The sequence below is a fragment of the Elgaria multicarinata genome, chromosome 13 (assembly GCF_023053635.1).
Source record: "Elgaria multicarinata webbii isolate HBS135686 ecotype San Diego chromosome 13, rElgMul1.1.pri, whole genome shotgun sequence".
NCBI classification, from domain to species: Eukaryota; Metazoa; Chordata; class Lepidosauria; order Squamata; family Anguidae; genus Elgaria; species Elgaria multicarinata.
Genome location: NC_086183.1, coordinates 26,765,090 through 26,907,757, shown reverse-complemented (window position 1 = coordinate 26,907,757; position 142,668 = coordinate 26,765,090). Strand labels below are relative to the sequence as shown.

The window sequence follows — 142,668 nt, the reverse complement described above, 5'->3', positions numbered from 1 at the left end:
AAGGGTTAATAACTCAACTATACAAAATATTAATAAAACAGGAGATTAGGGGAAATAAGACAATAAAACAGACATGGCAAAGGGATATAGAAGAGGAAATAGAGGAAGAAGAATGGGAGAAATATTTTGCGAGATTCCCATTCAAAACAACATCCACAAGAATAAAAGAAGGTGCTTTAAAATTAATTCAGAAATGGTATTGGACACCGGTTAGGCTGACAAAAATGAAAAAGACTGATACCCTCTTGTTGGAGAGGATGTAAGGATAATGGAACTCAAATACATAAGTGATGGGGCTGTGCGGAAGTAAAGAAATTTTGGGACAGGGTCTTTAGAGAAATTGAAAAAAATACTGCTCAAATATATATCTAGATATAGATATAGATATAGATATAGATATAGATATAGATATAGATATAGATATAGTATAATACTTTAAGTGTCATGACAGACCACTAAGAATCAGGGGAATGTTAGTTTAGTAAGGATGTGGGATCTACAAACAAACAAACAAACAACCCCCCTCTAATTTTGCAGTATTTTATTTATTTATTTATTACATTTATATCCTGCCTTTTCTCCTCCAAGGAACCGAAGGCAGCATAAATAATCCTCCTCCTCTCCATTTTTATCCTCACAACAACAACCCTGTGAAGTAGGTTGGGCTGAGAGTATGTGACTGGCCCAAAGTCACCCAGTGAGCCTCCATGGCCGAGTGGGGATCTCCTGACTAGCAGTCCAACACTTTAGCCACTACACCGTACTGGCTAATGAATACGCTTATTCACTAAGAAAGGTGCTCCTGTTCAGGGTTCCCATGCTCTTTATGGAGGGGTAGAGCCCATCATTTTGTCAAGCTCAGGCCCAAGTCTAATTCTCTTTGCATCCATGAATGCCTTGTCTCCCAAGAATCAGTGACAGGTCCATATAGGGGTCTTGACCTTGGCTATCCAGAATCAATTCTCAGTTCCAGAGCAGCTGCCTTACCCCAAAGGGAAGTGGCCTAACCATGGTTTAACATGTTGTCTGAGCAGGGACAATGTGGCATTCAAGACATAGAAAAGGATGGCAAAAATTCACTATGGCCGGAGAGAGTCAAATTCAGACAATCCTGCTCTAAGCCCCTGGTGACCTCAGCCCTTGAGAATCAAGGAAGTATCTCTCTAAATGGCATCATCCTGTGTTGTAATTCTTGCAATTGGCTTTCACATAAACACATATTGAGGGCTCATCTACACCAAGCAGGATTTTGCACTATGAAAGTGGTATATAAAAGGCAGGAGCCACACTATAGCTTTATAGAGGTATTGAAGTGCACTGACAATGGTTGGGGCCCATTGACACATACCACATACTGCTTTCATACCACTATATCCTGCTTGGTGTGGCTCCTGCCTTTTATATACCGCTTTCATAGTGGAATATCCTGCTTAGTGTAGATCTGGCCTGAGTCTAAAAAGATGCAAATACTTACAATGGAGATCTTGTGCGTTACACTCATCAGTGTGGCAGCATTCAATTTTCGCCTGGAAGGATTTAGTATTTGCGGAAGTCAAACTATAATAGCCTTTGTAACATTCGTTGTACTTGGCACATCCCTTATAAGTGAAACGAAGTGGCAAATCCACTGTGAAAGAGAATCAGAAAAACAGTGTCTAGAGTGGCAACGAAAGAAAAAGTTGGGGCTTTGCTAGACCTGCCGGGATAACCCGGCAGGGAGGCAGGGCGGCAGCACGCTGACGTTAGCGCGCGCCGCTGCAGCTTCCAGATGCTGGACGTGCAGGGACGTCGGATCCCTGCAGCGTCCGCCATTTTTTTTTTTTTTTAGTTTAAAGAGGCCGCGTGCGGCCTGAAGACTGCGGACTGGTAAGTCCGGTTTTTTAAACGGGGGGAAGGATGGCAAGGGGGGATGGCAAGGGGGGAGGGCGGGTGACAGAGCGAGCACTGCGCGCCGCCGCCCAGGCAAGGCGTGTCATGGGGCGGCATTGCCCTGGCAGCGCCGCTCGCCTGCTTGTTTGGGCGGCACTCGCTCTGTCACCCGCCCTCCCCCCTTGCCATCCCCCCTTGCCATCCCCCCTTGCCATCCTTCCCCCTGCCATCCTTCCCCCTGCCCCTCTCTTCCCCCCCCCCCCGGGCCGATGGGCACAGTGCTCGTATGAGTGCTGTGCCAGGTCCGTGGCTTTTCGCGGATACAAGTGAATAGCCGCAAAAAGCCACGGACCTTCCTAGACGTTTCGCAGCTCCGGGCTGAGGCCGGGGCTGCGAAAAAGGCGTGCCATAAGTGACTTCGCTTATGGCGCGTTAGAGGAGGCCTCAGTGCAGCCTGGGCCCGGATTCCCCTGTGCATCATTTGGACGCATAGCAGGGAAACCGGGTCTCAAAGCGCGCTAAGGCCTCGTCTAGGAAGGCCCTTGGTCTTCCCCTGACTTACTGTTGTAAGTTATGATGCTCCAAGCTACACATGTTGGCCAGTTGAGAGGGTGTTGTTTTGTTTAAATAACTGAAATTTACAAGTTATTTCTTTACGGTATTGATAAAAAATTGATCAGCACAGGTTACAGTTTTGTCCAAGGGCAAATCTACACCTACAGCCCTTTCGCAATGGAGGAGGGATAATGGCGAGGTCCCCAGGTTATTTCGATGGATAGAACTGACTGTGAAAAGGAAGTGTACAGATGACATCATCTGGGGGACATAGCATTTTTTTGGTTTCTTGGTTGTGATGTTGAAGGCCCCGTTGCTAGCTGAAGGTGATGCTGACATGGCATGGGATGTTGACAGGCAAGTCATTCCTGGATGCTCAAGGGACCAAATAATGAAAAGACCACATGGTAAATGAACTGAAAGTACTTCTCACTCACTTAATGAGTAATCAGTAGTGATGGTGAGGCAAGCATCTTGGTCGTATTCGCACTCCTCAATCCTCACATCCTCATCTTGACATTTTTCTTCACAGCCAAAGCATGTTCTACACTTCAAAGGTGTCACTACAGACAGGAGAAAGGGGTGTGAAACCTCAGTGCCACCTATATAGCTCACATGTTACTTCACATAATAAAACAGCATTTCTTCCCCCCCCCCCAAAAAAAATATACCCCTAATTATTTAGCTGGCAATTCTCTTGGTAGTGTGTTTTGGATTGCAGCCTAAAGTCATTTGGAAGAGTTAGGTATGTTGATGTTTTCCAATGTCATAAAAAATTAAATTTTGCTACTTCTAGTAAGGCTAGCCTTTTCGTGTTCAATTTTAAGTGTGCAATGATAATTTCTATTTCTGTTTGCACCTGAGGCTTTGCTACAAAGGAGAAAACCTGATTAATTTCTATCCACTTCAGATTTCTATCTTGTTGACCAGATCTAGGCCAAAGGTCCCCATCAGTCTTTTACTCTATACAGCTCAGCCTGTTCCTAGCCAAAGGGAGAGGCGGGTAAAGTCTTCCAATTTATCTGGATCAAAAGACAATAGATGATGGGTGAATGGAATAACTGGTGAAGGCTCAGAAGTAAGGGACATGTGCCATCTTGTTTAACTCTCCATAGCTGCCTGCAGAAAATGATTACCTGCAAATATCTGCTCTTAATGGTAACCCTCCTAACTCTATTAATTCTTTTTTGTTTGCCTCCATGTATTTTTGGGTTCATTGATGAACTAACCTGAACTGTTTGAGATTATGTGCATCAGAATGTCACCTAAGTCCGATCAAGTCAAACAGAAGATATTAGATTTGTTTTTATATTATATGCCAGCTCCGACAGGGTACATGACAGGCCCTCCAGATTTTAGTAAACACATATCGCCCTCTAGCATCTGACAATGTATCTGCTCATTAATTTCAATAATTTGTTCAGTATTGCTCTCATCTCCTTATGTGAGTTTAAATTTCCTTCTGCAGCAAAAAAGCCCCCCTCTAACGCCTTAACACTAAGCTTTCTTATTTTGTGTATGACACATTTCTTGTAAAAAGATAATATCCTAATTTCCCCATTTTTTAAATTAACATCTGTATCCTGCCATTACAATATTTATTTATTTATTTATTTATTATTTTATTCTATACAGCCCAATAGCTAATTTTTTTAAAAAAACCATTAAGTAAAACTTAAAGTATAAACTATGGAAACTTAAATTACAGTATAAACCACAATATAAAAATACAACCATTGAAATTGGTGGCCATCACTACATCTTGTGATAGAGAATTCCATACTTTAAATATGCGTGCAGTGAAGAAGTCCTTCCTTTTATCTGTCCTGAATCTGCCACCGTTCAGCTTCATAGGATCACTTTGGGTGCTAGTATTATGGGGGAGGGAGAAAAAATGTCTTCCTATCCACTACACCACACATGATTTTGTACACCTCTCCCATGTCTCCCTCTACCCACCTATTTCCAAACAAAAACCTCCAGCAGTTGTAACCTTCCCTCGTAGGGGAGATGCTCCAGCCCCTTGATCATTCTAGTTGTCCTTTTCTTAACTAGATTTTTTCTGTATCCTACTTCTTAGATGTTGAAAGCTGTGTCACCTTGGTGATTCACTGGATGGGTATACTTGAGCTTTGATAAGCAATAGACTCCTTGATCAGACAGATGGTACATCTAGTGGAATACTGTCTTGAGCCACTAATAGCCTAGTGCTGAAGCTGATCTGAAAATGCAAAAGTTTATCCTACTCCCTCGAAGTAACCCATGAAATGTGTGCATCTCTCTCTCTCCTGTTTGAGAACCTTCAACACTCTCTTCCTTTCCAAAAAACTCCTGATTTCACCTCTATTTCCAAAGCACTCTTCTTGGCTCTCAGTTTTCAAACTGTAGCCTTCCAGTTTTCACTGGGTTTAAGAACTTATTTTCCCAACTCCTCCATTTCTGGCTTCCAGAACCCTAGAAGACCTTCCACTTCTTTAAGCCATCTGCATATTTTCCTTCCCAGAAACAAGACAAGAAACCCTGGACTTGTGGATCATGCTCACCTGGTGAAAGCAAGGCCAAGAGGAGGTATGTGCTCAGGAGTGCCTTCATAGTACCAGGAAGATCTCGAGTCAGGAGAACGTGGAGCAAGGCAGGACTAACTTATGGTGACTGAAGTATCGAGGGGGTTACGTGGGGCAATTTATATGCCAAGCTGAGGAGCCAAAAGGCAAACGCTGAGCATAACTCATTTGGTGGAAGTGATCGTAAATCAGACTGTGCATTTCCCCAGGGGTTCTATCACGTCATACAAGAATTCACGCCTCAGTGTTCGAAGTTGTTGAGACGGGTTTTTTGGAAACTCCTTTTAATGTTGCCATCCAGTCCAGCCTAAATCCTGTTCCACCACTCTGGATGGGGGGAAAGCATCTTTTCAAAAAGCTCCAAAGGCATTGATTTGAACAGTGAAGGTCAGTCTGGAATTATATGAAGAAAACCTTTTTGACTTGACAAAAGAAGCTTGCTGAACTTCCCTGGTCACTTCTGATCTGTCTCCTTCCTCTTGCACTGGTTGCTGTCCCCTCATTTTGTGGTCTGCTCTAAGTGACTGATATATTGCATGGTCATGATCAGCCTCTCACGGATATTTGAGGATCCATTGCACATCATCGTCAATAACTAGGACATCTCCTGTGATTTCCGTTGGAAATCTCAATATGGCCACCGTGTGAACAGAGTGCTGGACTAGATGGACCCTTGATCTGATCCAGTACGGCACATCTTATGTTCTCATGACTAATTAGCTGGAATATTGAATGAGTGCCAGGCTTAGCCCATGAGACGTGGGCCTCATCTACTCCACACAGGATATTGCACTATGAAAGTGGTATGGAAGCAATAGCCAGGAGCCACACTACTGCTTTGTAGTGGTACTAAAGTGCACTGGCAACTGTTGGGGCCCATTGACACATACCATCTTCCGCTTTCATACTGCTATATCCTGCTTGGTGTGGCTCTGGCCTTTTATATACCACTTTCATACCACTTTCAGAGTGCTATATCCTGCTTGGTGTAGAAGAGGCCCTGGGCTCAGATTTGGGATCCATGATACCGAACATCCACAGATTACAACTCCCGACTGAATGGGTCTCGTGCTCCTTGTTTACTTCCTGTTTTCAAACAGGAAGTAACTGAGTGATAATGGAGAAGTGACGGTAGCCAGTGTTTCTTCCTAGGCGTGATGGAGCTTTTAGTCTTGCCCTAAGAAGGCCTTTTCAAACATCACTCTCTCCCTCAAGAAATATTCATGAAAAACATATACAAAGCAGATATTTTCTTTGCCATATCAATTTATTTTGAATGATCTTGGCTCAGTATAAATTAACCCATCCATTAATCTTTGTTCGAACAAGAGGCCCTACGACAACACATCTTAATCCTCTTTTATCCGGCCCTCTAAAACTCAGCTTCCAGCAGACTTTGAGAAGAAAACCAAAGAACCTTTAGTCTTAGACCTTCATCACTCTTACTTCTAGAACCACAATCTACTCCGCTGCTTTTGCAAATTATGGAATACACTCAGACGGGGGCTTTGTTCTCTTGTACCTAAAGCTGAGCTACAGGCTGCTTGGATAATTTCTTGGCACACTGGCATTCCAGTTGGGAGATGTTGAATTTTATCAAGCTATTGGCTGGTTTTGTCTCTCCAGTTACAAATACCCTTGTTTGCATAGCCTTGGAAAAAAACATTGTAGCTGTGAATTTTGGCAAATCTTTATAAAAAATGAACCGAAACAAAAATTTGCACCCAAAAGCAAAAGCTGGGCACAACTTGTTTGGTGAGGTGCAAGAATGAAGTGCTTCCAGCCAAGTGATGGTCAGTTTGGACTTACATAAAGAAAATCTTTGACTTTTTAAAGAACCCGGCAGAACATCTCCGATCACTTCTGTTCTGTTCTGTGGCTCGCAGCAATGGCTCTCCAAGGCCACAGCTAGACCTTAGGTTTATCCTGGTATCATCCAGGGTTCGCCCCTGCCTGAGCACTGGATCCCCTGTGTGTCACCTAGGCCGTTGCTAGACAAGGGTTTAGCCTGTGCTGATACCTGGGCTCTCCCCTGTACATCTAGATGATGCGCAGGGGATCCCGGGGTCAGCCCAGGCTAAAACCTCCCTTGACTCGGCATAACCTGCACCGGTTGTGGCCTGGTATTTCCACAGCCCTGGGCTGGGCCCAGGGCTGTAGAAGGTCTAGCTAGTTCCACGGCTTTTCCCAGCTATGCGGTTTACTCACGAGTAGCCAGGAGAAGCTGCGCACTGGGTACAGCGCTCCATAGGAGCGTTGTGCCCATCGGGCCAGGGAGGAATCACAGGGGGGGAGAGATGGGGGCCATGGGGGAAGAGCGGAGCCATGGGGGGAGATCGTGGCTGGGGGGGATCGGAAATCACGGCCGGGGTGGTGGTGGAGGGGACATTGGACATGGCGGGCAAGCAGGCAGGCAGGTGAGCGAGAGAGTGGGGGCAGAGGGGGCATTGGACATGGCAAGCGGGGGGGGGGTAGGCAGGTGAGCAAGCTCTTATCCTCCTAGTCCCCTAGTTATGGGATACAAAAGAAAAGGCATCTCTCTGTGCTGCTCCCACCTCACAGGGATGGTTTGCATTACTGGCTTTGAAACAATCCTTGGCTCACTTCCTTGTGCCCCCAGAAATGTCTGCTGCATGCCTGCCTTCCCACCTCCGCCTGGGTGCTGTTGTTTTGGGGTATCTGCTGGGACTGACTTCCCCATAGATCTACGGCATAGTCATACATTTCTGGCTGCCTCTCTGCCCGCCTGGTGCCTGGGAGCTGTTCTACATGATGGGCTTTGTGGTTCAACCCCACAAGCCTCTGGCATGCTTTCTCCCAGTGCTGCCTGTCCTCCGCTGTGCCTGCCTCGCAGGGATGATTTGTGTGTGTCTTGCTTTGACTCAGGGAGGGTATCCTTCTGTGTGATAAAAGGCAGCTGCATTGCACACTCTTGGGTGTGTGTGTGTGTGTGTGTGTGTGTGTGCATTTTTGGAAGTGTTTCACCTGAGATGAAGATCCTTATTTAGAAAAAAAAATCTTGATTCCCCCAAATCATCTGTGCTATTGATTGCTATAAGCAAGCAGTTTGCAATGGATCCCTATGGGCAGGTATGGTTTCCTTATGTGCATACTGTTCTTTGTGGGGGATTTTTCATATATTCCCCTAAAATTAGAGGAGGCTCAGATTTCCTTCCAACTGGGCCTGAAGGTGGATACATGGATAAGCTGTCATGGTGGTGATTTTGAGGTTTCTAACATGAAAACTGATGGAGTTCTAGCATGGGACTTGAATTGGGGTGAGTTAAAAGGAAACCCCCCCGCCAAAAATCAGAGGATGATGGGATGTGCTTGAAGCTTGCCATGCATGTGGATCTAGATGGCATCTGTGAGGGTGCCCACTTCCAAGTTTGTATCTATAATAATGTCAGAGTAAATCCTATTTCTGAAAATGGAGTGTCAGATTTTCAAAATTTTCCCCCAAATCAGGGAAGGCTCAGATTGACTTCCAACTGGGCATGAAGGTGGATACATAGATAAGGTCTTCTGGTGCTGATTTTGAGGTTTCTAACATTAACAGAAAAAAAATTATAGGCATTTCGATTTCAGTGCAAGTCTATGGGTGGAAAAACGGAGCTCCAATTCGGGTCCGGAGCTCCACAGTGAAGCGGAGTGGACCACTGGTGGATCGCTGCAGAGTGGAATGGACCCAATCCGGAAGTTGTGGATCGGGATCCAAAGCAGATTGGGGGGTCTGTGCACAGCCCTAAATTGTATGTTATTTTCTTCTAATTATGTTAAAGTCTGGAATGATGTTATAAAGGACCAAGCAAAATGGGATAAGGTTCGATTGTCCCTTATGGAATGAATGGCCATGATAAAAATGAATGTATTGCCAAGAATGTTATTTTTGTTTCAAACAGTGCCTATTGTAAAAGGGGATGTACCATTCAAGCAATGGCAGAGGGATATATCTAGATTTATATGACAAGGGAAAAAGCCAAGGGTCAAATTTAAAGTATTACAGGATGCCAAAGAAAGAGGAGGTCTGGGATTACCAGAGCTGAAATTGCTTTTCTCTGCCTGTTGCTTGGTTTGGATGAAAGAGTGGATTCTGTTAGAGAACAGATGGCTATTAGAGCTGGAAGGACATGATTTAAGATTTAGGAGGCATGGATATCTTGTGGTATGAGAAAGCTAAGGTCAATGTGGATTTTAATAGTCATTTTGTCAGACGTTCAATTTTAAGAGTATGGAATAAATATAAATCGAGACTCGGTCAGAAAATACCAATGTGGGCATTGGTCCAAGAGGCTTTTTATAGAAGAGAGCTGTCTAGTGGACATAAATGGTTAAAGTACAGTGACATATTGGAGAGGTCCCAGGGAGAATTCAAATTAAAAGCAAGAGAAGGGCTGTTAAAAGAGGGCTATGTATGTCAGTGGTTTTCTTACCTACAGATTATGGAGAAGTTCAAGAGTGATCTAAAAGAATGTGGATTTGAGGAAATAAAAGTCAATGTTTGAAGAAGCACTATGTACTAATGATGAACATGTTATTTCTAAGGTATATAAACTATTGTTAAAGCTGGAGAGCAAGAATGATCAAACAAAGGATTGTTTGTTAAAATGGGATCAAAATTTTGGGTATAAGATACCAATGGAATTATGGGGAAATATGTGGGTAAAAGGTTTAAAATATACATTAAGTACTAGACTTAAGGAGAATTTCTACAAGATGATGTACAGATGGTATATGTCTCCTTCAAAATTAGTGAAAATGTATAGGGGTTGTTTGGGAGATGGTTGGAAATGTGAAGAACAAGAAGGAACCTTTTACCATATGTGGTGTTCATGTAAAAAAGCAAAATCTTTCTGGACTAAAATTCACTTATTAATGCAATTTTTTTAAAAGATAAATATAAAAATGAAACCGGAAGCATTTTTTGTGGGACTTATGGATGAGCAACTTAAAGAAAAAGGACTGTTATTTTTATATATGACAACAGTGGCTAGACTACTCTATGCGCAATACTGGGAAAAAACCCAAGTACCAACAACGGAGGAATGGCTCCTCAAGGTGTGGGAGATGGCGGAGATGGCGAAACTCACGGCGTTAGTAAGACAAAAATCAACAACTTCATTTGCATTGGACTGGAAACCTCTGATAGAGTATATTCAAGAGTTGCAAAAGAATGAACTATTAGTGTGTGGATTTTATATATAGTCTGTGGTTTTTATGTAATACTGGGCTGGCTAAAGGGTAATAACTGATAGCTTCTGTCTGATATGAAGATTACCTCAAATGGGTTATGGCCTTTTGTATATGTTGGGGATATTTTTATCCACAGAAGAAAGAAAAGGACTTTATGGAGTTAAATGTGCTTGGCAGAATTGTCTCTGGAATGCCAGCAGGTGTCCAGACCGGAGCCTGGCAGTTTGGTCTACGTGCAAGACCTGGAATAGAGACAATTGGTTAATTGAGCCAAGGGGAAAATGTATTTAAGATGCCCATGTTTAAAGACATCTTGCTGTCAGGTTATTGTCAGGTTATTGTCGTTATTATCTTTGTTGGTGAAGTATGCTGTAAATCTCTATGACCGTATGTAAAAGGAAAAGTATTTATTGTCAGTAAAGTTCTCTTACTGACAAAGTGAAGTGAGTATTTGATTTATTCCTCAAGTAAGTCTCTAAGAGCTAGTAACCAGTGTGCTTCCAGCTATTCGCAGTCAGCACGCACCCTGGAAAATTATTCAATACCCCAACAGTATATGTGTTTTTATTAGATGTAGTGTATGTGAAGTTACGTATCTTTTTTTTCCTTTTCCCCTCTGCGCCATGTGCTTTGCTTTCTGTAGAAATTAATAAAATTATTAGATTAAAAAACAAACAAACAAAAAACCCCAAGTTCTTTCCATCCTGTGTATGCGGAAGTTTGTAAACTTTGGTAAAACCTTGCCAGAAATGAAATCAAACAAAATCCCTACTCATCCTGACCTATAGAAGGTCCTCCACTGCCTGTTACTTCTTTTGCTACTATTTGTTGTGAACATCAACGTTTTGTAGTTTAACCTCTACCCATTGAAGAGTTTCTAGCACATTCCAAACGGTTTATGGGTTAATGGCTTCCAGTGGGTTATGGACGTTCTGTATGGCACCAAAGGGAGACACCCTATTACTAATACTAATCATAGAGATAGAGAATTATAGAGATAGAAAATAGAGCTTGCCAAATCAAGAGTGAGGAACATGGCTGGTTGTATAACAAGGCCCACAAATGTGCCACCTCCCTTCAATCTTTCTGCCTGAGGATATTTTCTGAAGGATATTTTCTCCTCTCTCCATATGGGGGCAGCTGCATCAGACAACTGCTTTGGGACATCATGAAAAGGCATTCATTCATTCATTCATTATTATTGTATTTTCACTGCCAGGGAAGGGGAGAGAGGTTTGTAGCATTTTGTCCCTCAGGGACCAAAACAAACTGACTGCCTTGCATACCGCTATGCATTTGGCTGGGGGAGGGGGAAGGAGGCACCATCTGCTGCTCTACCTCAGGCAGCAAAATGTCTTTGGCCAGCCCTGGACATGGCTATAGAGACTGGTATAGAGGGGAAGCACAGGATTTGAAAGGGAGGCAGCCCCGGTGATGGCTTTGGTTCCCATTTGGAAGAATGAAATCGTTTGCCCCATGAAGAAGAGTCAAGATGTGTTGGGTCAATGAACCATTTTTCCTATTCAAAGTCATGCTCCAAAAATGGCAACTTCAAACACCACTCTCTCTCACAACAAATCTGAATGAGACAAAAAAAATATACAAAACACAGATTGTATTTGCTGTATCTATTTATTTTGAACTATCAAGACTCAGTGTAAATTAACCTGTGCACCCTATTTTCTTGAGCTAGAAACCTCCGAAAGATATCTAAAACTTCTATTATCTACCCCACCCCAAATACTACTCACATGCCACTAAACCCAGAGGGAAAAAAAAACCCAAATCCCAGACACTCAATTCTGGGGCCACAACTTATTCCCAAATTCTGGAAATGATGGGATACACAGGGGTCTGAACTAGACCAGAGTTCTTTACAGTGACGATCACATGATTTGATGATCACAAGATTGTCACCCTGGTCTACCTGCAGTGTGTGACATCGCGCCCAACATTTTGTTTTTTTGTTAAAGCAGACGGAGTGCATGAGCGCTCCTGCAAAAAAAACAAACAGAGTTTTTTTAAAAATACTTTCCCCACTCACCCCACCTGACCCGCGATGGGCACAGAGCTCCTAAGGAACTCTGTGCCCCGTGCGCAGTTCCCGGCTCCTTCCGGTTTCTCGTGAGGAGCTGGGACAAACCGTGACGCCCACCCACATGTTCTGAGGTCTTGACATCAGCCTGAGACAGCAGAAAAAGTGGGCTAGAAGTGTAGGGTGAGGTCCCGGGGAAAGGTAGGCATCATTCCTCCCTGCTCCCGGGATCCACTGTGAGTCATGTGAACACACAGGGATGATCCCGGGGTGATCCCTGGGATATCATCCCATCTAGCTATGGCCAGGGAGAAGGGGGGTGGCTTTGCTCTTTTCCATTTACATCTCATCTTTGGGCTGCTTGGAGGATTCCTTGACACCATGGCATTGCAGTTGGTAGATCATGAATCTCAACAAACCATTAGCTACTGTTGTATTTCCAGTGGGGAAGGAACATACATCGCTGTTTGCACATCCTTTTGTAGCAATAGTAATGGGATGTAATCCAACTGGAAAAGAAAAACAGAGAATGTGTATATAAGAACTACATCATGTAGATATTGTAATACAATGAGGGGGCTTGACTGCCCCTATACCTCAGCTTCCCTGCCTTGCACTCTTGCTTCACTGCCTTGTGTTTGGTTCTCCCCACGACAGAGCCCTGGGCTCTTGCTTGACTCTGCTAGTGGACTGTGATTTTGCTTGATGGATCTCCTAGATTTTGACCTTGGCTGCACCTCCGACCTCACTTTTAGCAACTGCCTGGTAAAACTGTACCTTCAACTTTTGTTTGTTGAACTGCCTTTGGATTTGCCCCACAGCTACCTTAATGATGAGTCTGACCCATCAGAATGGAGCAGAATGTCTGCCCGAGGAATAATGATTCCTCATGAGTAAAGGGGTACTCATGAGCATCAATGGCCTGTAGCTGTGCTCTAGATGGATCTCTGAAGGCTCAGGCTTAAAGGCCTTCAGGTGCAGACACTAGATGTTGGCACAACATCTGAGCACCATTTCCTTGACTCCTGCCTTGAATTACCCTGTGTGTCATTGTCACACTACCTTTGGAGAGCTCCTATTTGGAGGATGACATGAAGCCCTCTGAGTACACCTTTGCATAAGGCCTCCTTGTAAAGAGGACCTAGAAGCAGATCAGAGGGATCTTGGGCCTTCAGGAGAAACAGCCATCAACTCTAAACCTCACTATATAGTTATCCCTGCCTTGAATTAGTGGCACATGTTTCAGACTCAGAGTGCATTGCCTTGTATTTCCCTGACAACTCAGCTCTTCTCTGGATTTGTGTTGGGCATTTGATAGCTTACTGGCATTGCTATTGGACTTGAGCCTGGAGATCTGTCCCAACACCACCATAAGCAGGACAACCATGCTGATTGATTGGCCCTTGGGTGAGTCATGAAGTTTCTATGTCCCAGGTCTCTACCCAGCAAGGGTTTAAGCACACATAAAGAGTGATCATTCTTGTATGATAGGCCAGTCACTCTCTGGCTAGACAATTAATAAGAGTCCAAATAATGTGTGAAACAAAGGCTTGATATATGAATATGGCTAATAGGGAGAGATAAACTAGTGGTTCCTCTTTTCCAGCCAAAGAACTGAGAGCCTTCCCCTTCCTGCTGCCCAATGCATAGGATAAGGCTGCTCTCTTCTGGCAGGCCTTCCCAGTCAAATTTTAAAATGTCTTCAAAGTTTTTAGGTTATTAATAATGTATTGGTTTTACGTTTTTAATCAGTTTTATGTATATTGCATCTTTGTATTCAATTTTGTTCCCTGCCTTGATCCAGAGGGAGAGGCAGTAAGAAATAATAATAATAATAATAATAATAATAATAATAATAATAATAATATAAACTTTGATTCTGAGCAAGGGGACTGTGTTACTTTACTTAAAATAAAATGTATTACTGTTGATTGCTTTAAAACATGGTTGTATGTTTTTTAGTTGGTTTTATCTGTTTCACTACTGATTTGGCACTAGCTAAATCCCTTGATAGTAGCTTTTGGGGGGATAGGCCTACTGACTTGATTTTACTAGTCATGGCCTTTGCCCAAGGGGATTCAAAATGGTCTAACAGAATCTTAGATACTAGAGAATTAGATGGAGGTGCCATGTTACAGCGAAGCCAAAAATGGATAACATGAATCCAGGCCAGGCAATTAACAGAATTCAGACCGACTTCTAGTTTAAGAGCAGCTCCAGAAACACACTTGGGAACACCAAATAACGTTCTAAGAAAAGAAGACTGAATACCCTCAAGGGAGGATTTGAAGCATGGGAACCAAATTGGAGCCCCATATAAAATCTGAGGGATGATTTTGGCTTTGAAAACCTGGACAGCTGCCGGAATGAATTGCCCGCCCCTTGTAAAAAAGAAGCGAGTAATTGCACCTAGGTGTCGTTCAGCTTTAGTCTTAGAGAGTTTTCCCTGTTCTTTCCAAGAGATGGTTTCATGGAACCATATACCCAAGTATTTATAGGAGCCCACTTGCTCAATCGTGGAGTTCTCCATGGCCCAAGAAAATCTAACCTTGCGTTTGGAAAACACCAAAACCTTAGATTTAGTATAATTAATAGAAAGCAAGTTTTCTGAGCAATAGTTTACAAAGCTGCACAGCAATCTCTTGAGGCCCACCCTAGTCTGAGAGATCAGAACTGCATCGTCTGCATACAGAAGCAGAGAAACTTTAGTGTTCAGTATCTTAGGTGGGTGGGACGGGAAGGGCTCCAATGCGTGGGGGAGGTCTGACAAATACAGATTAAATAATAGAGGTGCGAGCACACAGCCTTGTCTAACCCCGCATGAAGCAGCAATCTCTTTTGTGTAGTGACCTGATGGGCTGCACCGAACCTGAGCAGTGGTGTTATAGTAAAGAGATTGAATCAAAAACAGGAGTCTCTTATCCATAGAAAGCTGTTCCAATTTGTTCCACAGACGCGGGCGTGATATAGAATCAAAAGCCGATTTTAAATCAATGAAGGCTGCAAAAAGTTTGCCGCCTTTAGGGGCAGAATATTTGTGGGCCAGGTGAGTCAAGACCAGACAGTGGTCAAGGGTTGAGCAGCCGGGTTTAAAACCGATCTGCTCAACACCCAGTATGTCATGCTCAATGGTCCATGCCTTTAGTTTGAGGCCTAAATAACTGGCATAGATCTTCCCCACTATCGATAACAAGCTAATAGGGCGATAATTAGATGGATCACCTTTGCGGCCTTTTTTATATATTGGAATTATAAAAGCTTTCAGCCAAACAGCAGGAATAATGCCTGATTGGTTAATTAAAGAGAATAAAGAGGCCAACAAGGGGGCCCACCAGCTGATGTTACTTTGAATCAGCTCCGATGGTATACCATCAGGGCCGGGAGCCTTACCAGGCTTAAGCTGATGGATTAAGTCTTCCACAGTGGCAGAGTCAACTGGGGGCCATTCCGGGGCAGCGGAAGATAGATAGGGGTGGGGTAATGTATCACTGCTGTCACTAAAAACAGTACAAAAGTGGTTTTCCCAGATACTAGATGGAATGTAACATTCTGGACTATCACATCTGTTACTTAGGGCGCCCGATACAAGCTGCCAAAAGGTTTTACAGCTACGGGTTACAGAAGCAGCCAACAACATTTGCCATGCCTCTCGGGTTGCTTCAGTCTTTTTGCGGTGTAACAATTTCTTATATTCTCTCCTAAGCACAAAATACGAGTGTGGGAGTTGGCCATCATTACTCATGTGATAAGCAGAGTAAGCTGCTTGAATACAACTCCGGAGATTAATACACTCCCGGTCGAACCAATTATTCCTACTGGTTCTTGGGCGTGTCACTGTGGTGACAGAATTTTGAAGGGAGGAACTCAGTATGACCTTTTCAAAAGCTAGAATGCCCTGTTTAGGAGGGGCGGTTATGGAAATTAAATCAATAGCATCCAAAAGACAGGGAGATTTGATTAGCCTATTAAAAACCATACCGGTTTTATGAGACCATTTAATCCTGTTAAAATTTACTTTTAGAGAACCAGGGGAAGGATAGGGATGAATGGACAGTTTTGAGGAGCCTAAGTTGTCAAGAGAAAGCTCCAGTGGGAGCTTTCCAGTGCTTGATATAGATATGCAAGTCCTTCAGAGTGCTGCACGGGGCCCATGCTCCCCCCTGTCCCTAGGACTACCAGCCTCCTTTTGTAAAGATGGGATGCCTTATCTACACTGGTTGTCTATTCCTAAATACAGGAGAGCATTCTCATTAGCCAGACTTAATGTTCTTCCCTCCAAACTTTTGGAGGGCAGATTTAATAAAATTCCAGTGCTCAACAGATGCTGCCCCTGCAACAATAGTGAAGTGGAAACTGTATCTCATGTTTTACTGTTTTGCAGATTTTATCTAGGGGCTAGAAAATGATCTTCTAAACCCTATTTTACAATTTTATCCTGGTCACCCAACTGAATTCTTAACGTCTCTTTTACTTTGTAATATAGACAAATCAACCACTGAGCAAGTGGCCAAGTTTTTGAACCTGGCCATTTCTTTTAGATCTTCTATGATCGCCTGACTTTTAATAGTTAATAGTTAATGGTATGTTCAGTTTGCTGTATGTAAAATTTTTATCTGCTGGAATGGTCTATTGACCGCAATAAACTGTTGTTGTTGTAGTTGGTTTTATGTATCTTTAGGGGTTTTATTTTGGTAAACTACCCAGAGAGCTTTGGCAATTGTGCAAGATAGCGATGTAATAAATAAATGTTGTTTTTTAAATAGAGAATATTAAAATAAAAAGTGGAGTAAACACCAGCCTTCTCCATCATCTTTTTTCCTACAGCAAGCCAGAAAAGAAATGAGAGAAACAGTGCAAATTGCCCCATGAATGGTGACTCTACTCACGTGGACTGAAGCTAAAGGTAGAATCAACACATTCATTCTCAGTGCCGCGGCATTGGATGGTTTTCCCCTGGCTGTCGCAATAATTTGCATCTTCTGCGAAGCAGACTGGGCATTGAACCCCATTAAGTGGAAGACTGTTATGATCTGGCACTACAAAAAACAACCCATCGAGTCAGTACTCAGTTCTATGATCATCCTGTTTTTCTTCCCCCTCCTCCTCTATTCCATTCTGCCCCAGAAGGTTCATTCATAAAGACCATTGCATTACCCATACACTGTGCCATGAAGTGAAATTTACAAATATCTTTCAATACAGAAGATATTGGCAAAAGTTAACAGGTTTTTGAAATCTGGGGAAATTATTGCAGGAGATTTAAATTAGAATTTACAGGGGGGAAGATCAAAGATTGATAAAGGAAAAAGAATAATTTCAAAACAAGATTAAAAAGTATACAGATATATGGGCATTATCATTATAAAAAATATATGATCTATATGACACATGTATTGAAATCAGCCCAAATGACTATAGTCATACCTACTATTCCGAAATACCTTAAAGTTTCAGCAGACTGGATACAATTTTAATGACAGAAAACATTTTAAGAAAAACAAAGAAAATGGACATAGGGCAGATAAAAGTAACAGACCATGCTCCAATTGGGGCAGAGGTAGAATTAGAACAAAAAATTCAAAGATAAACACAATCTGGAGTCATATAGACCTATATCACTACTGTGGCCTCATCTACACCAAGCAGGATATTGCACTATGAAAGCGGTATATAAAAGACAGGAGCCACACCAAGCAGAATATAGCAGTGTAAATGTAGTATATGGTATGTGTCAATGGGCCCCAAGAGTTGTCAGTGCACTTCAATACCACTATAAAACTGTAGTGTGGCTCCTGCCTTTTATATAGTGCTTTCATAGTGCAATATCTTGCTTGGTATAGACTAAACCTGTATGTAGATTATAAGATTTTTACAAAAATATAGGCCAAACCATTAAAAGAGGTCATTAATGAATCTATAGGTTCAGTCCAGTATGGTTTTTTTAAAAAAACATTTATTGCAGACCCAATACGGAAAATATTTGGCTTAATCAATATTTGTAAAAGAAGAACAGAAAATCCCCAACAATAATCATGACATTTAGTTTATACAAGGATTTTGATACAATTAATCCAAAATTTATAATAAACTTAACAGCAGTATATAACTTAGAACATAAATTCAAACATATAATAGAGGCAATATATACACAATCAACAGCTAAAATACGATATAATGGAGTAGAAACGGAAGAAATAGGACTAAACTCAGGAATAAGACAAGGATGCCCTCTATCCCCTCTATTATTTACAATGGTAATAGAATTTTTAGCAGATAGAATAAGGATGAATAAGGATATAAAAGGAATATAGGTAGGGGGAAAGGGAATTTAAATGAAACCTCTATGCAGACAACATTTTACTTTTGATGCAGGACACAAAAATGGAATAAAAGAATTGACAGAAGAACTAGTGCAATTCCAACAGGTGGCAGGTTTAAAAGCAAATGTGAAAAAATCAGACTTAATGTGGTTAAATACAGGAAACGCCCCACCCCCCAAAAAAATAGAAATTCCAAAGCAGACAAATATACCTTTAGTAACAAAAGCTTTTGGGGATTCAGATAAGAACAAAAGAACACTTATGGAAATTAAACTATGGGAAACTGTGGAAAGACATAAAGAGGATATAGTAAGGTGGGAGAAGATACAGTTATCACTTTCAGATCGGATTATGATGATAAAAATGATGGTACTGCCAAAATTTACATATTTAACACACTACTGCAGGAAATACCAATAAAAAACTTTAAAATATGGCAAAGTAAGATAGAAAAATTCATATGTAAGAGCAAAAGATCACGAACCTCTAAAACATTTAGATATAGTCCTGGGCAGGAAGGAGGTTGGGGCATACCACACTTAAAAACATACCATGACACATACCAATTAAGACATCTATTCACGATAATAAAGGAAGGAACCAAGGCACAATGGGTAGAAATAGAAAAAGAATTGATGGAACTAAAGGAGGAAGAAATACAGAACATTTTCCATAAAAAGAAAGAAAGAAAGATGTAAAACAACAAATAGAAAGGAAAATAATAATCACTGGATTATTAAAAACATTATTTTCACCACTAACCCCAATTTGGGTACACCCAGATTTTGATTTTAAAAGTAAAGCAGTAGATAAAAATGAATTAAAGGAAATAGGAATGATACAGATGAAAGATTTTTATGAAAAACAACGCCTTATAACATATGAAGTATGGAAGAATAGGACATGACTTGGAAATATCATGGATAATATGGGCAGAAATCAGCGGATTCATAAATAGGGGAAGGATAGTAAGACAAAGTACAAGAGATTTAATGGAATGGGAAAAATTTATAGAGAACTATAAGCTTCCAAGTGAGCTTCCATGGCCAAGTGGGGACTAGAACCTGGATCTCCTGAATACCAGTCCAACACTTTAGCCACTACACCATGCTGGTTAATGAATACACTTATTCACTAAGAAAGGTGCTCCTGTTCAGGGTTCCCGTGCACTGTATGGAGGGGAAGAGCCCATCATTTTGTCAAGGTCAGGCCCAAGTCTAATTCTCTTTGCATCCATGAATGTCTTGGTCTCCCAAGAATCAGTGACAGGTCCATATAGGGGTCTTGACCTTGGCTATCCAGAATCAATTCCCAATTCCAGAGCAGCTGCCCTACCACAAAGGGAAGTGGCCTAATCATGGCTTGACATGTTGTCTGAGCAGGGACAATGTAACATTCAAGACATAGAAATGGATGGCAGAAATTCACTCTGGCTGGAGAGAGTCAAATTCAGACAATCCTGCTCCAAGCCCCTGGTGACCTCAGCCCTTGAGAATCAAGGAAGTATCTCTCTAAATGGCATCATCCTGTGTTGTAATTCTTGCAATTGGTTTTTACATAAACAGATATTGAGTCTAAAATGATGCAAATACTTACAATGAAGATTTTGTATGTTACACTCATCAGTCTGGCAGCATTCAATTCCCCCCTGGAGGTATTTAGGATATGTGGAAGTGTAACTATAATAGCCTTCGTAACATTCGTTGTACTTGGCACATCCCTTGTAAGTGAAATAAAGTGGCAAATCCACTGTGAAAGAGAATCAGAAAAACAGTGTCTAGAGTGGCAACGAAAGAAAAAGTTGGTCTTCCCCTGACTTACTGTGGTAAGATATGATGCTCCAAGCTACACATGTTGGCCAGCTGGGAGGGTGTTGTTTTGTGAAAACAACTGAAATTCACAAGATATTTCTTAACACTATTGATTAAAAATTGATCAGCACAGGTTACAGTTTTGTCCAAGGGTGAATCTGTATCTACAGCCCTTTCGCAATGGAGGAGGGATAATTCTGAGTCCCCAGCTTCCGTAATCATGGCTCATGGGGCACACACCACCAATTTTTCCCCCAAGTAAAGGAGAGGCATTGCGGGAGAACGTGTGCCCTGTTACGGCAGTTCCGAATGTGTATTGGGAGAAGGGGGTGGGACTTGGCAGATGGATACAGGGAATGGAATTATTATTAATTTTTAATAACGCAGCAGCACAAATATACAGCAACACAAGTGGGGATAGGTACTGTGTTGAAAATGCACTCCTGTACATTGTAAGTATTTGGTTGTTGTTAATAAAAAACCTCAATAGTCAAACCCATCAATAATAGTGGGCGGGTGGGGGAAGGAAGACGGGGCTGGGGGGTGGGCAGGGGAAGGAGAATGGGGCCAGGGGGTGGGCGGGGGAAGGAGAATTAAAAACAACAACCCCTACTTACCTTTCCTGCATCCCTCTGCTTTAACAATAAAAATAATGGCTGCTGCGAGGCTCCCCTCCAGAGCTCATCGCAGCTCCCGTCTGAATAAGGGCGACGTCTCGCGTTATTCATAACAAGAGATCTCCCCTCCTCTCCCCCAGATTTCCCACTAGGTCTAGCAAGGCCCCTAGAGCACAATCACAGGCAGAGGAAAAGTCCTATAACTGTCAGCTGGGAAATGCTGGCAGTTGTAGCGGGGTTGGGTTTTTTTTTTGTCTAAACTTATGTTGGATTGCCACATTAGACATTTCAGAAGAGCACTGAGAAAATAAATAGAGACAAGACAGGCATTAGATAAATTGGCCAAGGATTATAGCGTAATTATTAGACCTCCAGGTTAAGTTGGGGCTATTATTTCGAAGGATAGAACTGATTGTGAAAAGGAAGTGTACAGACGACAGCAACTGGGGGACATAGCATTTTTTTGGTTTCCTGGTTGTGATGTTGAAGGCCCCATTGCTAGCTAAAGGTGATGTTGACTTGGCATGGCATATTGACAGGCAAGTCATTCCTGGATGCTCCAGAGACCAAATAATGAAAAGACCACATGCTAAACGAACTAAAAGTACTTCTAACTCACATAATGAGTAATAACCAGTGATGACGAGGCAAGCATCTTGGTCATATCTGCATTCCTCAATCCTCACATCTTCATCTTGACATTTTTCTCCATAGCCAAAGCATGTTCTACACCTCAAAGGTGTCACTACAAACAGGAGAAAGGGGTGTGAAAACTCAGTGCCACCTATATAGCTCACATAATACTTCACATAATAAAACAGCATTTCTGTTTGCACCTGAGGCTTTGCTACAAAGGAGAAAACCTGATTAATTTCTATCCACTTCAGGCTTCTATCTTGCTGACCAGATGTAGGCCAAAGGTCCCCATCAGTCTTTTACTCTATACAGCTCAGCCTGTTCCTAGCCAAAGGGAGAGGCGGGTAAACTCTTCCCATTTATCTGGATCAAAAGACAATGGATGACGGGTGAGTGGAATCACCGGTGAAGGCTCAGAAGTAAGGGACATGTGCCATCTTGTTTAACTCTCTGTGGCTGCCTGCAGAAAACAATTACCTGCAATTATCTGGTCTTAATGTTAACCCTCCTAACTCTATTAATTCTTTTTCGTTTGCCTCCATTTTGGGGGGGGGGGGGTTCATTGATGAATTAAACTGAACTAACTGTTTGAGATTATGTGCATCAGAACGTCACCAAAGTTCGATAAAGTCAGAGAGAAGATATTAGATTTGTTTTTATATTATATGCCAGCTCCGACATGCTACCATGTTCAGTAGTGATTTTCAGTATCTTCTGTATGACCGTTATTGGGTTTGAAAGCGAAGAGCCAAATCATCTGCATATAAATTACAGATTTGTCTGTCCTCGATGTTAACCTTGAATCCAAAATTATAATCTTGGCTCAGCAATGAAATTGGTCTATAATTTTCGACTTCCTCTGTTTTTATTTAGTTTAGGCAATCAAATTACCCTGGAGATTTTCCATGTATCTGGGAAGGATTTCTTGTCCAAGATGCCATTGAATAATTTCATCAGGAGTGCCGTTAGTAGGATTCTGAAGTTTTTAGAATAACCTCCAGTGAAGCCGTCTGTCCCCAGGGCCTTGTTTTTCTGTAGTTTTTTAATGGCTAAATGAAATCCCTCTTGTGTAATTCTTCTTTTTTAAATAACAACAACAACAACAACAACAACAACAACAACAACAACAACAATAATGCTCTCACGCGATTTTATAAATAAAAAAAATATTTTGGAGTGACTGGATTCCAGTTTTGCCTGGATTAACTGAAGTTTATTGTTCATTAAAATATTTCTTAATTTTTTCATTGATTTGAAATGAAATTGAAACTCCTGTGCCATTGCTGTCTCTGAGTATATTCTGAAAGGGTTCTTCTCTTTTTTCCCCCCTGCTATAACTTGCTGGAAATTTTGATGATTTTTTTGTGGTGTGTCAAATTCATAGTATTTTTGATCAATGTAATTTAAAATAATTGTAATTGTATATAAATTTAGAGTTGGCATTTTTAAAAACTTGTCAGTGGGGGTGGACAAACTCACCCAGGTCCGACTCATCGGACGCTGCTGATACTGAGGTGTGATCCAATATTGTTATGGAGCCTGTTTTGACCCAAACATACTTGAGTATGAGCCATGATGCCTGGAGAAGAAGGTGCAATCCCTTTCTGATGATTGCAGAGTACTCCAAACATTGCAAAGCTCAAACTCCTGACAAACACACTGCATCGACAAACTGACATTCTTTTGCTCTTTATGCCCTCTACTTCCACTCTGTCTAAGGATGGGTCAAGTACTTCATTCAAGTCCCCCACTCCAATAAGCACTAACCCTTCTTTAAAGTTCTCCAAGATTTGTTATCCAAGAAACTGAGTTTGCGCCAGTGTTTGGTGAGTAAATGCATTCTAGGATAATCTTTTGACCTCTTAAAGTGCCTTTTCATAAACACATATCACCCTCTAGCATCTGACAATGTATCTGCTCATTAATTTCAATAATTTGTTCATAATCACTATTATCACCCTATGTGATTTTAAATTTCCTTCTGCAGGAAAAAACCTCCTCTAACGTCTTAAAAATAAGCTTTCTGATTTTGTGTATGATACATTTCTTGTAAAAAGATAATATCCTAATTTCCCTTTTTTAAAATCAACATTTGTATCCAGTAATTACAGTATTTATTTATTTATTATTTTATTCTACACAGCCCAATAAGCAAAGCTCTCTGGGCAGTACTAATTTTTTTAAAAAAACACTTAAGTAAAACTTAAAGTATAAACTATGGAAACTTAAATCACAATATAAACCACAATATAAAAATACAACCATTGAAATTGGTGGCCATCACTACATCTTGTGGTAGAGAATTCCATACTTTAAATATGCGTGCAGTGAAGAAGTCCTTCCTTTTATCTGTCCTGAATCTGCCACCATTCAGCTTCATGGGATCACTTTGGGTACTAGTATTATGGGGGAGGGAGAAAAAATGTCTTCCTATCCACATTCCCTACACCACACATGATTTTGTACACCTCTCCCATGTCTCCCTCTACCCACCTATTTCCAAACAAAAACCTCCAGCAGTTGTAACCTTCCCTCGTAGGAGAGATGCTCCAGCCCTTTGATCATTCTAGTTGTCCTTTTCTTAATTAGATTTTTTCTGTATCCTGCTTCTTAGATGTAGAAAGCTGTGTCACCTTGGTGATTCACTGGATGGGTATACTTGAGCTCTGATAAGCAATAGACTCCTTGATCAGACAGATGTAACATCCAGTGGAATACTGTCTTGAGCCACTAATAGCCGAGTGCTGAAGCTGATCTGAAAATGCAAAAGTTTATCCTACTCCCTCGAAGTAACCCATGAACTCTCTCTCTCTCTCTCTCTCTCCTGTTTGAGAACCCTCAACACTATCTCTTCCTTTCCAAAGGACTCCTGAATCCTTTCTCCACCTCTATTTCCAAAGCACTCTTCTTGGCTCTCAGTTTTAAAACTGTAGCCTTCCAGTTTTCATTTGGTTTAAGAACTATTATTTTCCCAATTCCTCCATTTCTGGCTTCCAGAACCCTAGAAGACCTTTCACTTCTTTATGCCATCTGCATATTTCCCTTCCCAGAAACAAGACAAGGAACCCTGGACTTGTGGATCATGCTCACCTGGTGAAAGCAAGGCCAAGAGGAGGTATGTGCTCAGGAGTGCCTTCATAGTACCAGGAAGATCTAGAGTCAGGAGGACATGGAGCAAAGCAGGACTAACTTAAAGTGATTGAAGTAGCGAGGTGGTTACCTAGGTCAATTTATATGCCAAGCTGAGGAGCCAAAGGGCAAACGCTGAGCATAACTAATTTGGTGGAAGTTATTGTAAATGAGACTGCGCATTTTCCCAGGGGTGCTATCTTATCAGACAAGAATTCACACCTCTGTGTTTGAAGTTGCTGAGATGGTTTTTTTGGAAACTTATTTTAATGTTGCCATCCAGTCTAACCTAAATCCTGTTCCACCACTATGGATGGGAAAATGGCATTTTCTCAAACAGCTCCAAAGGCATTGTACAGTGAAGTTTAGTCTGGAATTTTATGAAGAAAACCTTTTTGACTTGTCAAAAGAAGCTTGCTGAACTTCCCTGGTCACTTCTGATGTGTCTCCTTCCTCTTGCACTGGTTGCTGTCCCCTCATTTTGTGTTCTGCTCTAAATGAGTGATTTATTGCATGCTCATGATCAGCCTCTCACGGATATTTGAGGATCCATTGCACATCAATGTCAATAACTAGGACATCTCCTGGGGTTTCCATTGGAAATTTCAATATGGCCACTGTGTGAACAGAGTGCTGGACTAGATGGACACTTGATCTGATCCAGTACGGCACATCTTATGTTCTCATGACTAATTCACTGGAATAGTGAGTGAGTGTCAGGGTTGGCCCATGAGACCTGGGCCTCATCTACACCACACAGGATATTGCACTATGAAAGTGGTATGGAAGTGGTTTGTTTGTTTTTTAATGGAACCCAGAACTGTTGTTGTTTAAATGGATACTGTTGTTTTATACTGTTGTTTTTATATTTTTGATGGTTTTAAATTTTGTATCCTTTTGTATCCTTTCACTGTTTCTAACTTTTCTAAATCTCCCAGAGAGCTTCAGCTATGGGGCGGTATGTAAATATAATAATAAAATAAATGATAAATATAAAAGGCAGGAACCACACTACTGCTTTGTAGTGGTACTGAAGTCCACTGACAATTGTTGGGGCCCATTGACACATACCGTCTTCCTCTTTCATACTGCTATATCCTTCTTGGTGTTGCTCCTGCCTTTTATATACCACTTTCATACCACTTTCATAGTGCTATATCCTTCTTGGTGTAGATGAGGCCCTGGGCTCAGATTTGTGATCCATGATACCGAACATCCACAGATGGTGTGATGATGATTACAGTTACCATTTGAAAGAACTTCATCAGTTGCCCCATGATGAAGAGTCAAGGGTTTCAAGCATTTGGGATCAATCAACCATTCTTCCTGGACTAAGAGCTACACCCGACAAGCGTTTTATTGCACGCTCGTTACTGGGCACTCACGGATTTCTCGGCGATCCCTCCCAACGTCTGCCTTTGTTGCCTGTTCTGGCCTTCCTTGTGCCACAAGAAAAACCAGAAAAAGTCCGGTTGCTGCTCTCTCCTGCTGTGTGTTGGAGAAGCAGCATGATTATAACTCCCGACAGAATGGGCCTCGTGTTCCTTGCTTACTTCCTTTTTTCAAACAGGAAGTAACTGAGAGACGATGGAGAAGTGACGGTAGCCAGCGTTTCATCATAGGTGTGATGGAGCTTTTAGTCATGCCCTAAGAAGGCCTTTTCAAACACCACTCTCTCCCTCAAGAAATATTCACGAAAAACATATACAAAGCAGATATTTTCTTGGCCATATCAATTTATTTTGCATGATCTTGGCTCAGTATAAATTAACCCACCCATCATACTTGGTTCGACAACACATCTAAACCCTTTTTTATCCGGTCCTCTAAAACTCAGCTTCCAGAAGACTTTGAGAAGAAAACCAAAGAACCTTTAGTCCCAGATCTTCATCACTCTCACTTCTAGGACCACAATCTATTCCCCCGCTTTTGCAAATGATGGAATAGACTCAGAGGAGGTCTTTGTTCTCTTGCACCTACAGCTGAGCTACAGGCAGCTTGGATAATTTCTTGGCACACTGGCATTCTAGTTTGGAGATGTTGAATTTTATCAAGCCATTGGCTGGTTTTGTCTCTCCAGTGGGGTAGTTACAAATACCCTTGTTTGCACAGCCTTGGAAAAAAACACTGTTACTGTGAATTTTGGCAAATCTTTATAAAAAATGAACCGAAACAAAAATTCGTACCCAAAGGCAAAAGCTGGGCACAACTAGTTTGGTGAGGAAGGGGTGACCAGATGCACCGGGAAACCCCAGAGACCTCTGGAAAAATGGGGGTCTCTGTGGCAACTGTGACTGGTCCCCAAATCACTGGGGATAAGGCTGTGGAGATGCGTTCCCGAAGTTTGGAATGCATCTTCCAGCTACTCCCCACAGCGCCGATCTAGGCTTCTCCCATGCACTGGCACAACGGCACCAGCACACAGGAGAAGGCCAGCATTGCTGGAGTGGAGGAGCTGGAAGACGCATTCCCAGACTTCTGGGAATGCGTCTCCCAGCCCTTGCCTTCCCCAGTACAGGAAAAGGGTGAAATCGGCCCGAGGGGGCAAAGGACAAGATCCATCCTCCAGCTCCCCCCCCCCCCCCCGCCAGCGTGATGTAGCCCTCTCCTCCTAGGCTGGTGCGATCACCAGCCGAGGAGAAGGAGAAGAAGGAAGAAGAAGAGGAAGAAGAAGAAAGAGGAAGCAGCAGCAAGAAGAAGGAAGCAGGAGGAGGAGAAGCAGCAAATAGGAGAAGCAGCAGCAGCAAGGGAAGCAGCAGCAGCAGGTAAGACTAAGGTATGTGTGTGTATGTGGTGTGTGCGCGCGCGTGCAGGCAGTGTGTATTCATGTCTGAATGGGGTGCATGGGGTGTTTGAGTGAATGCAGATGTATATGCATGCATTTTTGGAATGCATGATCTGAGTGCGTGGGTGTGTGTGTGCGCGCGTTCTGGCAGTGTGTGTTTTCATGTCTGAATGGTTTGCATGGGGTGTTTGACTATGAATGAATGCTTGTGCATGTTTGCAGTGTGTGGTGTGGGAGGGCTGTACCTTCCTGTGTGTGAGTTGGGGGAATGGTTTGGACTTGATATTCCTATTAAATAATGCATTTTGACCTATAGATCTTCCTCTCCATTGTTTGCTATAATTGGCATGACATATATTTTGTAACAATTGTTCATCGTTCTTTAAAATCTTTTTAAAAATTTACAGGGAAGCCATCATCATCATCATCATCATCATCATCATCTATCTCTCTTTTCTTGCTCGTGATGGTTTTTCTAGATGAACATAATGGGCTTTGCCAAGTCATGCTGTCTTTTACTGGTTCAGAAATTTCCTGACTATTCAACATTTTTCAAGTATAACTTCTTTCTGGATGTTGGTGTGGATGTCTTTTAGTAGGCCTAGTTTCTGATGGTTTTCTGAATAATAAGAATAATAAGAATGTGATGAGGGTGACTGATGTAACTAATGGAATAATTGTGACTTTTTCCTGCTGCCACAGTTCTTTAATTTCCATAACCAGTGGTATATATTTTCCTCTCTTATTGAAATCAGTGGGACTTGTTTCTGTCATTTCTTTGGCCAGTTTTCTTTGGCTCCCTGATTGGACTTTCTGTTCTCTGCACACTGAGTCACTGTAAATTCAGGAGATATTTGGATAAATATGGCTAATGAACCAGAGGCACAATGACAAATTTTTAGATTAGTTTCTCACTGATAAACCAGAAGTTGAAAGAGGTGCTAGTGAGAAGTGACTGCAGCAAGCCTTTTAATCCATTTTGTTCCATGGCTAATGTTTGCAGGGTAATAGTATTTTATATTATTTCATGGCTGTTCCATGGCTAATGTTTGCGGGGTAATAGTACTTTATATGCTACTTTGCTTGTTCATTATACCAGATTTTTCTGTACTTGTCAACTGCTTCATTTGTTCAGTGGTAGCAGTATGATGAAACTATGAGTATGGATATGAAAAAGGTGTTAACTGTTAGGAAAGGTTAGACTATGGTCATCCACTGAAGGATTTGAAGTCAGAAAAGATATTTGAGGGAAGGGGAGACTCTATCACACAGAATATAGCAAAAGATTCAAAGTGCAGCAAAAGCTACAAAAGAATGACTGCAGTTAATTTCAGATACATTGAATGTCTCACTTGTTCTTTATTCCAGTGATTTTAACATTAAGATGTTATGTAGAACAGGTTTGTCTTAGTTGTGTGCTGTGAAATCAGACATGTGACCAAGGCTGTCATACCCTGCGTGGGAATGGAGTCAGGGGATGAGGACATGGAGGAACCCAGACCCGTTGCTGAAGAGTCCAGCACAAGGGGGGTGGAACCTGTGCCAACTGGGAATCCTGCCAGTATAGGGAGCGAAGAGGAGGAAGAGCCTGGCACAAGTGTATCGGCATCTGTGCCAGCAGAGAGTCCTGCCAGCTTAGATAACCAAGAGGGGGAAGAACCAAATGCACCTGTTCCGTCTTTCAGCTGGCAGAGGGCAGAAAAGGAAGCCAGACGCAGCTCCAAGAGAATTTATCAGATGGGATACACAGGGGCCTCAGCTAGACCAGGAATTTTTACAGCGACGATCTCATGATTTTATGATGGTGAGATTGTCACCCTGGTCTACACAAGGCACGCAACATTGCACCCACCATTTTTGTTGTTGTTGTTGTTGTTGTTAAAGCAGACGGAGCACACAAGCACTCATATTTTTTTCCAACAACATTTAAACAAATATCACACATCATACAAACATAATCCATAATCCATACCAACAAAAATGCAAATAACAACTACAATTACACTAAAAAAAACCATTTAAGGGTGAGGTTAGAATATATATCTTTCAGTAAAAAAAATGGTGTTTTTTTTAAAAAAATACTTTACCCTCTCCCCCCACCCCACCCCCGAGGGGCACAGAGCTCCTGAGCGCCCCATGCACAGTTACTCATGAGGAGTCGGGACAAACCATGATGCTCGCCCACACGTTCCATGGTTCACAGGATCAGCCCGAGACTGCAGAAAAAGTGGGCTAGAAGTGTAGGGCGAGATTCCAGGGAAAGGGGGGATCATCCCTCCCTTTCCCCCCCCCCCACATCCCCTGTGCATCATGTGAATGCACAGGGATGATCCCGGGGTGATCCCTGAGATATTGCCCCTTCTAGCTATGGCCAGGGAGGAGGGGGGCTTTGCACTTTTCCATCTACATCTCATTTTTGGGCTGCTTGGATGATCCCTTGACATCTTGACATTGCAGTTGGTAGATCATGAAGCTCAACAAACCATTAGCTAATGTCTTTCCAGTGGGGAAGGAACATACATTGCTGTTTGCACATCCTTTTGCTGCAAAGGTCATGGGATGTAATCCAACTGGAAAAGAAAAAAAAGAGAAAGTGCATATAAGAATTATATCAGGTAGATATTGTAATACAATGAGGGGGCTTGACTGCCCCTATACCTCAGCTTCCCTGCCTTGTACTCTTGCTCCGTTGCCTTGTGTTTGGTTCTCCCCACGATAGAGCCCTGGGCTCTTGCTTGACTCTGCTAGTGGACTGTGGTTTTGCTTGATGGATCTCCTAGATTTTGGCCTTGGCTGCACCTCCAACCTCACTTTTAGCAACTGCCTGATAAAACTGTGCCTTCAACTTTTGCTTGTTGATTGAACTGCCTTTGGATTTGCCCTGCAGCTACCTTAATGCTGAGTCTGACCCAAGTCTGAATGGAGCAGAGAGTCTGCCTGAGGAATAATGATTCCTCATGAGTAAAGGGGTACTTATGAGCATCAATGTCCTGTAGCTGTGCTCTAGATGGATTTCTGAAGGCTCAGGCTTAAAGGCCTTCAGGTGCAGATACTAGATGTTGGCACAACATCTGAGCACCAGTTGCTTGACTCCTGCCTTGAATTACCCTATGCGTCATTGTCACACTCCCTTTGGAGAGCTACTATTTGGAGGATGACATAAAGAGTACACCTTTGCAGAAAGCCTCCTTGTAAAGAGGACCAAGAAGCAGATCAGAGGGATCTTGGGCCTTCAGGAGAAACAGCCATCAACTCTAAACCTCACTACATAGTTATCCCTGCCTTGAATTAGTGGCACATGTTTCAGACTCAGAGTGCATTGCCTTGTATTTCCCTGACAACTCAGCTCTTCTCTGGATTTGTGTTGGGCATTTGATTGCTTACTGGCTTTGCTATTGGACTTGAGCCTGGAGATCTGTCCCAACACCACCATAAGCAGGACAACCATGCTGATTGATTGGCCCCTGGGTTAGTCATGAAGTTTCTATATCCCAGGTCTCTACCTAGCAAGGGTTTAAGCACACATAAAGAGTGATCATTCATATATAATAGGCCAGTTACTCCCTGGCGAAACAATTAATAAGAGTCCAAATAATAATAATAATAGCAATAACAATAATTTATTTGTTACCCGCCTCTCCCTCTAGATCAAGGATGGGAAAAACACAAATGCAAACACCATAAAATACATATAACTAATTAAAATATTTAAAACTAATACATTACTAAAAGGAAGGAAGGAAAGGAACCTCTCGTGCAAGCACTGAGTCATTACTGACTCTTGGAGGGACGCCAGCTTTCGCTGACATTTTCTTGGCAGGCCTTATAGCGGGGTGGTTTGCTGTTGCCTTCCCCGGTCATTATTACCTTTCCCCCAGCTAGCTGGGTACTCATTTTAAGGAGCACATTATTAAAAAGGCATCTTAAAATTCAACTGGGTAGGCCTGCCAGAAGAGAGCAGTCTTTATGGCTTTTTTAAATTCCGGAAGACTGTTAAGTTGACAAATCTCTCCAGGCAGGTCATTCCATAATCTGGGAGCGGCAGAAGAAAAGGTCCTCTTGGTAATAGTTGTCAGCTTTGTTTTTGTTGGCTGGGGTAAATTTTTCCAAGAGGACCTGAGTATGCGGGGCGGATTGTACAGGACAAGGTGATCCTGCAGGTAGCCTGGACCCAAACCATGTAGGGCTTTAAAGGTGATAACCAACACTTTATACTTCACCCAGAAACTAATCGGCAGCCAGTGAAGAGATTTTAAAACTGCTGTTATGTGGTCACCCCTAGATGTACCAGCCTGGCTGCCATATTTTGAACTAGTTGAAGTTTCCAGACTAGGCACACAGGTAGCCCTATGTAGAGCACATTGCAGAAGTTGAGCCTCGAAGTTACCAGCATGTGCACTACCGTCTTTTGGTCTTCCTGTGAAACAAAGGCTTGACATATGAATGTGGCTAATAGGGAGAGATGAACCAGTGGTTCCTCTGTTGCAGCCCAGTGCAGAAGGTAAGGCTGCTCTCTTCTGGCAGGCCTACCCAGTTGAATTTTAAATTGTCTTAAAAGTTTTTAGGATTTTAATAATGTATTGATTTTACGTTTTTAATCAGTTTTATGTATTTTTGTATCTTTGTATTCAATGTTGTTCCCTGCCTTGATCCAGAGAAAGAGGCGGGAAATAAATAAATATCAATGATTATAATTATAATATAAGCTTTGGTTCTAAGCAAAGGGACTGTGTTACTTTGCTTAAAATAAAATGTATTACTGTTGATTGTTTTAAAACATGGTTGTACTTTTGTATGTTGATTTTATGTATATTTAGGGGTTTTATCTTGGTAAACTACCCAGAGAGCTTTGGCTATTGTGCAATATAGTGATGTAATAAATCAATGTTGTTGTTGTTTTAAATAGAGAATATTAAAATAAAAAGTGAACTAAACACCAGCCTTCTCCATTATGTTTCTTCCTACAGCAAGCCAGAAAAGAAATGAGAGAAACAGTGCAAATTGCCCCATGACTGGTGACTACTCACGTGGACTGAAGTCAAGGGTAGTATCAACACATTCATTCTCAGTGCCGCGGCATTGGATGGTTTCCCCCTGGCTGTCGCAATAATCTGCGTCTTCTGCGAAGCAGACTGGGCATTGAACCCCATTAAGTGGAAGCCTGTTACGATCTGGCACTACAAAAAACAACCCATCGAGTCAGTACTCAGTTCTACGACCATCCTGTTTTTCTCTCCCACCTCCACCTCTATTCCTGTCTGCCCCACAAGGTTCATTCATAAAGACCTTAGTTCTTTGAAACACCTTTTCTCTGGGACGTTCTTTTTCGATGGGTCACCTGAAACTGTTGTTCTACAAGCCCTTCTTCCAGCCCTCCTGCTTGTGGGCATAAGGTTGCCTGGATTGTTTAGGTTGATCTGGTGTCTCCTGCTATCTAGGAGATCAGACAAGGTGGTATTTTGATACTCCCTTGCCTCAAGGCCTTCCCATTTATTTTTAGTACCAAGTCTCCCACTCTTTAAAAGGATCTAAAGGGAGAAACGTATATTCTATCATCTTTTCTGTGAATTTGTATGCATAATATAATACTTTAAGTGTCATGACAGCCCACTAAGAATCAAGGGAATGTTAGTTTAGTAAGGATGTTGGATCTGCAAAAAACACACCGATCAACCAAACAACCCCCCTCTAATTTTGCAGTATTTTATTTATTTATTACATTTATATCCTGCCTTTTTTCTCCCAAGGAACCCAAGGCAGCATACATAATCCTCCTGTCCATTTTTATCCTTGCAACAACCCTGTGAAGTAGGTTGGGCTGAGAGTCTGCAACTGGCCCAAAGTCACCAAGTGAGATTCCATGGCCGAGTGGGGACTAGAACCCATATCTCCTGACTACCAGTCCAACGCTTTAGCCACTACACCACACTGGCTAATGAATATGCTCATTCACTAAGAAAGGTGCTCCTGTTCAGGGTTCCTGTGCACTTCTTGGAGGGGTAGAGCCCATCATTTTGTCAAGGTCAGGCCCAAGTCTAATTCTCTTTGCATCCATGAATGCCTTGGTCTCCCAAGAATCAGTGACAGGTCCATATAGGGACCTTGGCTATCCAGAATCAATTCCCAATTCCAGAGCAGCTGCCCTACCACAAAGGGAAGTGGCCTAATCATGGCTTGACATGTTGTCTGAGCAGGGACAATGTAAAATTCAAGACTTTACTTTTCTCCATAGAAAAGGATGGCAGAAATTCACTCTGGCAGGAGAGAGTCAAATTCAGACAATCCTGCTCCAAGCCCCTGGTGACCTCAGCCCTTGAGAATCAAGGAAGTATCTCTCTAAATGGCATCATCCTGTGTTGTAATTCTTGCAATTGGCTTTTACATAAACACATATTGAGTCTAAAAAGATGCAAATACTGTTAGATCCTGGAATGGATCTTGGTTTTGTTTTTCCATTGTTTTGCTAATTTCCTTAGAACCTGGAAGAAGAGAGGACTCAGCAGAACTTAAAGGTCAACTTTCCACCTGGACACTGAGTGTAATAATTGAATTATTGTCTAAGTGGTTTGCATCAATTAAGGGTTGCAAAGAGTTGCACCATTGTACATAAAATTGTACATTGTTGTCTATAAAAGTAAATGTGTTTTGCATGTTCATTCCCTTCCACTTAACCAACTCGATGTGTGCTGTATTGATTGACCGTTTGTAAGTATTTGTATCTGTATTGCCATACCTAATTATATGTATCTGCCAGTAAAGGATTTATTTTAACCTACAAGAATCCTTTGCCTTAATTTATGTCTTTGCTGTCTCTTGGCTGAGAACCGCTGCAACTCTGCTAGTCTCTGGTTTCCCAGACAGAGACTTATTACAAAAGGTTATGTGCCAGAGTCCCAGTCTGAGCCATAACTAAACAGCTTACATAGCATAACTCAACAAATACTTACAATGAAGATTTTGTATGTTACACTCATCAGTCTGGCAGCATTCAATTTTCACCTGGATGGAGTTAGGATATGCGAAAGTTAAACCATAATAGCCTTGGTAACATTAGTTGTAGTTGGCAAATCCCTTGTAAGTGAAATGAAGTGGCAAATCCACTGTGAAAGGGAATCAGAAAAATAGTGTCTAGAGTGGCAAAACTGGAAAAATGAAGAACACCAACGGATGAATGGATGTTGAAGATGCTGGAATTGGCAGAGATGGTAAAACTCACAGCGATGAGAGAAAGATCGACAGCTATGTTTAGGGTGGAATGGAAACCTTTGATAGAATATTTGCAAGAGACAGAGAAATTTGATGTATTTGTTTGTGGGTTTTAGTATTAAGACAAGGAAAGAAAAGAGAAAAGAAATGAGAAAGGAAAAAAGAGAAGAAGTAAATTTGATTGATGTATCAATTGTAATTAAAGAATTAGAGAGAAATGGAGTATGGTTCTGTGAATCCAATGTATGAGATTCAGATAAATCATAAGAAAGAATTTAATTTAATTAACATATTAATAGTAATTAAGAAATTAGTTAGCATTTCTGGTATGAAGGGGGCCAAAAATATACTGTATTTTCTGGCGTATAAGACTACTTTTTAACCCAGGAAAATCTTCTCAAAAGTTGGGGGTCGTCTTATACGCCCAGTATAAGATGACTTTTTAACCCAGGAATATCTTCTCAAAAGTTGGGGGTCGTCTTATACGCCCAGTTGTCTTCTTTATCCCTAATTTTTTAAATTGTATTTTAGTGTAGTTGTTTTGTGTATACCTTTGTTGTTAGGTATTATATGTGGTGTAAAGATTGTCCGTTTGCGATGTTTAAAATATTAAAAAAAAATAAAACTAAAAGAAAAAGGAAAAAAAAGAAAAAGTCAGTTTTCCCCTGACTTACTGTTGTAAGTTATGATGCTCCAAAACTATGTAGGTTGGCCAGCTGGGAGGGTGTTGTTTTGTGTAAATAACTGAAATTATTGGACTTGGCAGATGGATACAGGGCACGGAATTTATTTTTTTAATAATGCAGCAGCACAAATACACAGCGGCAGAAGTGGGGATAGGTACTGTGTCGAAAATGCACTCCTGTGCAGAGATTTGTTTGTTTTTATTTCATCATCATCATCATCATATTACCCGCTCTCCTTCTGGATTGAGGCGGGGAACAACACCAAACACAATATAATACATAGAATTTATTAAAAGTGCATATAAAACCAATACAATATTAAAATAACAATCACAGCAGCGGTCAAACACCTCAGTGGTCAAACATACTGATGCCCATGTGCACGCCCCTCACAGGTCATTGGCTGTTCACTGATCCTGGAACTCACAGCGAACAGCAACGGATTCGTGAAGTGGGGACACACCAGCCGCAGACTTCGGGACTGTAGCAAGAGAGCCGGAAAAAAACGCTACAAAAGTAGTCAGCATTATTCCTGAATAACTGAGGGGTCAACCCGAGATCACAGAGGGATCAGCTGTGCCTCATGTGGCCCAGTAGGGATGAATTTGGTATTATTCAGGAATAAACGGCTGGTGTGCCCACGGCCCAAGTGCCTTCTGAAAGGGTATGCTCATTAACGTTGAAATGGATACAAGACTTCATTACATTCCAGACCACAGCCAAATGGATGATTATCCCACCATCCATTTGACACGCTCAACAAACCCAGCCTGATGAAATCATATTAATTTCAAAGACGAGCCCTTGAGCTGAAGCGTTATCTCTTAAGTGTTGTATTACACGGTTTAATTACCCGGCCATAAATCTCTGGCCAGGAATGTAAACACAAGCCTGGATGCTGCAAAGATCAAGTCCCAGCCTTTTAGACAGAAGCCTACCAGTCTGAGTCCCCCAGCCAGAAATGAAGAATGTCGATATTGTGGTGTCAATAGCCAGTCGGAAGTCCAATCCAAGTCAAGAGCTGAGTCCGTTGTCCTGGATGTCAGGGTCAGGTAGATGCATCATCAGTCAGCTGGTCTGAGTCGAGAGTCCAAGGTCAGAGTCAGGAAGCAAGGCAAGGTACTGGCAACCAGAGAGAGTGAAAGGTGTTGACCAGAAAGACACAGCCTTAGACTTCCTCCTTTTCTAGTCCTGTCAGTCTGGCCCCACCCAGAGTCCAGCTGTGCCTTATTACACCTGCTTCCTATTTAGGCTCGGCGTCGTTCCCCTGGCGGTTTCTCACAAGCACACTCTTCCTCACCACCTGCATCTGCTCAGCCCTCTTTTCTTGCCTCCGCTCCTGAGGGCTGGGTGGCGTCACCATCTCTATCTCTGCCTCCACCTCTGGAACATCAGGCAGGGCAAGGGTCTGGCTAGACAGTGGCTCCTCCAATGGACCTGCGACCTCCTCCCTCTGCGTGTTGATGTCCTGTCTGGCTGTGGGGGAGGAAACTCCCTCTCCTGTGGGTAAGTTCTCCTTCTCCTCCTCATCCGAGGAGGCTTCTTCGGATGCAACCCTAACAATTAACTCCCCATCATGGTTCACTTGTTCTCTGGCAGTGTTTCAAACACCATTTTGAACAAGAGTTTGTTTTTGTCCTGGTTCCCCCCCCCCCCATTGTATGATGCCTTATCTGTTAGGATTGAACTTTGTAGACTTATAAAAAACCATGTAATATAGTGATTATTTTAAAGATGTTGGGAATGGCCCTGTTCAGACAACACACTAAGACTTGATGGTAAAGCGCTTTGGGCTAAACATTATAGCTTAGTGTGTCATGCGAACCACACTTAACCATGGTGGCTACATAACCATGATTTAAACATGCTCACTAACCACTTGCTGCAAAAAAGTTAGCAGCCTAACCATGTCTTAATGTGTTGTCTGAACAGGCCCAATCAGGAATGAGGAGTTAATACTAAGAGACCTAGAGCACAATTGTAGACAGAAGAAAAGTCCTCTAACTCTCAGCTGGGAAATGCTAGCAGTTGTAGGGGGTTCTTCTGTTTAAACTAGACATTTCGAAAGAGCACTGAGAAAATAGAGAGAGACAGGCATTAGATAAATTAGCGAAAGATTACAGTGTAATTATTAGACCTGAAGATAAAGGTGGGGCTATTATTTCGATAGATAGAACTGATTGTGAAAAGGAGGTGTACAGATGACAGGATCTGGGGGACATAGCATTTTTTTGGTTTCCTGTTTGTGATGTTGAAGGCCCTATTGCTAGCTGAAGGTGATGTTGACTTGGCATGGGATGTTGACAAGCAAGTCATTCCTGGATGCTCCAGAGACCAAATAATGAAAAGACCACATGCTAAAAGAACTTAAAGTACTTCTCACTCACATAATGAGTAATTAGCAGTGATGATGAGGCAAGCATCTTGGTTGTATTTGAACTCATCTATCCTCACATCTTCATCTTGACATTTTTCTTCACAGCCAAAGCATGTTCTACACCTCAAAGGTGTTACTACAGACAGGAGAAAGGGGTGTGAAACCTCAGGCCACAGCTAGATCTAAGGTTTATCCTGGGATCATCCAGGGTTCACTCCTGCCTGAGCACTGGATCCCCTGTGTGTCACCTAGATGAACAGGTTTGACCCCTGGATGATCCAGGGATAAACCTTAGGTCTAGCTATGGCCGTCCGTGCCACCTACATAAGTCACATGATACTTCACATAATAAAACAGAGTTTATCTCATTTTCCCCAGAGATATATCCCTAATTATTTAGCTGGCAACTCTCTTGGTAGTGTGTTTTGGATTGCAGCCTAAAGTCATTTGGAAGAGTTAGGTATGTTGATGTTTTCCAATGTCATAAAAAAAAACCCACTAAATTTTGCTACTTCTAATATAGCTAGTCTTTTCATGTCCAATTTTGTTTGTGCAATGATAAATTCTATTTCTGTTTGCACCTGAGGCTTTGCTTCAAAGGAGAAAATCTGATTAATTTCTATCCACTTCAGGCTTGTTGACCAGATCTAGGCCAAAGGTCCCAATCAGTCTTTGACTCTGTACAGCTCAGCCTGTTCCTAGCCAAACGGAGGGGCGGGTAAGAATAATTATATTGATGATGATGATAATAATAATTCCCGAAACTCTTCCAATTTATCCAATTTAGACTGCCAGCCTTCAAAAGACCTCAATGTTCCTGACAAAACACTCTCTATGTCACACCATTGTGATAAAGTAGCAGCACATCTAAAATGAAAGGAGCAATCCATTGTGCAAAAAACACGTCTTATAACTACTCTCCACCCATGTTCCCCAGCAAGCCAAACAAGAGTGCTCATGTACTCAATTCCTGCTTATGGGTTCCTAGTCGATAGCTGGTTGGACACTGTGTGACTGAATGCTGGTCAAGATAGACCCTTGGCCTGATCCAACATGGTTCTTTGTATGATCTTAACATGTGGGATCTGTAACAAAATGAGGCCATGTGGAGTGCTCCTGTTCAGTGTTTCAACCAGTTACTCAGGCCGTTGCTAGACGGGGCTGTAGCACGCCTTACATACCGTCGTTGTCTTTACAGATCCACATGATGTTCACCTGGATCCATGTTCATCCTGTGGTGAAACCTCTGTTTTCCCGTGTTTTATGAAACGGCTTTAAGCGCGGCTTTTTCTGTCGGTGCGTGCTAATTTGGATATGGGAGGCGGAGGTGTGGGACGAAATGAGGTCAGCGCAGTTTCCGGCGAGGTCAGCACGGGTCAGGAAAAGGCTTGCTAAGGGGAGTGGTCAGTGGTTTCGGGCAAACCTCCGCCGTTTGCGCCCCGTGCGCAACTGTGGCAGTGGCGCGGCTGCTTTTTTTTTTTTTTTAACCAAACGGGTCCGCTTTGCGCACGAACGGAGGACCGAAAAAGTGTCTGCTAAGTGGTTGGGGTGTGTGTGGTGGATGTGTGGATTATGTGCAGCTCGGTACCTTTGTGTGGGTCACTTTTCGGGAAGGTGGGCATCCAACTGTAATGGGAAGTTGGTGACCCGTCACGGTGGGCAGCCACGGGTACCGTCCTAGTGCCGGTGGTTTATGCTGCACAGAAGATATAAAGGCGAGCAGGGAATGATGGGCGTGATAGAGGCACGCAGGGCCGTGTGCCTATTGGAGTGGGTACGCGGCAGCTGGCTGTAAGGGGGCAACAAGTGAGGGTGGGCGGCCATCTTCCATTGGCCACGCGGTGGCAGGCAGAAGGTCAGGGAACCATCAGCCCGGGGACCTGCCCTGGAGCCCCTTTGCACTGTGTGAATACACTTCCCTATCCTACCGACTGCATTTGCTGGGTGGGGGAGTGACGGCGGCAGGCTGCTGATGCTGGTTTCAGACCTCCACTGGTGCGGAAACTGACGAGCCCTCCCTTCTTTCTGCTAACGATGCTAATGAGCAGGGTTTACCCTTCGGGGTAGACTCAGGAAGACTAGACGTCGTGCAGTTTGAATGCATTTTATTGAATACATGTGGTGCGAAGGATGTTGGGATGGGGGGGGAAGGGCACAGGGCCGGTCATTGCCAGCAAAACTCAGAGGCGTGATGGGATATGTAGGCGCAGAGTGCCCATGCAGACGGCTGTCCTCGGATCACAGTACGCCTGTCATCACCCCCGAAAGGAAATGGCAGCATCCCTGCCTTGTCAATGTTGCCGCTCAACAATGCCACTTGTTCCCATCCTCCTGCCACCGCTGGCCACGCCCCCTGTGGGTCATCCCCCAATCCCAACTGGCTCCCCTGTGCCTAGCCGGGGGGGGGGCATCATGGAACAACAGCACCAGTGCTACCGTAGCTGCCACGGCGGCTGCGGCCGCTCTATGCGAATTGCGCTCTTTCACACTTGCACAAATTGTGCGGCAGGCAACCCCCCCCCCCCCCGGAAATCAGGCTTGTGTGGCTGCGCAACCCATGCTCAACCCGACAGCACCACAACCGGAGCAAACTCCCTCAACCGCCCCCCTCCAACACCGGGATAATCCTCACAATGTGTGGACCATGAGGCATCACACCTAAATAGGAAAATCCGGATTCACCCCTCCTCAACCACGGAACACCCAGTAGGTCTAGCAAGGCCCTCAGGCCCTTTTTGAATATACTCCATTCCATCCCTTCCTCCACAGTTTTCCATTCCTCTTCCCAGCAGAATGTAGAATGTTTTGCAAAATAGTTGCCCATTGTCTGCAATAGCAACTTTAAAACAGATAGGAGAGACAGAGGAAGAGAGAGGAAATGATTCAAGTGAGATCAGTTTATTCCAGATACATATATACAAAACTACAATATACTGAGTCGGGCCACCGGTCTTCCTAGCCTAGGACTGTCTTCTCTGAATGCAACAGTTCTTCAGGGGGTCATCCAGTACTGGCACCTAGGACCTGCTAGCTGAAGGTAGAACCTATGGCCTGCCACATACACCACACATGCTCTACCACTCAACTCACCAGTCCTTACACAACAAACCAAATCAAGACTTCAAAAGGCTGCCATGCTTAATTGATTGAGATGAATCAATTAAAAATCCTTTTAGGGTGTAACCCTTTACCCATATACCTGGGAGCAACAGGCCTTACATCAGAGTAGTCATACATAGTATTGCTTTGCTATTTGACTAAAAAAAATTACGCAATTCATAGGGCAGCACATTTTTTTTTAAAAAAAAATGGAAGGTTATTTTTTAACACAAGTACCTATAAAAACTGTAGATGGCAAGCAACAACATCTTGAAGAGGAATCCATTTTCTCACATGGGAAGGAATGCCTCTTCTAAGGTGGACACCTGTTGTGACATGCACATACACCCTCAGAACAAAAATAGGGGAAATATACATTTCCCCCTTCAAAACTATTGATCTAGCTATATGCTAGCTTATGCAGGTTTAATGGATTGATTAATTGCTTAATCTATGGGCTCAATTGACTAAATCTAAAATCCTAGACACTTGAACCTGGGAATAAACATTAGTAGGATTTGCACTGTAAGATTTCTTTAATCGTGTGACATCTCTAATGACACTGCTTATTCACCACCACCACTAAGATGCACACAGATAGATGCAACATTAGGACCCCCCTCTGTTTTGCTAATTTGCCCTGTGAAACACACAGAGAAGCACTAGCAGATGCTAGAGGCTAAAATTCTGGGAATGATGCCTTCTTTCATTGTATTATCTTGGGGATGTCCGTCCATCCATCCTCCCCTCCCCCAGCTTGAGTAAAGAAGAAGACTTGAGCCAAGAAGGCAAATGGAGATTAGTAAAGGAACTTGTCCAGCAGGAGCCCAAAGAGACTGGGTAGAAGAACAACAAAAACAATGCTCCCCGGAGCCTGGCTGGCAGTGTCGGTGGCGTTCTTCATGGTGATGGTTCCAATAACGTAAGTGACACCTCCAAAGGACACTTCCGTGTGAGTTTTAAGGATGCCTGCGTCAGAGTTGGAACAACCTTTCTCAGTAAAGTTCTGAGGTTTAGAACCTGTGGGGAAAGGACAGTGGGAAAAGGAAAAGGTAAAATAGCTCCTTTTCATCACTGGAACAAAGTTCTCTTGTTGATTTTGCTACACTTTAGGAAAAAGTGTCATTATAGCTCAGGCTGGGAATGGGGGGGGGCACTTCCCTTCCCCCATGAATGCACCCCTTTCCTTTCAACTCAATCCTTTTGAAAACTTCTTGATGATCTCACAGAGACCCACCACTGGGCTGAGTTCCTGCAGGACCAGTCAAAGATCTCACTTGAGCTCTTTATTTATTACATTTATATCCCACCATTTTTCCTCTTGCAAGGAACCTCCAAAGCAGCTTGCAGCCTCCTCTTTTCCATTTTTATCCTCACAACCTGAGGTAGATTAGGCTGAGAGTCAGTCACTGGTCCACACTCACCCAGGGTGGTTCATGGCCCAGTGCAGCCTAGAACCTGGATCTCCCAGCTCAAAACTTTCACCACATTGGCTCTCTCGAGGAGGGTCTCCTTTGGTGCAGAACTGGGCTCAGTTTGTGCCAGAGGCTTCACAAAAGGATAAGCCAAGGGCCATCCACTGGAGAGCCAGGGATGCTTCCAGATGACCCTTTTATTGTGCAATTTCCAGAAAAATCTATTAAGGACAGTAGCTTTTCAGAATAACTCTAGGAGGAGTCCTGCATCTGGAAGCAACCTCATGTTAGGCCCTCTGAAGAGTTGTTGGGGATGGACTCAGAGGAGGAGGAAGCAGAACCTTTACATGCAGAGGCCAGTGTCACGGCTGCTGAACTGGAGCCAGCTGGGAGTGGGGCCAACTCAGAGAATGAAGTGGAAGCAGAGCCAAGTACCAGCATGCTGGTGATTAAACCAGCAGGGAGCTTGGCCAATTCAGAAGACACAGAGACAGATGCAACAAACTTACCTGCGCAGTTGTTTAGACAGCATAGGGCGGAAAAGGAGGCCCGGCGCAGGTCTCTGCGTATTTATATTAGACGCCAACTCAATAGGGAACACCTGTAGCTGCCAGGGAGGGGTATTTAGAGAGCTGGGAAGCAACAGGAACTTCGCCAGAGATTAACTGAGCATCCTGGCGAAAGCTCTTGATTCCTGCTTCGGATCGTGGTGACCTTGTATCCTGATTGAACTTTGGACCGGCTTGGAATTCGTGACCTGCTCCTATCCCTGGACCTCTGGACTGTTTCTTGGACTCTCTCTACCTCCCTAAGCCCTTGACTTTTGGAACAGAACTGGACTTTGCTTATGTTTAAAATGTCTTGTACTCTGACATTAAAGAGTTAACTGTGTTATTTCCTAGCACAGATAAAGACAAACTCCACCATTTGTTTGCTAAGTTTGTGGCCGAATTCTTGGAGTTTGTCTGGGCACGCTGCCCACATTTGGATATCTCTCTAATTAGCTGGTCTATTGGCAGCTTTCCCGGACACCTCAGTGAAAAGCAGCACTTAAAGTGTTGGTCTCGGTTGCTCAGGTTCAAATTCTCATTCCTAGGCCACAGCTAGACCTAAGGCTTATCCTGGGATCATCCAGGGTTCACCCCTGCCTGAGCACTGGATCCCCTGTGTGTCACCTAGGTGAACAGGTTTGACCCCTGGATGATCCAGGGATAAACCTTAGGTCTAGCTATGGCCCTAGTCACAGACTTTGATTTACTGAGTGTGGAACATGGAGTGAACACTGTTTCTATGTGCTACATCAACAGAAATCGGATAGCTGGGCTGCATGTTAAGAATGGTACAAATGGTAACTAGATCTAATTTGCCACTGAGGAAGTCCATATAGGGTGAAACGTGCTTAGAGATCACTGTGCCAAACATTCTTTCCTTTCTTATTTCCATGAACATCAGCAAGGAGTGATTTGAACCAGTATTCCATTGTTTTCATCTTACGGGCTCTATATTTATTTATTTATTTATTTATATACTTTTTTCATTCCTACATGGTGAGTTCTGGGCTTTGAGAATTTGTCATACATTATTTTACATGGTTTTGTTCTGCACAGAATTTGTTGTTGTTGTTTCCTTTTAAATATTTGGGGATCCCACCCCCATTTTGAAAAAAAATGTGTGCTCTGTATTTATACTTTATTATATTCATGATTTTGAAACTGTAGTAATATTGATATACTTGTGACTTTTTCTGTTGCCGTACATTGCTGTCCAGGTATTCCCTTTCTTGATTTTGTCAAATCTCCATTCAGGCAGGAGTGAAGTTAGGGCCAGGGTAGGGTGACCATATGAAAAGGAAGACAGGGCTCCTGTATCTTTAACAGTTGCATAGAAAAGGGAATTTCAACAGGTGTCATTCGTATATATGGGGAATCTGGGGAAATTCCCTCTTCATCACAGAAGTTAAAGCTGCAGGAGCTATACTAGAGTGACCAGCTTTAAAAGGGGGCAGGGCACCTGCAGCTTTAACTGCTGCGATGAAGAGGAAATTTCCCCAGATTCCCCATATATACAAATGACACCTGTTGAAATTCCCTTTTCTATGCAACTGTTAAAGATACAGGAGCCCGCTCCTCCTTTTCATATGGTCACCCTTGGCCAGGGATTACAGACTCGGATTATTACAGCACGCCTTCCCTTTTTGGAATTCTTATTTCTGTTTGCTGTTTGCTATATATATGTACAGGTTCTAGGCCGTATTGTTTTTATTGAGGGTTTTTATTTTGTTTGTTAAGCTGTGGCACCCCGGCTGTGGAATGATCTCCCTAAGGAGGTTCGCTTGGCACCTACATTATATGCTTTTAGACGCCAGGTGAAGACCTTTTTATTCTCCCAGCATTTTAACAGTCTATAAATAAATTTTAACTTGGTGTTTTAAATTTGTAATTTTGCATTGCTGCTGTTTTTATCTGGTTGAGCTTTTATATTGTATTTTATATTACGGTTTTATATTGTTGTTTTATTCTTTGAACATTTTTAAATTTTGTGAACCGCCCAGAGAGCTCCGGCTACTGGGCGGTATAGAAATGTAATAAATAAATAAATAAATAAATAAATGATTAACACTGTATGCTGCCTAGAGTACTTTGTATACAAGGGGGTTATAAACAGAACAAAATAAAACAAACAAACAAACAAATAACCTATCCTTACCCTTTATTGTGTAGTTTCCAGTAAAGTTGAGGCATTTATTCTGGGAGCCATCACACTCCATCATGGTGATATGGCAGGTTTCCAAACCGACAGCAAAACAGGAGGGGCACTTCCATTTGCTCTTGGTGGTGTTATTTGGTACTAAAAGCATGAATAAATGGCAGCGTGAATACACAGTATTCCAGAATGTCCGTGCCCCCCAAATTCGCCATCCCATTTGTAAGGGGTGAAAGCAGCAATGAGGGAGATGGGAGCAGGCAGAGAACATCAGGGCCTGCTTCAGTTGGAACCCCCCCCCCAGGGCGGGGGGTCATTTTGACCTTATGGGGAAGAAGAAGGAGCTGATGGTCTGCCCTCCATTGGGAGATGAGAGGGGTGGAGCAGGGCCTTCCTATCAGTCTCCTTAATTTCTTTTCCCCCTCTTCCCTCCCCATCCCCTTTTCCTCGTGTGTCATGTCTTTTTTTTTTTTTTAGAATGTAAGCCTACTGATTTATTGTAAGCTGCTCCAGGAGCCTTTTTGGCTGAGGTGCAGGATAAAAATACTTTAAATAAGTAAATAAATAAAGTGGGAAGGTGAGAGTTGTTTATGTTTGTGTGTGTTCGTGTGTGAACAACACAAACACTCCAAACGTTTTCAGTTCTCCCTTACCTTTGACTGTGGCAAAGGTAAGGGAGTTACTTATTTTCACCTCCACCTGTGGGTTCCCTACAGGTGACCTCCCTCCTGCTTCCTGCCCCTGCAAAAGACCCCATGGAATGATGCTACATGATGCCACATCATGATCACATGATGTTACATGATGCCATATGATGATGATACATGATGCAACAGGATCAGGCCTTTAGCTCAGTGGTGGGCCCCCTGCTTGGCATGCAGAAAGTCCTGGATTCCACTCCTGGCATCTCCAGGTAGGGCAAGGGGGAAAAAAATATCCTGCTTAAAAACCTGCAGAGCTGCTGACTAGTGCTTGAGCTCACTGAAATTCTCTCAACTCATGTGGGCTTGTTTGAAATCTCTTTTTCAGCATGTGCATTTTTCTCAAAGTCGAGCATTTTGCTTAAAAGATGGGCATTTTGTGGACGCGAATGCAAGTTCGGGTTTTAGGCTTGCAAATGGGGGATTTTTGAGAGCTTTGCAAACTGAAATGAAATTCTCATCCGGGAGGCCCTTTGTTGGAAAAGGCTGATGGCTGTGATATTATAAAGGTGGAGCTCAGAGATATCTTGGCACGTGTGCCTTCTGCTGGCACTATAGAAACATGACTGCAACCTAAAAATGACTCATTGAATCTTGTGCTTGGGATTCTCCATATCTTCTTTTAAAAAATGTATTACATGGCTCGGGACACAATACCTGACAGAATGCCTCTCCCGACATGAACCTACCCATACACTACACTCAACATCTAAGGTCCTCCACCGGGTGCCTACCCCAAGGGAAGCTTGGCGAATGGCAACAAGGGAGAAGGCCTTTTCAGTGGTGGCCCCTCAATTATGGAATGATCTCCCCGACAAGGCTTGCCTGGCGCCAACATTGTTATCTTTTTGGCACCAGGTCAAGACTTTTCTTTTCTCCCAGGCATTTAACAGCATTTAACAACATATGCTGAGTTTTTTAACTGACCACAGAACAGTTGTTTCTAAATGAATATTGCCCATTTTTGTTTGTATTTTATGCTTTTTATGGTTTTAAATTGTGTATATTTCTTTTTAAGGTTCACTGTTTTAAACTTTTGTAAACCGCTCAGAGAGCTTTGGCTATGGGGCGGTATATAAATGTAATAAATAATAATAATAATGATAATAATGATAATTTATTTATTATTTTATTAAAATATTTGTATCCCACCCTATATCACTAGGATCTCAGGGTGGGTGTACAGATAAAATCATAGCAATGTAAAACAAGCAACATACACCGCTAAAAATGTAGTAACTCATTCACAAACTAAAACCAATAGAAAAGTTTAAAAGCAATAAGAACAATTAAAACAATTAAAACCATGTGCAACGGAGAATTTTAGCCTTTTTTAATAATAATAAAAAAGGTATGCTTTAACTTGGTGCTGAAAGGAAACCAATAGCTGTGACAGTTGGGTTTCCAAAGGAAGGGTATTCCACAACCGGGGTGCCACCACAGAGAAAGCTCTGTCCCATGTCCCACTGTAATATATATCTCGTGTCCAGTGGAGTAACATTTGGGTATGAGGTGCTCTCTCAAGTACCAAGGTCCCAAGCCATTTATTTCAGCATAACCAACTATGGGGTGGGTGAAAACCAGATCACAACAGAGGGAAGGGGAGGTCAGTCCCTTCCCTTTGCACCATTGTCCTGCTGAAAGTCATGCAGAGAGAGAGAGAGAGAGAGAGAGAGAGAGAGAGAGAGAGAGAGAGAGAGAGAGATGGAAAAGCCATGCAGTTGCTTTTGGGTTTTCTTTAAAATGGAGGAATCCCAGGCATGGGATTCAAGCAGGGATTTAAAGTAACATCTGACCCTATAGCAGTGCCCATTGTGGGAAATGATGGCTCTCACAAGGATGCAGAAACTCTTTCAACACGAGGGCTGAACTCAGTTTCAGAGAAGCTCCCAGGAACTCTATTCCAGTGGTGGGTGGGGTGGAAGCTGAAGGGGAGGGGTGAAGAATACTAGCACAACATGCCCCGATTGCAACCCTGGACGCAAACACAATAGGCAAGGATTGCACTTTCTCGAGCTCACAGTTTTGTTCACACAATGTGTCTTTTTGAAAAATGGATGATTTCACCTTTTTCAATTTCCCCCACCCTACCCAAAAGATGTATTTTCACACTTTAATCAATGGTGGGGGGAGTACATATTTGGGTGTTTTTTAAAAACAACAACAACAACAAACCACCCAATTTTTTTCTCCAATCAAAAATGTGCATTTTTTATCAGCTTAGGTTGATATACCAACTACACCCTTATCTGGACAGAGATAGCCTAGCTACAGTTATCCATGCTCTGATAACCTCTCGTTTGGATTACTGCAATGCGTTATACGTGGGGCTGCCTTTGAAAACGGTCCGGAAGCTTCAGCTGGTACAAAACAGGGTAGCCCGTTTACTAACAGGGACTGGCCGACAAGACCACATTACGCCAGTCCTTTTCCAGCTTCATTGGCTGCCAGTCCAGGTCCGGGCCGATTCAAAGTGCTGGTATTGACATTTAAAGCCCTCAACGGCTTGGGGCCAGGTTATCTGAAGGAACGCCTCCTCCCATATGTACCTGCCTGGACCCTAAGGTCATCTTCAGGGGTCCTTCTCCTCGAGCCCCTGCCAAAGGAAGTGAGGCAGGTGGCTACCAGGATGAGGGCCTTCTTTGCTGTGGCACCCCGGCTGTGGAATGAGCTCCCTAAGGAGGTTCACTTGGCACCTACATTATATGCCTTTAGATGCCATGTGAAGACCTTTTTATTCTCCCAGCATTTTAACAGTCTATAAATAAATTTTAACTTGGTGTTTTAAATTTGTAATTTTGCATTGCTGCTGTTTTGATCTGGTTGAGCTTTTATATTGTATTTTATAGTATGGTTTTATACTGTTGTTTTATACTTTGAATGTTTTTAATTTTTGTGAACCGCCCAGAGAGCTCCAGCTATTGGGCGGTATAAAAATGTAATAAATAAATAAATAAATAAATAAATAAAATTTTTCCTGTTCGAGGGGGGAAATGCTCACATTTGGGAGTGAGAAGGAATGAATTGAGGTGGAAATTGGAGGATCCTGTTGAGTTCTCCCATCCCTTCTCCTAACTCTGCAACTCTTTCTGCCCAACTCTGCAAGCAACTAATTTTCTGTGTGCCTCTCAAGCCACCTAAAGAATAGGACATTCCAAAGGCCAGAGAAAGTTTCCCAGTCATTAAGGGGGCAATCCTATGTGCTTTTAGGCAGTAAAAAAGGCCTACAATTCCTAGCATGCTCCAGGCAGCCATGCAATGCTGTCTAAACACGCATAAGATTTTGCCTTTAGGAACATTAAGCCCTTTTGCTTTCCTTTAGGTGCCAGCTTTTGCAAATCAATAGCAGCAGATCCATTAACAATCATCAGTAATGATACCTCATGGTTTCTGCAGCCTTAATCCTACTGATTTATTAAAAATGTATTTATACAACCCTTCAATAACATTTAGTTATTACACTTCTATACCGCCCAATAGCCAAAGCTCTCTGGGTGTTTCACAACAATCCAAACCCTAAAATACAACAAGATAAAACATAATATAAAAGTTTAAAACTACAGTATAAAATAAAAATAAAATAAAAGCGTAACAACAACAAGAAATTCCCAGGATGGTTTATATGAAAAGGAAATGCAGGGTGGGGGAAACAAATAGCAAATAAAACACAAATAAAACAGATCCAAACAATCTGGACCTGAGCTCCTCAGTCATACCTTGAAGGGTGCCATTATTGCACTGATCTGTATCGTTGCAGCATTTGGTCGTGCTGCCCAAAGAAAATCCTTTGGTGGCTGAGATTAACAGGGTCCCTGCTGTGCACATATCAAAAGGGGCCTTGCTGTCCTGGCAGGCTCTGAATATAGCTGTTGTTTCGCTGGATCCATCTGTTTTGCAATAATAATAATAATAATCACAAATCACAAAGTTGCTAGATAATTCAAATATCAGCATGTTTTGAAACCCGTGGCCCCAAACCCCTGTGCAGTAAAGTGTTAGAAGACAGTAAAGTGCTTTCTAAAGGCGTGTGGTCAGGCATCTGTGAATTTGTCCTTCCAGTCTGCAATGGAATCACTTGTTCCATCCAACCACCCCTATTTCTTAGGGAGAGCTCCCAGGGCTCATCTACACCAAGTAGGATATTCCACTACGAAAGCGGTATGGAAGTGGTATATAAAAAGCAGGAGCCACACAACTGCTTTATAGCGGTATTGAAGTGCACTGCAGGATCTACACTAGTGCTTTATAATGGTACTGAAATGCACTGACAACTGCTGGGGCCCATGGACACATCTACACCAAGCAGGATATAACACTATGAAAGTGGTGTACATTGATGTACATGTACATTGATGGTGCTATATAAATAAATAATAATAATAATAATAATAATAATAATAATAAAAGCAGTATATGGTCTGTGTCAATGGGCCCCAACAGTTGTCAGTGCACTTCAGTACCGCTATAAAGCAGTAGTGCGGCTCCTGCCTTTTATATACCGCTTTCATATCACTTTCATAGTGCAATATCCTGCTTGGTGTGGATGAGCCCGTAGTCTTTGGCATTTCATCCTGGAAAATGACTGTCCCAATGCAGTCCCTATGTGCTAAAGAGGAACGAATAGGTAAGAGAGAGATCCAACAGAGGAAGACAGAGAATTTCTGCTTCTACTGAAACTACTCTATTTTATGGTACCTGTAACCAAAGGTGCCAACCTAGGTCTATACTACCTGGATGAAGGCAGGGGCAGAGCTAAACCAGGCCAGGTGGGGTGTGGGGGAGAGGCAAAGGCTAGCAGTTTTTGACATGTGAAGGACAGGTGTCCAGCTCTTGACTCTAGCCCACTGAGCATTTTGTATTATTTATTTATTACGTTTCCATACTGCCCAATAGCTGAAGCTCTCTGGGTGGGTCAGAACAACTAGGCAGTGAAAGATAGATGGGGAGAAGTGTGGGGAGCAGAGGTGAGGTTGTGGAGGATAGAGCTGTGTGTGCTAGGCGGCCTGCCCTCTGCCCCCTAAGCTGCCCTCCAGTGTGGTAGAGGATACTGTTCCATCACTAGTGTTGGAGTAAGCTTAAACTGCCAGCCATCTTGGAATGGGCGGGGCACCATGTTTGCCTCAGGCAGCCATGTTTCTTGAGCCAGGACTTTTCTGACAACTGAACCGCAAGCAAACGATATATAGGCAATCAAGTGCCTACACTGGAAGGGGAAACACGAGTGGGGAAGTCTTTTTGAGTGGTTGCTCCTGCTTACATGCATTCACTGAGGCCGCTTCACCCGGATCAGATCACTATGTGTTAAATCTTCGAGGGGAAGAGAGGGAGGCCAGAGGCCTCCTCGGAACAAAACACATCTGATGTACGTGCGTGCAAGGGCAGGCATGTGGACACACATTCGGGTGCATCTTTCCCCTTCCACCTAGCGTCTGTCCAGATGTTCTCATCTGAGAAGCCCTGGGCATATTTTGGGGGTTGGAAGTTGCATGTGAAAAAGAATGGAAAATTGCCTTCGTTCTTCTGCATTTTCAGGAGCAAGCAGGAAGTTGCGAATTGGTGGAGAGCTCCTGGTTCCTTGCTGCCGCCATTTTGTTTTCCCTAGAACGCCCCAGAATGATGCTATATCATGGCATAATTTTGTTCTAAGGGGTTTTTCAGGAACCCAAAATGGCAGCCAGTGGCAGCTGGTGAGTATAGCCCCTACAGACTGGAAATTCCCCTCCGACTCTGAAAATAGCCAGAGAAGTACCTTCAATAGTGGCAGTGCCTACTCTAGGATTTTGGGGGTCCTCAGTGCATGACACTCTCATTGGAACCCCCCATCCCCTGAGTGCACACACACACTCAATAATCTGGAATAGATGGAACATGCAAATGAGAATTGCATTTGGTTATATCTGATTTTCTTGGATACTTTGTGCAACGTGGAAATGGTAGCATTGTTGGGAGTGCGGGCCCTCTGCTGGCCTTGGGACCCTGGCAAATGTCCAACCTTACCACTGTGTGGCCCCTGCCTTGAAGAGTGGGACGTGAAGTGGGTCTCAGGCAGTGATCCTTAGCATACAAACAGCTGTGTTATACTTTCACCAAAGCACCTCTATTTCCTCTTTAAGATGTTGGTACATTTGTTTTATTCATATGAAGAGTTTGATGTTCATCATGTGATTTGGTTTCATGAAGAACTCCATTTTATTTATTTGTTCAAACTGAGCCAGTCTCCCCCCCCCCCCCCAGCAAGAATTCACTCACAGTTATTTGGAAATCAGAGACACACTTAGCTACCTAGTTTACTTGTGTTTGTCGACAAAACACAGAATCCGTCCTCAATTGTACAGGTTTTATCTGCAGTGCATCCCGGTGTGCCAGCCGTACAGTTACACTTGAGGGAGTTTGCTAAGGCAGAAATAACAAGAAGAATTCAGAATGGCAGTAACATTGTTATTTATTTTTCTTTTCTCTCCCCCCGTTTCTAATCTCACCTTCTGTCCAAGGAGCTTGAGTTGGTGTAATCTGCAGCTGTCTAGGTGGTGTTGGACTACAAACTCCATCATCCCTGACCACTGGCTGTTCTGGCTGGGCATGATAAGACCTGGAGTCCAACAGCACCTGGAAGGCTGCTGGTTCCCAATCTCTGGTGTACATGGTCCCCTTCTTCTGCTGCTTGTTTTCACGCAATAATGCTGTGAGGTATGTCAGGGTGAGAGACAGGAGAATTTCCACACTGGTGACACCTAGTTCTACCCAGTTGTGGCATGTCTATTGTAAACTATAGGTGGCATTGGAACTGATTTCCCGCACTTTGGAAAAGAGCACGTATTTTGAGTGGACACCCGTTATGTTCCACCACCACCCCTAGAGGGCGTGACACAGCCCTGTGGGCCAAGAAGGGACAGTTCAATGAACCTGCCATTTTTAGACAGAATTTTGGATATTTTTTAATCATTAAAAAATGCTCTAAAACACATTTACAGTTTCAGCACTATTGCAAAATTACATGAATAATGTTAAAAAGTAGACAGTTAAAGACTACAACAACCCAGAAATAAATGACACTAACTGGAAAGAACAGAAAGGTGGCATCAGTTGTTTGTTTTTAATCATGCTAAAACACACTTTCATTAAAAAAAAAGGAAAAGAAAAAGAGCACAAATTAATATATATATATATATATATATATATATATATATATATATATATTAGGGCTGTGCACCCCCTCCCCGAACTGCTTTGGATCCCAATCCAGAGTGAGATCCAGAGGTCTGGATCGATATTCGGCCCCCATTTTGCCTCTCCCTTCCCCACTCACTTGCCTCCGCAGCGGACAGCGGAGGCAGGTAAGTGGGGAAGGGGGGACAAAATGGGGCCGAATAAGTCCCAGTCCCCCCTTACCTGGCTATGCTGTCCACTACTGCATGGACCGCGACAGGGGCGGGCGGCGGAGCCAAGTAAGCCCCCCTCCCCCACTTACCTGGCACCGTCACCGTCGCCGCATGGACCAGGTAAACCCCTCTCACCCCTGCCCCCTTACCTGCATCTGTAGTGGTCCGGGCTGTGGCTTCAACTGTAGCCCAGGCCTCAAGCCGGAAGCAGGCCATGGCTTGAGGCCTGGGCCACAGTTGAAGCTGCTGCCTGGACTGCTATGGATGCAGGTAAGCCCCCTCCCCCCACTTACCTGGGTCTGGAGCTTCGGAATGGTCCGAATTGCTTTGGACCGTTCCGAACCACTTCGAGCCGATCTGGACCTCCCCTGATCTGCTCTGGAACTGAGCTTCGGAGGTCTGGATCAGCCCGCTCCGCTTCAGATCTGGGGATCCATAACAGAGTGCAGCACACCCCTAATTATAATAATACATGGCTACAGGGACACTGACTAGGAAGACAATTGTGACAATGTGCTGAGGTATGAGTGTGTGGCTATTGGTTGGCCAACCTCACGTTCTCCACTGCCTCACTCTCATTGCACACCTCTCTACATCGTGGGGATGGCAGAAAATTCATTCAGTTCGTATTTTAAAGCAACCTTACCTAATATCACTCTTTCGAACCACTACGCAAAGCAAAAGTCAGACTTCCTTCAAAATTTGCAGTTCTCTAAATTTTGCAACGGAGTTCTTTGGTCCAAAAATGCATACGTTAGGGAAATCACATGCAAAATGAATTATATTAGGAGAAAAAAATGGTTCTACAGAAATGCATGCATAGGAGGAATTGGCACAAAAATGCTTATGAGCTTGCCTGCAAACTTAAAAAACACACACCACACATCTCAAAGTTCATGCTGAGATGAACGTAACTTCAGATTGGTGAAATGAGATACTGGGAGAAACCAACATTGACCAACTCATCTTTCCATACAGTAAGGTATGCCCAGGACAGGTGTCCCTGTTGTTTCTTCCTAGCTCTGCTCCTTGACTTACCTGCAGCTACCAAGGCAGCAAAAAGGCAGAGGAGATGATTCAACTTCATGATTCTGGGAACTGCCAACATCTGCGTCTGAACGGGAGACCAGGAGGTTTCTTTGCCTGCAGAAATGAAATGATAGCAGATGGGAAGAGCAAGAAGGAAACAATATGGCGAACAATATGCAGTTGTCAGACCAGGTCGAAGATCTTGAATTCAGGGGTCTCTGACATCTAGGGCTGGGGAGGGGGTGGTCCTCTAGTTCCACAGTGGTGCTCAGGCCTGGTTCCTCCATGTCACTGGTGGACCCCAATAGGCCTGGCTTGCATGGATAATGGTGGCAGAAGTGCCTTCCCAAGGCCAGGGAACAAGGACACTGACAGCATTCCCCCAGGAACAGTTCCCATTACAAGGAAGGTTTGAAGGGATATGGAGTTTGGCTGCTTCTTCAGCCTTAGGGACATAGGAAACGGCCTTCTACTAAGTCAGACCCTTCGTCCATCTAGCCCAGTATTGTCAACACTGACTGGCAGCAACTGCTCTCCAGGGTTTCAGACAGGATTCTTTCCTCGCCCTACCTGGAGAAGTCGGGGAGCGAACCTGGGACCTTCTGCACGCAAAGCACGTGCTCTATCACACTGAGCTATGGGCCTTCCCAGCCTTCCACACCCTCACCCTCAACTCTACCCCAGGATTACCCTGGGGTTTGCATGATGACATTTCAGAGAGCCAGTGTGGTGTAGTGGCTAAAATGTTGGACTGGGAGTAGGGAGATCCGGGTTCTAGTCCCCACTCGGTCATGGAAACCCACTGGGTGACTTTGGGCCACTCACTGACTCTCAGCCCAACCTACCTCACAGGGTTGTTGTTGTGAGGATAAAATGGATAGGAGGAAGATCATGTATGCCGCCTTGGGTTTCTTGGAGGAAAAAAGGTGGGATATAAATGTAACAAATAAAAATTAAAAATAAATCTCAGTTGCACCCACCCAGGAGAATATTTGGGAATGGCCAATATGTAAATGATTACCTTGTCCTCTTCTCTGAACAATTTGGTGCTGGGCCCAGTGTGTGTGTGTGTGTGTGTGTGTGTGTAAAATGCCTTAGGGGAGCAAACAAGGCCAGTGTGCCTGAGAAAACAAGGCTAGTGTGCCTGAGAAAATGAAAAATTTCTGCTGAATCCTGCAAAGGGGAGACATCAAGGCAGCAGGAAGCAGCCAAGGGGAAAAGGGATATTCTCGGAGCTGCCACAGTAGAGCAGCTCTGAATGGAATGGAAATCTGATGGGTTGGGGCCGCGCCGGTGGGAACCAAAGAGCAGGACCAGGAAGAGAAAGGTACCGCAGTGCCTACGCCACCACCCTTATCGGGACTGATGTCTGTGCCGTGCTGATTAATGGACCCAGAAGTCAACTTGGTGTCATTTGGAGCTGGGCCCTGGACAAAGAAACTCTATGAGATTGTAGAAAGAGGTGTTTTCCCAAAGAAAAAGAAAGTCAGAATTTATCTCTGTACCGATCTAAGGACAAATGTTGAGCTCAAATTCATGACGCTGGTTTTTTTGTTTGTTTACTCTTTCTCCCAAGAATCGCCAACTGGCACCATTTCAGGCATCACGGTACCTATGTTTGTCAGTGGTTCTGTATTTGAAAAGACAGAGGCCTGCAACAGAACGTTGGAGCCTGTGGGCTCACCTCTTGTAAGGGTCCTTCTGTTAAGGGTTACTTCCAGGCAACCATGCCTTCCTGCAACAGATGCTGCATTTCTCTGCCCTTTTGCAAACACACACACACACACACACACACACCTACTACTACTGGGGATACTCAGCCTTTGTTGGGTTGTTTTTTGGGTGGGAGGTTACCGCCTCAGGTTTTACTTTTGTTAACAATTATATTTGTTTTTCTGCAAACCTCAGAGTTGCCCCAACCATGCTGATACATCCCCCTTATTTTTTAGGTGGGGGCATTTTAATTACAATGTACACACACCATCTGAATTCACCATTAGAGGGATTATACAGACGCCCGGAGATGTATCCCTAAAGGAAACTCCAGGCCAAACTGGATGAGACAACAGAGATGCCACTGCCTACATGCTCACTGCCTCTCTGCCTGCCAAGAGCAGCTGATGACAATGGTGATGAGAAGGGAGACTCACTGAGTAAGGGGGGGCCATAGAGACTACCTCGCCCTCAAAAACCTGGAGCTGGCACTGGGTGTTGTGTCTAGTAAGTACGGATACAGCCTGATCCTTGTGTACTTAACCCACAAGTGTACATGGGTGGCACCATGCAGCACGCGTTCCATTATTTCGTGCAGAGTGGCTGGCAAAGAATATATCAAGCAGTTGCTAACGTCATTGATAACTATGTTTGTTCTAGTATATCTTGAAAAAACAGCAGCAACGTTCTTTGTTTTAAATGTCTGCAGGACAAGCTTTAGCAGAGTAAAAATCCACTCCGCATACAAAGGGCAAAAAAAACCCCACCGCCACTAATGCCTGCATCAGTAGTCATGGTGTTGGGTTCTGGCAGGTGCTTAGCGGTATGACCCAATTTCATATGTGAAATGTTGTCAGGCATGAAATCAATGGGAGCCGAACATCGCTCGGTTTCTAGTGAAAGTACAACCCTCTGGCCCAGCTTCTGGTTGGAGGTGGTCCTGGGCAAAGTGCTCTCCATGGGCCCCATCCCCTGATGCTTACCCGGTGGGAGGCAGCAGTGCCCAAAGGAGAGCTAGCGTGGTGTAGTGGCTAGAGTGTTGGACTGGGAGTCAGGAGATCTGGGTTCTAGTCCCCACTCAGAGAAGCCTCTAATTGGCTGATGGGGAGAGAAGAATACAGTGAGCGAGTGGCATTATGAACCAGCAGGCTAGGACTGCCATTTCTACACTGTGTCCACCCTGGCCTCTAGGGATGTTACCACCCCTAATTGTCCCCTGCAGTACAGAGCTGCAGGGGAGCGTTGGGTATGTTTTGAAATGTTCGTGTGGGATAACAGTGTAGCTCAACATGGGCGACAGCAGCCCACACAACCTGAGTCAGCAGCCTAGAATGTGTGCCAGAATTTTCTGCAACTCAGGGCTCACATAGGCATAGATACACAGGACTTCCAAGGCATAGACACAAGGGTCACACAGGGATCACATATGCATAGATATATAGGAGGCATATAGACACAAAGGGGTCATATAGAAACATAAGAGTCACATAGGCATAGACAATCAGGGGTCCCAAGGCATAAACACACAGGGATTCTAAGAGATAGACACACAGGGATCACACAGGCATAGGCACATAGGGGTCGTATAGAAACAAAAGAGTCACATGGATACACAGGGGTCCCAAGGCATAGTCATATAGGGGTCATATAGACACATAGGGGTCACACAGGGCTTCCAAGGCGCACACACACAGGGATTAAGGGGTAGACACAGAGATCACATGGACATAGACACATAGGGGTCACATAGACACATAAGTGTTACATAGGCATAGACACATAGGGGTCATATAGACACAAAGGGGTGATATAGAAAATAAGAGTCACAGGCATAGACAATCAAGGGTCCCAAGGCATAAACACACAGGGATTCTAAGAGATAGACACACAGGGATCACATAGGCATAGGCACATAGGGGTCATATAGACACAAAGTGGTGATATAGAAAATAAGAGTCACATAGGCATAGACACACAGGGCTTCCAAGGCATAAACACACAGGGATCACATAGACACACAGGGATCACACAGACACATAAGCACCACATAGGCATAGTCACACAGGGCTTCCAAGGCATAGACACACAGAGATCTGATAGGTCAACGTGGGAAGGATTTGCTGCAAGCAGAGACACCAAGCTGTAGAGGGGCAGCATAATGATAACCTGCCCAAATATCTTGCCTTTGCCCTTTTATGTCACAAGCAAGTAGCCCTGCCCAAGCACCAGCACGTTCTGACTGGAAGGCTTACTACGATCCATAGCGAAGCGTTCCTTTCTTACCTGGTTTCTCCCCACTGGTTGTTCAGGTTCTCTGTCGATGTGATGCCTTCAGGCAAAGAGTCCCGCTAGGTGGTGTTGGGCTGATACAGCCTTTATATACTCTCTAGGGAATGGTGAGCAAATACTGCTTATCACGGCCAGTGTGGGGTATACAAAGAAGGTGATGCACTTGGAGGTGGGAAACAGAAGGAAATGGTTCCACAACATACCGGGCCAGGTTTAAGGTTCTTGTACTTGTGTACAAAGCCCTAAACAACTTGGGACCAGGATACCTGAGAGAGCGCCTTCTCCCTTACCAACCTGCCCGGTCACTGAGGTCATCCGAGGGCCTGCTCCTGGTGGTTCCACCTAGATCCATCCTCCGATTGGAATCCAGCAGGGGAAGAGCCTTCAGCGTGGTGGCGCCCCTCCTGTGGAATTCCCTGCCTCTGGAGGTCAGGCAGGCTCCGACCTTGTACTCCTTTCGGCGCCTCCTGAAAACGTCTTTATTCCAAGAAGCCTTTCTTTAACATGCAGCCTTGGATTTCTGTGTTGTTGTTGTTTTGCTTCTTTTTACATTTTGTTTTAACTGTTTTATTCTGTTTTTATTTTCATTTTACCTTGTACACCGCTCCGAAATTTTTCAATGGGGAGCGGAATAATAATAATAATAATAATAATAATAATAATAATAATAATAATAATAATAATAATAATAATAATAATTTGGGAAAGGCTTCCTGTAGAAAGGGGTCGCCTGTGCATCCAATTCTGCCCTCCAGTCAGGGCCCTCTTAACAGCATTATAGCCCCCCGGGCAAAGCAGTGCACTGGGCCCTGCCTACACAACCACTTACAGGAATAAACATGTAAATTATCGATAAAATAAACTTATATTTATTGGTACCTCCAACAAAACCAGTGTTTTTACATTAAAAAAAATCCATGCTGTACAGCAAAGATTAATCAATACAAATGTTTGGACAATATAACATGAGCTTTGAACTTGAAAAACAAAAATGTCAACATAAAAATGGTACTTAGTTGGTACTGACGGAGATGGCACAGGCGCACAGTATGAAATGACTATGAATGATTTATCATTGATCAAGTGTTCAACGCAAACACTTGCGAAATTTCTTTGAAGAGGATTCCTTTATAATTGGCTTGAAGTCCAGGTATTCTCTCCTCCATCTTCTTTATACACTCTGCGTGAGTTTGAAAGGTTGCTGTCATGATTCTGACATGATGTCGGCCCACTTCGAATCCAGTCATCCACTGTGTTAGTATTGCTAATGTCCCATAACCCCGGATCTGTGTCTTGGATCGCAAATTCCTTTACAGTTTCACGACATTTCCTCTTGTGGAATGTCCTCAGCTGCAGGAACAGGTAATGATTCCATTATGTCTGCTAGAACTGGATGATTGGGTGCAAGAGTGGATGTAGAGGTGGATGATATAGTTGAAGGAGTAGTACTAGTGGCTGACATTGCACTTGGGTTGAACCAAGATGTTAACTTTGGAAGTTAACTTCGGAATGTTAAAATTAGTGTTAAATTCTGGTCTGTGCATAGATTAACATGGGGGCCCTATGCTCGTGGGGCCCCCGGGCAACTGCCCAGCGTGTCCATGCGTTAAGATGGTCCTGCCTCCAGTTGTGGGAAGGTCCCTTGAAAAGGAAGACAGGGCTCCTGTATCTTTAACTGTTGTAAAGAAAATGGCCGCTCAGAGACGGACAAGGAAGTATGTTAAAATTAGCCTTGGGATTGTGGGGGAGTAAGAAGAGTCGGTCTTTCCACAATTCTATTTTCAGCGCTTCTTTAGGGAAAGCAGTGCAATCACAGCAGGATGCATTGGAGTACTTCACAATGAAAGCAGATTATAAAGTAGAAAACATCTGAGTCCTTTGCATGTTATTCACAGTGAATGCACAGTATAAAGCTGGTGTGATGAAGCTCATATAGTGATGTAGTTCTGACTTTCCTAAAGGATGTTATTAGGATGTTAGTGAAAACACTTGTATCTCTTAAAGGGTACACTTCCCTTGAATCTTGTTCTATCAGCTGCCTTCTTTGTGAACTATTTGCTTCCCATAACAGGTGCTAGAACGTGTTTTGGGTTTTGCAGGGCAGGGGAAGTTTTGGTAACTTTCCTTGTTATTTTCACTTTGCCCTCTGTGGTGTATACCAATGTGGTTTTGAGAGATGCCGCAAATCAGGCATTCTGGCTGCTTTAACCGCTAATCCCATCACTGACTAGAAGTGGCATTGGATCCTGGGTTCTTTGGAGGTTTTGTGGCACACCACATAATTGTCAACTAATCGTAACGCTTAATGGAATTTTGTGGTGTAGCTTGTATCAGAAGTGGTTGTTCCAGCAACTGCTTTATTTCCTGGAATTAGCAATGGGATGTAGCTGCTCAGATGTTTTCTGACTCACTGCATCATACTTGTCTAGGCCTTTGTGGTTTGTTAATTAAGTTCATTGGGTTGCCTTGGAAGTGAGTTCTCTCCACCAGCGCTAACCCATTCGCTTGCTGGAACAGGCCCTGGAACATGTCACTGCATTGTTTTCGGGTTTCTGGAGATATTGGCTTGGCTTACTAACTATTATCTAATTGCGCTCTCCATAAAAATCTCACTCTACACCAAACCCTCTGGAATATGCAGAAGGTTTAGTGAAGAAGTAGAGGTGTCTTTCTCTTGTCTTAGGTGTGCACAAGGGGTGGGCCAGGTGTTCGCAGGCACACCCTAAAGTCTCAAGCAATAATGTCTTTCTGCTTGGAGCCACGTTTCAAAGAGGCCAGGAGGAGGGGACTCAGAGGCTAAAAAATGTAAGACCCTCCTCAGGGCAAGGTCACCACAAAGCCCCACCAATTCTCATTCCCACCCTCACTTGCAACAGCTCTCCTGTGGTCAGGGAATCTGAACACAGAGTAGGGCATGGATGGAACAGTGTTTAATAAACAAATGGATAAAAATAATGAGGATTCAATAAATGTCATCTTTGAAAAATAAATAAAATGACCAGGGTCAACACCTTAATGAAATGTGCTGCACATGCCTATGTCTCTTGTGTCAGCCCTACTGTTAGGCAGAATGTGGCAACCACCCAGGAAAAGAAGCAGGATTCTTGTATTACGTGAATCAGGTCTTTCAATTGATATACGTGTAAACATTTGAATTTCGTGAAACAGAACATTTTCTATAAGCATGCAAAGTTGCAAATCATGAAAATTTCAAAAAGTGTCCACAATTTTGGCCACCACTGTAGCTTGCTGCCCTCAGGTGTGATGGAGGACAGTGTCCCTTCCCCAGTGATGAAATAAGACAGGATCTACATTACTGCGTTATAATGTTTTATAGCTGTATTGACAACGGCTGGGGCCCAGGACACATTTCATATACCGTTTTCAAACCATTTTCAGAGTGTTATATCCTGCTTGGTGTAGAGTGGTCTAAGTGCCAGCCCTTTCAGCTTCTGTACACAGAATGGTGCCATTTTGTTCACTGCCTGGAGCAGCAAAATGTATTGGGCTGGCCCTACTTGTGCTACAGAGCTGTCCCCAAGATTTTGGGGCTGCAAATGGCAACCTCCCACCTCAAGTCGAAGTGCATAGTATCCAAGTCTGGTCGACATCATTTGGTATCTGCATATTGAGATAACCTGAGGGGCCTATATGCCTAGGGTGACCATATTTTGGAAACCAAAAAGGAGGACAACATGGTCGCCATGTTAAAATTATTTTTAAAAAATAATTTCAAAACCTCAAACTTTTTTTAAAAAAATCCTAAAACTCAATGGTTGGACAGATCTGTTTCAAACTTGGCATAGCTAAAGTCCTTGTTAAGAGCAATCATGGTGCCAAGTTTCATCTCTTTATCTTTAAAAATAACATTTTTTTTAAAAAAATTAAATCCTCAAATTTTAAAAAATTCCTAAAAATCAATGGATGAACAGATCTGTTTCAAATTTGGTATGGCTAAAGCTCTACCTAAAAGCTATCATGGTGCCAAGTTTCATGACTTTATCTTAAAAAATGATGGAGTTATAAGCATTTTTGTTAATTGCCATTAGAGCTGCTCTTTGGGGGGGGGGAAATTTGTCATCAAAAACCCGGGCAAATCCAGTCATATGGTCACCCTATATATGCCCCATCAGGATTGAATAGATGTCAACCAGGTGCAGGGCCTTGAGGCAGAAACTCTTCCTCCCTAAGCAGGAAAGGCAATAATAATAAATAAACAGCACAGTCTTAGACACGTCTACTCACTTACTCCTCAAAAACTAACAACACACTGCCCTGCAACAGCACGAGGGAGTCCCATTGTTTCTTATCTTATCCAAATCTCGGTAAAGGTGAAATAGGACATCCTGGAACCCTCTGGCACACACAGAAGCCTCGAGCTGACTGCTTCTGTTTTTCAGATTTCAGAGACCAGTTTCCTGGACCAGGCCGCCTGTCGTCTTTGTGTATACTGTGGGTTTTATGTTTTCGTGGTTTTAAATTTTGTATATCGTCTTTAATATTTTAATCTCTTGTAAACCGCCCAGAGAGCTTTGGCTATGAGGTGGTATAGAAATGTTAGAATTAATAATAATAGGCTTGACAGGCGGCACTGCCAGAAATGAAGTGTACACTTCTGCTGTTTTTTCATGCCAGTTTATTCAAGACATTCCCTGAAGGGAATAGCACAAAGAACCTGTGAGAGAAAGAGCAACTCTTCTTCCGGAGGGCTGGCAGAACAGTGTAAAGGGGCCGAGAGTTTTGGCCCTCTCAGCCAGCTTCCTCCCTCAGGTGCGGCTGGCCTTCAACGCTGGGTTGCACACAACCTGGTTGAGCTTAAAGAGGACTCCTGCAGAGTAGAGGCCCATCCCCAGGGGCAGGGAACAGGCAGTCTCCGTGCTGCAACCCCTTGCGGTGAAGAGGGAGGGAAGACCACCTGCGGGCAGAGAACAAAGTCATTCAGGGTTGTCAGGGACATCATGTCACATAGCAGCTACAACAAGGGTGTTGAACCTCTTTCAGCTCAAGGGCCGGATTCTATTTTGGAGGAGCTCTCAGGGGCTGCATCCTAGAGGTGGGTGGGGCCAAAATACAAAAGGGGCGGGGCCAAAATACAAATAAAAATACCAGCCTATTTTAGCTTCAAGATCTAACCTTCATTAACTAAGCCTTAGGAGAAAGCACTTCAAGCATTTCAAATTGGGGGGGGGGGGGAAATACGCCACCAACAATTGGTGGTCAGGGGAAAGAGGGTAGGACCATGGTAAGGGAAAGAGGGTAGGGCTAGGGTAAGGGGGTAGGGCCAGGGTAAGGGGGTAGGGCTAGGGTAAGGGAAATGGACGTGGCCCTCTGGGGAATCCTGGAGTCAAGAATGGGATCCCAGAAGAGCCTGATGTTATCCTTGTGCTTCAAGAATGAAGTGCAAGTCATGAAGTCCCAGATTCAATTTTCACCTCTCTGGTCTTGCAAGGTAGCTTCAGGGAAATCACTATCTGCCAACCTTAGAGCCCTGTATGCAATACAGGGACAATATAATTTATTCCAGAGGTGTACAATCTGAGTCCTTTTCAGTGGTGGCCCCACACCTTTTGATTCCTTTCCCTAGAGAGGTACATATTGGCCTGTAAACAGTCTCTGAAGACATCACTGTTTCAGGGCTCCTCTAAATGGGTGATTTATTGTGTGTTCATGATTAGCCACTGTATCCCCTAGCAATCCCAGTGTGAAAAGAAATATCCGGGAAAAAGCAGGACCTTGCACCACTAGATGGCATTGTCTCAATAGAAGTGAAGGGAGAAGTATTCAGTTCAAAGCACATGGTCACCTCTTTCCTCCTGTGTAATGCAGCCCATAGCAAACATGCCAAAAAAACAGGAAGCACAAAGCCCCGGGTAAGGAACATGATTTCCCCTTAATGTAGAGATGCTCTAAGTCTCCTTGTTGTTGAAATATGGTCTATTGGGGGTTTCAACTGCAGCTATTTTTAGATTGGGGATGTTGTTAGTATGTATGTATTATAATTGTTTATGCTCTTTTAACTCTGTGAGCCGCTTTCGGAGGGCTGTGCCCTGAAAGGAAGGCTAAAAACACATAATCAGGCAAACTGATATAGGGTTGTTGTTGAAAGACATAGTAGGCAGGTGGAACTTACCTGCATTCAGCATCCCAGACACTGTGATACAATGATTGTCCACTCCTGTGCAGCTCAGAGTCTCAGTTCCCTCACAGTGATCAGAACCAAATGCAAAACATACAGGGCACTGCAACCCATTAGAGGTGAGGTTCATAGGTGGCACTGTGGAGAAAGCCAGACAGAGACTGTAGCTCAGGAATTCTCAACCTGTGTGCCATGATACGTAACTCAAAGCACCCACCTGCAGAGGTGGATACCTGGCTGCACACATCTGCAGGACCCACTCATCTAGCCTTGCATCCTTCCAATCACACCTAGTGCAAAAGATGCAGCCCATGAAGATTCTGTATGTTGCTTCTTCCAAGGCGATATCATGCTCAGAACAGTGACTCATACAGAAACTGCAATAGGTGATATAGCCTCTGAAGGTGGATAAAGTTCATCGACCAGATATTTTTCAGAAGCCCTGCTCTGTGAGTCACATGGGGTGACAGCAAGCAAGGGACCTCCCAAGAGTTTAGAGCCTGAATGGACCAACGTGACTTGTGACCCATCAAGTCAAACACAACCCAACAGCCATGTACGTCAGCTTGTCAGGGGCTTGATAAACTCTCATTTTTTGCTGTTTGCCCTGGACCACAAAAAACATTTCATGTGTGTCAAACCCTAGCAAGTAGCTATTCATGTTTGCTAGCCTTCCTTATGTGAGCCACAGGTTGGGCTAGCTGGGACTTGATTTTTAACCTACTAGTGTTTGCGGCCTTTTGATGGGGAACCAGAAAGTAGAATGTGGGAAATGGTAATTAATGGTTTAAATGGGGATGCTAGGAGGTGCACGATCCCTGGGTCCCAAACTGCCTCTTAGAACAATCACTTGTCAAGTGATCAGCACTCAGAATCCAGACTAGTGTGTACACAGACACACACATGCAGGTGTTTTTAAACATTCCTTATCCTCCTTCCACCACCCCCCAAACAATTTGATTGTCCTTCCACTGTGAGCCCCTTGGGGACAGAATGATTAATATTTAGAAAAACTACTGTAAGTTACTCTGAGCCCATGGGATAGAAGGGGAAATAAATCACATATATAAAAACACTGTCTGAATCAACATCTAGAACAGCCTTCTCCAACCTGGTGACCTCAAGATGTTTTGGATGTCAGCTGCTATCAGGCCCAGCCAAAGTGGGAATGCTAGGAGTTGAGGTCCAAAACATCTGACGGGAACCAGGTTGATCTGGAAGCTGTTCAACAGGGACCAGTTTTTTCCCCCCTAGATTGTTTTTTTAAGAGCAGGGGTGTTCAATCTCTTCCAGTGTGAGGGACAAATTCAATTTTTGGGGAGGCAATCAGATGTCATGTTCCAGTGAAGGGAGGAGCCCAAGGCAAAACATTGTGGGCCAAAAAGCACAGGGGATGGGGCCAAATTACCCCAAATGCTGGGGTGGGATCTACACAAATGGTTTATAATGTTAAGGAAGGGTTGCTCTCCTTCCTTGTTTCATTTCTCCCATTGTTACATTTAAATACCGTTGCAAGTGTTCCTAGGTGCCCCCTTATGTCATAATTGTTGAATCTGACTGCTCACTGACTCTCAGCCTAACCTACTTGTTGAATCTGACTGACTTTTGAATCGTCGATTGTCAGCCAATCGCTTTCAAGGGGATGTGGATACTTCCATGCCCCCTTGAAAGCGATTGGCTGACACAGGTGGGCCAGAGGTACTCTACCCCTGCTTTAGAGCTTCTGGAAAGTTTTGAGCAACATTGTGCCCATCTGAGGTTCAAACTGGATATACAAAGTTAGGAAGAGAGAAGCGTGAGGAAGTGAAGAGTGGGGTGTGAGATTTCTGGAACGATGACTAAATGGGCTCAAAAAGGAGAGAGGCAGATCGTTCCGTACAATTCAGCTCCCAGCGGTTGCAGTTGTCATCCTGACAGCAGCTGGAGACGCTCTGTAGGTGTATCCCGCCATTGGTGGTGATGCTGATGGAACCTGCATAGCAATCAGCAGCAGCAATACAAGTCTTGAGGGTCTCCACGGTATCACCGCCACCTGGAGAAGCAAAACAGCCATTCAGAGAGGTTCAGTTCAGAGAGGTAGATTTGAAATGGAGTTTTCCAAAGTGTGGGCATTTGCTAACATTTTCAAGAGTGCCAGCAAGGGAATCTGAGATAACGTGATCCTTTCCTCAAAGTCCCACTTTCCTCCCAGATTCAAAATATTGACTTTCCAATGCTTAGAAAATGCAATTGTCAGGGTACTTCCTATGACCTGGACTCTGCCTCCTTAAGAGTCCCACCTTCCTTCTTTATACCTTCCCCTTCCGAATAACACGGGGTTTAGGCTGCAGATGTAGGGTGAGTTACACGCTAGACACTTTTAGCTTAATACAAGTTTACTAGTAAAGTAAAACAAGCAAATTACAACTAAAGGTATTTGGTCAATAAAGCTGTGTGATACAAAGGCATTAAAAGAAAATAAATTTGCAAAAATGCAAGTTCTTTTACCCTAAGCTGCTCCTAGACTTCTTTAAGCTGTATCCTTCTGCTCCTTCCTTAAGCTCTGGTCTTCCTCTGACCCTCGTCTGCTCCTGGCTTTGGTCTGTCTCAATCTTTTATACCCTCTTCCCCCCAAAATAGAAAGTATTGTTCCCACTTTGAGGAAATGAAACTTAACCAGAGAATGAACCTTAACTGGAGAAATGTTAAGGCATCCCTCCCAACAGAAAACTCCAGGAATCCAGGCCTGAGTTTATTACCTTGCCTCAGTGGGTCTCAAACCTTCACAGCAATATACCTACATGAGTACAACCTTGGGGGAAGAATTGTGGATGGTCTACTACCAAGGAGTAACTTATGCCTTCCATGTGCAAAAAGTCATTGCGCATAAAGGCCTGAATTTATGGGAATGAGGATCCTTCTCTCTTGCTGCTGGGACAAGACATGACATGCGGATTCCTCTTTGTTTCACTCACCCAAAGAGTTCATTCCGACGATGGTAAGGCAGGTGTTTTCATTCGCTCCACAAGGATGAGACAAACCAGAACAGCCTTCGCCAGGGCTGATACAGGTCTCGCAGGTCAGGCAGGAGACTGTGAAAAGGAGTGAAATTAGACAGGGATTTCATTGAATGGAGTACTACATTTCTACATAAGAAGTTGTATTTGGGTTAGGGTCAGATCTGCCTGGTAGTTGCCACATTCACTCTAACCTGGAAGGTGAGCTGAAGCCACCTCAGAAAAGTCCCTGTTCCTGGCACTCTCCAATTTCACAGCTTTCACTGGTGGACACAAGAACAGGTCCTCAGATCCTGATCTTAAAGCTTGGGTAGGTTAATATGATTAAGGCACTCCTTCAGATAACCTGATTCCAAACCATTTTAGAGCTTTAAAAGCTAATAACGGCGCTTTGAATTGAACCTGGAGTCAACCAAATTAAGTGTCACTGAATATGTGTAATGCTTAGCCCCTGTCAGAATTCTGCACCGGTTATCATTTCTGTATTCAAGGACAGCCCCATGTAAAGGACATTACAGTAATCAAACCTGGCTATGACCAGAGTATATGTTAATGCGGAAAATATGAATAGTTCTGGTCAGTGCAATGGCTGAGGGAAATGACATAGTGTAAGAGCGGTGTTCAGAGGCCTTTAGGGTCTTGTGCAAGCCAACGGCATCGTCACCTGGCCTGAGGCTAGTTGGATGAAGTTGATGCCATTGCAGACAGATCCAACAGACAGAGGGTGGTATAAAAATGTAATAAATAATAAATAAAATTCCCAACACCTGCATTGTTGCTGCCCCCTTGTGATAGCAAGCCAGTAAAACAGTAGCCATTCCCATGGAGTAGCAGAGATGTATCACCCCTATATAAATGGCACATTTGATTGCTCTACTAATTAACTTTATTAATTCTACATCTTATTAACTTTCTACAAAATTTGCCCTTTAACCCTTTATCATCATCATCATCATTCTGAATGTACATTCTGTATCTATATCGTGTAGATATAGATTGCATATCTATGGGTAAGATATAGACTTACCCATTGTAAGTTACTTCTTTAATAATTTAAAACAAAATCTAATCTAAAACCAACTGGATTCGACACAAAGTACAATTTGTTTGCATTGTTGGTCCACATCAAACCTGCTTACCGGAGTGAATAAGAGGTTAAAGCTAGTTAAAAGATATTAAGATAACCCCCCCCCATTAAAAACAGGAGCTTTTCCCATTCAATACACATCATTTAAATGCAATCATACCATTGCCTTGCTTGATCTCATCCTACACTGTGGGCCAGTTCACACATTTGCTGGAATTGGCCTTTGGTAGGCGTGATGGGGAAGTGTGACTGCTTGTGCAACACCATCACACCTACAACCAGCGGAGGCCGATGACTCTGATTTCAGTGGGGCTGTAAACCCATTCCGGGCGTCAGGCAGAACTCTAAAGGAGTTATCTAAGGTGCTGAACCCTAACCCTCAAAATTGGTTCAGGACCTTGGATAGCACCTTCAGAGTCCTGACTAAAATTAACAGCCCCACCAAAGTCAGTCCCCAGCCCCTACTGCCAACAACATAAAATAAGAGCATAAGAACTTGAGAGATCGCATTCTCCCTTACTAACCTATCCGGTCACTAACATCATGAGATTAGGTGCTCCTGGTGGTTTTACATGGACCTGTGGCCCAGTTCGAATCCAGCTGCAGCAGAACCTTCAGTGTAGTCGCTCCCTCTGTGGGGAAACTCCCTGCCCTTGGATGTCAGTGTCCGACGAAGACATTTTTATTTCAACGAGCCTTCCCTAAGTGACCAGCCATGGTTATTATTCGTATGTTGGTGTTTTAAAAAGTTTTTAACATTGTGTAGTATTCCGTTTGTCATTTATTGTTCACCGTTCCAGAATCTGTTTAGTCTTGGGCCGGTATATAAATGTTGCTAATAAATAACATAAGATGAGCACTGCTGGATCAGAACAAAGGCGCCTAGTCAAGCATTCTGCTTCCACCTTGGCAAACCAGGGCAGGATCTACAATACTGCTTTAAAGTGGTTTATAACAGTAGTGACAACTGTTGGGGCCCAGGACACAATCCAGATACAGTTTTCAAACCATTTTCAAAGTGTCATGTCCTCTTTGATGTAGATCTGGCCCAGATGCCTTTGGGGAGCCCCCAAGCAGGACATGAGTGCAACAGCATCCTCTTGCAAATGTTCCCCAGCAACTGGCAGACACAGGCATGTTTTTCCCGATACTGGAGCTTATATATATATCCACCATTGATAGCCTCCTCTTCCATAAATCCATCTAAATCTCCTTTTAAAGATGCCTGAGTTGGATGATCTTTGTCCCTGGAGAAAGGGGGGATCCTGCCAACCATGCACATGCACCTATGGTCATGTCATATGTCATGTTGTGAGCATGCAAGGTTCATGCAAGCATTTGCTCTCCCCGTCCATGCCTTTGATCTGGAGGGTACGTCCTGATTAGAGCTTAGCATTTCTCTGGCTCCAATATTTGCTAGACAGATGTCTCCAGGAAGACCACAAGGAAAGCATAATGGTGAAAGACAACCATAGCAGGGCTGTTAACTCCGGGATCAGGAGTGCAAGATTTTGTCCTGCAATCAACCCACAATGACTTCTGCTCACCTGAGACATAACAGAATGAGAAGACGTAGTTGGGTTGACCGAACCAAGTGGGAATTCCTTGTCCCTGCAAATGAGGGTTGTTGATCCAGGGTAATAACCTGGAGACAACAAGCGTCTGAAACAACTTCTGGTATCTGTAACATGGAAGATTTTTTTCTCTTGCAATTAAAGGGCCCTGAGCAATTTGCCAGCCTTCTCCAACCTGGTGCCCTCAAGATGTGTTGCACTACAACTCCCAATATTCCCATACCAGCCAAAAGGACACTGGGGAGTTGGAAAAAGTGCAGAAAACAGCAACTAAAATGATTAAGAGGCTGAAGCAATTCCCCTACAAGGAGAGGTTACAGCGTCTAGGATGGTTTAGCTTAGAAAAATGAGATGTGATAGAAGTGTACAAAATTATGCAGGGTATAGAGAAAGTGTATAAAGAGAACATTTTTCTTCCTGTTTCATAATTCTAGAACCCAATGGGGTCATCCCATGAAGCTGATTGGTGGGAGATTCAGGACAGATAAAAGAAAGGACTTCTTTGCTACCACAAGAAGTCATGATGGCCACCAATTTGGAAGACTTTAAAAGGAGGGTTAGACAATCTCATGGATGAAAAGGCTATTAATGGCTCCTAGTCCAGATGGCTATATGCTGCCGCCATTCTCAGAGGAAGAATGCCTATGCAACTAGTTGCCATTGCACACATGTCCAGGCAGCTGGTTGGTCACCATGTGAAAAGAATGCCGGGCGAGATGGGCTCTTACTCCGATCTAGCATGGACATTCTTATGTGCTTATCTAGAAGGCACCATGTTGGAGAAGGCCGCAATATACCCACCATAAAAGCAAGCAAAATGGATTGGTCTTTCGATCCCAACTGCAACACCCCCCCTTGCCTTAACCCCTGCATCTCTCTCGGATAGAATTGGCCATAAGAGATTGATACAGACTCACCTCTGGCCAGAAGAGCAGCCAGGAGGAGGCAGAGGTTGACCAGAGTCATCACGGTGGTGGGAGGCAGGATCTCTTCAGAGCCGTAGCTTCTGAGGCGACAAGCAGGCCCGGTGGAAGTTATAAGCCGGGCTGGTTACGTAAGGGCGAGCGAGTAAATATGAGCTTGGCATTGGGCTTGTGGCTTTAGATGAGAGGCACTTCAGCCCCTGGGCAACCCTGACAGCTGATTCTCTTTGTCTATTGATTGCCTCAAGGGGCCCCTTTGTGCATCAGTTGGTTCTCTCTCATAACGAAGAGAACACGACCCGTTTTCGTTTTCCCAAACCTCTCTCGCTCTTGGCAAGGAAGCAGAGAGCTTTGGGTTTCAACTTGTGGAATACAAAGAGGCCATGGGAAAGAGAGGAATGCTTCCCTATCTAAAAGCTAGCTTGCTTTTTTGTTGTTGTTCCACAGAAAGGGGCCTTCTGGCGGCCATTTCCCATTTTCTGCGGGGTCATGTCCCAGTGAGTTGAGTTTTCATTACGATTTTGGCACATTAGAGCAGCCTGTGGAAGTCTCTGTATCCAGTGAAAATGACCTCCCCAAATTCTCCCCCCGCCTCATGATTTTTATTGGGATGAAGCCATGTTTTGAATATACAAGTGCACTGACACCATACCTCAGCATCATTCCAGGGGTTAAAGATCAAATATGACAACAAGCAGCTTGAGGTAAAATGAGCAGAGCTGAGCGGAAATGTCTCAGAAGATATTTTTCTGAGAAAATATGCCTACAAAGAAACTGAACATTAAAACACGACGACAATGGAGCTGTTAATTAAAAAGGTATGAAAGGGAATAGCCCAGTGCAGCTGATGGTGATGGAGACAGTTCTCTTCATCTGCTTCTACTCCTCCTTTCTCACAGGGCAGTTGGAGCTAATTGCCTTTTTGTGAGGAAAGGTGAAGCTGAGCTCATACTGATGGCTTTGCTTTGTAGAACCTTGGCTTGTTGACTGATCTTGAAATGGCTCAGGCACAGCAAGTATGTACACTCAAGTAAAAATACACAGAATCCAATTGTTAGACATGGAAGCTGGAAAGATTCCAATGGCTTGCTTACTTGAGTTGTTCAATGGACTTCTGAGCAGGGTTATTATTATTATTATTATTATTATTTATTTATATAGCACCATCAGTGTACATGGTGCTATACAGAGTAAAACAGTAAATAGCAAGACCCTGCCGCATAGGCTTACAATCTAATAAAATCATAGTAAAACAATAAGGAGGGGAAGAGACTGCAAACAGGTACAGGGTAGGGTAAGCAGGCACAGGGTAGGGTAAAACTAACAGTAGAAAGTAACAGTAGAAGTCTGCACAACATCAAGTTTTAAAAGCTTTAGGAAAAAGAAAAGTTTTTAGTTGAGCTTTAAAAGCTGCGGTTGAACTTGTAGTTCTCAAATGTTCTGGAAGAGCGTTCCAGGCGTAAGGGGCAGTAGAAGAGAATGGACGAAGCCGAGCAAGGGAAGTAGAGGCCCTTGGGCAGGCGAGAAACATGGCATCAGAGGAGTGAAGAGCACGAGCGGGGCAATAGTGTGAGATGAGAGAGGAGAGATAGGAAGGAGCTAGACCGTGAAAAGCTTTGAAGGTTAACAGGAGAAGTTTATATTGGATTCTGAAGTGAATTGGAAGCCAATGAAGAGATTTCAGAAGCGGAGTAACATGGTCGGAGCGGCGTGCCAAGAAGATGATCTTTGCGGCAGAGTGGTGAACAGAAACCAACGGACTGATGTGAGAAGAAGGAAGGCCAGTGAGAAGAAGGTTGCAGTAGTCCAACCGTGAAATAACCATGCATCACCACTGACCGCCACCAAGATGGGTTCTTCGAAACAAGACTGGGTGTTCCTTTCAAACATGAACTTTTGCCAAGTGTTAATGCTAACATGATGTAAGAATCGCTAAAGGAGATCCCAAACACTAGTGCTTAGAAATTCCATAAATCCTACAATGGGGTAGGGTCAGAATCAGCATCCAATATCCTTGGGCAGTTACTAAAACCTCAACAAGGCACCTGCAACAAGCAGCTGAATATGTGAGCCTTCCACCATTTTAATTACCCACAATGCCCTGAGGTGACACTATGGCAGAGGCATTGGGGATAATTAAAATGGAGGTTGGCTTGCAGCTGCCTGACAGAGATTGCAGAGCTGCTTATTACCACCAGCAGGAGAGCTTCCCCAGGAAGGCACCAATATAATGCCACCATAGAGTCTTTTGCTGGGAAGGTTCTCAAAACTGGACATACAGTGGAATCAGCAACTGAAGATGCCTGGTTCAAATCCTCCTCCCTCCCTGTGAGAAGTTCCAATAGTGAATCTAGAGATGAAAGAAGTGTGGGGAATTAAAATGTACAGCTAGAGAACTTTCTACAACCTATGGCCTTAGCTAGACTTAAGGATTATCCCAGGCAATTGGAGGGGCCACCCCTACTTGCTCCCGGGATCCCCTGTGTGTCATTTGGATGCACAGGGATGATCCTGGGACGATCCAGTGTTTATTTGGATCCGTTCCAATCTAGGCCTATAGCTATGGCCTATGTCTGGTGGTTGTTTGTGTGTCTGCGTAGGAAGAGTATAGCGACTTCTTGAATGGTTTTGAAAAATTACAATGTTACTTAAGACACTAATTGTGGCGTCTCTAGCAAAGGAACTTACTGGCACACCACTTTAGGCACCGGAAGCCATGGTTTAGAAAAAGACAGTTGCTCCTAAAGATAATGTCTGAATGCCACCAAGAGGAATCCTGAGAGGGTGAGGGAACAGGCTATGCTGCAACTTTTTTGTCCTTTGTAAAAGGTTCAGATTACTTGTCTCTTCTAATAGAAGTGGTTGGTCACCGGTACACCTAGTGGGGGGGACCATATTACACCAGTTTTAAAATCTCTTCACTGGCTGCCAATTAATTTCCGGGCGAAGTATAAAGTACTGGTTATCACTTTTAAAGCCCTACATGGTTTGGGTCCAGGCTACCTGCAGGATCGCCTCCTCCTGTAAAAATCCTCCCTGTCACTTGGGTCCTCTAGGAAGAATCTACTTCAGTCATCCAAAATTAGGCTGACAACCATTACCCAGAGGACCTTCTCTTCTGCTGCTCCCAGACTGTGGAATAGCCTGCCAGAGGAGACTCGTCAACTTAATAGGCTTTTAGCATTTAAGAAAGCTATAAAGACTGATCTCTTCCGGCAGGCCTATCCAGTGGAATTTTAGGATGTTTTAAGGATGTTTTAATAATGTATACTATGTTTTTAATACAGTTTTATGTATTTTATGCTTATTGTTGTTCACCGCCTTGATCCAAACGGAGAGGCGGATAAGAAATAAATCTATTATTATTATTATTATTATTATTATTATTATTATTATTATTATGCTCTAATTTAATATGCCTTGTGGTTGGATCAAGGCTGCAAAATGGGTCACATGGAGAGTCTTATGAGGAGATTCTTTTGTGAGGAGCATTATCCTAACAACTCTTGTTTTCTTGGGCTCTGTTCACTACTCTGGCAGGAGAATGGTCTAATGGACAAATGGGGTAAATTTGGAGTATATCTCCTGGGCTCTCTCTCTAGAAAGAGATGGACAGTGGACTCTGAGAGAGCAAGAGACCCCCTTCATGGGGCTAGCTGGGGCTTCATTTAAATCCTCCATTCCCACAGCTTAAAACTCAACCCAGCCAGGTGGTCCAGAAGGAGACCATGGGCAATGCAGTATGACTGAGAACCTACAGGGCCACGTGCCTCATGGCGTTTCTCAGCATAAGTCATCCACCAGGGTAACTGAGTCTGTTATTCTCCCTCAAATCAGGCCGTAACCTGGATTGGAACGGATCCAAATAAACACTATCCTGCAAGACCACCTGGATTTGAAAAGCCAACAACGTTCTTGAAAATCGAAATTAAATCAGACACAGAGCACCAGAGTCATGGCAACAAGTGCTTCTAATTTCTATTCTTAAATGAAGTTCTGGCAGAAGTAATAGCCAAAGAAGCAAACACTGGAATGCTATTTCTGGGGGCCAAGCTTGGAGCCAGACTCTGAAAAGGTCTAAGTGCTGGGGCAGAGAGCCTGGCAAAATAGGCGAGCTGCAGCCTGTTCCAAAAGGAATTGGGTAACAGTAGGAGCACATGAGCCAAGGGAAATTAGACCAGACGGTGGATGAGTCCAGAAAGCCCATTTGGACATACATTTTATGACAGCAGACAAATACAGGGATTCTTAAGTCTGATCGGTGTAATATCGGGGCAATGTAGCTGCTACCAAGAAAAACCCTAACCAACGTAGCCAGTGGGAATGATGGGAATTGTAGCCAAAAACATCTGGAGGGCACCAGGTTGGAGAACGCTGGCAAAGAACAATGGTTTTTAACATATTATAAAAAGGTATTTCCTATCCTATTTTTTTTTGAAGATGTCTATTTTATTTATTCAATAAATGTACAATAAATGCATACATTCACACCTAATCAATCATTTCATGGATGCGTTATTTAAAACAAATTAGATGTATTTATTTTATAAATAAAATATAAACTAATTAAAAACTTACTAATTAATTAATGGTGCATTCCTACGTTATTATCTATTTCCCAAGAACTATATTTTGCAATGATTATTTTTGAGCAGTCTCCAGTCTTGCCCTGGAACAGAGCGATATACTTTCTCTACAGCTGTTACCGAGAGCCAGCCAGAGCGCATGCGCTGAAATAAAGCCGCGGGAGGAGTGGCAAGACTCCCTCTGAGGGCTGCGGATTGGAGGAACGCCGATGCGGCTCTGCGCCTGCGGAGAAACCTTTGGAGGACTGTCGTGGGCGGGGAACCATAGACGCGCGCGGTGGTGGTAAGTAGAGAACGCCCACAAGGGGAAGTGAGCATCTAGCACTTCCGGGCGGTATGTGGAGTTTTGCTGCCGGGTTGCGGCGGTGACAGAAACTGGCGGGGAGATGCCGGAGATCGCGGTCCGACATGTGGTGTCTGCGAGCAGCTCGGACACGGTGCGGACGGGAGTGTGGGCGCGCCCGCGGGCACCTTTTGCCGGGCGGCTGTTCCGTGGCCGAGGGGGTGGGGGCGAAGAGGAGGCTGCGTTCCGTTGGTGCTTGGAAGCGACCATTCGTAGTGGGGGGTGGGAGGAGGGGGGGTTGTGATTGGTAGAATCTGGAAGAGCCCAATGTGGGTGATGAGGGGGGGTGGTAGAATCTGGAAGAGCCCAATGTGGGTGATGAGGGGGGGAGGCAGGCAGGGATATTAGTGTGAGGGGGATGGAGCTGGAGCAGAAATTGCCTCATTCAATGTCAGCGTTTGTAGGGTGTGGGGATGTGTGAAGTGACCATGGTGGGGGAGGGATGGTAGGGGGAAAGTACCATTGTGGGGGTGGGGGTGGAGAGAGGCCGTAAGCCTATATACCCCAATTGGTGGGGAACATGGGTGGGAGGGTGCTGTTGCACCGTGTCCTGCTTTGCGGGTCCCTGGTTGACTGTGTGAACAGAGTGCTGGACTAGATGGACCCTCGGTCTGATCCAGCATCAGGGCTCCTCTGATGTTCTTCAGAGATCTGTGGAGGGGGGAGCAGACCATGGCGAGGAAGAAAAGGGGGGAGTGATGTGTGGGGAGGGAACAGACCGTGGGGGTGGATTGAAATAACTGTTGGGCTTGGAGGGATTCTTTCCTGCCATGTCATTTCTCTTCCCATCTCACCTCCTTTCTCTACCCCCAGACTCACTGCGCCGAGAACCTGCTCAAAGCCGACACCTATCACAAGTGGAAGGCCGCCCAAGCAGGGGAGAAGCAAGTCTCTGTCATATTGCAGGTGAGTTTTCATTTGTCTCTTGTGCTACCCTGTTCTGAAATGAGCCCTAACTCTCCTGCAGCATTGGTGTGGGCGTAAGTACTTGCGAAGCGCTTCATTGGTGGCTGATTGCTCGAAGTCTGGCTCATGCAGCTAGTTTCTCAAAGCCGTGTCTCTGTCTCGGCCATGTGAGTATCTTCTGCAAAAGGATATTAATTTGCAATGAGCTGTAGGCGATGATCAGAGCTATCGCTGTTTTGCGAATGGTGGTAGCTGCAAAGAACCCTGGACTGGTGGTGGAGTTTGCTATTGACCACATCCCGGTACCGCCTGGTTCATGGTGATGGTTCTCTATGTGACTGCAGGCATGTACGTGGTTGTGGAGGTGAAACAGACCGTATGAACTGATCTGTACTGACAAATAAACCTCTCATATATGTGTTTTCTGTGTGTTGTTGTAATTTGGCCTTCTCTCTGACTGTAGACACATTGCTCCCAAAATGACAACGTGGCTGCATGGGCAAGATATGTGAGTTGCTGCAGCTCTCGTGTCCACGTTCCCCATCAAGCTGTTTTTGCCTCCAGACCATTGCTTTGAAAAAAAACCCCTCTGATTTGGGAGGTAACGCAGGGAGTTTGTAAACTAGGATCTGAATTCCTTTCTCCAGCACCATATGCTGGGATAGCATCTTGACTGGATTTAGTGAGCCTGCTTTTGCATTGTGTGATGTATTGGTGGTTTACAAACCTCCATATTTTTGCCGTCCCGGGCAGCAAAAGTAGAAGCTCTGTTAGGCCTCCAGTGAGGAAGCTGTACCTCATCGGTAGAGTGCTTGCTTTGCATGCTGAAAGTATTGGATTCAACCTTTGATGTCGTGACTTAAAAGGATCTTGGGTACCAGGACCGGGAAAGGGAAGGCTTCTGTTGAGACCTTTTAGAACCACCACCAGTCAGTTTAAATTGGGCTGGATTGACTCGCAATCTCACTTGGTATGAGTGATATGTTGATATGGTAGGCTGTCGTACATGCATGGGACACGTATCTTGGCCTACCATACAGGCCTGGGCTGCAGGATATTCTTTGAGTGTTTTCTCTAATCCCTGGCTGAAGTAGTCCTTTCTCCCCACAGTTTGAGAAAGAGGAGCAGATCCACAGCATCGACATTGGCAATGAAGGCTCTGCGTTTGTGGAAGTGCTGGCTGGCAGCTCTGCCTCCTCCAGCGAACAGAACTACGAGGTAAGGTGTGTGTGTGTGCGTGTGTGTGTGTGTGAACTGGATGATACTCAGGGCCTCATGTACCATCCTGCACATCCTGACTTCAAAGCTGGCTCTTCTGTAGCAAAAGCTGATGTTTTCAATTATGCTGGATCAGAGTTATCTCTTTGTTGCAGTTGGATGTGTCATATTTGGTCTGTGGTGTTGAAACAGCCGGCAAGGGAGATGGAGCCATCTTGAAAGGGCACTTAAAACCAATAGAAGGAAAATAGGACCCCGAGGGTTGGGGGAGTGAGTGAGTAGAGTCACAGATGAGTAGGACTCCAGCGGTGTAAGCCAGCTACTCATTGAATGTAGCCACATTCAAAGCAATCAATGCTAGCCAAATACATCAGGGTACCATAAGGACACAGGACACAACATCTGCATTGTGCCTCTTCCTTGCATGTGGCAATTTCCATTGGGGGCCAGGCACGTGGCTCAGTGTCCCCCTCCCTCTCCCCCCAGCTCTAGACTGTAACCCATCCCTCAACCCTGTTGGGTTTGAAATGGCACTTAGTAACAATAGGATGATAATAATAAATAATAAATTTATTTCTAACCCGCCTCTCCATCCTGATTGAGACGGGGAACAACAGCAAGTATAAAATACATAAAATATTAATCAAAACATAATATACATTGTTAAAACTTCCTAAAAACATCCTAAAAGCATCCTAAAATTCCACTGGATAGGCCTGACGGAAGAGATCAGTCTTTATAGCTTTCTTAAATGCTAAAAGACTGTTAAGTTGACGAATCTCCTCCGGCAGGCCATTCCACAATCTGGGAGCAGCAGAGGAAAAGGTCCTCTGGGTAATACCTATCAGCCTCGTTTTGGCTGGCTGAAAGAAGTTCTTCCCAGAGGACCTGAGTGTGCGGGGCGGATTGTACGGGAGAAGGTGATCCCGCAGGTAGCCTGGACCCAAACCATGTAGGGCTTTAAAGGTGATAAGCAACACTTTATACTTCACCCGGAAACTAATTGGCAGCCAGTGAAGAGATTTTAAAAGTGGTGTAATGTGGTCACCCCTAGATGTACCGGTGATCAGCCTGGCTGCCATATTTTGAACTAGTTGAAGTTTCCAGACTAGGCACACAGGTAGCCTATTTAGGGTTCATCTACACCAAGCAGGATATTCCACTATGAAAGCAGTATATAAAAGGCAGGAGCCACACCACTGCTTTACAGTGGTATTCAAGTGCACTGACAGCTGTGAGGCCCATTGACACATACCATATACCGCTTTCGTACCACTATAGCCTGTTTGGTGTGCCTCCTGCCTTTTATATACCACTTTCATAGTGGAATATCCTGCTTGGTGTAGATGAGCCCTTAGAGAGCATTGCAGAAGTCGAGCCTCGAAGTTACCAGCGCGTGCACTACCGTCTTTAGGTCTTCCGACTTCAGGAAGGGGCTGGAGTCTTTTAATATGCAATCTTTTAAAGTCTGCCCCATGATATCCACCATCGTCCTTTCTCTTCCGCCTCAGGTGCTCTTGGGCACGTCCTCTTTCATGTCCCCCTCAGAGAGCAAGAGCGGTACCAACCTCAACAGGGTCCGTATGTTTGGGCCAGATAAGTTGGTGAAGGCCACGACGGAGAGGAAGTGGGACCGGGTTAAGATCGTTTGTACCCAGCCCTATACTAAGGTTTGTATTTTTGAGAGCAAAAGGTGACGCGGTATATAAGGGATGCTCACATGTGTCAGACTTGCATTCATTTCTCTGCGCGGTCAGAGACTTGCTAAGTAGCGGTAGGTTAGTTGTCATCTCTCTCGGTTGTTCATCTGTCAAATGGGTTTCATACCGACCTGTATTACAGGAGCATTTTGAGGTGGAGATCGGTTGCAAAGAACTTTGTGTGTTGTAATAGAAAATGTGAACGATGGCAGTGAAAGAAGATGGAGGACTAGCATCAACTAGCCTGGGACATTTACCTGTGTCTGGCAAATGGAAGGTGTGACTGTTTTAGTTCCTCCTGGTAGCTCCCCGAAATCTGTGAGGATCCCCTGTCTAGAGATATGAAAGCACAGAGGTTCACATTTGAGTTTTCATTGCACCTCTAGATGAGGAATCCACATCAATACAGAGCACTACCAGAAGCAGTTAAAATCTGGTAATGTGATACTTTTTGGAGCATGATCCCATGCGGATCCATCCTACCGAGTTCAGTGGGACTTACTCTCAATTAGATATGCTTGGGGTTGTACTTTTAATGGGGGGTGACCCCCAGCAAAAGAGTGAATAAGCCTCAGAGTTGTGTGTACTCTCAATATGAAAAGGTAACAAATTAGCCACTATTTACTACTATTTACTATAAGCGAAGAGATTTCTGGTCCGTGGAATGGAAATTGCAAGCAGCTGTTACTCTGGCTCAGGGGCGTTACTCTTATCTCTGCCTAACATGCTTTTACCAGTCTCAGATGCGAGTAGGTTCCTTTAGCAGAGCTTTGGAAGGAGTGTAGGGCAACGGTTAGAGGGGCGGGGGCAGCTGGTGAGGTCAACAACTGCTTAAAACTGCTGATTGGTAAACCTAGATCTTTTGCTGCACGGGTCGGGAACCTCTTTCAGCCCAAGGGTTGAATTCCTTTTCAGAGAAGCACTCAGGGGCCACATTCCAGGGGTGGGCAAAAAAAGAGGGTGGAGCCAAAGTCAAAGGTGGGTGGGGGAGCAAAATACCAACACACACACCCCCAGTACACTTTAGCTTAAAGCTCTTACAGTCAGTAGCTCATCCTTAGAAGAGGCATGTCAAGCTTTTTGAATGGGGTGGGGACAACACCAAAGTTGGGAAACAGACACCTGATTGGTTGCTGGGGGGGGGGGGGAGGAGGAGGAAGGGGGCATAGAGTGGGGTGTGTGGCTACCTGGGAGGCTGGACTTCCTCACTCCAGTTCTCCTGAGTCGCTTGCTTTTCTCCCCAGTCCTTGGCTTACGGCCTTTCCTTCGTGAGGTTCCACTCGCCTCCAGAAAACAATGAAGTTCATTCCAAAGCTGCTTCGCCGGTGAGTATCCCGGAAACCCAGCGTCCGGCCTCCCTTCGCTCTAGACTCTCATGCCTTGACCGACGTGTCACCTTGGTCTTCTTCTCTCCCTGCTCCACGCCCTGCAGAAAGTCACCAAACTGGGCCAGTTCAAAGTGAAGGAGGACGACAGCAACGACAGCTCCTTGAAGCCCGGCGCCCTGTTCTTCAGCCGCGCCAGCAAACCCCTGGTCTCTCCACCTAAAGGTAGCTGCGCTGCGCCCGTTGGCGTCTTGCCTCAAGCTGGCCGATAACCCAGGAAGAGCCTCACTGGATCAGACCAAAGGCCCATCAAGTCTGGCATTTCCTTCGGCGGCCGGCCAGCTGCCTCTGGGATGCCAACCAGCAGGGCCTGATGAAGGCAGTAGTGGGCCTCCCCTTGCTCTGGCTCCCTGGCAGCTTATACCAAGCGGCGTGCTGCCCCTGACCAAATGGGATTCCATTTAGCCATCATGACTGGTAGCTCTTACCATAGAATCATAGAATAGCAGAGTTGGAAGGGGCCTACAAGGCCATCAAGTCCAACCCCCTGCTCAATGCAGGAATCCACCCTAAAGCATCCCTGACAGATGGTTGATAGAATCATAGAATTGGGTCATACCAATTTATTTATTTATTTATTTAAGGATTTTTATGCCGCCATTCAGCCAAAAGGCTCTCACGGCGGCTTATAAAAGTATTTCTTGACAGTCCCTGCCCGCAGGCTTACAATCTAAAAGACATGACACAAAAGGAAAGGGGATTGGGAGGGAGGAGGAGAAGGGGGGAAAGGAAAGCAAATTCAGGCACTACAATCTTAGTTGCAAAGTTCAGCAGTTACAGTTGACAGCAGGAGGGAGGGGGCTCTCAGCTGGAGCTGGACCCAGGCACGGTGGAGAGGTGCCTGGCTGCTGCTTCCTCCCTCACTGGTGGCCTCTGCAGTGACAGTTGGTAGCAGGAGGGAGGGGGCTCTCAGCTGAAGCTGGACCCAGGCACGGTGGAGAGGTGCCTGGCTGCTGCTTCCTCCCTCACTGGTGGCCTCTGCAGTGACAGTTGGTAGCAGGAGAGGGGGGCTCTCAGCTGGAGCTGGACCCAGGCACGGTGGAGAGGTGCCTGGCTGCGGCTTCCTCCCTCACTGGTGGCCTCTGCAGAGACAGTTGGTAGCAGGAGGGTGGGGGCTCTCAGCTGAAGCTGGACCCAGGCACGGTGGAGAGGTGCCTGGCTGCTGCCTCCTCCCCCACTGGTGGCCTCTGCAGAGACAGTTGGGTCTGATGTGTGTATGGATTTATTACCTATTAATATAAGGTGCAATCCTATGCATGTGTAGACACAAAATAGGACTAGGCCTTTTTTGGGGTCTAAACATGCATAGGATTGCGCCCTTAAAGTATTCCCCCCCACTTGCTTCTGAGCCAAAGAATGCGTCACAGAGGGGTTTACAATCAATCAGTAAAACAAGACTGTCCTGGCGCTCTAGAAAGGACACAGCACACAAGGAAAGAGGGATAGGGAGGGAAGAGGAAAGCGTTAAGTAGACTTTCAGCAGGGCTGGTGGAATGGGGTTAGCATTAAGCGGTGGTTGAGAGGTGGAATCTGTTGGCTTCCCTTTGGCACTCGTTGGACACTAGACTTCGAAGTGCAAAGCTTCAGCTCCAGCACCGCGTGGACTCCTGAGTGTTGTAATCATTGCTGTTGCTATTCTTTGTTCGTGCAGCCTCTCAGGGTGACCAGCCTTCGCCCAGTTATGCTGCTGCCTCGCTGCAAACCGGTATGTCCGGTTCCCCGGATCCGTCGCCTTCCTCTGTGGAAAAACCCACCCCCAAAGCATCTCCCAAGGTAAAGAACTGGGTGCCACGTGGATGGCCTGGATGTGAAGCCATAGCCATGTGTTAGCCTTACCTAGGGCTGCCCCCCGCCTTTGTTTTAACTGGCCCTGTTTTGTGCTGCTTCGCAAGTATTAAAAGGGCTTCCTGTGCGTCATCTCTGGAGTACGGAACCTCTTTCACCCCGAGGGTGGAATTCCATTGTGAAAATGAATAATTTTAATACTGTGTTTCAATCTTTTTTTCTTTGTACTATTGTCCCGGCATCTGTATAGATACGGGGAAGGGTACAAATGTTGTGAATAAATAGCAAATTGGGGGGGGGGGGATGTTCTAGTAGTGAGTGGGGGTTAAAAAGTGTGTGGCTATAAATGGCTAAAAATCACAACATCTTTTCGCTTCAAGCTCTTACTGTGCATCGCTAAGCCTGGAGGCATTTCAACTCTTGAGAATGGGGGGAAACCCATGCAAAAGCTGGGAGATCACGGAATGATCAGGGGAAAGGGGGCCTAGCCATATGGGGAACCCCGGAGGGCAGGATTGGTACCTGAGGCAGGCCGGATCTGGCCCTTGGGCTTGAGGTTCTGCACCTCTGCATTATCTAGTCGCTTGCCCTGGCTGCCTGTATGCTGCCGAGCCCAATTCAAGGTGCTGGTTGTAACCTCTGAAGTCTTACATGAGTCGGGACAGCAATACCTGAAGGAACGCCTCTCCCAAACTGAACATACCCTACGCTCAACACTTGGGGCCCTCCTCTGGGTGCCACCTCTGAGGGAGGGCTTGGAGAGTGGTGACAAGGGACAGAGCCTTTTTAGTGGTGGCCCCCCCAACTGTAATGAATTGTAAACTGCCCAGAGAGTTTCAGCTATAGGATATCCTTACATCAACCCTGTAAGGTACGTCAGTAGTATTATCCCCCATACGGCAGATCAGCATGGGGAGAGCGTGTCTAAAGCCATTCAGTGAGCTCATGGCAGAGGTGAAACTTGAACGGGGGTCTTTCTCCTTTGCAGCTCAGTCTCTTCACCGCTACGCTCCCTGTCCTTTTTGTGTTTTAAGATGGGCAGTGGGGAAAAGCTCCGCTTGCGAAATGTCTCCGTGTCGGGCTGCTGTTAAAAGCATGGGAGCAAGTCAGTAGGGACGCGGTGTCTTGACTGAGACAAGGGGCATGTCTACACCGCCTGGCATTCCAGGAGGGAGGGGGGAGGATCTTGCAATATGCTGATCGCGAGATCCTCCCCCTGTATTCACATGCGCGCGCAACGTCCAGGGAGGAAGGAGGACGTCACGGCTGCCTTAAAAAAAAAAAAAAGACACGGGCTGGAGCGCACCAGTGCTCCAGCACAAAAGTAAGTCCAAAAAAAGAAGAAGCCCCTACCCCACTCCCCACTCCACCCCTGATGGCCCTGGACTTTTCCCATTCAGCCTCCTTCCCTCTGATGACCCCCGCTACTCGTGGGGAAGAAGCCGGGATGGGCAGCCACATCACCCGCGGTCCTTGGGATCATCCCAGGACCGTGGGGAAAGCCGCAAAGAAAGGGTATGGTGATATCCCAGGGAAATGCAGGGATCTTCCCTCCCTGCTCCCGGGGACCCCTGTTCGTCATGTGGATGCACAGGGGCGATCCCCAGGATATCGCCTGGTGTAGACATGCCCAAGGAGCCATCCCAGCCTCAACTGCATCTCCTCTCTGGGGACATGAATGGTGGCCCCTGTGACTTGAAACAGCGGTACCGATGTAGCTGCGGCAAAGCTAAGGGGGACACTGGCAGCACAGCCCTTCACACCTCTACGCAGAAATAAACCCCATTGGGCTCAGTGGGGCCTTCTCCCAGGTAAATGGGTAGGGGATCGTTGCCTTAGTTTTTGTCTGCTTGCAGGAGCCCCCGCCGGTCAAGCGGAAGTTCGAATTCAGCAAGGACAATACGAGCCTCTCAACTGCGGCCAAGAAAACTCACCCCGATACCCCCCGGCCTGCGCAGCCGCCCTCCAAGAAACTCAAAGGTGCGGGGGACGGGGTGGAGCACAATTTGGAAATGAGGCTTTGCAGTCCTTTCCCTTTTTCTTGTGGGAGGCTGAAGATTATATTTGGGATTGGGTGCACTTGCTTGCGTTGATGAGCAACCTTGGAGTGCAGGTCTAAGCATGCTTGCCCAGGAGTAAATCCTTCCCCGTTGCTGCTTTGCGAGTGCGTGTAGGCTTGCACCCTCACTCTTTTCCTCCAGGAGGATATCAGCGCGTGGTTCGCTCCTCTCTCTTGCTCTAACAAACAGGGCTATGCTAATCAGCGCCATCCTGCTGTATTGCGCCGGCCGTGGGCTTTGACGTTTCCAGGGTTGCCAAGGAGACAAAAGTAGCCAGACTCACAGGTTTGCTTACAAGGAGACTAATTTATTAGCATATTACACGAATCCTAATAACCTATGGCTGCGAGAGCTGGACCATAAGGAAAGCTGAGCGAAGGAAGATAGATGCTTTTGAACTGTGGTGTTGGAGGAAAATGCTGAGAGTGCCTTGGACCGCAAGAAGATCAAACCAGTCCATACTCCAGGAAATAAAGCCAGACTGCTCACTTGAGGGAATGGTATTAAAGGCAAAACTGAAGTACTTTGGCCACACAAGGAGAAGACAGGAGACCCTGGAGAAGAGGCTGATGCTAGGGAAAGTGGAAGGCAAAAGGAAGAGGGGCTGACCAAGGGCAAGATGGATGGATGATATTCTGGAGGGGACAGACTTGACCTTGGGGAAGCTGGGGGTGGCGACAGCCGACAGAAAGCTCTGGCGTGGGCTGGTCCATGAAGTCACGAAGAGTCGGAAACGACTGAACGAATAAACAACAACAGACTGTGAAAACTTCCCGCACAAAAGACCCTTCGGCAAAATCTGGACACTCACCCCTGGGCACAAGAACAATTATAGCGTAACTGAACTTGGCGTTGCTGCCAAGTTAAGAGAGTGATCAATCATACATGGGGATTAATAAAGCAGCGCTTCTTATCATAAGGATCTATAGCATGAGGTTACATGTGATAAACAAGGCACTACTTGGCATTTCTTTGGCACACACAAGCTAATCCCCTCTACCCAGGTGCACTTCCTAATTGGATGAAGAGACTGGAATGTCAGCTCCAGGCTACACAGATAAGACACCTGCTTTGATCCATCTTTCCCATAACACAAAGGAATGTTGCTGATTGGTACAGAAGGCAATAACAGTTTGCTAGCTTAGAAGCAGAAGCAGCCGTTCTCCCAGAAGCCTTTGCGGGCAGCCATGGTTTGCCAGCCATCAGGCCATACACCTGCTTGAGAGAGAGAGAGAGCCCCTCCTGGGTCCTCTCTTGCCTAGTTCCCAGGAATATAGCCTTGGCAGAGCTAGTACTGCAGTGTCTACTTGATTCATTAGATCAATGTGAAGGCACCCTGATCTAGAAAGCAGTTTAAATAATACATATAATATGAATGCAAATACGTTTAAAATCTGCAGGTGGCATGTACCATCATAAGCACCTTCCCTTCTCTATCACAGATGAATGACAACTTTTTGCTCTTATAATATCTGCATCATAAATCCATAATCAATTCTTCGCATTCATTTGTTTATTTGAAGTACTTTTATCCCCTTCCTCAGCCAAACAGGTTCCCAGAGCGGCCTACATATAATCATTAAAATAGAAAATCGTAACTGTACTTGCTTTGCATGATTATTTCAATGATGTGTGCCCTGCCTCCCCAGCAAATTGAAGTCGATTACTGTCCGCAATTAATACCCTTCGATGGCTTTGGTGTGTAAAACCACTTTTCAGCCTATATCTTAAAGAAATCCTTTTCGGCCTTTCTTCCTCCCCTCCCCGAAATGTTCTGATTTCTGATAGCTTACCAGGTGTTGTTCACAAGCTTTCAAGATTATGCATTCATAAGGACTAGAAACTTGATTCTTTTAAAAATGAACGTTGTGTTTTTACAGACAGCAATTACTGCACCTACCCTGTTTCCTCGAAAGTAAGACATTCCCCGAAAATAAGACCTACTTCCAGTTTTGCCTCTCGCTGTAATATAAGGCATCCCCCCGAAAATAAGACCTTTTTTTTTGTTCAACAATAAATGTGTACCGTATTCTTCTTCATGGAAAAATAAGACATCCCCTGAAAATAAGACCTAGCGCATCTTTGGGAGCAAAAATTAATATAAAACACTGTCTTATTTTCGGGGAAACAGGGTAGTTCCAAATTTCACGCAAAGTGATGGCAGAATACTGGCTTAGGCACCTCTGGACACAGCCCCTTCTCCACATGTTGCTTTAGCCCCAGCAACTATTTATGCAGGAATTCTAAGCAAACAGGTTGTGGAAGGAATCTGTTGTGCGTTCTCTGCATCAGAGTTTGATTGATTTGTGCGGAAGAGTGAATAATGATTTTTCCTTCCCATCTTAGCCCTAAGTAACTTATTTTTTTAAAAAACTTTCCATCTTTCCTCATTTCCAGCTTCTCCCTCAACGCCCACCCCCCAGAAGACACCTCCTTCCAAAAAGCCTCTGCAAACGTCATCTGAGGCGACAGCAAATGGGTCTTTCCAGCACCTCCTGCAGGGCACCGTATTTGTGTTGAGCGGCTTCCAGAACCCCTTCCGCTCTGAGCTGCGGGACAAAGCCCTAGAGATGGGGGGCAAATACCGCCCGGACTGGACCCCAGACAGCACTCACCTCATGTAGGTGTCCTGCTGGACTTTTCTGACCCTCCTAAAGCTGTGTACCTTTTTTTTTTCTCAGCCGTAGATTTGAAAGCTGGCGTAATCCCAAAGGCTTCAACCCGACATCCATTCGTATCTTGTTAACTTCCTGTTTCACCAAATATCGCGATGTGTATTGAAAAGTTGGTGCCGAAAGCAAATGTTTTCAAATCCGACCGCCTCCCCCCCACAAAAAACCCTATTCAGTTTTGGGGAGCTTGGGTGGCAGGAGGGAGTTTCCCCAGTTGCCAGGCAGCCGTAGAAAAGCAGGACTGTGAGCTGATTTGCGATTTCGGTTAATGTGCCTGAACTTGTGCACATCTACTCTGGAGTAAATCCCAGTGTGTTCAATGGGACTTAATCCCAGGCAAGCCTGCACAGCATCGCAGCCTTCACCGTGTGCCTTTGAAATGGGTGAGTAATGCATGCTGCCCCCTGCCATGCCCCTGAATTATTACGATTTTTCTTAAATTTGCCAACAAAATGGCACTCCATAGCAGCTATGGAGCACTAAGAGGGTCAAATTCAGCTCGGTTGCAAGCAAAGTTTGTCCATTTTAGCACTCCCGAGACCTATTTTTTAATATAACATCTTTAAAAATAAATAAATACCTAGTGCAGTCCATAAATGGGTGGGGTGGGGAATTGGGTGACACAATTTTATTTTATTCATTTATTTATTACGTTGATATACTGCCCGATAGCTGAAGTTCTCTGGGCAGTTTACAGATTTCTTAAACAGAACGTTAAAAACAGATATACAGAATTTAAAACCATTAAAGTATATAAACAGATTACATACAATATCATTTAAAACAACTATTCTGGGTCAGTTAAAAACTCAACATATGCTGTTAAATGCCTGGGGGAAGGGAGAAGTCTTGACCTGGTGCCGAAAAGATAATGTTGGCGCCAGGTGGGCCTCGTCGAGGAGATCATTCCATAATTGGGGGGCTACCACTGAGAAGGCCCTTTCCCTTGTTGCCATCCTCCGAGCTTCTCTCGGAGTAGGCACCCAGAGGAGGGCCTTAAAAGTTGAGCATAGTGTACGGGTAAGTTCATGTCAGGAGAGTCCCCCCGACCTACCGCACACCTTGTTTTAAGATGTTGGGTTTGATCATCATGATCCCTGCCAGCTTTTCTGCTTTTGACGTGGGCTTACAGGCGCTTGTGTGAAACTCCACTTTGAATGTCCCTCTCTTCCTAGCTGTGCCTTTGCCAACACACCCAAATACAGCCAGGTGAAAGGGCTTGGAGGCATTATTGTGCGCAAGGAGTGGATACTGGACTGTTACCGCACAAGGCGGAACCTGCCCTGCAAGCGGTGAGTGGAACAAGAACGGCCTTCAAAGGGCTCCTCCATCTAGGATTCTTGTTCTCGTTGTTCTGGGATAGGAGGTCTGCTTTCGGCTGCATCTTGTCTTACAAATGGTGGGTTCTCTTTCCCAGTTACCTGATGGTCAGCCCAGAATCCTCCAGCAGCGAGCAGGAGGAGGAGAGTGACGAAGAGACCTCCAGCCAACACCGCAAGCCTCATCAACAGGTAATGTCGGTCCTCGGTTCCTCCGAGTGTCTTGTTTTGTTTTGAGGGGAGTTGCTACTGCCGCACTGGCACCCTTCGATCGGGATGGGTACTCGGGGCTTACGAAGTAGGTCTCCAAGCTTCGGTTGGATGACTTCCTTATAAATCCTTTTTAAGCGACTAGAAAAGCAACAGCGATTAATTGGGCGGTGCATTTAACGTAGGTGTGTGCCTTGTGTTTTAATTGTTTGAGTGTGTTAGTGTGATTTTATGGTTGTAGTGGTTTCGCGTTTTGTTAATACTGTAAACCTCTCTGTGCTCTTTTTGAAGGCAGGGCAGGGGATAAGAATTCTAAATAAATAAATAAATAGAGATGTTATATCGTTACCATAAGTATTTAGAAAAATTGAAGTTTGCAGATGCCATCTCAGAAGAATGCCTCTTCTAAGACCTCATCTTCTGCGACACATAAATGCGTACCATTAAATAAAGGAAATATTTATAATTCCCCCCATCCAAACTGTTGTATTGGTCCAGCCTTCCCCCAACCTGGTTTCCTCTAGGGATGTGCTCCGCTTCTAATCGGACCGGCGAATTAGAAGCGGAGCGGGGGGCTTCGCCTGCCCTTAAGGTGGAGGCGAAGAGGATTGGGGGGCCGGCGGAGCGTGGCGAAGAGGATCGAGGTGAAGGCGGATCCTTCGCCTCGATCCGGAGCTCCGCTGGAAAGGTAAGTGGGGTTTACCGGGCCCTGCCGCTGTCGCTGTCACCCATGCGGCGACAGCAGCAGGGCCTGGTAAACCCCCCTCCTCCTCTTCCTTACCTGCCTCCGTCCGCGGTCCGTCAGCGTCTTCAATTTAGCCCGTGGTTCCAGCAGGAAGTCTGGGCCGCTTGTGGCCCAGACTTCCTGGTGGAACCGCGGGCTCAATTGAAGACGGCGACGGACCGCGGACGGAGGCAGGTAAGGCCCCCCTCCCCCTTACTGGGCTCTGCCGCCATCGCCGCATGGGCGGCGATGGCGGCAGGGCCCGGTAACGGAGCTCCGATCCGGAGCTCCGAGCGGAGCGGAGTGGGCATAGGCGGAGTGGGGGCGGGGCGGAGCGGCCCGATCCGAAAAATGGCGGATCTGGAAGTGAAGCGGAGTGGGGGGTCCATGCACACCCCTAGTTTCCTCCAGTTGTCTTGGATCACAACTCCCATCATTCCCAACCTGTATGACCATGGGTGTTGTAGTCCTAGACATCTGGAGGGCACCAGGTTTGGGGGAGGCTGTATTAGTCACATGCAGGCGAAATTGACTAACTGGTGGAGTGATTAATAGGAGTTTGATGTGGCTGGATTTTTTTTAAAAAAAAAATTGTGTGACTGTCCTTTTAAAAAGAAATTCGGCATCAGGGGGTGCCTAATTCTGAACGGAGGGAAAAGCCGGATTTTGCGACCATGTGTCACTTACACAAATGGACCGGTTTGATAGACGTTATGAGGCTGTTTGTCGGTGATTGAGGAACGGGGCGGCGTTGAGCAAGGAGCTACGCAGGGCATAAGCCCAGCTCCACTCACAGGGCCTTTGCTGAGTGCTTGAAATATGGGGGTGTGGGGGAGATGGGAGCCCCATAATGAAATCCACAAGCCCCCCCCCTTCTCCCAAATTTATCCAAATCCTGCATGCCCCCGGTAGCCTGGTAAAATCTGTAGCTAAAGGGGCTGGCATGAAAGGCGCGCGGGCTCCCTTTTCCCTTGCCCGTAGTCCGAGCGCTGTTTTTTATTTTATTTCACAGCGATCCAATCAGCCCAGCTCCAACCACAAGCCCAAGACTCCCGCCAGCCCCAAAGTAGTTCAGATGGCGCCAAGGAGGGCTTCCTCTGAAGAGGAGGAGGAGGAGGAGCCCACCACCTCTCGGAACAGCGGCGTCCACAACAATTCGCAGGCCCCGGCGGCCGACTCTGCAGCGTCCTGCAGCGATGACGAGGATGCCACAGGTAAGGCTAAAAACATCTGGCTTTATGTAAGAACTGCCATACTGGGTCCGACCTAAAGGCCCAGCGAGTTGAGCACTCTGTTTCCGGCGTCCTCCATCACCTTGGAAGCTGCTGAATGTGACACTGAGCGGACGTTTGTCCCTTTCCGTCGGCCCTAGTCAGCGGATCATTGGGGGACCAATGCTGTCTTTGGTTGTGGGAGTCCTGTTTAATTTCCACAGCCAGTCACAACCGCTAGAGACACTCCCTGAACCTGTGGGATCTTTTTTTTCGTAAAAAATATCTTGTTAAGCCCTCTAAGCAAGTGGTTGTCGCCCCGTCTTAGGGGTAGTTAAGATTATGCACGGTGTGTAGAAGTCTCAGACCTGCCACTGATCCATTTCGTTCCAGGACCTTTGAGTTCCAGGATTATTGGAATGGGAGGAAAAATAGGTCTCTCCCCATGCAGCTCACAATCTTGTAAAATTAGATAGGAGTTCATCAATGTTACCAGCTTGCACGTAGCACCTGATATCTTCTTGATCTTCCAATCTGAGGAAGAAGTACAACCCCGGTCCTCAGGATACGGCCTGTGGTGCCTCCCAGGCCTTCCAAGCCTCTCCTTAAGAAGCCATTGAGCCTCGGTTTCTTCCCTTCCTGTTGCCATTTTCTCCTGGACCTGCCAAGGTTTTCTACCGTATCATCAAGTAGCTTGGCAGCACCCGTAGCCATTCTGGCCGGGAATGCTAGGAGAAATGGTCCAAAGGACTTGCTCCCTGGCACCTACCCATGGTGCGGAGAAGGTGGATGGGGAGACATTTTTCTCCTTCTCCCATAATACTAGAACCCAATGGGGTCATCCCATGAAGCTGATTGGTGGGAGATTCAGGACAGATAAAAGGAGGGACTTCTTCAGACAGCACATAGTTAAACTATGGAACTCACTACCGCAAGATGTAGAGATGGCCACCCATTTCAGATGGCTTTAAAAGGGGGTTGGATAAATTCCTGGAAGCAAAGGCTATTAATGGCTACTAGCCCTGATGGCTGTGTGCTCCCTCCAGTATCAGAGGCAGTAAGCCTGTGTGCCTCAGTTGCTGGTGTCTCCATGTTGGAGAAGGCACAAAGGGTGGCTCATCTTTGGAAGGGAATAGGAAAATATGGGGAACCTGGGTAGGAGGGGAGGGTGCTGTTGCATCTGTGTCTTGCTTGTGGTTGACAGCTGATTGGTCCACAGCTCTGTGTGGACAGAGTGCTGGACTAGATGGACCCTTGGTCTGATGTTCTTACGTTCTGCTGTGGAATGAACAGGTGATGGTTCCTGAGTTATGGGCCAGGGGTAGGCTAGCCCACCCACGCACAGCCAGAGCTCGTCCATCGCTAAACGCCCCCTCTCCTTTTTCTCCCCCTGCAATCTCTCAGGTGTCCGGGACAACGGGGGCGAGGGCTCTGGCGACACCGACGATGAACTAAGGAGGTTGGTCAAGTGAAGATCGCCGTGCTTCGTCCTTCCATGGATCATGGAGGTGGGGGAGGGGGGAAACTCTGGGGATTTTGTGCTTAAAGGGGTTTGAAATGGCAGCTGGATACTCACGCAGCCAGCAGATGAACAAGTATAGGGGGAAAGGTCTTGGGACCGGTGGGAAGGGACAGGAAGCTGCTGTGTAAGGGAGAAGCTTCCTCATTTCACGTAGACTTTAGACTCTTTCTAGGCCTCCTGCAGAAGTTGCCGGTGTGCGCTTTAATTTTGAGGACTAGAGGCTTGATGCCGATTGTGGTGAGGGGAGATCGTGTCGAGTCCACTGCCCCAAATGACTCTGTCCCCCCACCCCACCCCGGCTTTAGAGTAGAAGAGGAGCACCGCAAAAAGCAACAAGGAGGGCGGAGGACTGGCCCGGATCCGGATGACGATCCCTACGGCGGCTCCACGGATGAGAACACGGACGTTGAGGAAAAGGGGGAGCCAGATCAGCCTATCCCAGAGCTACCGGGTATGCCACAACTAATGGGATATATGAGGAAGTGTGTGTTGGTCTAGGACTACAGGTTTCCATCTGTAGATCAATCAACTCAACCTTAGGGCATGAGTTGATTAACCTGTGGGGATGAACGCTAATCGGGACCGAGAGTTAATGGCACACTTGTTTATCTTGTGAGGCTGTTTGGTTCTTGGACATCCTTGTAACTGAGAATGGAGAAGAAAATATTAAATACGAGCTTTTCTTCTAATAGCAAGTGGTAACAACTTTTAATTGTAGCTTCTTTCAATATCCTTGAAGAGACACCTATATTGAGGCTTATTTAATGTGATTTTATTTAAAGTTTAGATGAATCAGTTTGAACGTAGGTAATCAATTGTTCAAGAATTAATTAGGGGCCCAAGGACTCTGGGAAAATGAGGTTGGGGGATGAGCTGCAGTCGCATGAGCAACAGTCGTCGTTAGTAAAAATGTGGTCCATTTTGTGCTAGAACCTAGCAGCCTCCACCACGATCTGCTTATGAAATCAATGCTTGGGGATCTCAGGTTCAATCTCTGGGGCGTGCTTAGGGGATTGACTCTTCATTCTTCTCTCTGCTAACCTAAACCTCTCATTACCAGATTTATTTGGGGGCAAACACTTCTTTCTTTATGGCGAATTCCCTTCTCAGGAGCGGCGCCTCTTAAACCGGTACATCACAGCCTTTAACGGGTGAGTTTCGTTAGCAATATGTTGCTTAGGTGGAATGCTGAGTAATATTGCATTGGGCCCTGTTCAGACAATACGCTAAGCCATGGTTAGGCCGCTAGCCCTTTGGCAGCAAGTGAGCATGTTTAAACCATGGTTAGGTAGCCACTATGGTTAGGAATGGTTCACACGGCATACTAAGTTATGATTCGCACAACATGCTGAGCTGTAACGTTTAGCTCAAAACGCTTAACCAGCATGGTTTAGGGTGTTGTCTGAATAGGGCCATTGTGTTATAATTTGCGACTACAAAAACTGGGTGGGTGGGTGGGAGTTTAAGGTGTGTATAGTAAATAAAAAAGAAAATCTAAATTCTTCACTCTGATTTTGCAACAAAAGAGACTATTATTCCATCCTTATGCTTCTTTAGACATAGGAGAGGTCAGGAATTTTTCAGAGCCCTGACAACCCCGTCCGTCTTCAACATGTTTTGTGTATGTTGCATTCTCTTTATCGGGGGCAGCGTTAAAAAAAATTCAAGAAGTATGATTCAACAATATCGCATCAAAATCTATGATAGCATGCGGCACGCTACTTGCATACAAACAGTTCAAGCTGTTGAAAAGCTTTCTTTGTTCACCGGAAGGGTGCCCGCGGGATATTGTGTGTTGCGTGTGTGTAATGAGCACAGTCTTTAAAAATGCCTCGCTACTTTATGAGTGTTCATTGTTGTAAGATTCTAATAAAAGATGAGTGAGCTGATTACATTTCTGCGGTTTCATAAAGCGGTCTCTATTCCGGTCTTTGTAAACAGCCCACAGAGCTTTGGTTATGGGGCGGTATATAAATGTAAATAATAATGCTAATAATAATAACAATACCACTGGCCATGGAAGTCAAAGAACTATGGCAACAGGAAAACGTCACAATTATTCCGTTAGTCACAACAGTCACTGGCATCACATCAAAAAACGATACGGAAAACCTTCAGAACCAGGGTGTACCAAAATACATCCACACCAACATCCAGAAAGCTCATTAATCAGGAAATTCCTGAATCTGTAAAAGACAGAAGGACTTGGCAGAGCCCGCCAGGTATGTCTAGAAAAACCGCTATGAGCAAGAAAGAGATGATGATGATGATAATGAAATTAACATCTTTTCTTCTGTCGCCCCCAGATTGTGGAATGGCCTGCCGGAGGAGATTCGTAAAATTAACTCTCTGTGTGATTTTAAGGCAGCTTTAAAGACTAGCCTTTTCCGGCAGGCCTATCCAGATCAATGTTAAATCAAGAATTTTTAAGATATATTGATTCCTGTTCTAATGTTGTTCCCCGCCTCGATCCAAAGGGAGAGGCGGGTAAGAAATAAATATTTTATTATTATTATTATTATTATTATTATTATTATTATTATTATTCATTAAGATGTAGATCACCTGCTTTTTCTCCAGAAGAGGCAAGGGTGAAAAGCCATCTATAAAGAATATGAATAAGGGAATGCTTCTCTTCTACTTGCAGAGAGGTGGAGGACTACATGAACGAGCGAGTGAATTACGTGATCACGGCTCAAGAGTGGGATGACACTTTTGAGGAGGTGAGCTTGCCCTGCCGGCCTCATAGGGGACTGTATTTCTCTCGCCTAGAAGGTCCTAAGCTGTAGTCTGTGGTCTTGGGTGGGCCCCTAACAAAGTTAATAGAGGTAATTATGGAACGACCTTTTCAGAACTAAACTGTAGCAGATTTGCACGATGATAATTCTGAGCATTTAGAAAGTACTTTCAGGTATCCGAAGCTTAATCCCATCCTTCCAACAGCCCAGTAAGGTAGTCCCACATTGCCATTGGGGTGGGAGGGGACTGAGGATGAAAGGAACCATGGCACTCCTGAGGCAACGCGGTGAGCTAATTTATTGCTTGCTTACACCTTTTATATCCCACCTCTCCTCCCAAGTTGCATAATTTGCCCTCCAGCCTCAAGTTACAGGAAGCCAAATTCCGGCTGGATATCAGGAAAAAGTCCGGATTGTTAGGGCAGTACGACAATGGAACCAATGATCTAGGGAGGTTGTGGGCTCTCCCACACTAGAGGCCTTCAAGAGGCAGCTAGAAAGCCATCTGTCAGGTAGGCTTTGAGGTGGATTCCTGCATTGAGCAGGGGGTTGGACTCGATGGCCTTGTAGGCCCCTTCCAACTCTACTATTCTATGATCCTCTCAACAATACTGTGAGGCAGGTTAGGCTGAGAGTTAGCAGCAGAGCCTAGATGAACTAGTGAGCTTTGTAGCTGAACGGGAGATTTGAACTCGGGTCTCTCAGTCTTATCTCAAACATCTTAAGTACGGCCCCATGCCAGCTCTGAGCTTGTGGCCGAGATGACATTTTAACTGGAGAGGGGGTTCCTTTGAATGCCAATACTGGAACGTGGCAGTGAAATGCTTCCACCTTCGGATGGACCGGCTCCACCTTTTGGGAGAAACCGGGGACCATTCAAGCACCGTCTGTTTTCTGATTTCCGCTACAGGCTCTGAATGAGAACGCCAACCTTTCTTTTGTGCGCCCCCGCTGGATCTACAACTGCAACGAGCGTCAGAAGCTGATCCCCCACCAGCCGTACGTCGTGGTGCCACAGGTGTAGAAGAGGCCTCCCTGCAGGCATTTGTGTATAATATATACGCCCTCTGGAGCAAACTGTCCTCTTTGTCTCGGGGCTGCTTGACCGAGCGCTCCAGTGTTTCTCGCTGGGATGTTTCCTTCCTGTTGAAAGCCTAGCCCGCCAGCAAGCCCCTCTCCGCACGCTGTCACGCAGGCTTACACGGATGTAGCGGCGTTTCTGACGGCCTCTGTGTGTGTTTCTCCCTCTGGTAGTAGCTTGCTCAGATTGCGTCAGGTGCCATTTTCACTTTCTCAAAACAGCTGTTGCTCTTGAGAAAACAATGCTGAAAAGCTCCTGGGCCTTGCCGGGTGCCACTTTGGATCAGGGCCAGAGTCAGCCTCAAGGGCTTGGAAGGTGAAAGGGGAGCTAGGCTTGAACTTCAGGGGCCAGGACTTAACTGAAAATAGGAGATCCATATCCACACACTTATACTTTTTATTCTTGGGACCTTCTCTTCACCCTTGTACTCATCCCCCCACACCTTTCCCCCTCTTTCTTTGCTGAGAACAGTGGAAACATTGAAATTCGTTCCTTAAAGTTTGAAACACTCTGCCCTAGAGCAGTGGACCTTGGTCCGCTATAGCCTCTGGCTTGCTCAGGGTTTTGTAGGAGAGAATCTTGCCTCCCACTCCCTGACCCATTTCCCTTTTGTGGTTCGGCACGTAAGGCTGGATTGCCCATTGCCCTTTCATAGACGGGGGATTCGTTCCTTCACCTCTAGACACTGGTAAACTTGCACACATGAATTGGCGATACAGAGTTCCAGCTTCTCGACCTTTTTAGAATCTGTAAATTCACTAGTCCCATGTGTGCGTTACCAATTTGTGCATTCCGCTTCCCTGTGTTTGTAGATACACCTGTGGAAAATAACATCCTAACTGGCCCACGGCCAACATCCGGTACTCGCTTGTGTCCACAAACAATCTTGTTCCAATTCACATGTCTTTTTTTCAGATGTGTGGACATGCTGCACCTCTCTATGTCTCCTTTTAAGTGTGCGCGAGCTAAACAGACACCCTCCAGTGGCCGGCCATTCTGTGGGGAAGGCTTGGTCCACGTGCCAAGTTGTCTTAAACAACAGTATTTAGAGTTGCTATTGGGAGAAGCCATGACTGTTTAAACTGGGCTGAAGTTTATTTTGCAGCTCGTACGGCCCAAGTCTCATCCGTTTGAATTTTCTGTGAATTTGGCTTTCTGACTAAGGCCAGCTAATGTGAACACAGTGTTTGCCTGTGTGGGAACAAAAAGCAAGGCCAGTTAATTTCATTATGAATTCGTTAATTTCAGCAGGGAGTTGTCAGTTTCTCCCTCTCCTCTGGGCAAAGAACTCTGCGGATTTTCACTGGGGAGAAACAGGAGACCAGACCCTTTCCGGCTCTTAATTCCTTACATGTTCTTTGCAAGGTGCTACCCACCCCACAATTAAAATGCATGCTCCTTCCTGCTTTTTGCTGGCTGTGAACTGGACTGGGAGGCCTTGAATAATCTACCTCGTTTTTAGAGCTGGTTTCCCCCACTTGCCCCCAGCCTCATGGTGCTACCCTCAGTGCTGGGGATCAAGCCAGACCCTTTTCTTTCTGCTCTTGGGTTCAGATGTGTTTAACTTCAGTAAAGGAGTTCATCGCTCGTGGGAGCTTTTCAGCCTTGGGGATGGGGGTGCTGCTGCAGCAGATGTCAGTCGTAGCCTGTTGCTACAGGGCTAGTCTGGCCTAAGTGTAGTTACTGACACCCCAGGGTTTTCCCCTGAACCTTTTGATTTTGATGCAGAACTGGGAGTTTAGCCCCTTGAACCCTTTTCTGTCCATGTTTCACTCAGTCCTGCTGTGTGGCACACTGGGAATCCCTGAGCAGGCCATTGGAGCGGGGAAGAATTAGGCAAGGATTTCCTGTTTCGTCAAAAGAAAATGTACCGGATCTCAGCTGCAGCTTGATTGGCCTCCTCAGCATGGAAAATCAGGCCTCCTCCAGGTAGGGGGCGCTATAGCATTTCCCCAGTCGTTCAAAGCCATGAAATGCACCAATTGCCAGGGGGATTTGCTCATTTGTCTAGGTTTCTAGTGGGATTCTCCCCAGGGCGCTAAGATCGCCCTTCCAAGTATCTGCATGCTCCAGGCCTGACGGAGGCGGGCTGTCCAAAAAATTGGATTTGGATGTCTTTGGTTAAACTCTCATGGCTTCTCCCCAGAGGAAACGGCTTTGTGAGCGCGCAGGGAATTTGCAAGCCCCCCCCCTTTGAAAACTACCACACTTCTTGTCAGGAGGGGGGAAGCCGTTAAACCGGATCGAGTTTGTAGCACAGCTCACTTGCCCCTAGGTTTGAGGATTGCCCTTTTCCAGAAATTATACCCGTCATTAAGCAACAGCTTGCCTGAGGCTCTAACAATGGTGACAAATCTCCTTTAAAGGGGGTGGGTGGGTGTCCATGTCTTCCTCTCCTCTTTCTGGTTTGTTGTGTTTTTTTAAAAAAATATTAATAAAACAAAATCCAAGACTTTGGCTGCACTTCTGCTTCTAGATTGTTACGGGGCAATGTCAACAAGTTCCTAAGGCAGCCTTCCATGACCTCCAGAGGTGTTGGACTACAGCTCCCATCATTCCCCAGCCAGCATGCTGGGAGTTGTGGTTCAATGCCTCTGTAGGGCATCAGGTTGGGAAAGGTTGTCCTAAGACTTCTGTCATAGAAAACGAGAACCTAAATATCCGTGTGTGACTTCTAATAGGATTGGAATAGTTCTGGACAGAAAGCCAGGCATGTCAGCCTTTAAATGTGCTGGGAAGGGAAGCGAGGAGATGATTCTAGAAACATTGGAGATTCTTCCGCAGAACTTGGCAACAGGAGATGGCGTGGAAGTCTTTTCAAGGTAGTACATTGCGCAGTATAACCAGGGGAAAGTTTTCCCCTGGCCTCCCAGCTTGTTCATGTTATGACTCTCCATCTTTACCTCTGGTCCTGCTCATACAGCCTCAAAAAGCTTCTCAGTTCCATAACCCAATGAATTTTAAACCCCCCACAAAGTATCCGCACAAATGGCTTAAAATAATAAAGACGTACTTTAGGATCCCAAGAGATTATGTGAAAGTTTAGCCTATTTTTCCCCTTTCCAAATGAGGTTTAATTTAGCCTGACAAATATTTTAAAGATCTGTTTTGGGGTCTTTGTTAAACAACCTGGAATACTTAAGCACAACTGTTTTGATTTGCATTAGCAATAGTACAGAATTGCTTTATTGGATCTGATCAAGGTCCATCCACTCTAGCATTTGGTTTCTAGCAACAAAATGCTTTGGTAGCTTGCTAGGAAAGCTAACAGGGTGATGGACGTATGCTGATCATTACCCCTGCCATCTGATAAGCAGAAATAGATGGCTTATGAATGTATAGGTCTTCCATGGACCTGTGATCTTCAGTCTGAAAAGTCAGCATTTTTCATGTGCTCCAAGCTGATCTTAACTTCAAAACGGAGTTTGCTTTTTATGTTTTATTAATTTTATCAAGAAAAAAATAAGACAAAAACTCCAGGCTTCTAGTGGAGTCCTTTTTTTTTTTAAAGTATCAACTACGAACAGATCATGGACCAATCAACCCCCCTTCCCCCTCCCCCCCAAAAAAAACCCAAAACAAAAACCCATCCTGTTGTCCCCTCACAACATTCTGAACAAATGCCTGCCCTGAAGATTAAGGAATTGATCTGTGCTAAATTGTGGGGAAGGGAACCGGGGAGACACGAGGCTTTGGCAAGTTTCAAAAAAGGAGGATGTGTATAATTAGTCCAGGGAGGAAGACTAGAAAATGGGAGAACAGCACAAGGTGCAGACATAAAAATCCAGAATTTCAACTAAGAGGGACATAATTACCCTGGAAGGGGGAACGGGAGGGAGGAAGGAGAGAGAGAGAAACACATGTGGTGAAACAGCCACAGTCGGAGCATGGGCCCAGGCTATCAAGTTGTGTATACCAAGTGGTAAAAAACAAAAATCTGATAGCCCCTGTCCAGCAAGAGAAAGCCATGTCCCTAAACAGCTTTCCACGCACATTGTAGATGCCCTTTCAGAGTGAGACTCACACAGAGCCCGAATTGAGCCACCAGTTTTTATGTGGGACTAATCGGCCTGCAACAGGAGCTGGCTCAGGTTCTATGCCAAAGAGGGCAAGATCACGGCAGCCTGAATACGACACGTAAGTCTGCAAAAGTTCTCCTGCTGACACTTGTGGGGAGTGACCCCTCTGGCCAAGTTCACTCGGACATCACAAAGACATTTTCAGGCTTGCCATTGCCTTCATAAGGGCTAGAAACTCTACATTCCAATGCAAACGTGTGCCAACTGAGCAAGAAGCAAAGCGAGGGCAAACTTCTGCTCTCAATGACGCTGCGCAACGTTTGTTCACGTGCGGTCATTTGCCGTGAATTTCTGCAAGCTTCTGGCGAAACGGCTGTTTGAGGATTGTTTTCGTTTTCTGCTGAATCAGCACAGTATGGAACGGAGGGGACATAGACCATGGTGCCTGGCACAACTCTGGGTGCAAGACAGAAGGTTAACATAATCAACAAGAAGAAGCTGCAGCTTGCATCATTTGTTCAGGTTGCAGAATATGCCATTTCTCAACGCAGGACTGGGGTTCTCTTAAATTGTTTTTCAGCATGGTATACACTTTTGCCTGGAGGAAGGGGGTCAACTTGGCACTGTGGGGTGGGGAAGGGGGAACAGCAGCAAGACCATTAACACAATGGTTAACCCCAAAATCTCGCCCTCTTCAGTTATTTACAATGATCCCACCGCATCCACCATGTGTCCAAATTAACCCATTTGCGCTTCTCCCCCCCCCCCCCAACCCCTCATTGTCCAGACTTGAATGATGTGCCCTAGGGCCTCTCTCCATTGCTGTGGCCCTTGTTTTGAGATAAGTCATCCCCCACTTCCCCATCTTCGTGCACCCGCTGGTGGAGTGTGAGGTTGCGGAGCTGCCGGAAGCTCTTGCTGCAGTGCATGCACGGGTAGGGGCGCCCTGCTGCGGCCGCCGCATGGATCTGCTGATGGGCCGCCAGCTTGGATGGGTAGCAGAAGCTCTTTCCGCAGCGATTGCAGGGGTACGGGCGCTGCCCGGTGTGCGTGCGGCGGTGGGCCGCCAACTTGGACGGGTAGCAGAAACTCTTGGGGCAGTCGGCGCACTTGTAGGGGCGCTCCGGCGTGTGGATCCACTGGTGGGCGGCCAGCTTGGAGCGGTGTCCGAAGCGCTTGGGGCAGAGGGTGCAGGGGTACGGGCGCTCGCCGGTGTGCGTGCGGCGGTGGGCCGCCAGCTTGGACGGGTAGCTGAAGCTCTTGGGGCAGTCGGGGCATTTGTAAGGGCGCTCGGCACAGTGGGTCCATTGGTGCGTGGCCAGCTTGGAGCGGTACACGAAGCGCTTGCCACAGTCTTTGCACTGATAGGGGCGGTCCGAGGGCAGCACGGCCGGCGGCCGGGGACGGCGGGGGCGGGCGGGCTTGGGGGACTCCGTGGCGGGTGGGGAAGACAGGGCGGTGGGCGAAGGCGACTTGGCGTTCTCCTTCAAGGCTTGCGGGTCTGGAAGGAAAGAAGAAAAATCAGAAACCTATCGCCATCTGCCAGACTCCCCCTTTTCCTGCCTCAGCAACCCCACGGAGCCCCCTGGGAGAGGTTGAGAGAAAGTGGGAAGTAATAGTGGTGGCTCTGACCCCCACGTTCTGACAACTGGCAATTGTTCTTTTTGGATGATCCGTGGCTGAATTTCACCTGCGGCTGGTCCAGAACAGGTCCTACGGGGCCACATATGCCTGCTAATCTAAGCTGATGTGCTGAAAGGATGTCTGCTTTTTTTGCTTCCAATGACCTGTCTTGCTTTTTTTCTCGCTTTTTACCTTATCTTAACGGAGGAGGCTTCTTTTCTTTCCCTCATTGGTGCATTCTTTGCCTCTGAATATCCAAAATGACCTGCTGCCTACTGGCAAACCATTGAGCAGAACACCCCACCCACCAGCAACGTGCGGCTCCTGACAGGTTCCCCCGAGCGAACGTGGCTTCTCGCCAGAAAAAAGGTTCCCCAGCCCAGGGCAGACAGCAGTGAACTAGAAACTTTGGACTCGAGGGCCTCCTGACTCAGTATGGCATAGCTTTGTAGGCTCGGTATAGCTTCCTTCCTTTCTCAGCTCCACGATTCCCTTCCCTTCAAGGCGGCCAACCGGCAGCCCGCACCTGGTCTCTGACCTGACGACACTAATTAATATAGCAGGGCGCGGGAAGTCCGAGGGCGGAACAGGTCACAACATCCCAGCCTCGCAACCAGGGCGTTTCCTTACCCGCAACGTTGCCGCTCAGAGGGTTGCTGGCCACTCCGTTCTTGCTGTTGCTCATGCAGGGCTGTTCTCCTCTTTCCAGCATGAGGACAAGGGTTGGTCGAGTGAGAATGTAACCTGCACCAAGGAGGGGAGGGGGAGAGAGACGCACAAAATGAGTCCAGTGTCATATGCAGCAGTCAGTCGTGACGACAGGATCAATGGCTACTTGTCCTGCTGTCCTACATCAGAGGCAGTATGCCTATGTACACCAGGGTGTTGTTGCATTGACCTGCTTGGGGGCTTCTTATATGAAACTGGCTGGCCACGGTGTGAACAGAATGCTGGACTTGATGGACCCTTGGTCTGATCCAGCAGGGCTCTTATGATGTCCTTATGATGGGGCAAGGTGGGGTGGGGAGGGGGTTCAATAGAGAGGCTTAGGCTGTGTGCATCCTGCCAAAACAAATCTGCCCTGAGAAAAGCTAAATGTTGTGGCCTCCAACAAGTTTCCAAAGGCTGGATCCAGGATTTCCTCTCTGCCCAGTTTTTGGCGATTCCTCCCCACTCCCACACACACCACAGCTCCCCCCATCCTGTAAAGTCTGACTCTGCATAGCATTTTCAGGGAACTGGAAGGGCTGCCATGCGAAGGAGGAGTCATGCCCAAACAGCTGTCCAATATACATATTTACAACTTCGAAGCTGATCTTGCTGTAGAGAAAGATAGGAACTGGGGAGAATTCCAGCTACCCTATTATAATCTCTGGAGGCTGCTTTTAAATTGAATTAGAAAATAGGGACATCCAATCTCCCATGTAACATTTTGGCCCCAAGGCAAGCTTGTGAACAGCCCCTTTCCGTAGTCGCCTATGGTGAGTAAGAATTGGCTCCAGGCGACTAGGAAGACCAGCTTTATGGAAGTTGGGTCTTCCTTCCTAGGCCACAATGAACCAGCATCAGAAGGTGTCAGCAAGCAGGCTAGCCATTTTTGTGGACTCATTTGCAAGTCCGGCCTCGGCTTGGCACGGGGCAAGCTGGCGGCGTATGGATTAGACCTGCGTTAACTGACGGCCCTTCAGTAGCACAATTCCCTCGTGGCTTCTTGTCTCCCACGAGGCCCTGGGATCCAATTACTGCTACATTCGGCTATTGCTCAACATGGCGTAAGTGTGGGGTTGCTATGGTAACTTCCTCAGAATACAGGCCAGGAAGGAGGAGAGAAAGAGGAAGAGAGATATGGCACAGAAGCCAAGAAGACTAGACAGAAGACTAGACAGTTGTGTGCTAGTCCAAATAAAAGTGGGTGGTGGTGATGATGGGGGCTTGGAGGGGCTAGGGACAGGTTACCTAAAAAAAAAAGGTGTACACAGAAACAAAACAACCCCTCTTGAAGGGGCCGCTTGTTTGTGCCAGAGTTTGGCCCTGGCGTCCATTTTCAGCGTCAGACCTAGAATCTGAAAGGTACCAGGTTAAAGTAGATAAAAGTCCCCCTCCTCAATAATAGCCCTCAGATGTCAAAGGTTCTTCTAACATGGAAAGCTACAATTTATTTATTTATTTCATTTATATCCCACCTTTTTTCCTCCAAGGAACCCAGGGTGGCATATATAATCCTGCCCCTCTCCGTTTTATCCTCACGACAACAACCCGGTGCAGTGGGTTGAGAGTCTGTGACTGCCCCAAAGCCACCCAGTGAGTTTCCATGGCTGAGTGGGGACTAGAACCCAGATCTCCCGACTCCCAGTCCAACACTTTAGCCACTACGCCACACTGGCTCTCACATACTGAGTAAGACCATTGGTCTGTCTAACCTGGGCCAGATCTACCCACACCTTGTGTGGAATCATCATGATTCCATCATGACAATGCTATAACCCTCTTGCACATTTACACCTCGTAAGGTGCACAATGACATTTGTGGCAGTATTTTGGATTAGGTGGAATTAAAAAGTAGGAAATAACACCATGGAAGCAGTATGTGGAATGTGGTCAATAATGCAGTCATGTAAATCTAGACCCCAGAATTGTCAACACTGACCAGGAGTGGCTCTCTGGGGTTTGAAGCAGGAGATTTTTTTTAGCCCTACCTGGATTGAACCTGATAACCTCCTGCATGCAAAACAGGTGCACTACCACTGAGCTATGCCACACACACTACTTTCAGATTAGACAGTGGTATATCCAGATGGGCCAGAGTTCCAGTCTTCTTCATTCTTATCAAAGCTGCTTCCCTCACCCTGGTGTACCTCCCAGATGAGCTAGCGTACAACCCGCCCCCATCATCCCCACCACCATGGTTGCGGGTGCTGGAAGTTGTAGTCACGCACTTCAGGAGGCTACCGGATTGGGGAAGGTTGTGTAGAGATTAAGTGCTGGAAAGGACTCTTGCTTCTGACAAAAAGTGTCTATTTTACTCCAGAGAAGTTCAAGGCAGTCAAATATCAGGGCCAGAGCATTGGAGGCTGGTGGCTCCGATATCAGTGGGGCGGTAAATCCGCTCCGGCTTTCAATCAGAATTCTAAAGGAACTGTCCGAGGTGTTTCTGAACCTTGGATAGCTCCTTTAGAGTTTTAACTGGTTCTGAGTGAAACCCGGAGCAGATCTCCCCCACCCCCGGCATCGGAGCCTCCACCTGTCTAGAGTAATCCATATGCCCCAACAAACGACACACATGTTTAACTTTGGAGCTACCCTGTTCAACATTTTTAGGGGACACAAAACTGGCACCTTGGGGTCCCCAGCCACTCCCCACCGGGGGCAAATGTTTGTACACACGACAAGAAAAGCAAAGAAACAAGAACACGTCATATTCAAGCTGTGCCTATCTATATTTAAAGTACGATTTCCGAAGCAGCAGGAAAGTTTAGAGTGTCAGCCTGCAATCCTGTGCTCACTCACCTGGAAGTGAGCACCACAAAGGAACACGACTGGACTTACTCTTGAGTAAACATGCATAACATGGCGGTGGAACTGATGGGTTTGGTGTTCAGTTCAAGTGGACATTGACGTTTGCGGAACATGGGTAGGCTTCCCATAACCCATTTGAGCATGAGTTCCTCTGACCCAGTCCAGCAGGGGAGATGTATGCACACTTTGCAGCACCCACTAGGAAAGCTGGCCCGTTCTGGTTCTCGACAGAGCCAAGTTTTTATTGCTACCAAGGCTGCTATCCTGTGCATGCTTACCTGGGTGTGTGTGTGGGGGAAGTAAGCCCCTCCAGACACAGTGGCACTTACTTCCAAGTAAAACACTGGTGTGTGTGTGTGTGTCGCTCTGCAACTGGGGCTCAGCCCCTCTCCGGAGGAAAGCAGCCTGCCTTCCTCCGCCATCTCTAAACGGAATGGACCCTGTTGAAATCCTCTGTGTGTTTGTGTGATGTATTTACACGCGACGCAAATCTGGATTTGGTGCAATGCACCCGGTCTACACCGTCTTCCTATCTTATGCCGGCATACATTGGTTTACAATCGTGGAGTGGGGGAAGAACCTGCCCCTTAAAATCACCCACCCACCCACCTCTCTGCCCGTGCCAGGCCCAGCGCAATGCAAACCCACGGGGCTGCCTTCGTATCCTATGCACCGATCGGAGCTCCCCCCTCCCGCGCCCACCCCCCACATCCATTTCTCCAGCTGGGCCTTCTGCTCCTTCCTCCTCCTGCTGCTGCTGCCACTCACCCGCCCGGGAGCCTCCCCCGGCCTCAGGCTGCCTCTGGGGTCTCCCCTTCATGAGCCGATCGCGCCGGGTCATGCTGTCCCCGCGGGGGGCCAGGCGGTGCGCTCCACCGCATCCCTTTCCCCAGCGATGCGCGGCCGCAGCAGCAGCACCGACAGCAGCAGGCCGGCTGGAGGGGAGGGGAGGGTCTTTCTCCCTTGCAGCTGCCTCGGCCAATCGACGCCTTCCCAATATTATTTGGGGGAGGGGGAGGGAGAATCGTGTGTGCGTCATGACGTGGCAGTGACGGAAGCGACGTCCGTAGGGCTCCTCAATTGCATTGCTCCCCCCTACAGCATGCACACAGACACGCTCAAGACCAAACTAAAAACAAGAGGCAAGACCTACCCGCAGGTGGTTTAACATGGACCTTTTAAAAAATGGCATTTTTAGTTCAGTTTAAAATAAAAAACTGGTTGCAATGCGCCCAGCAAACATTAGTTATTTGGCGGATTAGAACTTTACTAAATTCATTCATTCATTAACAGCCCAATCCTTTTTACAGTGTGTTTCCTCAAAAGCAAACACTTTCAAGTCAGTATGCGCTTAGCATTGCACCCTAAGAAGCCCAATTTATGCAACGCCTCTTACTCCAAAAAGTACATGTGTGTGCATATATCTGTGTAAAACTAACTATGTAAATCATTTAAGTGGCAAGTTTCTAAACAATGTACAAAAATACAGTAAGAGCTCAGAATTAAATACTGTACAGAAGACAATGTCACCTTGGGAATGCTTGTTGGGAAAAGTATGCTTTTAGCTGGCACCTAAAACCCCAGTAAAATTAATCCCTAATTTTGGAGTGATAGGAAGTTAATAAAAGTGCTACGTCCAAGCCATCAATCCCAAAGCCTTGAGAGCTACCAGGAGGGTGTATACATTTATTTCTTCGATTGTAAGATGCACACTAATTTCAGTACCACCAACAGAAAAACCAAACCAAACCCAAGACACACCTGTGATTCTAAGACACACCCCATTTTTAGAGCTGTTTATATGGGGGGGGGAGTGCGTCTTAGAATCGAAGAAATAGGATATTAATAATAATGCTAGTACACTGCTTGTTTAACAAAATCGCTAAGCGATTTGCCTGCTAAAATATTTTTAAAACCACTTTTTAAAATGCCCATTAGTAAACAATTACAGGCACGCCAACCAAAAATGAATAGCAAACAATTAAAGCAATGAAAAAACAACTATAAAAATAACCAAATGGCGCAGGAAGCCTTTGCATAAATAGGTATGTTTTCAGGAGGTATTTAAAACGCAATGGGAATGCCATAGCACCCTGCCGCTTGGTTGGGGAGGGGGGTATAGCTCTATTCAGCCCAAATTGCAGAGCCCTGTGTCTCCCTCAACCTGCACTTTCACCTGCCCCATTTTACTCTCATGAAATCTTGCAGGATATTTCTTAGGATTTTAAACCGCTATTTTCAGTACAAAAAGTAAATCTTTAAACCTCTTTCCCGTGTTCCCTGTTTGAAAGCTCAATACTCTGTAGACGGAATGGGATTTCAGAAGCCCTCTGCAAGCGACCAGTTCAATGATCAACTTGTGACCCTGCCCACTTTTGGCTCTGGATCCGCCCATTACTGGCTTCAGTCCCGCCCACCAGTAGTATGCGGCGGACAAATCACCTGGCCCTAGATTGAGAACCCCCGAAAAACATTGGGAAAGGGGATAAAAGGAGGGAAACTTATTTTCTATAACATTTCTATCCGCTCTTTCTTCCATAGAAGTCATGGCAATTTCCCATTTTATGTAGGAACCGAGCAGACCCTGTCAATTTTAACTTCATCAGTCCTGTTGGCTTTTCTTTCCCAACCATCCTTCAGACTACAATTCCCATTGACCCAAGCAAACTCTGCAGATGTGATGGATGAGACCTCTTATCATCCATAGGTAGCATGGGCATGATGACTGGGGGCAATGGGGGTTGTAGTCCAAGCAATCTGGGGGCCACCAAATTGGGGAAGACAACCCTGGGATATTAACAGTCCAGTCCTATACAAGGCTATGTAACCCCTATAGTCGGATGGTTTAATCCCTTGGGCGGAGTCCGCACTCAGAGGGAGGATTAAGAGAAGAAACAACAAAAAGCATTTGTTCTGTCGGGAAGCTGAAAGATGGAGAATCGATTTATGGGCTCATATCACCTTGTTTTAGGTAAACAGAACTTTGTCTACAGCATTGCAAGGGGACGGGGTATCGTTTTTGTATCTTTGATGTTTGTTATAATTGCATTATTATTGCAAACCCAGTACTTCAATTTGCAATGTATGAACTACAGGTGGGTGGATTGTCCTGTGGGCTAAAGTTAAGGATTCTACAGAAGGGACTACTGAAGTATCCTGCATCTTGTGAAACCAAAGACACTTTGGGACTGGCCTACTGCAAGTTGGAAGCAAGAATTCCAGATTAATGTTTGGACTCAGGGGGAACTAACTGTTGCATTTATTTGCGTTGGGAAATGGTTGCTTGTTTTATACATTTTAGCTCTTACTAAAGATGTGCTTGTCCGGTTATATCTTCGCAAGTTTTACTCTGATTAAGCCCCCTAGGACCCACGCAAGTAGAGGTCAGACCTACTCAGAAGTAAGCCCCCTTCACTTCACTGGGACTTACTCCCAGGTAAGCACGTATAAGATCACAATGCAAAGGCAGCGTTTCAAATTACCGGGGCAGGATCAACACTGCTGCTTTAAAGCATTTTATAACAGTTTTGACAACTGTTGAGGCCCAGAACACACTCCATATACCGTTTTCAGAACTGTTATAAAGCATTTTAAAGCGCTTTAAAGCAGTAGTGTAGAGTGGGGATTTTGAGGGAAGCCCATTTTGGAGTAGGAGTCCAGATTAACCGTGCAACCCTATACATGTCTACTCGGAAGTAAGCTCCTTTGAGTTCAACGGGACCTACTCCCAGCCTAAACAGCAAAAGAAGAAGAGGGAGAGGAGGAATTTAAAGAGCGTTTCTTTTAGATCTCTTAATAACTATAGCAATGGAAGGGTGTCCACAAGGGTAAAAAAGACGTTCTTCCTCGCCTGCCGCCGCCTTTATTCCCGTTTTGTTTTGTTTTTAAGCAAAGGGATTTGCGCATTTGGCATGCAAAACTCGACTGGAATGTACCACGCGGACCTTCTTAAAGACAGCATAGGCAGCAAAAGAGAGAGGTTTTTGTTTGCTTCCTTGCTTTTCTTTTTTAAAGTATATCCGTATGCAAAAACACCCCCCAAAAAATCGATATCAGAATTACACCCGAGAGGAAATGCAAAACATTCGGACGAGAGGTGCATAAACAGAAGCAATGTAGCGGAACTACCTGCGGCAGAATCAAGTGAGCACGCCTTGCTGAGAAAATGTGCGCCTGGGCAGAACCACCTCCAGGGACGTCTCTCCCTCCTCCTCCTCCTCGCAATGGTTTCACCCGATGAAGAGGGCAAAGGAACGACGTTGCAACGGTGGCTCGGAAAGGACAAAAGGAAGCGCCTCGTTTGCAAACGAGCTGGGATTCTGAGCTTTTACGTTTCCCGGTGCCTTACCAGAACGGAAGAGCTTGGTGGATTCAAGGAATGCTACTGACTCCATCCCGGCAAGCAGAAATGTAGCAAGTGAAGGTTTTCTTTCAAGGAGATATACAATGGGAAAAGCTTCACCTGTTTAATTTCTTGGCATGGAGATATACAGTGGGAAAAGCTTCACCTGTTTAATTAGGGTGACCATATGAAAAGGAGGACAGGGCTTCTGTATCTTTAACAGTTGCATAGAAAAGGGAATTTCAGCAGGTGTCGTTTGTATATATGGAGAACCTGGTGAAATTCCCTCTTCATCACCACAGTTAAAGCTGCAGGTGCCCTGCCCTCTTTTAAATCTGGTCAATGTAGTATAGCTCCTGCAGCTTTAACTGTGGTGATGAAGAGGGAATTTCACCAGGTATGACATGCATACAAATGACACCAGCTGAAATTCCCTTTTCTATGCAACTGTCCTCCTTTTCATATGGTCACCCTAGTTTAATTTCTTTGTCTGAAGAATAGTGCATACACCATAAAAAATATCTCTGTTGGGTATTTTAAAATAGCCCTGTCTTTTCTTTATTCTTCTTTCCTTCCTTAATGGGCAGAGATGTAGCTAGAAATTTAACCTTGTGCTCAGATCTGCCAGAATTTGTCAAATTTATTTATTTATTTATTACATTTATATCCTGCCTTTTTTTCCTCCTTAAGGAGCCCAAGGCAGTGTACATGATCATCCTTCTCTCCATTTTATCTTCACAACAACAACCCTGTGGGATAAGCTGGGCTGAGAGTCAGTGACTGGCCCAAAATCACCCAGTGAGCTTCATCGCTGAGTGGGGACTAGAACCTGAACTCTCGACTCCCTAGTACAACACTCTAGCTGCTACACCACACCGGCTCTCAAATCTTCTCTTCCTCTTCTTATGCAGACATTTCCCTGGATAAAACACAGAATTTCAGGTTGTGTTCTTTTCATTAAAAGAAGGAGAGTGTTCTATGCAAAAGGGGGAAAAAGTGTAAATCACTTCTGTTGTGTAAACCTTCTGTTGTGTTATTGTAAATCTTACAACTTGATTGCAATGCATAATCACATTCCCTTCCCCCATTCGCTCCCTCACTAATACTCGAACCAATAATGTAAGAGAAGCTCTTTAAACAAGCATTTGACTCTGCTGTTGCTTCATTTCATCTATTGTTTGCTGCTGCTTTTAGCTTGTGATGAATTTTAATGGTTAGTTATTATACTTGTGTTTTTATATTTGAGCTGCTTCGAGTGGTTCCTTTTCGGGAGGGGAAAAGCCAGGTAAAGATTCCGTAAATAATAAAGAAATGTGGCTTTGCATGCTTTATGTAAAACCACCCTAGATTTCTTGACCTTGTATTCGTGGAAAACAAGGTTAAACACTAAAATGGTGGTTCAGCTGTTAGGGTGTGATCCTATGCATGTTTAGACAGGGAAAAAAATGTCCTGGCTGAGGAATGCAGGGAGTTGTATGACTTCTTTTCTACCCAGATATGTATAGGATTGCACCCTTAGTTAGGATTTGTAATTCTTCAAACTTATGGTACTGTGTTGTACTCAGCTGTATACTCTGACTATGGTTCGGCATGTATTTCAATAACGTGCTCCACGGTCTCACCGTGTGCATTCCACAGCCCAACCCTTTCATGTGTGCTGCTCACACAGTACTTAAGGGCCATGTAAACTGCAATTAACATCCACCAGGCTTAAGTACACACATTCCCTGCCCTGTAAAACGGAATCACAGGGCTGCCCTTTGGACATAGAAAGCTGAATATGAATGTCATCCGTTTTCTGGAGGAGAAGGCTATCAATGGCTACCAGACCCGATAGCTATGCGCTACCTCCAGTAGCAGAGGCAGTAAGCCTACATACACCATTTGTTGGGGAACATGGGCAGGAGGGTGCTATTTGTGGGTTCCTGGTGGACAGCTGGTTGGCCACTATGTGAACAGAATGTTGATCTAGATGGACTCTTGGTCTGTTCTAGCAGGGCTCTTCTGATGTTCTTGGATAAATCCTGGCTAGTAGGTGGAATACATTGTGAGTCGTATCTGTGGGTCTTGATTTTTATCCGTGAGCAGCAGTAAACGTGTGAGCATGTTAGAGGGACTCACTCTATCAAATGTAAAAATAAATATATCTAGACCTGTCTCTGTGCAATCAAACACATGAGTATGCTGGTATCAACCTGTGTGTGCATAAGAACTCCCCTAGTTAGAATGTGTTTGTCTAGATAAGGTGGTTCCCTTGCCCTTTACGTGACTCAAGGCAATAGTTTTATGGGTGATGGCTTAAGACCTTGGTCTTGTTGTCAGTAAAAGCGATGGTTGCAGCAGCATAAAAAAAGGGCTCTCCGTCTCCAAGTTAACCCTTGCTCTTGCATTCATAAAAAAGACTCTGATTAGCGGGGGGGGGGGGGGGGAAAGTAGGACTGAAGTATTTCTGAATCATCCTTTGTTTTCAGCGATGGTTCCTGTTATTCCTTTCCTGCATCTGAAGAAGGGTGTGAGTGTGTGTGTGTGTGTCTGTCTGTCTCTCTCCATCAAAGCTGCAAAAACAAATCTGTTTGCTTTATGTTGCCACAGGACTGTGATTTATTAATTTTCCCTTCTCCTGCAATAGCTGAAAAACTATGGAATCGCTATGAGGCTGCGGAGGTTGCACGTGTGTCTAAAATCCTACATAGGCCTACATATGAACATATAGATTGTAAGCCTGTGGGCAGGGACTGCCTTAAGAAATATTTTTGTAAGCCGCCTTGAGAGCCTTTTTGGCTGAAGGGCGGGATAAAAATGCTAAAATAAATATATGAAACTGCCTTAAATGGAGTTGACAGGGGGCTCTGCAAAGTGCAGGATAAAAGGTTCTTTTCTGTCACCTGGTACCTAGTCCTTTAAAAAACAAAACAAAACAAAACTTGAGATGCCAGAGACTAAACCTGTGTAGGGTGACCATAGGAAAAGGAGGACAGGGCTCCTGTATCTTTAACAGTTGTATTGAAAAGGGAATTCCTGCAGGTGCCATTTGTATATCTGGGGAACCTGGTGAAATTTCCTCTTCATCACAACAGTTAAAGCTGCAGGTGCCCCTGCCCTCTTTTAAATCTGGTCACCCTAGTATAGCTCCTGCAGCTTTAACTGTTGCGATGAAGAGGGAATTTCATCAGGTTCTCCATATATACACATGAGATCTGCTGAAAATCCCTTTTTTTGCAACTAAGATTGTAGTGCCTGAATTTGCTTTCCTTTCCCCCCCCCCTCCTCCTCCTCCCTCCCAATCCCCTTTCCTTTTGTGTCATGTCTTTTAGATTGTAAGCCTGTCGGCAGGGACTGTCAAGAAATACTTTTGTAAGCCGCCGTGATAGCCTTTTTTGGCTGAATGGCGGCATAAAAATCCATAAATAAAAAATAAATAAACTGTTAAAGATACAGGAGCTCTGTCCTCCTTTTCATAGGGTCACCCTAAACCTGTGGGAACAGAGTGCTGGACCAGATGGGCCCTTGGTCTCCTCTAGGGTGACCCTATGAAAAGGAGGACAGGGCTCCTGTACCTTTAACAGTTGTATTGAAAAGGAAATTTCAGCAGGCGTCTTTTGTATATATGGGGAACCTGGTGAAATTTCCTCTTCATCACCACAGTTAAAGCTGCCCTCTTTTGTATGTGGTCACTCTAGTATAGCTCCTGCACCTTTAACTGTTATGATGAAGAGGGAATTTCACCAGGCTCTCCATATATACAAATGACACCTGCAGAAATTTCCTTTTCAATACAACAGTTCAAGATACAGGAGCCCTGTCCTCCTTTTCATATGGTCACCCTAGTCTCCTTTTCTTATGTTCAAAGACTCTACTTTGCGGGGGGTGGGGAGAGGCCGACACATAGAGAAGCGCTCTTCGTGCCTCTGCGGAGCTGGCCCTTTAAGGGGACGCCTTCGCCTCCCTCCCTGGCCCGCCGCCAGTCCCCGCCCCGCGGCCGCAGCCTTGGGACTTTTAAAGGACGTCGCTTCTGCCTCCCCGCGTTTCCTCGAAGTCTGGCGCGCGGTCAGAAGGGAACACCCGATGGGGCTGCTCCGGAGTTGCCCGGCCGCTGCTCTGCGGACCCTGAGCCAGGCGCGCGTCGCTGCTTTGACCCGGGCCAGCCTGCCCCAGCGATGCTACTGCGCTCGCTCCGCCCAGAGCCAAGGGCTGCTTTTCCGACAGGTAAGCCGAGCTGAAACGTGCCCGCTCCGCCAACCCCTGGTTGGCACCGTGCAGAATGTAGGACCGCACCGCCGTCTCCCCATTGCTAAAATAAAGAGAGGGGGAGCTGGAAGGCCACCAGCTAAAGGAAGCGTTCCCAGGAGCGCCATACTTGCCGTGGGTTGCCAACTTTTCCCTTCTGATTGAGCGCCTCTTCCTCGAACAGTGGCACTGCAGGCAGAGGTTTAAACGGGTGAGGTTTTTCCTTTCTTGAATCTGTCTGCTACATGATTGTGTGTGTGTTCGCTTGCGTAAGTTCCGATACCAAGTTGTGCAAGAAAGATACAAGATCTCTACTAGAACGTCACCAAAATAAAGCCTCAATATAGTGTGACTTTAAAAAAATGTCAATAAGAACATATTCTCTCTTTCGCAATTGGGACAGAACTGGAAGTCCCGACTGGTGGATTCGATTTCCTGGATGTCTAAAACTTCCTTTTAGTAGCCTGATCCTTTGCACGTAGGTGCATAAGTCCATCCTACTGACTTCAATTTGGCTTCCTTTCAAGGAATGTTCAGGACCGCAGGATCCTAACTTCTCTCTCTCTCTCTCTTCCCTGTATGCCCTAAAACTTGTGCATTTGCGTCTTATCTTGATGGAGCCTTTTCAGCTTCTTCAAATTTTCCTTCCTAACCTCTGATTAATGACCACGACCGTTACCCCTTCCTGGGTATGTGGGAGTGAGGTTAGGAGTCTTGCAGAGAATCATTTGGCCTTGGTCATACATGAAGCAAAAGCCAAAAAAGGGCGAAAAAAGTAAAACCCCAATACAGATGTCCCAAAAAGCCAAGGGCAAAGGGGTGGATCAAAGGATGTAGTTTATTTAAAAAACAACTTCAGACACATTTTGGATCCTAAGGGTCTTTCTTCAGAGTAATTCGATAAACGCAAGATATCACTTCTTTTTCATACCCACGGTCTCCTATGCCCATTGTCTTTTTTGGCATCTCTTGGTCATTCGTGCCCTAATCAATTCCAGGTATCATCATCATCTCTTTCTCACTCATGGAAGTTTTTCTAGATGGACATGACGGGCTTTGCCAATTCATGCTGTCTTTTACAGATTCAGGAATTTCCTGACAATTGAGCATGTTTTAAGTATGACTGCTTTCTGGATGTTGGTGTGGATGTATTTTGGTAGGCTCAGTTTCTGAAGGTTTTCTGTATAGTTGTTTTGATGTGATGCTGGTGACTAATGGAATAATTGTGACCTTTTCCTGTTGCCATAGTTCTTTGACTTCCATGGCCAGTGGTATATATTTTTCTCTCTTTTCCTCTTCTTTTTCAACAACATTTTTGTCATTCGGTATTATTATTATTATTATTATTACCGTATTTCTTTGATTCTAAGACGCCATCGACTGTAAGATGCACACTAATTTCAGTACCACCAACAGAAAAAAAACTTTGATTCTAAGAAATAATAAATACACCCGCGATTCTAAGACGCACCCCGTTTTTAGAGATGTTTATATGGGGAAAAAAGTGTGTCTTAGAATCGAAGAAATACAGTATTATTCCATCAGTGTGCATGCTGCTTTACAGAGTACCAGAAGTCAGGTCTATGCCCCAAGGAGTTTTCAATCTACAACTGACCCAGCAAAGCAACAGGGGAAATGAAGGGAAGGGGAGACTGTGGGCTTGTTTCAGTTGCGCATGCGTAGAACTGGTTACAGCAGACCTGGGCAACTTGTGGCTCTGCCTTTGTTCTGACCTATGGCTCCCAACAGCCCTAGCCAGTGGTGACAGTTCATGGGAGCTGTAGGCCAAAATATCTGAAGGCACACAAATGGCCCACCCCTGGGTTACTGGATAAGTTAGAGGAGGTCACGGGAGCTAGGGGTGTGTGCCAGAGGTGTCATAGAAGGTGGATTTGGGGGAGGGAATGGGAGGAAGGGATGTGACATCAGGCAGGTGCCCTGGAAGGCAGTCCCAAGAATATGAGGAAGCAGCAGGAAGAAGGACAGTCTTTTGAGGGAGCAGGAGATGGTGGTGGGTAGGGTGACCATATGGAAAGGAGGACAGGGCTCCTGTAACTTTAACAGTTGTATTGAAAAGGTGTCATTTGTATGCATGCAGCACCTGGTGAAATTCCTTCTTCATCCCAACAGTTAAAGCTGCAGGAGCCTTGCCCTCTTTTGTATCTGGCCACTCTAGCATGGCTCCTGCAGCTTTAACTGTTGTGATGAAGAGGGGATTTCATCAGGTGCTGCGTGCATACCAATGACACCTGCCGAAATTCCCTTTTCAATACAGCTGTTAAAGATACAGGAGCCCTGTCCTCCTTTCCATATGGTCACCCTAGTGGTGGGTGGTGAAGTGGGAAGAACCAAGATCAGAGGCAAGGCTCTACTTTAGCCTTCCATAGCTAGGTCATGCTGGGAATTGTAGTCCAACACACCTGTACTTTCAACATAATGCTCCAGGTTGGGAGAAAGCTGCTCTATGGGTTAGAAGAATGGAGAAGTGAAAGGGGTTCAGGTCAGCAAGGCCGTGAACGAGACTGAAGGTGAGGTTGAGGAGCTTGTGCCAGATCCGGAAGCAGTCTGTAAGCCAGCGCAGGGATTCCAGATGTGCGAGAGGTGAATGGTCCTGGCAGCAGAGTGCTGGGTAGACAGTTATGTGATGATTTAATTATACCTTCTCGATACCATCCCGCTCAGATACATATGGAATATCACGAAACGAGTACTATAAAACAATCTGCAACTTCTGAAGTGCAGTTTTTTTAAAAAATACTGCTGTACTATATCAGTATGCTGATAAATACCGATAAAATACTGAAATGCTAAGACTGAAAATGTTATGAAGATAAAAGCTGTGGCACTGGAAAAATGTATTGCTAAGAGCTGGGGAACTGCCAAATGGGCAAAAGTGGCCATGGATACCTGCGAGACAGTGGCGAGGGTGGCAAAAACCAGTCGGGCAGCTCTCAAAGACCATGGTCCTGTTCTTATCTTGTATCATCTGAAAGATAATCTACGATCATAAAAACTGTGTCATAAAAGCCGTGGCTGCACACCAGTCAAGGAGGGCGTATATTTATTTACATGCGTTTAATGAAGGCGTTGAATGAAAATATTCCCAGGAGCCCCTGCCTTCTTCTCGGTAGCCAGAAACTCCCCACTCCCCAGGGCTAACCGTGACCTCTTCTTCCTCTCCACAAGCTCTTTGAATTGGAAAGCTTCACGTACACCTATTTGCTGGCAGACGCAAAGACCAAAGAAGCGGTTCTGATAGACCCGGTTCTGGAAACGGCGAAGAGAGATTCAACGCTGGTGAAACAATTGGGGCTAAGTTTGCTCTACGCAGGTGAGTTCTATTTAGTCCTGGAAGAAAAGAATTAGCTTCTTTTTCTTTTCTTTATCCCGTGCTTTCGACATAAGATGCTCCTAGGGCAGTATAGAAACTGTTCAGCTCCAACGGCAGTGAGATGTCTAACCTGGCCTCCATGGGAATAACAGGTTAAATTGGAATGGGAAGGAAATAGAAGATGCTCCTCTCTACCACTAGGTAACAAACGAATTCCTGGGTCTAACTTTCATTCAGGGAGTGGAAAGGCTGGAAATGACAAGGCGAGAATTTTGAGTACATTATTTTGTTTGTGCTTTTAAAATATTTATTTCTTTACCCACGTATTTAGAGCTAGTGTGGTGTAGTTGCTAATGTGTTGGACTGGGAGTCGGGAGATCAGGGTTCTAGTCCCCACTCGGCCATGGAAGCTCACTGGGTGACCTTGGGCCAGTCACTGACTCTCAGCCCAACCTACTTCACAGGGTTGTTGTTATGAGGATTAAGTGGACAGGAGGAGGGTCATGTACGCTGCATTGGGTTGCTTGGAGGAAAAAAGGTGGGATATAAATGCAGTAAATACATAAATAAATAAATTTAAAAATGCTTATATTCCGCCTCGTAATTTGGGGATATCCACCAGATATCGTAATTCACCAGGCTTACGTCCTCTAGAAACTAAAACCATGTTAAGTACAGTTTCTCAACACAGTCATAAAACGATAAAGCTAACGGTCATGGAACTAAAACAACAGATAAAACTCAAGAGCAGCAGGAATCAAATTAAACATAAAAGGCCTTAGCAAACGACACCTAAAAACTCGCAAAATGGAGCGTCTTCCCAAACCTGCTGCTTTTCACGCAGACTGGAGATTATAGAAGGGCAGCAGGTTGGAGAAAGCTGTGTTAGATGAAGCCCTCTTGTAGAGGGAACTGTGCCGTTTTCTTCTCTCTTGTTAGGAAGCTGTGAGTTTAAAGCTTTGGACACCATGTCATAAAAGCTGCAGATGCCACACCAGTTCAGGAAGCCAGATAAGAACTTTATTGCTTCTCTCCCATAAGAACAGAACAGCGGCAGGAAGCTCCTGACTCCCCACAGAGATACCGAAGTCCAGTGCCACCTAGTGACAAAATTACGTAGTGACATTATCCATACGCTGTTCCGTTAGGTATCTGGATCTCAGGCTCTTTAGCCACAGTTAGGGAAAAATATATATCCTAACTTCATATATATATATATGTGCCTGAGGTGGCAGCAACTGATCAGGAAAGGGATCTTGGGGTTGGGTGGATAGCTTGATAAAAACGTCGACTCAGCGTGAAAACACCAAATTCCATGTCAGGGATCATTAGGATAGGAATTGAAAATCAAACTGCCCGTATCCTAAGCTTATTTATTTATTTATTGCACTTAGATACCGCTCCCATGGCCAGGGCTCTCTGGGCGGTTTACAGAAATTCTAAAATTAAGATAAAAACAAGTATACAAAATTTAAAACTCTAAAACACATAAAGCATTAAAAACCATTAAAAAAACCCTAAACATGTGGGTGATTAAAATGCGCTGCCATATGCCTGGGCAAAGAGGAAAGTCTTAACCTGGCGCTGGAAAGATAGCAGCGTTGGTGCCAGGCAAGCCTCGTCAGGGAGATCATTCCATAGTCTGGGGGCCACCACCAAAAAGGCCCTGTCCCTCATTGCCACACTCTGAGCCTCTCTCGGAGTAGGCACCCGGAGGAGGGCCTTAGATGTTGAACGTAGTGACCGGGTATATTCATGTCAGGAGAGCTATGGCCCTCCAAACTCTAGGCGTGGTCATGGAGAAGGCCCCCTCTCTCTCGTAAGCAAACATGGGACTGAAAAGTCCATTTTGGGTGCAAAAAATAATTCTTAAGCATATTTTTCAGTCTAGTCACATAACAGCAAGACTAAAGGCTGCCTGGTTAAAAGGAGAGGGAGAATGCTAGATCTTGTTCCTTGCAATAAGAACCATGGTAATCTTTCTCTCTCTCCCCCCACCCCCCGATTTCTCAGTCAACACCCACTGCCATGCCGATCACATCACAGGCACTGGACTTCTGAAGAAGCTACTACCAGGCTGCCGGAGTGTCATCTCCAAGCACAGCGGGGCCTCGGCTGACATCCTAATCCAAGAAGGGGATAACATCAAATTTGGAGCTTTCGTAAGTGCATTGGCGGATGTCTGGGGAACAGATAGTAGGGCAAAAGCAACCTGCAACGAAATGTTGCAGTATATCCTCCCACCTAACCGGAGTGTTCCTGTTCAGGATTCCAGCCAGCCGTTCCCTCCAAGCAGGGAGTTTCATTCTCTGCATCTTCTGTTTTCTCTTCCAACAGACAGTTAAATTTGCCTGTGGCTACTGAACCCGCTCGGTCCTCGTTGGGCTGATCTGGGATGGGGCTTGTTTCCCCCTTTTTAAAAAAAATTGAAAGGATTTCTTGGTACTTGTGCAAACCTTCCCCAAGCATGCTGGTACCTCCTTCTTGTTTCTCAGCTTCTTCGCTTGGGCTTCAGTCCTGTTTGCACTCGCCACTTGAGTCCACTGTTAGCGTGAGTGATGGTTTCTCTTACCCCCTCATTTCTCTGTAGTCCATGTTATGCATGTATCTTTAAAGCCAATGTGTTAGGCGTTTCTCAGTGAATAATGTCTTGGTCTTGGGCTCATAGCCACTCTTGGTTGTGTAACTTTGGGCAAGTCACTGCTTCCGTTCCCCTTTGTTGCGATGGAGTAATAGCAATCTACCTCACAAGACTGTTGTTGGTTGGGTTTGGCGTAGTTGCTGGGTATGCCTCCTAGCAGGACTAGATAGCAATGGCTAAGGGGGGGGGGAACATGATAGAGGTGTACAAAATTATGCATGGTGTGTAGAATGTGGATAGGGAGACATCTTTCTCCTTCTCTCAAAATACTAGAACCTGGGGACATCCCATGAAGCTGATTGATGGGAGATTCAGGACAAATAAAAGGAAGGACTTCTTCACACAGAGCATAGTTAAACTGTGGAATTCACTACCACAGGATGTAGTGCTGGCCACCAAGTTGGATGGCTTTCAAAGGGGTTTGGTTAAATTCCTGGAGGAGAAGGCTATCAATGGCTAGCCTAACCCTGATGGTTGCGTGCTGCCTCTAGCATCCAAGGCTGTGTGCACCAGTTGCTGGGGAACTTGGGTAGGAGGTTGCTGTTGCACCATGCCCTGCTTTATTGATCCCTGGACGACAGCTGATTGGCCAAGGTGTGAACAGAGTGCTGGACTAGATGGACCCTTGGTCTGATCCAGCATCAGGGCTCTTCTGATGATCTTATGACTCCTACTGCTTTATTTAAGCTGGATCCTTTTGCTGTTACCTGATTTGGAGGCCTATTTTTCAATAGCCAGTGTGGTCAGTTTCATACAAAATGAGAAAGAGGGCTTCATGTCAATGTCTTGCTGTCGCTGCAGTCCCTGGAATCTCGTGCCACCCCTGGGCACACAGATGGCTGTCTGACCTACGTGCTGAATGACAAGAGCATGGCCTTCACGGGGGACGCCTTGCTGATCCGAGGCTGTGGACGAACAGACTTCCAGCAAGGTACGACGGCCTTGCAGTGCTGGCTGTGGATGAGGAGGGATGTCTGCAGTGCCTGAGAAAGCAGAAACCTTTATAGGAGGGAGGAATGTCTTTGTAGGGTCAGATCTGCTGTGGGCCCATTGGATTTGGTCCAGGCTCAGTGGGTGCCCCATGGGAAGAGATGACAGCTTCAAGATCATGGTGAAGGATGGGTCTATGAAGCATATGAATGCAGGGATTGCTACGCTAATTTCACAGTGAGAACCATTTTTGCTTGGATACTCTGTAGGATATTATCTAGGATAATAAAGTAGCGGAGGGGGGTGAGATGTCTTTGCTATAGAAGAAGGTAGATAGACCCCTGTGCATTGGTGTACAGCAGGTACCTGAAGAACATTTAGGGTTGAACTAGATGCGATGCTGAACCAGGAATTTGCCCAGGACATTTTGCTGCCTGCAGCAAAGAGCAAGATGGCTCTCCCTCCAGTTCTATGTACAAAAGCTGACTTTTCTAGCAGTTGGATCTTTCTTGGACACCTGTTAAAAGATGGCTTCCTCCATTGCACCTGAAAGCAGCAGGCCACCTTGGGGTGGGGGGACAGGGTAGGCCGCACCGCTCACAACTCTGTCTTCCAACACTTTGCTGCTGCCTTCCAGCACCTTGGATAGCTTCTTTAAGAGTTCCGGCTGAAACCTGGAGTAGATTCACCACCCCACTGACATCAGAGCCAGCAGCCTGCATTGCTTACATCCGAACAGTTCCTCCGTGTGACCGGAAACTTATCGTCCGAGGGCTTGTGGTTGCATGGAGGAACGTTTTGCATGTGCATAGATGCCTTTCACACTGATTGCCCCAGTTCATTGTGCATGTACAGTTACTGTCAGGTCTAGCCCTGCTCCCCCTAGTTTAGAAGAAGGTGTTTCAAGTAATCAGTCAGACTCTGATGTAGAGGAGTTGGCGCCAGACACAGGCCAGCCTGTACCAGTGGGGGAGACAGCTGTCACGGGCTCTTCACCAGCTGGGAGTGAACCCTCTCCAGAGCTTATCTCGTCAAGGGCAAATAATACACAGTCCGTGGGAAGCCAATATTCTTCCGAGGGGGAGAGCCCCGACAGGTTAGCCGATCCTAGAGTACGCCGCAGGCTAAAACGGGCGGAATGAAAGGAAGGCGAGAGAAAGTCAGCTCGGCTCGCATCCCGTCAGAAGCCACCTCAGAACTCGTCTCTCTGAAGTTAACGTGTCTTGGGAAAAGGCTTTCCACTCTTCTTGAATGGACAATTGTCTTGCTTAGTTTGCATAGTTTTGCCAAGGAGAAAGTTCCAAGAGATTAGATGCTCTTCAGGTGGGAAGAGATATTTATTCCTTAAAGCTTTGTAGATTACTTAGCAGGCCTCGTTATTGTCTCCCAAGAAGGCAGGAGGTTAAAGAGAAACACGACAGCTATGTGTGCATAGATACCTTGCCCACTAATGCTGAATGCAGAGGGGTGGGTGGGCAGAGGGCGCACTCTCGGTGGGAAGGGGCACTGAATGAACACACAGAGGGACACGTGCAGGCCCTTTGATCGAGCTGTCCTCATGGAGATCCAGGCTGCAAAGGGAAGGGAGGGTGCAGGAAATCTCTGGATGCCTTTAAGCACAGGCTGCTCCATCTCTCCTCCCAGGCAGCGCAGAGAGCTTGTATTGGTCAGTCCATGAGAAAATCTTCACACTCCCTGGCGACTGCCTAGTCTTCCCTGCCCATGATTACACTGGTAAGTTAGTGACCCCAATCTGATGTGATGGGGTGATATGGTATATGCGGTGGTGGGTGAAAATGCAGGCTCTTACTCATACCTCCTTCTCCTTAATAACAGCTTCCTGTATTAGTCACTTGCAGCCAAAACAGAGCCTTGCAGTGCTTTAGGGATTTTATTTTTATTTATTTATTTATTACATTTTTATTCCGCCCAATAGTTGAAGCTCTCTGGGCGGTTCACAAAAATTAAAACCATTAAAACATAATAAAAAAATCCAACAATCTAAAAACCCTAATTCCAAGGAAATGCATAGCCTTGCATATAAGACCCAGTTACTATGAATGTCTAACTAATGGTTTACACAATGGTTACACAATCCCTGACGGAACGCCTCTCCCGGCATCAACCTACTCGTACACTACGTTCAGAATCTAAGGTTCTCCTCCGAATGACTGCTCTGAGGGAAGCTCGGAGGATGGCAACAAGGGAGAGGGCCTTTTCAGTGGTGGCTCCTCAATTATGGAATGATCAATGATCTCCTCAACGAGGCTCGCCTGGCGCCAACGTTGTTATCTTTTCCGTGCCAGGTTAAGACTTTTCTCTTCTCCCAGGCAGTTAACAACTTATGCTGAGGGTATTTTTTAATTGACCCCCAGAACAGTTGTTTTAAATGGATATTGTGTGTTTCTGTGCTTTTGATGGTTTTAAATGTCTGTATATTTGTTTTTAATGTTCACTGTTTTTAACTTTTGTGAACCGCCCAGAGAGCTTCAGCTATGGGGCAGTATATAAATGTAATAAATAAATAAATACTGTGGCATAAGTGTTCATGGACTGTTGTGCACCTCAGCAGGTACATGTCATCCTCCACATCCTGAACTGTTTTCATACAAGCGGGTCATTATAAAGACGACTACATAACTTTAAAAACTGGTGCCTGAATTTGTTTGTTTTCCTCTACCCTCTCCATGCTTTCTTCCTCTTGTGTCATGTCTTTTAGATCAGAGGTAGACAGAAGGTAAATCTGGATCTACCGGTAGATCACTGGGTGATTTGTGGTAGATCTGACTCCCAATTGTTTAACAAGTAAAAATCCCAGTATAAAGATTTCCAGCCCCAGTGTTCTTCATCTGTAAAGTAGTTGTGTTTGATCGGGTCTTTGAGGAGCCCTACTAGCTGGCCAGTTTTAGAGTATTGTGTTCGAATCTCTGATCTCTGCTAATTCATAGATAGAGAGATAGATGCATCAGTGTATGGTTAGAGATGTCAGAGATATGTGTTCGGTGTGTGAAGCTCAACAAACTTTCCTTCTTTTGGCCCCCTGGACTTCAATCCGTTTTCTACTGCAGAACCTGACTCAATCTCCATTGAGTTAGGCCAGTTTGCAGACTTTCCGTATTTTTAATTTGCGCAAATTACAGCTAAAGTTTGCGCAAATTTGCCTAATTTGCACAAATCTCTATTTGCACAAATTATGGTTAGCTGCAAAAAAATTTTTTTTCAAAAAGTTCCCAGAGTTCAGGAAAAAAACACAGCTTTGCCTGCAAATGCAAACCGAGTTGGGCATGCCATGGAACTCCTTTGAGCAAAATGGATGGTTCATGAGGTGTAGTAGATAATTGATTCTGCCCCTCTTAGAATGCTAGCTCTTAGCATTCTAGCATTCTATTAAAAAAAACCCAAAATGGATCCTGAACGCCTGACATCTGCCCACTTCTGCTCTAGTCTGCAAGACCTTTTGCCACAATAAACCTGTTGTCCTTAGCGGTGCTGCAAGACTCTTTGGTATCTTCACTCTCCTTACTGAATCTTCCCTCCTCCTCCCTTGCAGGCCAGACTATGTCCACAGTGGAGGAAGAGCGAACCCTGAATCCTCGCCTGACCTTGCCCAAGGAGGCCTTCGTGGAGCTGATGAACAATCTGAACCTGCCCAAGCCCAAACAGATCGGTGAGGCCGGCTTCTGTTCCCCAAGCCAGGGGGAGAAGCAGAGAGCCTACAATCTGCTTAATTGTCATAGCTTCCTCTCTAGAGAATCCTGGGAGTTGTAGTTTGGCCAGGGTGCTGAAAATTCTAGCTATTTTCTAGCCCTCCTCCTTGAACTTAAGGGTTCCGGGGCAAAGAAAGGGTAATTCCTGTTGGACTTCTAAACCGCTAAGGCTGCAGTCCAGGATCCTCTTACTAGGGAGCAAGGTCTGTAGAACGCCATGGGACTTAACTTCTGAGTAAACATGCATAGGGTTGGGTATGCCCCGAGGTTGTAATCCTACGATGCTTATTTGGGAGCAGGACCCTCTAAACTCTGTAGGACTTGCTTCAGAGTAAACTGGCAAAGGATTGAGTTGTTGGGGTGCTATGGGTCTGGTCTGAAGGCCAGAAATCCTGGATTCTTGCATTCTGTGTTCAGGCACAGATCTCTTATGGACAACTTGTGGGCGAAATGCGACCTTCAGCCATTCCCTGTGCAGAACCCCCAATGTACCCCACCTGCTTCCTGCTGATGCCAGCTGATCAGCCATCAGCTGGGGGGTAGAGAACAGATTGCTGTTTCTCTTGCTAAGAGCAGCAAGGAAACAGTGTTTGGGATCGCTTGCACCCTCCCATTGATCCTAATTATGGGAGGGACTTTAATATCTCTGTGTGTGTGTGTGTGACTGTACACATGTGTGCAGCCCCAGACCCACCACCTGGCACTACCTACAGCTCTCATCCCAAAATATTTGCACACTCCGGTCCGGACTTTGGGTAACACTCTCTCATTTTTCTGCAGATTTTGCGGTCCCTGCTAACCTCAAGTGTGGAATTCAAGATCTAGCTGCCTAGCCACGTGCTTCATTCTCTAGGCCATGCCTGTTTCCCCGGGATCACACCTGTACGGCATTTGAAGGCCCTCCCTGAAGCAGTGCGGCTGCTTCCCGGCGTACAAAGAACCCCATTACCACTCGCTGTAGAGTAGGTGGTGAAAGGAGATGAGAAGGGTGTCCCTTGGAGAGGTGCAGAGGAGAAGTCGGATACAGTCGCTCGCCTCAGTTCCTGTCACACACAGCCACACACTCGTCCCGGCCTGGTTCCTATATGATGAAGCATCAGTTTCTAACTCTGATCCCTCTTTGGCCCTGTTTTGGGTTTTCCTTTTGCACTGGCCGGACATTTCTGGCACTTCCCGGCCCTCCATTCTGTTCCTTTCAAGTTTGCCTTACATTGAGATTTCTCTCTCGGACCTTGAAATTCTATTTGTGGACCAGAAGGTAGGGACCCTTGTAATGTGAATGATCAAAACTCAGGGGAGGACGGATTTTGTGTGCGGAAGCTCTTGTTGCTCATGGAATAAAAAACGGCATTTGTTGTTAACTAGCTGGAGTTTCCAAATGGGCTAAGGGCTCCTTAGGGATGGGAATGCGGATCAGGGCAGGATGACCGGTTAAGCAAAAGTACGCTCTAGGTTAAGGACCTGGTCTGAATGGCTTCCTGGCTATGCTGTAACGATGGCTTGGAAGCTTTCCACGTCTGGAGAAGTTGTGGACACCTTGATCAGGTGTTGGAGCTCCTTCAAAGCATCCTTGAAGCTTGGACCCCGAAATGGCTGCACGCTCTTGGTGCCTGACAGAGGAGCAGTGGCTGTATTTCCACGGCGTAGGAAAAGGTGTGGAAGACTCTAGGGACCGGATGCACGGGATAGGATGTCTTCATTTTGGTTTCCCTGATACTATAAGCGGTGCAAGAGAAGGGACCTTCTTTTACTTATGCAAATGTGCACAGCAGGGCCGGGCAACCCAGTGCCCGCCAGATGTTTTGGGCTACAACGCCAGTAAGACCCAGATCATGGGAGTTGCCCTCCAGATTGTTTGAGTGACACCAGGTTGCCTACCACTGCTATAAAACACCATGCATGTTGATGGGGCTGAATTAGTTTCAAGTTCTGTCCACTAGATAGCAGTGTTTCCTCATTGGAACTACTGATAGCAGTGAATCAAGCCTGTTTTTAATAAACTCTGAATTACACATTTCACGAGAGATCTGTGACTGGATAAGAACCTAAGAAGGGCCGTGCAGGATCAGACCGAAGGTCCTTCTAGTCCAGCACTCTGGTCACACGGTGGCCAACCAGCTGTCGGCCAGGGACCAATGAGGCAGGACATAGTGCAACAGCACCTTCCCACCCATGTTCCCCAGCAACTGGTGCATATAGGCTTACTGCCTCGGATCCTGGAGGTAGCACAAAGCCATCAGGGCTAGGAGCCATTCATAGTCTTCTCCAGGAATTTATCCAGCCCCCTTTTAAAGCCATCCGAATGGGTGGCCACCACTACATCTTGTGGTGGTAATGAATTCCATAGTTTAACTATGCGCTTTGTGAAGAAGTCCTTCCTTTTATGGATCTTCTGATGAGAGTTTTTGTACCAAAGCAGCCACAGACATGGGTCAGTGCCTCCATATTTGACTAGAACAGGATGTTCATCCTTTTGCTCCCTGTGCCATTTTTCCAGATTTGAAATCCTCTGCCCTCTTGGGCAGGCAGTCTCTTATTAAACATAGGGAAGTAGGTAGATAACTATTTTCAGAGACTGGCAACTTACAGGTGCAAGTCATTCATTAAATGTGCATTCGTTGTAATGCTGCTGTTGCACACGGGCTAATGTACGCTAGGCTGCTACATTATTTTGCTAGGAAACCTAGAAGTAACGGACCCTGCTGGGTGGGAGGGTGCTGTTGCACCATGTCCTGCTTGTTCATCTCTGGCCGGTGGCTGGTTGGCCACTGTGAACAGAGTGCTGGACTAGATGGACCCTTGGTCTGATCCAGCATCAGGGCACTTCCTAGGTTCTTATGACTAAGGGGTATCTGAGCGTATCTAACGTTGTCTCTGCCATTTCCCATTCTTTCCTAGGCTGTTTCCACAACTGCCTTTTTTCCTGTGGTCGTCCCGGGATCATCCCTGTGCATCCAAATGACACACAGTGGATCTCGGGAGCAGGCAGGGATGATCCCTCCATTTGCCTGGGATAATCCTTAGGTGCAGAAAGAGCCCTAGTTTTATTTGAATATGATTGCCTTCCCTTTCCAACTATTGACTCTGTGGTGTTTGAAGTCAACATCTTTGATGTTCCTGTGTACACACCCACTCACCCTGGAACATAACTGCTGAAGCTGGATCTATAGCTCAACTGCATTCTTTGCCCTGTTAGAATGCTGAAAGGGCACCTGCTGTTCACAGCTCTTGGACATTTTTGTTATCTGTTTTGCTGTATTCACAACCCCCTTCCTCACACCCTCCTTGCCGAGGTGCTCAAAGCTTACCCTCCAGTGTTGAGTTTCCAAGCCAAGTAAATGGAAATGGTTCACTGTACTGGAAGCCATGTGGCCTCCCCTCCCCCTCCTCTCCTGGTAGCCTGGGCTGCAGGTGCAACCTGGGAAGGGCCAGGAGAGAAATTCATTTGGTTCACCTTTCAATGCGGACTCGGCTAATTCATATTTTCCAAAGCAGGGGAACCTGCAGGCAAAAAATCCATACATTAGGAGAACTGCCTGAAAGTGCATGCGGATTTTCATAAGGACTTGAAAAGAGAGAGAAACTGATGCCAAACGAACTTAACCTTGGAAAAACGGAAAATGGGTGAAACCAACCTTGATAGAATCGCCCCTAGCTAAATGTAAGAGGGTGCGCTTTTGGTCCACACACTGGATGGTATGGCCAGGGAAGGATTTACCTTTCTCCGGCAGAGGTAAGCAAGGGATGTTGTCATTGTCCACATTCCAGGGGTCTCCTCACCAGGCCAAAGCCAGCTTGTCTTCAAGGACAGTGGGACCATGCAACGTGATATGCCTCATCTATTGCTAGTGATGCAGTTGGGCAATTGCCTTTGGAAAGGCAACTCATGGCCCTCCAGATGTTGTACCTCCAACTCCCAGCCTCCTCAGCCAGCATGGATGATGGGAGTTGTAGTACAACATCAGGAGGGCCATGAGTTCCCCATCCTTTTTTTGAGACTAGACTTAATGCTTTGCATTGGGGAAGGAGGGGGCTGTTTAGATGGCATTGTGTATGACCTCCCTCCCTCACTTCAGAGCGTGGTAAGCCAGTTTTGCAACTTTGGGGGGCGCCCCAGCTTTTTCTGCCGGGTGGGGCTCTGGTGGTTCGCCCCAAAGTCATCAGATTTGCAGCCGCTGCAAACCATGTCCATGATTTTAAATCAGGCCTCTTTCCCCTTTGCTCCCTCCTTCTGCCACAACTTTTGAAACATCTTGCCTGACGAAGAGATCTGGAGATCTCAAAAGCTTGCAGGCGATTTTGTGACCTCCTGAGTCGGCCTATTCAAAGTATTGCCCTAAGGCGGATCTTGGAATTGTACACAGGAGACATCCACACACCACAACCAACTTTGTAGGCCTGCTCCAGCATAGCAAATAAACAAGAGCATTTTAGTAACCTGAGGTAAACCCTGGACCATCCTCCCCAATGACCTGGCACTTTCCAGATGCATCTGATTACAGCTCCCATTATCCCTAGCTAGTATAGCCATTGGCTAAACCTAAAGCTATTTTGTTTAGGCGAGATAGCGTGATGAGATGTTCCATGGGCTCAGGATGTCCCAGCATGCCCTTTCCCTATACCAATAGGTTGGAGACTTTGACCCTTGCTCTTCCAGCTGTACCAAGTGACGTGGTGGCTGTGCAGCTCAAGGCCTCACCTGGGAGAACCTGTCCCTTCCTTGCTGTACTATCTCACCTGTTAGGTTTCTCTTCCACTCTTCTTTCCAAAGATGTGAAGGTGGTTCTGTGATGGTCTCCCTACCATTCAACCCAGGCACTACCCAAGACCTGATTTACTTATCTTTAGCAGCAGAACTGCATTGAGTGTCTTTCAACCAGGGAGAGACAACCTGGTGCCCTCTGGATGTTTTGGACCAAAGCTCCCAACAGCCTGAGCCATCATGGTCAGGGATTATGGGGGTTGTAGTTCAAAACATCTGGAGGGAAATGGTTTACCTACATACTGTGCTGTGCCAAAATTTTCTCCCCATTTTTTTTGACCATTCTCATTCAATTTAATAGAATAAAAATTACTTTCCGGGGCGGGGGGGGGGAATAATGGTGAAGAAATTTTGGAGAAATTCTCATGGGTTGGGTTTGGGTTTCTTGAGCTTACCTTACATAGGAGGAGTACACATAACTCTCCTGTTTTTCATTGTACAATCCTCTCTCCGGGAGCTGTGCTTCCTGGGCTACGTGCACATCGATTAAAGCCCAAGGGAAGGCATCATGAGGTAATTTCTCCCATGGGGCTTTTTCGGAGCAGGAAGTGCAGGCAGCCTGAAAGGCTGCAGAGCAACAGGAAGACGTGTAATCGAAAGAAGTCACACACTCAGCATCCTCGGCCACCTCACCGTGAGGTAAGCTCAAAAATATCACAAAAATGAATGATATAGCACTCTAAGAATGAAGCAGGACAATGGAAGTCTCTCTTCATGGGGGAAGTTAGCTTTCAGGAAATTGGAGGCAGGTTTTAGCTCGGCACTAGCTCCATCTCTTCCCTAGAGCGAGACATAATGCTGCCCCCCACCCTCGTACCTGCATTCTGGCAGATGCAAACCAGCCTGCCAACAGAGTCCTTGGCCCTGGAGATGGATTTGTTCACTAGCCTCTAATAAAGGCGAAGGCAACTTCTAGGTGATGGTGGTGGTCTGGGAGCCATCCCCCCCACCCTTTGTAGGCCACGCTCCATAGATTGCTGTAAGGCATCTGGAAAAATATATTAAAATATCTGTTACTGCTATGGAGCGCTAAGCAGGCCAAATTTAGCTTGCTTTAAATTTGTTTGGTGGCCTGTCCTGGCTGTGGAGTGCTAGGGGACAACTTTAGCTTCAGAACAAGTTAAATGCAGCCCATTGAGTGTTTTGCAGTAGTAATACAGATTATTATTATTATTTAAAAAATACTTTTCTGTGGCAAGGGCCACACCAGGGGATGGTGGGCCATGTGTTGCCCACCCTTACTCAAACACCATCATTTTATGTGGGGGACACTCAATGCCCCCCGAAGTGCAATTAGTACAATTGTGCTGTGTGTGGACAGGTTGTATCTCTCAAATGGATCCTTTTAAATCTGAACAGAAATTCATCCTGCTTCTGCTCAAATCACAGTCCAGGGATCTCAGGGGGAAAATCAACAGGGTTTGTATTTGTGAGGAATGGCAATTTATTTGCCATCAGAATACGGAAAGGGAGGCAGTGCCCACACTTCCTGGACAATGCTCCTCTTGTTGCACTATTTAAAATAACAAACCAAACATTGTTTTTTAAATTTGGGGTCTCTATCTCCCCCCACACACCTGTACAACTTTCCCATAGAGGACTTGGTTTCCCAGAGATTTCCCAAGGGAAACCAAAAGGTAAGTAAACAAGAGCAAAACCAGACAGGAGCAGGCATGTTTTGAATTGTCAACCCAACCGGGCACGCTTCACAGAAACGGGTTTTTCTCACACAGACCAGACAGAGAGAGATTGTGCAATTCTTGTGAAATCATCCTAGGGTCTTCCTCCCCAGAACTAAAAGCTGAACTGTTTGACCTTACAAATTGGCCTTGGGGTGGTCTGGGAGCATCGGACGCTGGAGCTAAGCAGGCATGGGGTCTGATCAGCAACTCAGATGGGAGATCATTGCTGCACTCTGATATGGGAGAGGGGCCCTTAATTAAATCCACAAGCAGAGCCTCTAATTTTAGCCAAGTGTTGCCCTCCATAGCCTTCTAAAACAGTAGCTGAGATGGGAGGCATAATAAAAGCCAATGGAGCAGCCCGCCATAATTTTAGTGAACCACTGGGGACTTCATGTAAAAGAATAATATTCTAGTACCAGAGGCAGTTAGCTTATATACGCACCAGTTGCTGGGGAACATGGGCAGGGGAGTGCTGTTGCCCCCATGTCCTGCTTGTGCGTTTCTGGATCACACCTGGTTGGCCACTCTGTAAACAGAGTGCTGGGCTAGATGGACCCACGGTCTGATCCAGCAGGGCTCTACTTATGTTCTTATTAATTTATAATAAATACAATTATGGATCACCAAGCCACTTGTCACATTCCCCACCCCGAGCCCACCTTACTAAGGTGGTGATAGGGTGGCTGCTCACCAAAAAAAAGAGGGCAGTGATTTGCATAAAATTTGCATGTACTAATGTATACGTAGAGATGCAAATCTGGAAATAATTATTATATGTTTCAATAGAAATGCGGTACATCTTGCCATAGTGGGGAAGACTGTAACCAGGTGTCCTGTGTGCCTAACTGTTGTCCAGGTGCAGTTGATGGGTATCTTCAAGGCCGAGGTCTTCCTTCTGGTGGTTCGTTATCTTTAAACTGGATTGGACAGCCTTTCAGTAGAGGATGGCTATGAAATAGAGGACAGCTGTCTGGCAGCCTTTCAAACAGAGGATTGTGATCTGGAACAGAGGACACCTGGCTATCCTTGGTGCTGATTTTGTAGGAATGGCCCATGCAATCCTGCTAGCCCATGTGGCTTTTAAATATTCCACTAGTGCTGCTGGGTGAGCATGCCCACAGCGATAGCTTGGGCTGAAAGAGGAGACAGGACTAAGAGCTTGATCACTGCATGAAACCAGTACATGTATGTTTTCCAACTAACTGGCACAAACCCCAGCTTAAAGGTGGGGGGATTTAAGGGTAAGGTTAAGGAAAGGAAAGGAAAGGAACCGAACCTCTTGTGAACCTCTCATTACTGACTCTTGGAGGGACGCCAGCTTTTGCTGATGTTTTTTTGGCAGGCCTTATAGCGGGGTGGTTTGCCGTTGCCTTCCCCGGCCGTTGTTACCTTTCCCCCAGCTAACTGGGTACTCATTTTACCGACCTCGGGAGGATGGAAGCCTGAGTCGGCCCGAGCCGGCTGCCTGAAACCAGCTTCCGCTGGGATCGAACTCAGGCCGTGGGGAGAGTTTCAGCTGCAGAAACTGCTGCTTTACCACTCTGCGCCACACGAGGCTCATTAAGGTAAGGTTAATGGGCCTTAATTCCTAAGCTTCACTGTACCAATCTGGATCTCTCCTTCTGCCCCCAGTTACTCTTTATTTATTGTATTTCTATACCTTCCAATAGACAAAGCTTTCTGGGCGGTTAAAACCATAAGTACAGCATAAATAATAAAATATGGAAACTTAAAACCACAATACAAAAGTACAACCTGAATAAAACTGAGCAGCAATGCCGAGATTTAAAATACGGATTTAAAACAGCTGAGTAAAAAGACTAGGATGGTGAATTGCTGAAATACTGGGGAAATAAAAAGGTCTTCACCGGGTGTCTGAAAGCAGGTGCCAGGTGAACCTCTCTAGGGAGCTCATTCCACAGCTGGGGTGCCACGGCAGAAAAGGCCTTTGGCTAGGATGCCCAACTGTGCTATCTCTAGTATTTGAGGCATTAAGCCTGTGTGCACCAGTTGCTGGGGAACATGGGCGGGAGAGTGCTGTTGCACCATGTCCTGCTTGTTCATCCCTGGCCAATGGCTGGTTGGCCACTGTGTGAACAAAGTGTTATTATTATTATTTATTTATATAGCACCATCAATGGACTAGATGGACCCTTGGTCTGATCCAGCATCAGAGCCCTTCTTATGTTCTTAAGCGAGGACAGCCCTGTATTTGAAGGGCTGTCAGAGATTTTAAGATAAAGAGCCATCAGAAGGGAGAGCAGCTGGGCCTTTGGCTTGCTCACCCACAATTAGCACCTGGACAGCAGACTGAGTGACAAGCATGCAGGCAATCTGATCAGTGACTCCTCACAATGGTAACACGTTTGGTATTTCTATTTACGATAGCAATTATTTCTATATTGGCGTCTATACATATAAATGAAATTTTTATGGAGATTGGTGGCCTCTGTTTTGTGGGGGTGATTCATTTCCTCTTTCTTGGTGATGTGTCAGTGGCCACCCTATGCGCTTGCTGGTCTAACCGCTCTACCATAGGGGCTTTTACAAAGAAACCATGCAGGGGATGTGGTCAAAGGGGTTTAGAACTGCTTTGAGGTTATCACCTTTGTGGGCACCTTAGCAAGGGGCACGTGCGAACGTCATGCCCCGCTGCTTCACTCTGCAATGTTTTCTCGGAGTCCTGTACTTTTCTGTTTCGTGCCCGCTTCTCTGTGCCCACGTCTGTTTCGTGCCCACTTCTGCCATGCCAGGAACTTAGCACAGCAGGCCTGTCAGAACAGATTAGGGTGCTTTCTCCTGGCCAATGAGAACAAACCTGGGTCTGAATCAAAAACTCCTGCTGGTATAATCCTGTTTGTCCATAAGGGTCACCTAGAGCGTCATCAGATGGGCAGATTTTCGCATTTCCCTGCGGTCGCGATGGCCTCCTGCTGCTGTTGCACAATAGGGACGGTCTCTTTACATTGGGAGAGAAAGAGAAAGCAGCCATGACCACATGGCTCATTCAGGGGCCGTTTTTATCATGCCGGTTTTCCTGCACAGAGCAAGAAATGGCGGCACATTCCATTTTTTTTTTAAAAAAAGATGGATTAAAAGGGGTCTATTTTGCAACAGAAAAATGAGTGAGAGGTGGACAGTGTCGTTTAAAGGACGCGCAAACATCTGTAAGTGGGCAGTAGCGAGGGTGGGACAAAACGCTTGTCTGATGATGCTCCTAGTTAGTTGGTGCTGTGGGTTATATAAGTCCCAGATCTGGTCTGATAACTGAGTGAGGCTTTGGGAAGGTGGAAGTGATGGTTGGGCTCCAAACTGCTTTGTCAGAGGCATGGTGGAAAGCAGGCCGGGCTCCCATGAGCTGTGGAATTTGAGAAAAGTCCCCACCCCCAACCAAAACCTAAAAACATACAGCCATGTTAGAATTTGAAAGGGAATGCAAAGAGAGGAATGGGATAATTTACGGCAGCCTTCCTCCACCTGCCGAGCTGGGGATGATGGGTAGTCCAACACATCTGGATCATAGAATCATAGAATAGTAGAGTTGGAAGGGGCCTAAAGGCCATCGAGTCCAACGCCGTGCTCAATGCAGGAATCCACCCTAAAGCATCCCTGACAGATGGTTGTCCAGCTGCCTCTTGAATGCCTCTAGTATGGGAGAACCCACCACTCCCCTAGGTCATGGGTTCCATTGTCATACTGCTCTAACAGTCAGGAAGTTGTTCCTGATGTCCAGCCGGAATCTGGCTTCCTGGATCTTGAGCCTGTTCCGTGTCCTGCACTCTGGGATGATTGAGAAGAGATCCTGGAGGGTGCAAGGTTGGGGAAGATGGATCTACGGTATGCCCACGCTTAGAAAATTGAATGCATGTGGTTTGTGTTGCTTTGACCTTAATCAAAACAAGGAGTTAACATATCGCCTAACTTATATATTATTCAGCAGCACCAAATGGTTTATGTTTTCTGGAGTATACCATTTCAGATTGCAGGTGTGGAAAACCACTTGTTTAAATGCTCCATCTTTTTTTCTCTCTCTCCCCACCCCCCTAAATAAACTTCCTGCAGACAGAAAGCAAGCATGTAAATAAGAAGTATTCAGCCTGGCCTTGTTTATGGCTTGCTACCTTTCTACAAGCGGGGAGATTTTTCTATGCGAGGCGGGAGGAGCATTCCAAAGATTAACCCATGCTCTACTTGTAGTCTCACATGGTTCAGCCCAGGAAAAGCTGGACTCCTTGATTGTACTGAATGTGCTGTTGACTAGCTCATACATTTATAAAGTGCCTACAGTTTTCTAACTGGTATTCATATTAGACACTCATAGGCAGCCTGGCAGCTTTTTTCTGGCTCTTCACCTGAGCTATTAAGAGGATCCCAATATGGCTTCACCTGCATGGCTTTTTCATCCCAGGTCCTTTTAATGGCAGAAGTTGAAGGACCGGGAAAAAGCTGGCATTCTGCCTGTATGTGTCTTCTGTGTGTCTAATTCGAACAGCGGTTTAATAAATTGCAGGCACTTTGAAAATAAATAAATGATGACAGCCTTGATGATGTGAAGAGTCTGAGTAGAAAGACATTATTGTCTGTCTCTCCAAACACCAGAACCGGAGATCATCCTAGAAACTGGTTGGCAGCAGGTTCAGGACAAACAGAAGAAAGTTCTTCTATGAACATATGAAACGGCTTTGTACTGAGTCAGAGCGTTGCTTTATCTAGTCCATCTTTCTTAGCCCTGTTATTTGAGATCCTTTAACTGAAGATGTTTTCAGTAGAGCTTGAAACCATGGGAAGTTATGCATGCAAGGTATATGCTCTGTGACTAAGCTGCACCCTTCCTTCTTCATATAACAATAAAATAAAATATAATCCAAACGACCGCTACAACTTGGAGTGATGGCCAGAAACATGAATGGCTTTTTTTAAGGATTGGACAAACTCATGGTTTCTGTCAATGGCCTTTAATGGTGATAAGTCATAAGAACATAAGAAGAGCCCTGCTGGATCAGACCAAGGGTCCATCTAATCCAGCACTCTGTTCACACAGTGGCCAACCAGCTGTCGACCAGGGATGTACAAGCAGGACACGGGTGCAACAGCACCCTCCTGCCCATGCTCCCCAGCAACTGGTGCACACAGGCTTACTGCCTCTGATACTGGAGGTAGTGCATAGCCATCAGGGCTAGCAGCCATTGATCGCCTTGTCTTTCAGGAATTTATCCAACTCCCTTTTAAAGCCATCCAAATTGGTAGTCATCACCATATCTTCCGATGCAGAAGACAGATGCCGGGGACAGATAGCAGAAGATAGATTATTAGCCATTGCCTTCATGCCCTTGGTGAACTTCCATGGGCGGGGTGAACATGAGCAAGCAGTTTTGGGTGTCTTATTGGCAATAGGATGATAAACATTCAAGGTGGCTCAGGGCTTCAGAAGCTGTGAGTCACATTGCCGCTGGCAGTGTTGAATGGGATAGATGGGATCACGTCCCTGATTGTAGTGGCCACAGTGACCTCAAGACTGAAATCATGGGGGCAAGGAGAGGGTGTCAGGATGAGCTAGAAGCTTAAGAATCGCATGCCTTAATTCAACAGTTGGCTTAGAACAGCCTTACCCAACACAGTCTCCTCCAAAGATTTTGGACAACGACACCCATCAGCCCCAGACAGCATGGCCAAAGGTCAGGCATGATGGGAGGTGGTGTCCAAAAATATCCAGAGGGCACTGCATTGGCAAAGGCTGGCTTAGAAGAAGGCTGGAGCATATTTGCTTTACTGTTTTCAGTTGTTGGAGATCTGCTCTATGGGGATAAAAAGACCTGAAAATATTCCAAAGAGGCAGGAAATAGTGGAGACGAGATAAAATACTTGTGGGGATTTGGGGTGGTATGGAGGAAACAGGAAGGAAGTCTCTTCCTGCGTGCACCTGTTCCCCCCCCCCTGGTTGTTATTGTGTCCCAGCTGAACCTGTTTGCCAGCGGGCCTGATAGCCAGAAATGTTGTGGGACGTGTGGGGAGGAGGGTTAAGGGGAAAACTCTAGGGGAAAACTCAGTGCAGTACTGCAAAACCCGGCTACATACAAGCAACCTAAACTTTTAAAATTAATTTGCAGCACAAACCTATACATGTCTAACCAGAAGTAAGTCCCATTGCATTAGTGGGACTTACTACCAGGGTGGCCTTAATGAATTGATGTTCATGTTCTTGTATAAGGTCTCTAAAAAGGGGCTGCCGTGCTTCTCTAATACCTTGTAGTCTTTCACCCTAATTTACCAAGAGGGATACACCTGTCCTCTGCTGCTTGGATGCAAGTGTGAATGGCTTTAAAAGGGGCTAAGATAAATTCATGGCGAATAAGATTATCAATGACAGCTATATGCTACCTCCAGGATGAGAGGCAGTATGCCTATGTAGACCTTGCTGTGGAACATGGTTGGGAGAGTGATATTGCATTCAAATCCTACTTGTGGGTTTCCCACAGGCAGCTGGTTGGCTGCTGTCGAAGCAGAATCCTGGACTAGATAAAGTCTTTGGTCTGATTCAGCATGGTTCTTTGTACATTCTTACATTCACTAATGGATTAATGCAAATGAAGAATCTCACCTCTGGATGCTGATGCAAATCCAGAGCACTTTGAAACTGGTCTGATGTGTCTTTTGATACACATGTGAGTAGGGATGGTTAACATTTGCTTTCCCAAAGGCTGCCTCTGCCATGAGGTGGGCAGAATCTGTAGATGAGGAATCTGGCAGATCAGCAGCAGAGGCAAGGGTTTGTGGGATCTGGGGGCCAAGGAGAACCCTGCTGGATCAGACCAAGCGTCCATCTAGTCCAATGTCCTGCATTTCATAGTGACCAACCAGAGGCTTTCAGGAAGCCAACAATCTGAGCACAAAGGTTCCAGCTCCCCACTCTCATTGTTTGCACCCAGCAACTAGTGTTTTGAGGTACACTGCTTCTGAAACTGGAAGCTCCATTTTGCAAAAGGAGGTGGAGCCAAATGCAAAAGGGGCAGGGCCCAAATACCAAAAAGTACCAGCCTATTTTAGCTTGAAGCTCTTACTGCCAATAGCTCTGTTTTAGGAGAGGTATTTCAACTTTTTAGAATGGGGAGAAAACCCCCTGCACAAACAACAGGAAACCACGAAATGATAGGTGGCAGGGAGAAGGGGGTGGAGCCAGAGGGAGTGGGTGGGGGCAGAGGAAGGGGGCATGGCTATCTGGTCCCTCTGGAAAGCCAGATTTGGCCCCCAGGCTTGAGGTTCTACAACCTTGACCTTAGCTATTGGCCATCGCTAATATCCTGCGGCAGCGAATCCCATCAGTTAATTCTGTGTTGTGTGGGCAAAAAAATTAATTAAAAAATGTGTGTGTGTGTGTGTTTGTTCTGTCCTTCTGAGCTTCGGTCCCAATAGTTTTGTTGGCTGGCTCCAAATCCTACCATTATGAAAAAGTAAAGCTGTGGGTTCAGAAGAATGTAAGAAGTCCAAGGGTCCATCTAGTCCAGCACTCTGTTCATATCGTGGCCAACCAGCTGTACAGAGAAGCTTCTTCACCATGATCAGTCTTCCTTCTCTCTCTCTCTCTCTCTCTCTCTCTCTCTCTCTCTCTCTCTCTCTCTCTCTCTCTCTCTCTCTCTCTCACACACACACACACACACACACACACACACACACACACACACACACAGAGAGAGAGAGAGAGAGAGAGAGAGAGGGAGAGGGAGAGGGATAGGAGCCTTGATATGGGCCACATATCAAGTTCGCAAGGAGCCACTGACCTAGAGCTGTTCAGGGCTGCTGTGACAGTTCCATTCATTTGTCAGAGGGCAACGTTCCACCCACATAGCATGGATTTATCCTTCTGCAAACCCAGCTAGTGTGGTTCCTGAGCAGCACAATGCATTGTTGTGACAGGGGGGAGTGGTTGTTGTTCAAGTATTATTTCTGGGTTGGAGGCAGACAGGGTGGGGTGTGCACGCTCCCTTTATCTGGGTCCCACAGGGCATCTGTCTGCAACTTCAGAAGATCTGCCTGTGTGGACATTTTCTTCTGTCCAGCAAAGCAAAAACCCAGAGCGAAGCGAGGAGGGCTTGCCAGGGCTTAGCTCTCAGATCCGATTTCAATTTGATGGTTTCCCCGTAGGCTATACAGAGAAAGCAAAGATAATTAAACATGAAAGTATCGAAGGAGAACATTCTGATATCTCAATGAGTCTGTATAAGATATCAGAAGGTGCCTTACACAAGGTCAGGCGATTTGTTCATCTAGTCCAGTATTGTCTGCTCTGACCAGCAGCCATTCCCAGGCAGAGGTCTTCCCCATTAGGGCTGGCGTTGAAGGTAGGTATGGGTGGGCACCTGTCGAGGGCCCACATTCCAGCAGGGAAACACTGACAAGTGAGGAGTTGCACCTGCTCTTCACCATTGCAACTTGCTTCTTTACCTGTCTCTCTCTCTGTGCTCATCACACAGGTGATGAGAAGGAACACCAGATGCTACTGCCAACTTTCTCACTGGTTCTCTCCTTTCTCCATAAAGCAAATGGTGGCAATGATGAGGAAGAGGAGGAAGAGCAATAGCAGATAGAGGGAAGGGCAGGGAGAAGATAGAAGGTGTCTTCCCTCAAAACTTAGAACAAAACTTAAAACTGGCACTGTTACCTATCATCTGCTACCTGATGTCAGTGTGGTGTAGTGGCTAGAGTGTTGGACTGGGAGTCGGGAGATCCGGGTTCTAGTCCCCACTTGGCCACCCAGGGAGCTTCAGCTACTGTATTGGGTGGTATAAAAATGCAATAAATAAATAAATGGAAACCCACTGGGTGACTTTGGTCCAGTTCATAGAATCATAGAATCGCAGAGTTGGAATGGGCCTACAAGGCCATCTAGTCCAACCCCCTGCTCAATGCAGGAATCCACCCTAAAGCATCCCTGACAGATGGTTGTCCAGCTGCCTCTTGAAGGCCTCTAGTGTGGGAGAGCCCACAACCTCCCTAGGTAACTGATTCCACCGTCGCACTGCTCTAACAGTCAGGAAGTTTTTCCTGATGTCCAGCCGGAATCTGGCTTCCTTTAACTTGAGCCCATTATTCCATGTCTTGCACTCTGGGAGGATCGAGAAGAGGTCCTGGCCCTCCTCTGTGTGACAACCTTTTAAGTATTTGAAGACTGCTATCATGTCTCCCCTCAATCTTCCCTTCTCCAGGCTAAACATGCCCAGTTCTTTCAGTCTCTCTTCATAGGGCTTTGTTTCCAGACCCCTGATCATCTTGGTTGCCCTCCACTGAACACGCTCCAGCTTGTCTGCATCCTTCTTGAATTGTGGAGCCCAGAACTGGACACAAGTTACAGGCTGTTTCTACACCTGCCTTTCCCCTTTCCCCCCACCCCCCAGATCATCCCTGTGCATCCAAATGACACACAGGGGATCCCGGGAGCAGGCAGGGATGATCCCTCCATTTTCCTGGGATAATACTTAGGTGTAGAAAGGGCCCAACCTACCTCACAGGGTTGTTGTTGCTGCGAGGATAAAATGGAGAGGAAGAGGGTTATGTATGCCACCTTGGGTTCCTTGGAGGAAAAAAGGTGGGATATAAATGCAACAACAACGAGACTCTAAGAGCACAATTCTATGCATTTTTAGACAGAAAGACATCCTACAGATTCCAGCATTCCTCAGCCAGCCATGCTGGGATTGCACCCTGAATATAGATGCTGAGGACTAGAAGTGTCTGCAAACACTTTGTCTGCAAATACTCACAGTCCCATTTATAGAATATGGAAAACTGAGGCATGCTGCCTGAATGCTGAGTGGAAAGTTTGATCAACACACAAGCTCTGTGCATTTCAGTGGAGGGAGCTCATCCTCAAAGTGCCTTCCTCTTTTGACACACGGGGACAATCCCTTCTCCTTTCTCCCACCCCTCCCATGTCACCGACCCATCACTAGATCTTTTCCTAGTGCCAAATCTATGAACAAATATTATTTCAGTCTATTTAGCTTCTGGCAGAAAGGAGTTATATAATGAAAGAAAGACAGGCGGTGGGGCGGTGTAGCCAACTTGAGGAAACTGTCAAGCATTTATAGCTTTGAGGTTTATCAGCTACATTTCCTCCAGTTCTGAGAATTGGCTAACAGACAATGAAGACTCTTTTGGTCACGATATACTATCAATGCAATGAAGCCATTTAGCATTTCCTAAAGTGGGTGGTAGGTTGCATATTTGAATGCTCTCAGAAGCAAACTCCCTCCACACAGAAAACCCACACATCAGGGTGAAGGCTAGCAGTGTGCTGGTTTTCTGCATGTAAGTGCAGCCGAAAGTGATCCAGTCTAACACACAATTCTGACGTTTGTTTGTCTATTCGCTGTGGCATTTTCAGGACCAAATTAAATGTGACAAGGGAGATCTGAGATTGGATCTCTTGATGTCTTTTTCTTTTTCTTTTGAAAAAGCATCCACTGGGGTGGGGGGGTCAGTTTGGATTGGGGTGTGCTGATACTCCCTCTTCTGCATGGATGATGCTGTTTTAGCTACCTAAGGACCAACAGTTGGAGAATGAGTTAAGGATTAATATATAGGAGTGGTTGATCTTCATGACACCTGCAAGAAGCCAGAGAAAGAACCAACAGAGAAACAAAACTAACTCTTGGATATTCTTCCCAGGTTTTGGGAGAAGATTGGACTCTTAAAAAGTTGTTGTTTTAAAGGGGGCAAGGTATATTTTGAGACAGCAGCATTTATCAGGGTAGAATATGTTGCCAACTCCCCCCCCCTTTGCGCCTGTGCTTCTTGATCTGCAGACACGAGCAGATGGCAGGTTCTTCTGCCCATGCCGTGAAAAGCTTATGCTGCTGGTTTCTGTAGATCAGATCAAATGACTGTGAAAGACAGAAAAGCAGGCCGATCTGGATCTTTCTGGTCAGTTTGCAATCCTGTGGTAGAACCTCAGAATGTACTTTTACTGCACATGTGATCATGTAACCTTAAGAAGAAATCACAACCGAGGAAGTATTTCTGAGCACACAGAGAGCGCTTTTCCCTCATCCCTGTGCAACGCAGCCAGAGTATGTCAGAGATGAGAAGGCAGGTTACTAAATTATAGGGCATGCCACCTTCAGCCTGGCATGATTGGCATTCCTGTCATTAGGAAACTTAGCCATGGTGGGTGAGGCTAGGGCAGTACTCCCTTAACTCTGAAACTGCCTTATACAAAGTCAGAACACTGGTTCCTCTTCCCCAGGGCTAGACTGTCAGAGACAAGCTGAGGTCTCTGAGGCCATCGTCCTTTTAGCGTGCCAGCACTGTTATCTTCAGGTCCTTGAACTGCAGATGCCAGCAACTGAACTTGGACCCCTGTACGTGCAAAACACACCCACCGCTATAGAGCTCAATCCTCTCCCTGCAATAAACCTCACCAGTTGAATTTCTGCCTGTGTGTCAAGCAGTCGTTAAAGGAGCCCTGCCATTTTTTTTTAAGCAGATGCAACTCTCAGAGTGAGGGACAGCTGTGAACGAATGCTCTCTCTCTCTCTCTCTCTCTCTCTCTCTCTCTCTCTCTCTCTCTCTCTCTCTCTCTCTCTCTCTCGTGAGGATGTCATG

At 45.5% G+C, this 142,668-nt stretch overlaps 5 protein-coding genes and 2 long non-coding RNA genes across 7 annotated transcripts in view; 2 read left to right on the top strand and 5 right to left on the bottom strand.

The window, feature by feature from the left end:
* The window catches only part of LOC134408404 (phospholipase A2 inhibitor and Ly6/PLAUR domain-containing protein-like), an 8,965-nt gene extending 3,949 nt beyond the window's left edge, over nt 1-5,016 (bottom strand). Inside the window, exons 1-3 of the mRNA XM_063140662.1 lie at nt 4,968-5,016; nt 2,862-2,987; nt 1,475-1,627 (exon numbers count right to left, since the gene is read on the bottom strand). Of these exons, the coding sequence (XP_062996732.1) occupies nt 1,475-1,627; nt 2,862-2,987; nt 4,968-5,016 (328 nt within the window). The remainder of the gene's footprint in view (nt 1-1,474; nt 1,628-2,861; nt 2,988-4,967) is intronic.
* Nucleotides 5,017-20,190: 15,174 nt separating this feature from the next.
* Nucleotides 20,191-24,739, bottom strand: LOC134407895 (uncharacterized). Its single transcript, XR_010026067.1, has 3 exons — nt 24,691-24,739; nt 21,584-21,709; nt 20,191-20,285 (listed from the first exon to the last, which is right to left on the bottom strand). It is a non-coding gene; the product is annotated as an uncharacterized LOC134407895 (long non-coding RNA).
* Nucleotides 24,740-29,902: 5,163 nt separating this feature from the next.
* Nucleotides 29,903-34,605, bottom strand: LOC134407896 (uncharacterized). The gene is made up of 3 exons (XR_010026068.1): nt 34,462-34,605; nt 32,542-32,691; nt 29,903-30,084 (listed from the first exon to the last, which is right to left on the bottom strand). It is a non-coding gene; the product is annotated as an uncharacterized LOC134407896 (long non-coding RNA).
* A 28,272-nt stretch (nt 34,606-62,877) lies between these two features.
* LOC134408403 (phospholipase A2 inhibitor and Ly6/PLAUR domain-containing protein-like) lies at nt 62,878-75,731 on the bottom strand. Its single transcript, XM_063140661.1, has 6 exons — nt 75,496-75,731; nt 70,822-70,910; nt 67,202-67,318; nt 66,127-66,279; nt 64,242-64,385; nt 62,878-63,026 (listed from the first exon to the last, which is right to left on the bottom strand). Exons 1-6 carry the CDS (start codon nt 75,729-75,731, stop codon nt 62,878-62,880), a joined length of 888 nt encoding a protein of 295 aa, XP_062996731.1.
* A 28-nt stretch (nt 75,732-75,759) lies between these two features.
* XRCC1 (X-ray repair cross complementing 1) lies at nt 75,760-98,739 on the top strand. The gene is made up of 17 exons (XM_063139889.1): nt 75,760-75,850; nt 76,570-76,662; nt 77,773-77,880; nt 79,392-79,550; nt 80,825-80,905; nt 81,013-81,130; nt 82,617-82,738; nt 84,607-84,730; nt 87,208-87,430; nt 88,658-88,774; nt 88,900-88,993; nt 90,748-90,949; nt 92,351-92,405; nt 92,774-92,919; nt 93,529-93,619; nt 95,116-95,191; nt 96,117-98,739. Exons 1-17 carry the CDS (start codon nt 75,800-75,802, stop codon nt 96,228-96,230), a joined length of 1,974 nt encoding a protein of 657 aa, XP_062995959.1. The 5' UTR covers nt 75,760-75,799; the 3' UTR covers nt 96,231-98,739.
* A 1,248-nt stretch (nt 98,740-99,987) lies between these two features.
* On the bottom strand, nt 99,988-106,318 carry ZNF575 (zinc finger protein 575). The gene is made up of 3 exons (XM_063139900.1): nt 106,214-106,318; nt 102,560-102,673; nt 99,988-101,807 (listed from the first exon to the last, which is right to left on the bottom strand). Exons 1-3 carry the CDS (start codon nt 106,284-106,286, stop codon nt 101,110-101,112), a joined length of 885 nt encoding a protein of 294 aa, XP_062995970.1. The 5' UTR covers nt 106,287-106,318; the 3' UTR covers nt 99,988-101,109.
* Nucleotides 106,319-113,808: 7,490 nt separating this feature from the next.
* ETHE1 (ETHE1 persulfide dioxygenase) lies at nt 113,809-125,984 on the top strand. The gene is made up of 7 exons (XM_063139682.1): nt 113,809-113,993; nt 117,201-117,345; nt 119,359-119,507; nt 120,788-120,917; nt 122,561-122,650; nt 124,467-124,583; nt 125,404-125,984. The coding sequence occupies exons 1-7, from the start codon at nt 113,853-113,855 to the stop codon at nt 125,454-125,456; spliced, it is 825 nt and encodes a 274-aa protein (XP_062995752.1). The 5' UTR covers nt 113,809-113,852; the 3' UTR covers nt 125,457-125,984.
* Nucleotides 125,985-142,668: the final 16,684 nt, after the last annotated feature.

What these genes read in the sequence shown, in the direction of transcription:
- LOC134408403 (XM_063140661.1), bottom strand. Translation starts at nt 75,731, where the DNA reads ATGCTCACTTCCCCTTGTGGGCGTTCTCTACTTACCACCACCGCGCGC. An exon ending in GTATATCGCTCTGTTCCAGG is followed by an intron (nt 70,911 to 75,495) that starts GCAAGACTGGAG and finishes TTGTCGCCTCAG; the next exon opens with AAGCTACGGCTCTGAAGAGA. An exon ending in GGCTGCTCTTCTGGCCAGAG is followed by an intron (nt 67,319 to 70,821) that starts GTGAGTCTGTAT and finishes TCCTTTTCACAG; the next exon opens with TCTCCTGCCTGACCTGCGAG.
- XRCC1 (XM_063139889.1), top strand. Translation starts at nt 75,800, where the DNA reads ATGCCGGAGATCGCGGTCCGACATGTGGTGTCTGCGAGCAGCTCGGAC. An exon ending in CTGCGAGCAGCTCGGACACG is followed by an intron (nt 75,851 to 76,569) that starts GTGCGGACGGGA and finishes CTCTACCCCCAG; the next exon opens with ACTCACTGCGCCGAGAACCT. An exon ending in GTACCCAGCCCTATACTAAG is followed by an intron (nt 79,551 to 80,824) that starts GTTTGTATTTTT and finishes TTTTCTCCCCAG; the next exon opens with TCCTTGGCTTACGGCCTTTC.
- ZNF575 (XM_063139900.1), bottom strand. Translation starts at nt 106,286, where the DNA reads ATGACCCGGCGCGATCGGCTCATGAAGGGGAGACCCCAGAGGCAGCCT. An exon ending in CGGGGGAGGCTCCCGGGCGG is followed by an intron (nt 102,674 to 106,213) that starts GTGAGTGGCAGC and finishes TCCTTGGTGCAG; the next exon opens with GTTACATTCTCACTCGACCA. An exon ending in TCTGAGCGGCAACGTTGCGG is followed by an intron (nt 101,808 to 102,559) that starts GTAAGGAAACGC and finishes CTTTCCTTCCAG; the next exon opens with ACCCGCAAGCCTTGAAGGAG.
- ETHE1 (XM_063139682.1), top strand. Translation starts at nt 113,853, where the DNA reads ATGGGGCTGCTCCGGAGTTGCCCGGCCGCTGCTCTGCGGACCCTGAGC. An exon ending in AAGGGCTGCTTTTCCGACAG is followed by an intron (nt 113,994 to 117,200) that starts GTAAGCCGAGCT and finishes CCTCTCCACAAG; the next exon opens with CTCTTTGAATTGGAAAGCTT. An exon ending in GCTAAGTTTGCTCTACGCAG is followed by an intron (nt 117,346 to 119,358) that starts GTGAGTTCTATT and finishes CCGATTTCTCAG; the next exon opens with TCAACACCCACTGCCATGCC.